At 39.8% G+C, this 139,319-nt stretch overlaps 12 protein-coding genes and 1 long non-coding RNA gene across 22 annotated transcripts in view; 6 read left to right on the top strand and 7 right to left on the bottom strand.

The window, feature by feature from the left end:
• abcc8 (ATP-binding cassette, sub-family C (CFTR/MRP), member 8) overlaps positions 1-52,843 on the bottom strand; it is a 56,833-nt gene extending 3,990 nt beyond the window's left edge. Inside the window, exons 1-35 of one of the 5 annotated variants that reach the window (XM_086162627.1) lie at positions 52,115-52,843; positions 47,126-47,267; positions 44,336-44,457; positions 42,635-42,801; positions 40,018-40,260; positions 36,147-36,335; positions 34,369-34,533; positions 34,107-34,262; positions 30,731-30,865; positions 29,212-29,374; positions 28,472-28,512; positions 27,574-27,719; positions 25,011-25,125; positions 24,635-24,808; positions 24,093-24,165; positions 23,876-23,981; positions 19,665-19,697; positions 17,550-17,588; positions 17,150-17,248; positions 14,337-14,421; positions 13,928-14,008; positions 13,021-13,158; positions 12,691-12,816; positions 12,252-12,347; positions 11,050-11,116; positions 8,794-9,041; positions 6,242-6,408; positions 5,532-5,759; positions 4,195-4,287; positions 3,750-3,852; positions 2,682-2,795; positions 1,355-1,475; positions 939-1,069; positions 770-848; positions 503-611 (exon numbers count right to left, since the gene is read on the bottom strand). In XM_086162627.1, the coding sequence (XP_086018753.1) occupies positions 503-611; positions 770-848; positions 939-1,069; positions 1,355-1,475; positions 2,682-2,795; positions 3,750-3,852; positions 4,195-4,287; positions 5,532-5,759; positions 6,242-6,408; positions 8,794-9,041; positions 11,050-11,116; positions 12,252-12,347; positions 12,691-12,816; positions 13,021-13,158; positions 13,928-14,008; positions 14,337-14,421; positions 17,150-17,248; positions 17,550-17,588; positions 19,665-19,697; positions 23,876-23,981; positions 24,093-24,165; positions 24,635-24,808; positions 25,011-25,125; positions 27,574-27,719; positions 28,472-28,512; positions 29,212-29,374; positions 30,731-30,865; positions 34,107-34,262; positions 34,369-34,533; positions 36,147-36,335; positions 40,018-40,260; positions 42,635-42,801; positions 44,336-44,457; positions 47,126-47,267; positions 52,115-52,262 (4,442 nt within the window). In that variant the 5' untranslated portion in view covers positions 52,263-52,843. Of the gene's footprint in view, positions 1-502; positions 612-769; positions 849-938; positions 1,070-1,354; positions 1,476-2,681; positions 2,796-3,749; positions 3,853-4,194; positions 4,288-5,531; positions 5,760-6,241; positions 6,409-8,793; positions 9,042-11,049; positions 11,117-12,250; positions 12,348-12,690; positions 12,817-13,020; positions 13,159-13,927; positions 14,009-14,336; positions 14,422-17,149; positions 17,249-17,549; positions 17,589-19,664; positions 19,698-23,875; positions 23,982-24,092; positions 24,166-24,634; positions 24,809-25,010; positions 25,126-27,573; positions 27,720-28,471; positions 28,513-29,211; positions 29,375-30,730; positions 30,866-34,106; positions 34,263-34,368; positions 34,534-36,146; positions 36,336-40,017; positions 40,261-42,634; positions 42,802-44,335; positions 44,458-47,125; positions 47,268-52,114 lie in introns of all 5 variants that reach the window. The other 4 variants (XM_086162630.1, XM_086162632.1, XM_086162631.1 and 1 more) reach the window with 4 other exon arrangements.
• LOC147224857 (uncharacterized) lies at positions 16,494-27,104 on the top strand. 2 transcript variants are annotated; one of them, XR_015107338.1, is made up of 7 exons: positions 16,494-16,571; positions 16,675-16,751; positions 19,658-19,738; positions 24,670-24,819; positions 26,672-26,774; positions 26,844-26,908; positions 26,991-27,104. It is a non-coding gene; the product is annotated as an uncharacterized LOC147224857 (long non-coding RNA). The 2 variants fall into 2 exon arrangements; XR_015107337.1 differs by lacking the exons at positions 16,494-16,571; positions 26,672-26,774; positions 26,844-26,908; positions 26,991-27,104 and having other exon boundaries at positions 16,729-16,751; positions 24,686-24,740.
• A 4,255-nt stretch (positions 52,844-57,098) lies between the features above and the next one.
• On the bottom strand, positions 57,099-90,448 carry ush1c (Usher syndrome 1C). Of its 4 annotated transcripts, XM_086163069.1 has the most exons (28): positions 90,322-90,448; positions 84,285-84,404; positions 84,034-84,139; positions 77,699-77,766; positions 75,093-75,236; positions 74,808-74,946; positions 73,030-73,138; positions 72,909-72,933; positions 72,780-72,837; positions 71,625-71,813; positions 71,481-71,540; positions 71,014-71,070; positions 70,254-70,396; positions 69,299-69,364; positions 68,389-68,540; positions 67,149-67,198; positions 66,774-66,941; positions 66,427-66,543; positions 65,141-65,812; positions 63,976-64,026; positions 63,409-63,537; positions 61,119-61,160; positions 59,528-59,581; positions 59,274-59,373; positions 58,721-58,830; positions 58,483-58,538; positions 58,244-58,357; positions 57,099-57,454 (listed from the first exon to the last, which is right to left on the bottom strand). In XM_086163069.1, the coding sequence occupies exons 4-27, from the start codon at positions 77,707-77,709 to the stop codon at positions 58,264-58,266; spliced, it is 2,796 nt and encodes a 931-aa protein (XP_086019195.1). In that variant the 5' UTR covers positions 77,710-77,766; positions 84,034-84,139; positions 84,285-84,404; positions 90,322-90,448; the 3' UTR covers positions 57,099-57,454; positions 58,244-58,263. The 4 variants fall into 4 exon arrangements, with proteins under 4 accessions (XP_086019195.1, XP_086019193.1, XP_086019194.1 ...); XM_086163067.1 differs by lacking the exons at positions 84,034-84,139; positions 84,285-84,404; positions 90,322-90,448 and adding an exon at positions 80,537-80,660; XM_086163068.1 differs by lacking the exons at positions 58,244-58,357; positions 84,034-84,139; positions 84,285-84,404; positions 90,322-90,448 and adding an exon at positions 80,537-80,660.
• ccdc77 (coiled-coil domain containing 77) lies at positions 82,528-89,459 on the top strand. The gene is made up of 12 exons (XM_086163072.1): positions 82,528-82,645; positions 83,399-83,446; positions 84,041-84,227; positions 84,324-84,466; positions 84,645-84,741; positions 85,479-85,569; positions 85,832-85,920; positions 86,020-86,168; positions 87,059-87,320; positions 87,468-87,593; positions 87,689-87,841; positions 88,577-89,459. The coding sequence occupies exons 2-12, from the start codon at positions 83,412-83,414 to the stop codon at positions 88,721-88,723; spliced, it is 1,479 nt and encodes a 492-aa protein (XP_086019198.1). The 5' UTR covers positions 82,528-82,645; positions 83,399-83,411; the 3' UTR covers positions 88,724-89,459.
• hdhd5 (haloacid dehalogenase like hydrolase domain containing 5) lies at positions 90,240-94,648 on the top strand. Its single transcript, XM_086163073.1, has 8 exons — positions 90,240-90,536; positions 91,119-91,328; positions 91,400-91,512; positions 92,026-92,119; positions 92,624-92,657; positions 92,756-92,930; positions 93,054-93,242; positions 93,342-94,648. Exons 1-8 carry the CDS (start codon positions 90,426-90,428, stop codon positions 93,748-93,750), a joined length of 1,335 nt encoding a protein of 444 aa, XP_086019199.1. The 5' UTR covers positions 90,240-90,425; the 3' UTR covers positions 93,751-94,648.
• Positions 94,239-98,204, bottom strand: LOC147224852 (ras-related protein Rab-19-like). The gene is made up of 5 exons (XM_086163076.1): positions 98,060-98,204; positions 97,524-97,590; positions 96,579-96,767; positions 96,000-96,183; positions 94,239-95,082 (listed from the first exon to the last, which is right to left on the bottom strand). The coding sequence occupies exons 1-5, from the start codon at positions 98,065-98,067 to the stop codon at positions 94,808-94,810; spliced, it is 723 nt and encodes a 240-aa protein (XP_086019202.1). The 5' UTR covers positions 98,068-98,204; the 3' UTR covers positions 94,239-94,807.
• Positions 98,205-98,662: 458 nt separating this feature from the next.
• ccdc34 (coiled-coil domain containing 34) lies at positions 98,663-102,203 on the bottom strand. 2 transcript variants are annotated; one of them, XM_086163074.1, is made up of 7 exons: positions 102,082-102,203; positions 101,505-101,775; positions 101,285-101,429; positions 100,562-100,669; positions 99,813-99,971; positions 99,600-99,729; positions 98,663-98,865 (listed from the first exon to the last, which is right to left on the bottom strand). In XM_086163074.1, exons 1-7 carry the CDS (start codon positions 102,113-102,115, stop codon positions 98,663-98,665), a joined length of 1,050 nt encoding a protein of 349 aa, XP_086019200.1. In that variant the 5' UTR covers positions 102,116-102,203. The 2 variants fall into 2 exon arrangements, with proteins under 2 accessions (XP_086019200.1, XP_086019201.1); XM_086163075.1 differs by having other exon boundaries at positions 101,505-101,772; positions 102,082-102,184.
• A 1,308-nt stretch (positions 102,204-103,511) lies between these two features.
• On the top strand, positions 103,512-108,158 carry slc15a5 (solute carrier family 15 member 5). Its single transcript, XM_086163671.1, has 9 exons — positions 103,512-104,049; positions 104,746-104,968; positions 105,195-105,364; positions 105,536-105,756; positions 105,838-106,024; positions 106,740-106,928; positions 107,254-107,385; positions 107,547-107,655; positions 107,808-108,158. Exons 1-9 carry the CDS (start codon positions 103,512-103,514, stop codon positions 107,947-107,949), a joined length of 1,911 nt encoding a protein of 636 aa, XP_086019797.1. The 3' UTR covers positions 107,950-108,158.
• Positions 108,159-108,253: 95 nt separating this feature from the next.
• On the bottom strand, positions 108,254-111,352 carry LOC147224849 (E3 ubiquitin/ISG15 ligase TRIM25-like). The gene is made up of 6 exons (XM_086163071.1): positions 110,689-111,352; positions 110,514-110,609; positions 109,738-109,983; positions 109,467-109,620; positions 109,321-109,377; positions 108,254-109,230 (listed from the first exon to the last, which is right to left on the bottom strand). The coding sequence occupies exons 1-6, from the start codon at positions 111,247-111,249 to the stop codon at positions 108,701-108,703; spliced, it is 1,644 nt and encodes a 547-aa protein (XP_086019197.1). The 5' UTR covers positions 111,250-111,352; the 3' UTR covers positions 108,254-108,700.
• Positions 111,353-112,368: 1,016 nt separating this feature from the next.
• tmem17 (transmembrane protein 17) lies at positions 112,369-115,290 on the top strand. Its single transcript, XM_086163077.1, has 5 exons — positions 112,369-112,609; positions 112,764-112,867; positions 113,142-113,255; positions 113,365-113,508; positions 114,165-115,290. Exons 1-5 carry the CDS (start codon positions 112,498-112,500, stop codon positions 114,255-114,257), a joined length of 567 nt encoding a protein of 188 aa, XP_086019203.1. The 5' UTR covers positions 112,369-112,497; the 3' UTR covers positions 114,258-115,290.
• agbl2 (AGBL carboxypeptidase 2) lies at positions 114,723-125,241 on the bottom strand. Its single transcript, XM_086163065.1, has 22 exons — positions 125,131-125,241; positions 124,403-124,530; positions 123,820-123,993; positions 123,615-123,722; positions 122,879-123,029; positions 122,225-122,480; positions 121,631-122,020; positions 120,769-120,911; positions 119,983-120,142; positions 119,685-119,811; positions 119,171-119,271; positions 118,983-119,089; positions 118,378-118,456; positions 118,175-118,291; positions 117,998-118,078; positions 117,806-117,904; positions 117,096-117,168; positions 115,834-115,965; positions 115,708-115,732; positions 115,423-115,625; positions 115,128-115,254; positions 114,723-114,978 (listed from the first exon to the last, which is right to left on the bottom strand). The coding sequence occupies exons 2-22, from the start codon at positions 124,509-124,511 to the stop codon at positions 114,723-114,725; spliced, it is 3,018 nt and encodes a 1,005-aa protein (XP_086019191.1). The 5' UTR covers positions 124,512-124,530; positions 125,131-125,241.
• Positions 125,242-126,517: 1,276 nt separating this feature from the next.
• On the bottom strand, positions 126,518-135,023 carry fnbp4 (formin binding protein 4). Its single transcript, XM_086162583.1, has 17 exons — positions 134,832-135,023; positions 134,272-134,349; positions 134,018-134,148; positions 133,065-133,239; positions 132,533-132,680; positions 132,296-132,398; positions 131,858-132,205; positions 131,555-131,744; positions 131,360-131,478; positions 130,893-130,997; positions 130,492-130,625; positions 129,305-129,462; positions 128,696-128,997; positions 128,489-128,606; positions 127,925-128,118; positions 127,637-127,788; positions 126,518-127,040 (listed from the first exon to the last, which is right to left on the bottom strand). The coding sequence occupies exons 1-17, from the start codon at positions 134,953-134,955 to the stop codon at positions 126,950-126,952; spliced, it is 2,670 nt and encodes an 889-aa protein (XP_086018709.1). The 5' UTR covers positions 134,956-135,023; the 3' UTR covers positions 126,518-126,949.
• Positions 135,024-135,053: 30 nt separating this feature from the next.
• LOC147224845 (seipin-like) lies at positions 135,054-138,535 on the top strand. Its single transcript, XM_086162584.1, has one exon. The coding sequence runs from the start codon at positions 135,331-135,333 to the stop codon at positions 136,612-136,614; it is 1,284 nt and encodes a 427-aa protein (XP_086018710.1). The 5' UTR covers positions 135,054-135,330; the 3' UTR covers positions 136,615-138,535.
• Positions 138,536-139,319: the final 784 nt, after the last annotated feature.

Below are 139,319 nucleotides of genomic sequence, written 5' to 3'. Positions count from 1 at the left end.
TGAGAAAGTTTTCGACACAAAGTACAACGAACTGCTGCTACCGTCCCTGATAGTCTTATCAGTGAGACTGTTGCACCTGATTAATAATATCCTAATATTCTGCTCATGCACCGTCTCTCTACTGTTACTGTAAAATTAAGGGTTGGGCTAAATAAGTGTCTTATAATTACAGAAACTCTCTGATGACTATTTCTTAAAATACACCGTGTGGGCACGTCTCAGAGTTCCCCCATATTTCTGCTCCTCTAGTCCTCTAAGACATGGAAGAAGCTTCCTACATTCACTGCTGCTGCCGGAGTCTAAAAATACAACTGCGCCGCTCTTTCCTCCACCCTCAGAGCAACTCGCGCTCTTAAAGAGTCAAGATCACGTGTCAAATTATGAGCCTTGGGGCCAAATCTGTTCTTAGCTTACAGGAGAGACTGCAGGTTGTGACTTAATGCTGCATCCGTAACCTACACACTCCTCAATGCTTTGCTCCCTTTGTACAGAAAACCTTTACCGAATAGTGCCGCTGAAGAGGATGGGGTCTTGGAGGATGATGGACAGGCGGGACCTCAGGGTCTGCAGAGGCAACTTGGCAATGTCGATGTTATCTATCACAATCCTCCCTTGGAAACAAAAGCAAACGCTATACATACATATATATATATATATATATATATATATATATATATATATATATATATATATAAAATACTCGTGGATTTTACATGTGTTGAACAGGATTTCAGTACAGCAGTAAGCAACACTGTATGTTACATTTTACCCTCAAACATGTCCACCATGCGGAAGAAAGCCAAGGAGAAGGACGATTTGCCGCTTCCTGTCCTCCCGCAGATCCCAACCTGGAAAACAAACCGGCGTCCTCGTGAGTTTGGCCTTCGTTCGAAGATCCGCCGTCCGCGTCTTCCATCGAAGCCGAGGCGTTTCTGTACCTTCTGTCCAGGGTTAAAGTGCGTGTTGACATTTTTGAGCACGGGCTTGAGCGTGGGGTCATAACGGACACTGAGATTCTGGATCTTGATCTCCCCCTGCCGAGGCCAGCCGTCAGGCACCTGCGCGGCGGCTGGAAGGAGACGGTGAACCGACAAGTTCATTCAAACGTTTATTTTACTCCTCCTGAGCTTTAGCGGCTCTCCATCGGCTCATGCAAGCTGAAGTTCAAGCTGTCACTATTTCAAACTGGGTTGACAAACATTTCTCATGGATATCGTGAGCTGTATCGTATTCTATTTGTGTTTACAGAGCTAAATGTGCAGTACATTTTGAAATAACTTGCACATGACAGAAAGCAGAAAGGATGTTTGCGCGTTCGGCGTCATCGAGAAAGTGTAAGCGTGTCGTCACTCACAGAGCAGCCCCTCGTAGTTCTCCGGTTCGGTTTTGAGAAGGCCGTTAATCCTCTTGACCGAGCCGAGCTGCACTTCCATGTCTGCCAGGTTGCGAACCATCCAGTTCATGTAGTTGGATACCTGAGGGGTGAATCGGAGAGACTCCCTCAAATCTCTTCTCTGACCAGAAGGCGGGGGAAATAAATCCAAAAAGAATTTACTGTTTCAATGGCACACAGACCAGTTTTGAAAAAACAAACTTGAAGAAGAAAAGCACCTATGCTTAATAGGATTTCCCATTTTCTTTTCTTTCACTTTAATTTAACATCAGGTTTCTGAGAGTTGTAAAAGGGTAGTAAATCTTCTCTTGTTATAAACGACAATCAAAAATAGAATAATGAATGAATAACTACTTAAGTGGTCTTAACCCATCCAATAACCTGATTTACACAACCCATCTATTTCAGCTTAATCTATTTTTCACCATACTTATTTCAACTGCATCTTATGGGCACCTGAGCCGCCATAACCAATTAAAGTTTAATGATTAAACCTAACTTACATACTGAGTCTAATGTTACTTAAACTTGGATTTTACTTGACTATACTATGCCAACCTTAAATGCACAATACATAGCCATGCATAACCAACAAATTAATTTGAGATAACTCAACTTAAAACGGCATTAGATATCTTTATTTTACAGTACTGACTGTAACTTAATCTCACTAAACTGACTGCAAGTGATCTTAGACAGACACACTTGAATCCACCACCTGGCCTGCAGTTAATGAGGAAGGGAAAGCTCGATGCCGCTGAGGCTTTTATACATTTATATTTTCATTAACAAAAGACGTGTGTTGCTGACGGTATGGAGAGTATATCTATTTAACTTGATAAGCAAAAAAATAATAATTTTAAATGTTTTCATTGAGCAGCCAGGTGTGTCTGCATGTAGTCTATAAGACTATTTCCCCTGCAAACACACCGACCCACACATACATTCCACTATCTGATTGGCTAGAGGAATTGCAAATTAAGTCCAAAGGAGTGTTTTGTTTACAGTTGTTGTTGAAATGTCCTCGAGTGTGAAATGAATCAGGCACTGAGCCATTTAAGTCACCATGGCAAATCACTTCACTTTCTAAGACTCACTTCTTGCTCTTTTCTTCTTGAAATAAAAAAAAAACAACTGACGCAACAGATACAGTGTCAGTTCCCTCATGACAAACTCGGCAATAATATAAGATTTATGAGATTTATGAGACATTAACAGCATCGTCGTTGGCCATCAGAATGTTGGGAATGGTAAACGGGCACCACAACACAAACACTCAGAGTCTCACCATGAGGGCGTAGGTCAGTCCCAGCCCCACCAGACCTGTGGACAGCTTGTTGTAGAGAGCGTTTGCGATGGAAGCCACGGCCGCTATCAAAACCACACAGGCGCCGACGTACTCCTGCAGAGACGAAGATTGACTGATTCGGGACATGTAGACTATTGTGCAAAACAGGGATTCGTCACTGAAGAACGCTATTGTCAAAAATTACACATAAGTAAAAGGCCATGTTGGTTCTATGTGCAACTTTAAAACTTTTAAAGTATTAATGTCCACATATGCGCAACTGGTAAAATAGGCCTGTTTACCATAAACTGTACAGTGGGGCAGGAAAATCAAGAAATAGTGTTTATTTATTTTAGATTTCAGATCATTTCTAATAGGATGACAACAACATAATATGTGTAACCCTTAATCGATTCAGGACACATCAGATCGTTATTCATAACTATGAGTTACATGCTGACGATTTTGATCTGTAAATGTATTAACATTCTTGGAATGTTTGTTCTTTGAAAACTCAATTTCCGCTTTCACTTAATTTGTCTTGATCTTCCTTTTTTTTTTTTTCAACCGACAAAAATCATGTCCTTGAAAGGATGACCACGGGGAGGCATTTTCAGGTGGCCTAGAGGAGGATCCGACAAACAGTCACATAATGATTCACTGAGAGGAAGCAGCGGCCAAAAGGAGTTTCCTCCGCACATTAGCTTTAGAGATAGGGTGAGGAGCACAGACATCCGGGGGAATGCTTGGGGCGGAGGGGGATCTCTGGCTCCGTATTGCATTCAGATAAGAAGACAGTTGCGTTTATCTCCTTGTTTCACTTTTGGGATCATGGTAAACATGATAATTTCCCTTTAAACATCTGAATTTCACCTCTCAAATCCGAAACATAGGGACCAGAATGAGCTGTCAATAATTGAACCCGAATGGAAAGAAAGTGTGTCGCTGTATCAGAAGGGTGAAATAAAGTTAATCGAAACATGAAAAATCTGGGAACCAACTGCCGAAGGAAATCATAAGCGACATCGATTGGAATCTGAAAGTACTCGGCCGTATAGGGATCTCTACCATGCGGACTTCAAGCCAACGGTTGGCGGCAGTGAGGAAGAGAGAGGCGATGTTGTTGGCATCAGTGAACTGCAGGAGCCTCTGTCTAAACCTGGGCTCGTACCTGCAACACACACAAAAAAATCTTAGTGAAATTTCATATTCTTTCATTATTCTTGTAGTTTTGATTTTGCGACGGCCATCTGAAGCAGTTGTCCTCATGTCGCTCAATCATGACATTAAAAGGAGATTAAGATGCAACTTCAATTGATAGTGGGACTTTTATAACGTCACAACTGAAACAATAATTCGCTATGCACTTAAAAATGCAATTCACACGCTCACTACAGCCGAGCTGATAATGGTCGTTTTATTAGATCCTCCTTATGCATCAAAACCGTGTCCTTCAAAGTAAACATCTCAAGTGAAGTGAGAGCCATAGGTTGTAAAAGGTGCTTTTAATCACCTGAGAGCCCTTATGGTGGTGAGGCCTTCCACCGTCTCCGAAAAGTGGGAAAGTAAGGGGAGCTGGGTGCTGTCCTCCAGCTGCTGCAGGTCCCTGACAACCAGACAGAGGAAAACATGAGGGAAACTCTGACCTAAGCATTTAGGGGAGGGAGGTTGTGAAAATATCTGCGTTGGGAAAAAGGGTGCAAGAAAATAGTTGTATTTATTTTGGCAGATTTTTCACCCCATGATGAGATTTCTGGATATTAGTTTTTCAAAACCAAAATTAAAAAAAAAATCTCCCTTTCCAGTCTGCAATCACGTTCCCCCCATCAGTGCATGATAGAAACCTCATATTTTCTCCAAATACCTTGATATCTCTAATTTTGCAGGTTCCCGGTAGGCATGGCTTGGCGCACACCATGATTTCTTTTATGAATATTTAAGCCACAATAAATCCCATATTTTCTGCACCGGTAAAAAGCAGCGTTACCTCGCCACTGTTGCCAAGCGCTTGCTCATGGCGGGGTGTTGGCTTTCTGTAAATCGTTTTAAAGAGTGCAGTCCAGACCCGCTCGACATGAGAAGTGTCATGAGACAACTCTTTTGTGATAAGGTGCCGTATAAATAAAATATGACCTGGCTACATTATAAAATATTTCTGCTAAAACTGGGAACACATAAAAACTCAGGGGCCGCTTCTGAAGGGCCAATGCTTTCTAAAGAGAGTTTAAACATGTGTCTTGGTCCTGCTTTCACTTTGGTTTTTGGAAAAATGTGTTTTAATTTACCGTTAACCTCTGTAACTCTTTATTCAAATAAAGACAGAAACTAAAGGAAGACTACAAGCCTGAAATTTTGGCTGACAAATTAATAAAAAAAATATGCAACATCTACTTTCTTCCACAGTAGTGGCAGATTTTGAAATTTCCCCGAATTAAGTTTAATGTTCCTATAGATCAGACCTGGGCATTTGACCGCCTGCAGGCCACATCAGGCCCATTCTGTTTTTTTATCCGGCCCACCAAACTCTTTTCTTTGAATATTTTTAATAATTGATTTTCAATCAATTTGAGTTTCAAAACAATGCTTGCTTTTTTTTCGTTTTGTTTAATTTTGTATGGATGATTGTATGGATAATAAAAAACCCTAAAATTTCAATATTTAAATTGCAATATTAATTTTGCTCAATTAACATAACTAGTTGGCCCGCACATAAAAATTAATGAAGACATGTCGCCGACCAGCCAAAATAATTGCCCACCCCTGCTCTATATAGTGTACAATTTTGATATTCAATTCCAGATTTGATTAGGTTTACTATAAGTAAGTTTTCTGTCCCCTAACCGGACCCACCTGGATGCCACACGAAAGTATTTCTGAGTGAAGTAACAGGTGACAGCAAGCGGCAGGAGGGCGATGAGGAAGACGGGGGTCACATAGGAGATGACGCCCAGGGCGGACACACACAGCAGGGTGGAGCGGGTGAGGCACTCCAGCGTGGTGGGGATGTGTTGGTCGATTGTGTTTGTGTCTGTGGAAAACCTGTTGAGGATGCTGCCCAGAGGGGTCGTCTCAAAGAGCCTGGGAGCGAAAAGGAAAAATGGAAAAAATAATAAAATCCTGTTTCCATTTGTTAGTAAAATCAAAGGGACACATTTGTGATGCATGAATGGTGTATTCAAATTGTTTGTTCATTTTTCTTTTTGAGATTTCCTAAATGTTGTGCTTATTTTCAGTGTTGCTGTGCAAATTCAGCTTAATTTCAGTTTAATTTTTTCAGGTGAAGTAAATGCGTTTATTCAACCAAACACGTGAGTTCATACAGACTTCATGCGGGGTTTTATGTGTGTAAGCGACGTCTCCCTGGTTTTGTTTAAAAGAGGCAGATGGCGCTTTGAGTAATGAGGTGTAAAACATGCCTTTTACTGTGATTCTTTGTCGAAATGATGTGTTTTTTTGCGCACAGAAAAACAGACAATGCTTCTCCCCACATTTCACACTTCATGAGGCTGAGTTGCAAAACACACAGACACACACACACTCACACCAGCTGAGCGTTCTACCTCATAGGGGCCAGTATGATCTTGTTGAGCAGGTTGTGATGGAGCTTCTTAGCTACTTTGAGGCCGGTCCACTCCACGGCCACAGAGGTGGCGAGGCAGAGGATGATACCCAGGCAGCACAGAATGCTGAACACAGATAGATATCGCGAGTGGCTGAAGCCACAGTCCTGCAGGAAGAGACATGGGACTTAATTGTGTGTGTGTGTGTGTGTGTGTGTGTGTGTGTTGCAAAGAGGAAAAAACATGATTCCCCCATCAGCCAGGTTGCTAAGTTGTAATTATATGCATGATTAAACTGAGACAGGTTAAAAATTAACTTTTGCAACAATCCATGGCTGAAGCTTTTGGGGTTGAGCTGGCGGCATTCAAGAGAAAAAGAATTAATACCCCACATCTGAGTGCCCCAGTCTGCCATCCTTTACAAAATCAATTTACATTTAAATTCATTACAAAATTCAATGAAATGTTTTAAGCAGGATACTACCTGTCCCTCTTCTTTCCCCATTCTGAAGCAATTCGAATTATCGCAAATAACAACCTGTGCTATGGGTGCTATGGGTATGCTAGGTTTTGTATTTGAGTTTGCAATATTTATAAGAGAAATACAACAGTCATTAGCAGATTGTGATACAACAGATTTTGGAATTTAATGGTGAATCATCTGGAGATTATTTGGCACCCGAAGAAAGGGTAATGAGATTGTAATATGAAGGGGCTGCAGCTCTAGACCTTCCTGCTGTCAGTCTCCTTGTCCTCTCAAAGTCAAAGTCCAGCCTCTCCATAGAGGACATGGATTTCAGCTACTTTTATTACCATCCAAAGCTCAGGTTGCAACACAAATCTAAATGATAGAGGTCTGCAGAACATTTTCTCTCAGGTCAGTCTTTAACATGTCCAGTGAAGACTGAGCCTGAAGGAAAAGAACACAAATTCGTCCGGAAACCGGCCGATGTCATGAAGTACGATGAATGTTTTTATCTTACTGATAGTTATTGACAATTGAGGTAAGTGGGAGCCTTTCCTCTGTTTAGGAAAACATTTTCTGAAAGATGAATTGCTGTACACACGCATAATGTAAAGGAAAACCAACAGGGTTAATGCATGACTGACATGTTTAAAATTAACTTAAAACTGATGATTATCAGTTGATATCGAGATAATCGATGACGCAAAAGCTGATTATTGCTTTTCAAACCAACTGTATATCACCAGTATTAGAAGGTCACCTTTCTTTTCTTGTTATTAATGACAGCAAGCCAAACATGTGGGGGAAACTGCACCCTGTGTGTTTGTGCATGTGGGACATGGGACTATTTGCATGTAGCGCACAAGTCTGTGCATGAGAAAGAGAGGCAGAGATAGAGAGAGGCAGCAGCAGCTATGCGACACTGTGGCGTGACAGAAATGTATCAGCGCTCGTGTTTGATAATGGAACTTGACTTCTGAGTGTCCTGTGTGGGCTGATCCACAGCAGGGTGTCCATTAGATAAACCTGGCACTGACAAAAAAAGATGACCAATGGCATGTAAGTGTTCTTAATAGAACATTTAGCGTGCGTCTCTATGTGAATTAGTGTGTGTGTGCGTGTGTGTGTGCATGACAGAATAAGAGAAGTGTGGATGTGATTGATTAAGTCTGTGCTTGACAGGAAAAAAGGAGCCTATTAAAGTGTCAGTTCCAGACCTCGGCTGGCTCCATCTTTAACCCCTGCATGACCATGAAATGTGAGACATGGACACACACACACACACACACACATACACACACATACCTGGACCTGGAAAATGATTGTTAGCAGCTGATGAGGCCCAAACGTGTGAACATCGCAGCTTAACCGTCTCACAACAGTTTTATTTTTGTACCAGTGTTTGGCTGTCAAGCTATTGTGCTGGCATTATGTGTGTGTGTGTGTACACTCCCATGTGTGTGTACAATAGCGTGTTTGTGTGTGTACACTAGCAGCATTACTGAAGAGGAATGTACTAAAATAGAAAGTAGACAAGTAAATGTTCTCTTTCACACATTGAAGTCTGACAAGTTTTAATTTGTTTTATGATGTAAAACCCAGACACTTCTATAATTAAACCACTTTTCCACTGAATTGCTCAGTAGCATTCAGACAGTATTGACTACATGTCATTTTCCTCCAAGAAACAGACCATATATCAATAAATTACTGTGGATTGAATAAGTTAAACTTTTGTTCACACCTTCTGGGAAATTTGAGACTATGGTCAAATCAACTCAACGGATTTATCAAGGAAATTGGTGAGAAAAGAATGTCATTTCATTTCGCTCTTCCAACAGACACATATATGACAAATGGTCATGTTTTCCATAAAGAAAATATAAATCTGTGACATGTATACATATAATATGTGTATATATATGACATATGATTTATTCAGCTTGATTTGGAAAAACGGAATCCATCACTTGTTTGTGGTAAAACATGTGTATGCAGTGTCAAACAAAAGAAACTCAAATAAAATACACAGAGCCCTTTGTTCAGACAAATCACCCCCATCTATTTGCAACACTGATTTTCTCACCTTGACAACCGTGCAGTTGTGAGCTTTGGCCTCCATCTTTGCCTTGATGACATTAGACGTCCAGTATGCCAGCCAGTAGTCAATAGCAACCATGAGGGAATGTTTAAAAAGCTGCGACAGGAGGAGCAGAGCGAGGAGCAGGAGGCCAGCGGAGGACAGGTAGGTGCCGCAGGAGCGCCAGGGGATAGTGGCTCTTTGGCGCATTACCTGCGATAGGTTGTCGTCCTCATTACTCTCCAGGGATTCCTCTGGAGTCAACAGATAGGAGTTTACATGTATCATCTCAATGCTTGATTAGGATGTTATTTGTTTGTTTAGAAAACAATAAATACATTGGGTTCACAAAATAACCTTTCTATCTTCTCTTAAATTAACTTTATCTCTGAGTCTATTGGTGCGTTCCTCTCCTGACTCAGCCCTTTAACATTTTAACGCTCCTCCTAAATTCTCTTCCTCAGTGCATCTTTGTCTTTCTTTCACACTTTTCTCACATAGATTTCTCCTCTTTCTGTCCAAGACACTCCTACACGAGAATAGAGCAAATAAGGACAGAAGCAGAAAAAAACACAAGTTGCAAGAGATTCCAGAATCTATATTTAGCCCCAATGAGGTTATTTTTTCATCACTGTTTGGATAAAAAAAACAGTTTTTTTACAGAAGAACCGAAAAGCCTTGTGGTCTAAAAATGTTGAAGCTAATCTGTTTTCTGTCTGATGGTCAGCAGGAGGCTGCCATTCCATCTCATCATGTACTGTAAAGTTATAGAAATAGATATCAAATATAGAAATAAGAAATAGATAATTGAAATGATCAATATCAAGACATAATCTTCAGTTATTAACGATGCCATACATCGTTTATGCTGGCAATGATTTGTTTAATCCATTTGTACAGATATGTTCTGGACTGCCTCTAATTGTAGATTTTTTTTGGAAATGATGTTCATGTAACTACATCAGTTCCCAGGCCTCTGCCAGGTAGCTGGACCTTCATTTGCCTGTTGTGGTGAAACTACATTTTGAACTGACTCAAGCAAGTTGGAGGTTTTTATAAAACTTAAGGGAAGGCTTGGAGAACATATAATATCCTGGGATAGTGTCATGGCATTTTTTCAAGCTTAAAACTTTCTCACAAAATGTAACATAGGCTATTATGGAACACTATCCATGCAAACTATCCAAAGGTACTGAGCCTCAAAAATGATGCAGAAACATAAAGCTTAATTCTTGTTAGATATTGGTCTCTATTAGTGGTTTTGATTGTTTTTACAGCTGATAAACAGTCATTCAAAAGAACTTTGTCTGAATGCAACACTGAGAAAACAAACAATGACCTTAATCAATGTGTCACCAGCATCAACTCAAGCTAGAACTGAGAAATAAAGTCAAAAGCAGCATTTGATCCACTGAGATCGTAAAAATGTCAGACCACATGTAGGGAAGAGGAAAAAGGCAAGTGATTTAATAGTATTTAGCACTAGTAATGGTAATTTAATAGTATTCGTGGGTGCAAAATGAATTAAAGGCCTGTCTCGAAAATGGCAAATCGCAAATATTCAACAAGTGATTAAAGCGGGTACAAACAGAAACTTGTGATTAAATCTTAAGTGAAGTTTCACTTTATTTTCATATGGAATGATCTCAATTTAATGAAAAAGAGCAGAAATACTGCAACTGCCACCAGTCAGGTCCTGAAACGATTCCAAAGGATTTGAAAGCGTATCCAAACGTGCAGGCTCTGAGGTTTCAGTTGCATATTTGATCAAATACACACATGGGTGGCAGAGGCCCCTTTTTTGTCCTGCAAGCAGAGGGTCATTAGGATCAATTCAGTGTTTTGCTGAAGTAGCAGGGACACACTGACTAGGAGTGAGGAGCTAATATGAACAACCTCCCACCTCCTCCCCACTGCTGATGTAAATATATCACAACGCATCATGCAACAAGCTTTAGTCAAGGAAGCTGCAAGTGGGTGTACAGAAGACTCAGAGAAGCGGCATGAGAGTCGAAGAAATACATGGAGCAGCTGGCGGGGCCTAAAAAGTCTATCGTCATGCAGGCTTGTTTTGAGGAGCAACACAGATAACTGAAGAGAAAGCGAGGGAAAAAAACACAAACGAAAGATGAAATTCTCACGGGTTGGGAAAACAGATACAGCGCCGATGTGCGTTCAGTGACATATTCACAGACATTTTTTTTTGCGTTCCGGCTCTTTTTTTTTTTTTTTTGCTTTCAAGACCATGCTTTCAGGCCACACCTGTTTGATCGAACAAGAGGGCAATACTTGCTGGAGCCATCGCGCAAGTCCACCCAGGGGTGTCACCAGCACAGGGGAAACAACACAAAACACAGACAAAGAGTAAAGCCACCGCACCTTAACACCTCCCACCACTATCGCGTTAAGAAGCAGAGACAAACACAGATGACGGGTTTAGATTCATGATTAAGGCACGACGGGAAACTTGGTGAGACAGGTTTGACTTGTCAGGGTTAACTCGTCCGGTTTCTGAGAACCCCCAAAACATAGCGTAAACCAGAAGACTAGAATGGGAGATACCTAATAATGTCTGAATGTTATAAGAACATAGGGACAAAACTAAAACCCGGGTATTTTGGTGACATTCAGATCACTGCAAATCATGCAGCAGGTGCAATATAGGTTCAGAATAATTTGAGGGTTTTCGGGACTTCTTTTAAACACCACAAGGTCAGTGTCCGCTTTTGGTCGTAGGTATGCAGATGCCTGCAAGCAAATCCGCAGATCTGTATACACAAACAGTTGTTGAAACGATACGCACCTTATTTATTAATAGTTGTCTGACAGCAAAAAATGTTTGTGGGCAAAAAGAAGAGAATTGTAATGGAGGTAAGTCAAAATACATTTCGCGCTTCAAATGTATTGTGTTAATTGATTCAACTTCTCTGTGAATCCAAAATGTGTATATGTTTGGTTTGCTGTCAGTCTCACAGATATAACGTGCAAGGGGAGGTCCTTTAAATTGCAATACGTTTGGTTCTCAAATTACTCTTTGACGTGCACAAAAAGGGATCCTAAAAAGAACATGGCGTCAACCAGCCTGGGTTGGTTCTCACACCACCCCGAAATATATAAAGCAATGGCTTCTCATCAGGACAACGACAGGAAAAGGGAAATCCCACGCCACCAAAATCATTTTCACTTATAGACATGATATTTCAAGTTGATGCAGACAGTGAACTGACTGTCAGCTTAACACAGATGAGCAGCAAGTGAGTTCTGAAGGATCCACAAAAAATCATGTATAACTATAAAATTAAGATTAATAGCAAGAACAACAATAAATCGATATTTAACTTTTTTTTTTCAAACTTTTTTTTTACTGCCTGAATAATGTAATTTATGTACATATACCACTGTATACGTTCTCTTCAACTGTTCTCACTGTTTTTGAGTATCATGGCAGTCGGTGACCTCTCACCTTCCTCATCCTCCTCCGTCCTGACAGCCTCTCTGGAGTACATGGCTCTCCGCAGGTTTTTTCGCTCCAGATCAGTCATGCTTGCAGCCACCGTCTCCTGAGGGCGACATGATGACAGTGGTTTGAATCTCACGAGAATACAACGCACCACAATCTGTACAGACATTGTGAAATTCCAGGCTGTATCCCCCCCTCTCATGAATGTTTTGTTGGCATGATCATCTGCAAAAGTTTGGAAGAAAAGGTTTCTTTTTATATTTCTTTTTTTCTCCTTTTTGCTGATACTTGTCTTCATACACGGTCAATTTCTCTACCAGTTTTTTCGCTGGTATTTCTAACTCCAGACAGCCGTTTGACCCAAATTTGACCCCAAAATATTTTCACAATTGCAAATTGTGAAAACAATGGGCATCGGTTTGAGTTCTCCAATAGTTAAATACCTTCTCAAACTCCTCGTCTTGTCGGTGCATGAGTGTTTTCCACTGCTCGAAAAGTTCAGGCTCAGAGTTCTGTATGTCCTTCAGGGTTCCTTCTGTCTGGCTTGTACCATCTTTCATGGCAATAATCTAATAACACACCAAACAGAGACACAACCACATTGAATTAATGTTCCTGAACATTATCAGAGAGTGAAAATCAATCTCCATAATTGGATTGTACGATCTTTAACATTATAACAGCTGTACAATAGACATTCCTTTTATTTTGGCCACGAAAGAGTAAGAAGTGTGTCATTCCAAAGTTTGTTCACACACTCACACAGGTCTTACCCAGTCTGCGTGCGGTAGGTACTGAAGCTTATGTGTAACCAAAACCACCGTCCTCTTCTCCTCTCTGAGGAGCTTGAGGATGCCATCTTGCATGAGATGGTCACTCAGGTGGATATCTAAGGCGGAAAATGGGTCGTCCTAGAGAAATATATACAGAGGAAGATAAACAACAGGAACACCACACTACTAAAAGATACCCTGCCTTGAAGTCAAACATGTTGGGCTAAAGTTCATCATGGCTGTTCTGGAGAGACTCAAGCTACATTGCTATAATAAAACAGTAAGCATTAGCTCTATTCTGTGAGACGGCATTATGTTTTCAAACCTTATTCATGCATGTTTACCTTTTATTACATTACATCATATTACATTAAAGTTATTTGGCAGACGCTTTTATCCAAAGCTACTTACAAAAAGTGCAATTCAGTCACAGAAGATCCGAAGTACCAGTATTCGGAAGTCAGAAGTGAGCACTCAACCAATCAGCCATCTCAGAACCATATACATACATACATACATTTCATCGTCAATCTTTTTTTTTTTTTTTCCGGGGGGGGGGGGTTGGGGGCTAAGTGTACAATCACATTGTACATAAAAGAGGGGAGGTTTTTGGTCAATTATCTATTCAATTAAATTAACTCACTAAGACAGTTGGATGTTACTTACTCCAATGTAGATAGTCCAAAAAGCCAGTTATCACACTTCCAAGACTACTGTTTTAATTTCTCAACTGAAACCTTACAATGTGGTTATTTCTGTATTCTTTAAATGCAAACATGCAGGTAATTGTCCAGACATTGAGCAGAGTGCTTTGGTTAAATAGGAAGGAGACACCGGTGCCATCTATGAATCCGATAGTGGGAGATATCCACTGAATTCATTTTCAGATTGAAGATATCTGACTCACCAGAAAGACTACATTTGTCTGCTGATACAAGGCTCTGGCCACACTGATCCGCTGTTTCTGTCCCCCAGAAAGGATAATTCCCTGCAACAGAGGGAGGAGTCTGATCATTTTTACAGGCCTCCGGTACAATAAGCGATAGTAGAACTATGGATCTGTTTCACTCATTAGGAGCTACGAAAACAAGTGAGATCATGCTTTGTTCATGAAGCTGGTGCAGAAACAAATGTGATATAACATTTACTATGCTAAACAAGGTCAGGCAAACTCTCTCACACACATATAACCGTTTAACCCTTGCTATGATCCTGCAAATTGATAAGTCGCAGTGGAAGCAATCTAGAAGGTAGGTAAAATCTAGAAGGTAAAAGGGCCACAAAGGGATTCGCTGGCATGGAGCTGCAATACTGACCCGCTCGCCGATCTCAGTCTGGTCCCCCTGTGGAAGGATGTCGATGTCAGGCTGGAGAGAGCAGGCTTCAATGACAGCTTTATATCTGGCGAGCAGTGAGAAAAATACAGATGAAGGAAAAATAACCAGCAAACTCAAACCCTGAAACTATAACTAATGACCTACATTACCTGAAACTGATTCTGAAATACTGGAAAAAAAATCAGCTGCCTCTGTCTTTTGGTTTCTGTCTGTAAGGGCTCGATCAGAGCTCAAACAGAAGGCAACGCATGCAAGTGAGTCTTATACTCCATTCCTTTTCATTTCAACATTTGTTTTGTTCTATTGTCCAAAAATTCCCAAGCATCACATACACTTTTCTGCAAATAAACAAAACAAGACCAGTTTTCAGGTATCCCGTTATATTTGGAAATTGGATGTTTGGCTGACTCCAGATGGAGACGCGTTGAAGCGTTTTTCGTGTTTCATTTAATCACACATTGTGCTGCGAATATTTGCGACTAATTCAAGCATGGGGTGGCCCGCAGCTGTTAGCTTGGTCAGTGAGCATGTTTATACTGTTGAAATGCTTTTATTTGTTGCCGTCCTTCTGTTGCGTCTATTTTACAGATTGCTATTCAAATATATAAGCTAAGTGGTTTCATTTCAGCAACTAAAGAGGCTATTGACCAAGAATTAACAGGAGTAAAGCAATTGACTTATATTCTCTTTTTAGTGTCCAAAAAAAAGGGCACCACTCCTCAGGGATTCTACTTTGGAAACATTACATCTGACATGAGGTCAGCGAGGGAAACGAGAGAGAGAGCACAGATGAGAGAGCATGCTGGGTGGGTAAACATTTCTATTTTGTCAAATGCCACCAGAGCGAAAATGTACCGCAAACCATAAAATGTCATTTCTGAAAAAAAATATCCATTAGATACAGGTCCACCATTTCCCCAAGCTTAAAGAAAGCATCTAACCTTCCAGAGGGACCACTTGTTTCTGATGATCGTGAGTTTGAACAATTATATTCGAGTGCTTTGACTGTTGTACCAGCAGAAACAAACACCATCTGCAAGGTCGAGACAAACCTTGACTCCAGGTGCGACGGCACCAGGAGTTTAGAAAAAACCAATAACGTGGTTCCTAAATGACTTGCCGACTCCATCAGTCATCAAACCGATCAATTTACTGCAACAGCCTTAAGGGACACAAAACCAATTGTCTCTATCGTTTCTTATAAAAGGACACGCACGTAGATTAATTGCTTTGCTATAACCGACAACATTGTCAAATTAAAGGAGAAGGACATACACAGACTTTATTTCGCTCAGCCTTCCAGGCACACTGTTTTTTTTTATCTATTCAAGAATGTGTGATACTCTTGCCTGATGTCGTGTCTGTTTTAATGAAGTATCTATTTCAAAACCAGCTGGTCTAGTTTTTGCACAATCACTAATGACAAAGAAGCAACTACAAATGATGAGAATTGAGGCACTGCACCCTCAGTCACCCAGGCTGGCATCAACAGACGGCAAGTCTTTCATACATCTCGCTTTTATTCATCTTTGAATGAACAGATGTTTTATATGTTATGAGTGTCAAGGACGAATAATGTGAAACCAAGATTACAAAAGTCAAACGACCAGCGCAGCCACTTGAGACGATGTTTTATCGGTGTGGTATCCTCACAGGAGTTTGCTCTGAATCACTATTAATCAATCATTAAGGACACTGCGGAACGACAATTTACGCACATTTCTGTCTTAAATTTATCTAAATATTGCTCATTTTTGTTTCCATTACCAACTAACTTCAAGGCTCTTTCACCAGAAAATACAAACCCTCTCAGCTATTAACGTTCATCTAACTCCTTTTCCACTGTTGACTTGAATAAAGAGTTTATATAGAGTGTTGCTATTGCTTTTGAAATCACATTGGTTGCAGTATCTCTAAATCAGACCCTACCTGACCCAACAGTCGGCACAGCTATTGGTTCAGGCCATGGTCATCTCCCGCCTGGACTACTGCAATTCCCTCCTAGCTGGACTACCTGCTTGTGCAATAAAACCACTGCAGATGGTACAGAATGCTGCAGCACGGTTGGTATTCACTCAACCCAATAGGGCTCATGTTACACCTCTGTTCATCCAGTTGCACTGGCTACCAGTAGCTGCCAGGATCGAGCACAAGGCCCTGACCCTGGCCTTCAAAACCACCTCAGGAACAGGTCCAGCATATCTGAACGAAATGGTAAGACCTTATGTTCCCGGCAGAGAGCTGCGTTCCTCTAGTACAAACCTACTGGCAGTACCTTCTGCTCGCTCTGAGTGATCTCAGGCAAAACTGTTCTCAGTTCTACGACCTCAGTGGTGGAACAAACTTCTGGAAGCAACAAGACAAGCATCATCTCTCTCAACCTTCAAGAAACAGGTAAAGACTTTTCTCTGCTTTCTCTGCTTGAGCTGCCCCAGATCAGGTTAGGCACCAAGTTAGGCTATGCAGTGTGTGTGTGTGTGTGTGTGTGTGTGTGTACGTATGTGTGCGTCTTTGTCTTAAAAAAAAAAATTAAAAAAAAACTAACTCCAGCTTACTGTTCCGTATATTTCCCGTGCATCTCGTATTTGCAAGTGTTATTTGCAGTGCTTATGTCCCCTATTGTAAGTCACTTTGGATAAAAGCGTCTGCCAAATGTAATGTAATGTAATAATGTAAAGTATCTTCCTACTCAACATTGCTTTTTGCAAAGAGGCAACATATGGTATGATCTAGTTGTGACAGATGGCACGGTGAACATTAAGATTTTCTAGCTCTTCTGTATATGAACTCACCTGGATTTGATCATGGGCATCTCAAAAGTGATGTTCTCCACCAATGTGGCGTTCAGCAGCCAGGGTTTCTGGGAAGCATATGCCACAGCACATCTCTTCCTGCCATAGATGGAAAACACAAAAACAAGTGTGTAAATGGGGTTAAAGATCTGTAAAGTTCACCTGGCTATGGCTTCCCAAGAAGGACTGAATCAATGGTACATGAATTAAGTAAAGCCTAGCAGGCTATCAAGAAATGTCAGAGATCCTCGAGCGAAGCATATTCGCCAAATAAATATATGGTCGAGAGATGCAGCCCGCTTTCCTTTCACAACATCTTTAATGGATTTCTCGATGATCGTGAGAACTGATGATTACTTCTGCTGACGATGGGATCCAGATGGGTGACTCACGCGCTCACCTGATTTCTCCATCGCCCGCTGTGTCTCTGTCTGTGGGACTGCAAAGAAAATAAACATTAACCTATTTATTGATGAATTATCATAAACAATACGGCTTCAAGGACAACCCATTTCTTAGATTTGTATCAAACATTACAGTATGTGCACATAAAACTGTATACACTCCTCTCACTATGCCACTCATGTCTCTCTGCAGCAAAACACAAACAGGCCAGCCACTTCCTTACATGAGGACATCTATCATTAGCCCTGATCTTATCAGTTCTAAAAAGGATACCACCCCACAAATATTTCTTCCTGATTCCATATCTTCTTACTGATAAGGGAATCGGCTTTAACCATTCAGACTCCGACGTTGTGAATTCCCAAATGGTTTTATCTCTCCGGCAAAGACTAATACATCAATGTAAGTTACTGTTTGTTTGTATCCGGATCATCTGGCATATGACTCTCACCCAAAGCCAGCCTATAATTATAAATGCAAACAGGGTGGTTGACTTGGGGAAAAAAAATTTCCGTGATCCTGCATGCACTGCACCTCCCAACTCCATGTTTATATGTTTATATTATGTGCTGGAGGGGTGGGGTTGAAAGAAAGTGCAATGAAAATAAATTTGCACTTCTGACCAGACTCCAGTGAGTGGCAACCCCCCGAGAGGGTCAGGTGACATCATGCACTTCGTGAAAGTCACTTACGAACGCAGTGCAGAGAAAAGGTGGTATTGTGTTGTAACAGTCAGCTTCCTCTCACTAACACATAACTATTATAACAGTAAATATTGTTTCTACATATGCTATGGATCAGAAATACTAAAACATCAAGTGTTGATTTAAATCTCTTTGCGGTGATAAGTACTTCTTTTAAATGGATAAGGGTTCCAGTGATTTGCGGGCCTTGACAGCTATATTAAATATAAATTATGTTTGATTTTTTAAGTTCCATATGTTTTTTTGAATGTAAATCAGGTTGTTTGCATAAATAATCACCTATATTGATCATGACCAATTAAAAATGGTAACACTGAGCCCTTTCAAATGCATGCACCGGACTTGGGAGCAACTAAAAAAGTTAAATCAGCTGTACTTTGTAGTTAAGTGGGCGTTTTGTTCACATTTAAAACTGTTACTCAATGTACTCTTGTTTCTACGGAAACACTCACTACCCAAAACATCATGCTATCAATAGATACAAACAGCAAAGACTTCTATGTGCTGTCAGTGACTGGTTAGACAGCAATGCAGGCATCGGCCCAGGGCAGGACAGCAGCTGTCAAATGCTGGTCTTGTGCCTTCCTGCCAAAAGCAGGGTGACATGGATGCATTAGTGTGTGTGTGTGTTTGTGTATATATGTGTTATAAAATTAGATTAGGGACAAAAGTTGTAGTCACAAAAAGGTATAATAGCTGCACACGGAGAGGCAATGTGCAATCTTAACCTCATTGAAGGGCATTGCACTGGGCAGTATTTGTGGTCTACAAATGCAATGCAATCCAAGCTCTAAATATTTTTAGACTCCTCTGGCCATACGGCCAGACCATGAAAAAGGGAGGAACGTTGTTCCTTGTGTGAAGTGACAAACACTAAAATGTGTTAATGTAGATTGAAAAAAAGAAGAAAAAAAAATCTAAACTTCTCACATTGGCCCAAACACAACAAGTTGTACAATCACATTGTTTGCTCCTTGATAATAGAAACTAGATAATATAAAACAGTTTTGACCATTTGATTTACGATTCTCTTTTTCGACAGATATTAAATGCTCCGATTCGTTATATCATGATGTTTTTAAGACCTCTGGCACTTTGACAACTTTGAGTGGATTTAGCTCATTTAACACTTTGAAATCCCGCAAAAGTCACGCTGCCACCCTGCAGCAGAGAAGATACAGAGTTCATTAAAATCTATGCAAGACATCATCTCAAACACCTCATGACACTGCACACATTAAAACGTGTCCACTCGATGTGTAAGGAGTGATCCTGCACACTCGGAGGCAGCACTACTAAAACGTACACTCTCTGGAACATGCGCATGGTGCCAGCGACTCATTTACACTGGTTGAGGTGGAAATGACTTTTTTATGTTTGTGCTTTTATTTACATGCAGGTCTCACCTTTCATCTCCCTCAGACTCCAGGACTGGCAGGCTTTAAAATAAGAGAGGAAAAGATATTTTCATTGTCAACAGGTAATTCAAATTGCTCCAAAGCACCTGTAATTGTTAAATAGTCAAAGCTGTTAAAATGACAAGATAGATTCGATGATAGAACAAGAACTCTAAGAAGACGAACTGACAAGATCAAACAAGTGTCCTCAATGGTTATGCCAGTTGTTTGCATTTTTACAAACTTGTTTAATGCCTCTCACGCACAAAATCACACACTCCATTCATATAAGAAATCCTGAAAGAATGCTTTATTCTGTGACTTTGCACAAGCTCAGTTGAGAAACAAGAGTTTTTTTAGGTTTAACATGTCACACCTTTTGTTAGGTGATGCTAATCATGACATTTAGGGAGGTCTGGTTTATTTACAACCATTTGCAGCTTTAAAATGGCAACCACTGAAGCAGAGATCTCAGCTGTTGGTAGATAAAATGTGACAGGCATTCAAGAAGCTCATGTCGCCCACACACTTACATGAGCATACTGTGCTAAATGAGAAACAATGAGAGATTTGATTGTTTATCAAAGCAGTTGAAGTGAAATCAATAATTTTGTTTTATTACACTGGGTCCAACATTCTCATCTCCAGCTCCATATTTATATTCCAGGATTCTGCCAGAGGAGTTTTGCACACTTTGCCTGAGACTTAGATCACCCCCTGGCTGAAACATGCAGCTTTAAGTCCTATCTGGAGAGGGGCACCTCAAACCCCATTCGTAGCACTTTGAATGGGAACTTCAGCTGTTGGGAGCATTAAATTTGTTAATTTAATCCGTTGACCAACTTTGATACGAAACTCCATCGAGACTGGAAACTACATGTTATGGGAAGGCTGAGCTTTCTAAGCTTAACGAGACTGCAGCATTATTCGATTCGAACATTTATGATGAAAAATTATTGGAATTGCCAGAGCCACAAACACACAAGCTTGTTGTTTCTCACTCTGAGTTCCAAGAACAGGAAAAGACGGATGCAAGGCTCTTTGTGCATATACATATTGTGTGGACTGCAAATTAAAATAAAAACAAAAAAAAGTAGGAAATCACGAAAAATGGTAAAGAACTAATGTAGTTGTAATGCAAAAATAGTCAGAAAATTGTGTATGAAATCTAAATTCTAAAATGAATATTTATCATTCCATATCTTTTCAGCATTTTATCAAGTGAATGATTAATGTTTTTTTCTCTACAAGGGAAGAACATTCAACATTCACTCAGTATTTTTAGACCGATGTTTGAGAGTTAGTCCGGTTTATTTGATGATTAGATACATTACTTTACGCAACGGCAATGTGAGAAAGTAAAACACATCAGGGTCAAAAGTTCTCCCAGCTGAATGGCACTATTATTTGGAAATGGATTGAACGTAGGGAGGAAATTGAGACACTACATGCTACCTTTTTCTTACCTCACAGAGTGAAAAGTATCACATCGCACCACATCATCCCCTAATGACACTTGAAAGATGAAGCTTCAATTGAAAGCCAAGTGGTTTTACTCTGCTGCTAACGCATCTATAAGTTAATGATGAAGGATCTGATAAATCAATTTTCCTATTTGAATTAGCCTTGGAGGAGATCTCCTCGACAGTTACAGACACCTTCAAGGACTCGAGGTCATTCCAAGAGGCTTACATGGGATTCACGGGTTTCTAACTCCAGCCTGGCGGAGCAATTTCCCACAGTTTCTCACAAAGTTTAAAAAACATAAACACCCGTCATTAACTTGAAACCCCAAAGGTGATGGTGACCATGCCTGATAATGACCCACTGTCTAAGCTTTTGACTGAATATCTTATTTCTACCCATCGGTTGTGTTACGTCGTGAGCTTTCTCACCCTTCCGCTAGCAGTTTGGATGTTATTGTTTATTACTTCAGTGGAAGTTACTTCAATTTATCAAGATGGGACGATCAAAATAGAAACCGTCATCAGCCTTAACACCTTAGAAGTCCCAGAGGTCCCTGCTTCATACCACTTTTGGAACGAAAAGAGCTGGAGAAGTACAAGGCAGCACGTGATGGGGGGAGTCACTAAACACATCAGCGACCCGTGAGCTGTTTTAGCCCGCTCTCAGACATTCTGCTGAATGAAAATAGTATCTAAATACATTCAATTCTTGATAAATGAAGATGACATTGGAATGGATTCAGAAACTATTCGTCTGAACAACTCGTGCTTTCAAGGTCAGGAGTTCATTTTAGTCAGCGCTCTCATATACATCAGCCATAAATAGCTTTAGGGCTTCTGAGCCCTCCAGTTTGCATTTTAGAGTGTGAAGTGCAATGAAGCAGTTGGAGTTGGGGTTGATAGTTCTTTGGCTTGATTGTTTTTTCAGGAAAAAAGTAGATTTCAAAATTTGATTTCAACATTCTTTCCCATTTGGCTTCCACCCCTGATCGTATGAATCTGAAGCCAAGACGTTTACTTTCTGTCATTCATATTAGAGTACATTTATTCAATGTGAAACAAGAAATTGCATGAGACAGGTCCTAAATTCCAGTAGTTCTGGGAACAAAACATCAGCATTATCACCTCACCGATGACTTACCAATAACCATTTAACAATTCTTTTCTTTAGCCATGCCATTTACAGTCAATTATATATTTGCTTCAGTGGACTCCTTTTCCTTAGACTTGTCATAAAGGATATTTACACAGATCCCAGCGCCATCTGTTTGATTTGATTAAATCCATAACAAAGCAGACCATTCCAGAAACAGATACATTTTTCTCGTCCCAACTAAGACACAGCACAACAGTGGTCAATAGAATGGAAACACCTCAACAAAATTGTCGTATTACTGTGTTGTATTACTTTAAGCAAGCAAAGCCTAAATGGTAAATCCTCAGCCTCTCGCTGAGAAACATTGCCTTGGCGCTCGGTCGCGCATAAGAGGGCAGAGCACCGTGTGCTTTCGGGCTCTGGAAATCAAGTAGGGTAAACTGAACGATTGTTGACAAATGGATCCTGCCAACATTACTATCTTGGGTTCGTGACAAGTTCTTCAGAGGTTGCGGATGCATTCTGGTGACTCCAGAGATTTGGAAGTGTGTTGAGAATCAGTTTCAGCAGTTCTGTTCAAATTTGCTCTCCTTCTTGATTTGCTTTAACTGAAAACCATAAATGGCTGACCCTCGATCTTCACCGGGAATTTGTCTCTCAGAGGTAACAAAGCCAAAAAAGAACAAGCGGAAGCTAACATGCGGTCCAAACAGTTAAAAGTAAACAAACCTGAAATTATTCTATGCAACAATCCCTGCAGGCGGTCCCTTTTAAAGAATACAGAGAGGACTCTAATCATATCATTTCCGGGACGATGAAAATCACAGCCATGAGGCGAGTTTTCATCAAGTTAAATATATAACAAGCCAATTCCGTTTGATTTTGATGATGCGTTATCAAAAATTACAGCTCAGATCACAGACAAACAAAGAGATATATGCACGTCTCCTTCCACCATCTGACTGTGACAATCAGTCCTCATCAGTAGAGAGGACTTGTAAGAGAGGACTTGCCGGCCTGATTTGAGTGCTCATTATTTAATCAGAGCGTGACAACACATAAATAAAAAGAATACATCTATCGCTGTTAGGTCAATCACTAGAACAGCTGTGATTCAGAGTGTCAAAGAGGATATAGTAGGGAAAGTTAACATGTGATTGATCAGGGCAGTCTGAGTCTCTATGGAGATCAATTCACTCCCAATTAACCTTTCAGCTCTGGACTCAATGTAAATCTAGGAAGAACTCTATAACATACATCACATCCGTTCTCCTGAGGGTGCACGTGTCACCTCCGTGAATAACAGGCCTCTGGGATGACACTTTATTGACATTGTTTAGTTCATGATCCTTAAAGGAGAGTAGATTGCTTTCAAATGTGCCCATCAGAGTACTTACATGTCTCTTAAACAGGTATAAAAATGATGGATTTACTTTGTTTCTGCCACTTTAAAAACAAATGAGCAAGCTTTTAATAACTACAATACTGTCCATTTAAAGGCTGAAAGAAATACAGCTTTTGAATGCAGTTCAATGTGATCAGAAGAAAGAGAACATTGAAACAAAATAAATGATTTGATAGCCTGTCCGCAAATTATCCGTTTTATAATCATTTTGCTCAGATTTTTGCAAGATTACACAATAAAACTGAGAACTGACCTGTTCCAGGTGACTATTCCTGACACTCTTTGCATTTCTCCCAATGCTGCCAGCAACAAGGAGGATTTTCCACATCCCACTTGGCCTACAATCATAGTCAGCTTACCTGATGGAGAGACGGACAATTATTCTGCCAGTGTGCCGGTCGAGACAAAATAGAAACTTGAAAAAAAAGCAAGTAAAGAATTCTACATCACACATGAGTGAAAATGCTCACCAAAGGGAATTTTGATATCGACATTTGAGAGAGTTGGTGGTCCATCACTCCAGGTGAAATAACCACTACTTATCTAAAGAAAGACAGACGGTCAAATGGCAAATGCATTATTAGTCGATTTATGCCTATTAAGACACATGTTGGGCAATGAGTGGCTTCTAAAGAAACAAAATGGCATTTTGCCATCGGCAGTTGAGTCAAAGGGTTATATTTGGACCCTGCATGATAATCTAGACAAAATTAATTGAGGGGAAAAAGTCTAATTCCTTGAGGGTGACACTAATGTTCCTTCACTTTCTGACCTACATGGAGTACATCTTATCTTGATGTGTCATGATTTATTTCGTCTGTCACATAAAATACACGAACCAAACGGAAATCACTTACTTTAATGAAAAAACTTAAATTTAGAAGAAAAATAAAGGGTTATCTGCCCACAGGCCTGCCAGTGACTCAGTTACAGTCACTAACCCAAAAAAAAAAAACAATTTCCTAAAAAAAAAAAAAAAAAAAGGTGAAAAAAATTGCACTTGTTGATTCACCTTGATACAAATGTCTTGGTCAACAATCTGGGAAGGCCCGTCGGCCCCTAGGTTTCCCTGTGAGCTGTAATTGTTCCAGTCATCCCTCGGGGGGCGCTTCCGGTTCACCACCTTCAAGGGCTGGAAGAGCCGGGATAAAGAGGACGAGGATGAAGGGAGAGGTTTACAGGACGACTACGGGGGAGGTAAGTCAACAAGCAGGGATGAAGGAAACAACATTCAGGGATTCAGGGCAGCATGAGTTACAGAGAGACAGATTTAGTCCACTTTGTTGCCGAATCAACCCAACACAGACAAGCGTGTGTGTGTGAGTGTGCACGTGTGTGTGTTGTTGTTGCACATGTACGTGTGCGTGCATGTGTACGAGTGCACTTACCACAGCCTGATACCTATTTTGATTGTGATTGCTAGAGCCAGAGCTGACTGTTACTCTGGGCTCCTGCTCATCTCCAATCTCATCACTCGAGAAAAACTCACTGAGCTTCTGAACACTGAGGAGATAACAATAGGGAAAAGTGGAAAATGGGATTAAATATGGAATATAAATATTTGAACAACACCACAGTAGTCTGGCCATTTCAGTGGGCCATTAAAAGCAAGTCTTTGCATGTGCATTGATGCAGACGACGGCGTCATTAATGCAGTAAAACCGAGAAAGAACTTTTACTTCGCTGCCACAGTCAAATCGAGTACTCGTCTTCTATTTCACATTCCAGCGTTGAAGAAAATGCTTTTCATTGTTTACAAATGTAAACTGAATCAAATTTCTGGGAAACTTTATTGACACGTGTTTATATGTGCATTACAGTCACTGCGGTATTTACTTTTGTCATTTACCTTTTATGTTCTGGAAACTGGAAGTTTACAAATGTTGTGTAACTTACTAAAGAGGTAGCAAAACAGAAAAAAACAAAACACTTTTCATTGTTTACAAATGTAACCGAAATCAAATTACCTAGAAACTTGTATTTATATGAGCAATACGGTCAGCGAAACAAAAAAAAACAAAACACGCGATCTTACAAAAGTTGTTCATAGTTAACAAGAAAAAAAAAGTTTCATTTTGAAAGCCAGCTGTTTTTGCACAGTTAGCTAGATGCTAATTCAAAACATCCCTTACATTTCTACATTCATGGGGTATTTGAATATTAAATCGATTCCAATATTTTCAATGCGTTGCATGCGTTGAATTGAAAAGTTGAACAAATACTAATTTCCAGTATATAAAAGATACAGACATCATAAAGAGTCATGGTTTCTAAGGGGTTCCACACAATGAAAATATAATCTTTCATGCCTCTCCAGTGCCAAAGGTGCAGACTTCTTTCTCAGTGTGGCCTTTTTCTCTGCAACTGCAAAAGTGTGTCAGTTCAGAAAATCTAATTATAGGTATCTTACAGGATGACAGCCTGTTTCCAGATTGGGGGAATGTTCTTAGAGCTTTCAGTTGGAAGAGATGGTATCGAAAGCCCTGAAATTGTACAGGCGGCGATCTATAAGCAACCAGGGACTTCATCGATTTAGCTCGCAAATTCCCCCCAAATTAGTAGGATAGAACCGACGCCCGGTGATTACCTGTCTAATAACAATCTTCTCACTTTTATTTTGACCAAATGCACTTGAGAGGCAGAAAAACTGACCAAGAATTTCATTTAAAATGTACAAGCACCAAGAGCTCTGATTGAAAAATGCAATAATTAAATTAAGAAAAATAAGTTCTGCAATATATAATGCAAAACATCCTGACAATTGGGTGAGGTGATTCCCCCACCCTTATGGAACCTCATCAATTTAAGCAGGTCCTCTATTTCTTTAAATAATACATGTGATGAAATAGAATAATATTATTAAACCTCGACATGATAAAAGGGCAGTGCATTTGACCTGGATGGCTAGAAGAAAAAAATATTAACGCAACAGGACAACAGCACCACAGCTGGTTAATCACAGCGGAATTCCCGGCTGATTAGCTGTATGTTATTTCAGTCGATGGAATAAACTGTACACTCTGTGTACTCTGTCTGTTCACTGTCACAGATCAGCGTTCCAGAGGATGAATCACTTTTTTTGCATGAACAACCGCTGCACCAGTAATGCAGTTGATCCAAACACAACACAAAAGATCAAGCGCTTCATCTAGGTATTTCCTTTCATATATCTGCATGAATCCCCTATATTGCTGATTTCTGACCTTTTCTAAACAAACAAGTCTCTGAACAAAGAAGTCACTACAAGCATTTGCAAAGGCTGCTGAACCTGGTGTATTTTGGTATGGTGAGTTTCTTTAGCCTTAAAAACCCAAATTATATTATTGCATTTTTCTTCATCCATCATCTGCCGCTTATCCTGCCCTTAGGACGCCTATCCAAGCTGTCTTGTCAGACGATCACAGGGACACATATAGTCTGGGCAATTTTTTCCAGTCAACCTTTTTGGACTGTTGGAGCACATCGGAGAACCCAAAAAACCCACAGACACATGCAAACATGTATGTAACCAGGTTCATTCTTGTGTGAGGCCGTTTCGCTAACCACTGCGCCATCGTGCTGCCCGGGAGTTGTTTTTTTTATTTTGAGATTTTGCAGAATTCCTTTATATTTGCCTGCATGGAAAATGGCTTTTTTTCTGTTTGCTTCATTCATCACCAATTATCTATGACCGCCGTGCATGTGGGAGAGGAAAACTCAAATGGCAAACTCTTTCACTTCCATCCCATAACTTAATTACTTCAATCTATTATATCACTTGGATGCTGAATTTACAGGCTGCGATGGCTCTGTATTTAACATCCCGCTTGTAGCAGGATGTTCTCGCTGACATAACCCAACATAACAATTCACCTTAAAAGGTAATTGAAGAGAATCAATCCTAACATGTAAATCTGGATATCTGGACAGTCTAATACTCTTATTTGTTTTTTATTTTTTTTAGCGCCTCACCTGACAAGAGCCTTGACAGTGGACCGGACAACGCTGGAGAGCAGGAAGAGCGGGGTGACCAGGATGTGAAAAAGGGAGAGAGAGGCGAAGGCGACAGCTGGGGTCAGGTCTGCGTCCTTCGAGATGTGGACATGAACCACAAATGTCTGCAGGATGTAAGGAGGGACAGATCACTTGAGGTCACTGTTACTTTACTGAATTTGACGGCCCACGGGGCACATCCGTCCCATTTTGCTTTTTTATCCGGCCCGCCAAACTATTTTCTTTGAATGTTTTAATAAGTATTTTCAATCAATACTGAATTTAACCACTCCTTATTTTTTTCTGTTGTTTAATTTTGGATGGACGATCACATACAAAATAATGTTGGGACATTTATATGATTTTAAAGTTGAAATAAAATGCCCCCAAAAAAAAATTAATTTTCATTTTGTTCAATTTACATGATACCCAGTTGGCCCGTGTATAAAAATGAAATAAGAAATGTGACCCACCAGCCAAAATAATTGCCCACCTCTACTGTAAAGCCTTTCCAGGACACAATCACACTGAAGACAAACAGAAAGTCAGTGTGTCAACATGCTTGAGCTGTAACTTCTACAGTTTGAAAATTAATTGAAAGATTATTTGTTGGTCTGAATTTGTCCTATCAAGTAGTACTCCTTGGTATTTTTCTTGGTACCTGATTTTTTACCACTCAAAGTTACAACCATCCAGAAGCTCGACCAATGCAGGTGGGATATAGTGTGGTCCTGTCAGTGAGTCTTGTCAAATGTCAGTGAATGTCTCACACTCAGACTTCAGGACGCCGTCTCTGCACATTTGGGAGGTCTAACACGATGCAGTCGGATTATGTTTAGAGGTAAACAGACTGGGGAGGACACACTCCTTCACTTACCGTTAACACAGCCGCTATGGGAATGGCTGCATTCATGAAGACTGAAAGGCAGAAAAGAAGACCACAGGAGAGGGTGTGAAACCCCAAAATGCCTTTGCACAGTATAAAAACAGGATGCTAACAGCAACTATTTCTGGCCCTTGTGTGCATTTTTGAGAGATCATCTGCACAGGAAGAAGCCATCTATCTAATCTGTTATTGTGTATAGCCACCACACAGTTAAAGGGTAATTTACATTAGGTAGAAATACACAGTTTATGTCATATCAATATGGTTAATTTGTCAATTTTCAGACTATCCTACTGTACTCAATTTCTGCTTAGGCTCCCATGTCTAGAATCCACCCATTTTTAATATAATGGGTCCTATGATGACAATTTGGTCCCGGTTGCTTTTTCATGGCATTTTCACATTCCATTCATGTCATAAAAAGGTCCACTGGAAAGACTGCAGTTGAACCCGATGTTAATATTTCAGTAATTGATTTTAGACCGGAGACATTCTGTTAATAAATCCAGCAACCTCTAATCTAGGAAGATAAGGGTAATGTTCTTCAGAGAGCAGAAATGTGTTCCTTAAAGAAATCAGACGCATGGACATTAATATCTAAGTTCTCCTTACGTCAAGGATTTTTATTCCTAAGACTCTCCAAATAAAATGCAACATAGCAGTTTTCCACCATTTCTTTTTACCATTTTGAAATATAAAATGTGTAAAGTGTAAAGTTTCAAGTGCCCTACTGGATATGGATGTGTAAAGAGCAAATGCCTGGAGGCTGGTGAGCTCTTTGCCTCGGGTCTCTTCCACGCTGTCACAAAAGATGTGCTCCCAGGCGTAAAGTTTCAGGAGTTTAATGCCTCGCAACAGCTCATTGGTCTTTTTAAGACGCTCACTGGAGTATTCCTGTAAGAAGGAAGGGAGATGCAAACAACCATGACATCCAGGACAGCTAAATTATAAAAGGTACATCCTTGGCCAACACAATAACCTCTATTATATCGGTGCATTACATGTTATGAAGTGCCACTATACTGTACTGAATAGAAAACTAGAATATTACGTCATGCCACTCTTCTTGTTCAATGGTGGTTTTCTAGTAGTCGTCGCTAACCAAGAGCCTCGAGGCAAGATGACCATAATTACATGAGACCCTTGGAAGTGTGAATCCTTGTAAGAAATACAGTATACTCTGTGTGTGTGTGTGTGTGTGTGTGTGTGTGTGTGTGTGTGTGAACAAATACAAGGATGATCAAGTTATGTATGAGCCAATAGGCCATGTTGTTTATGTTGCAAACACTGAATAAGATGTTTACATTTAATTTTACCAATTGATTTGGGGCTTGACTGTTTCAGATTGATCTAAATGTCTATGTGTTTACAATAAGATAAGATAAGATAAGATAAGATAAGATAAGATAAGATAAGATAAGATAAGATAAGATAAGATAAGATAAGATGGACCTTATTGATCCCCATAAGGGATATCCCTTTGTCACAGCAATGTAACTGTTATAATGTCAAAAAAGGAAATACATATAAATATGAAAATAAATATAAATAGAAAGGCAGAAGACAAGATAGCAAGACAAAAAAAAAAAAAATCACAAATAAAGCAGACAACAAACAATGACAACATCAGGGATAACAATGGGCAACATCAAGGAACACAGCAAGTGAAAAATACACAACTACAGGTAAACAACGATATAAATAGAGTGACAAAAGTAAATAGCAATGAATAAAATAAATAAACAAAAATAGGCCGAAAGTGTGCGGGGTGGGACAAACAAGAGTAAGAGAGACAGCAGAGTTAGGACATGATGTGAATGAGTGAGGTAGTGAAGGGTGGTGAGATTTAGGAATTGTGGAAGAGTTGTGTGCCGTCCAGACTGTACAAAAGCAGTCTGGACGGCAATCAGTCACCTCGATTCTAAATGATGACACACTGTAGCTAGATGTAAGTTTCTTATGCTGCTGATTGATGCCTTGAATAATTGGATCATATGCAACAAACATACAAGTTAACATCGTCCTTGAGGCTAGATTAAAACAAATGAGTGCTATGACTACCATTCATGGTATCAATAGTATCTGTGTTTACTCTGTTTTGACTGGTTCAAATGGTTGAACTGAAAAGGGTCAGCTGCAAACAGTGAAACAGCCTGACATTGCCATTCTTAAATTTAGTGTGAGGGGTAAAGCACAATGACATTTGACTGTTCAGGATATCTGTAAAAGGAAAACAGATGAAAGACTGACCAGCGTGCTCTTTTGTGTTTGGGATAACTTTGTGGCCACAAAATATTGAACAGGAGCTAATACAGCAATGACGGTTGCTCCAATCAAGGCACTTATTCCCAAGAGGTAGTAGAGCAGGATCACTCCCACAATAATCTGGAAGTGAAAGATAGATAGAGAGAGAATCACTAAACCGGACATCAAACCTGTTTAAAACAAGAAATATGACGTTTCCGAAGAGGCTTAGCTCCTCGGCGGCATCATTTAAAGAAAAATCTGCAGCCATGGTAATGAGGCTTTGGGCTTCATTCTTACATCAGCTGGCAAACGTAAGCACAATGACACAATTGCGTCCATATTATGGGGGTTAAGAACAAGTGTGCACTGAAACATAAGTAATGGAAGCAGTGACATTGATCTTATTCAGCAAAACAAATGACAGTAACAGCAGGAGTAGGATGTGCACACATTTAAAAATGAAAGTAAATGCAAAGTGACATACTTATGGATTGAGAATTCATATATTGACCTTTAGTGAGATTTTGAATAAAGAGCAGTGGATGCATTTATGAGAAACCATCATCTTCCATGTCAACCCCACTGGGCTCCATTGAAATTCAATCAATATGAGTCAGACTTCCACCTGTCCTTGGTTTGCTTCCAGCCATCTGCTGTCTGTGGCATCCCACTGAACCCTGCATTCTGAAATCCCCAGTGCGCACAGAACCAGAGATAGATGTGACATTTCACTCTCACTATCCCCCTTCCCCTTCATCCATCATGAGAAAAAGATGCCATTTGGGGACAAGATGAGTGATGGCTGAAAGAAAGGTGGGAGGTGATCGTCTTTCCTTTTTAACAACTCTATAACATTGACACGTTTTCCAGCAACCAATGATTGTGATTCATTGGTAACCTAGAGACGTGGCCAGCACTGCTGATACATTGTTTTACAGCAAACACCCCCTAACACATTTTTTCAAAGACATCAACCGCGTGGTGTTACAGTGTCTCAAAACGAATGATAGACACTAAAATCACCCCCTACAAGAAATCAAACCTGCTTTTTTTTATCATTATTTAAAGCCTTAATAGGCTTGTTAATCAATAGATCAATGGTCAGGAAATCAGCTAATTCAGGCCATTTTTGTTAGGCAGGTCATCCCTAAGGTGAAAAAAATCTAAAACCCAATACATCTTAACAGCATTCAATATTTAATCAGTCTGGCCTTTAACAGAAATATAAATGTAAACACAATTCACAACTATTGTTTGCACTGAAGAATGAAAACCATATAAGTCAGGTATATAAAAGTAACATAAAAGCCTATCAAGTATGCAGAGAACAATTACCTGCGAGGGATTAATAGCGATTGAAAAAAACGTAATGTATACTGTATATATAATGTTTATATCAGATCAGTAACAAAAGCGTATGAGGGGCTGAAATTGTATTGAAACAGTGCAAGCATGAACGGTCATGAAGCAGAACTTCGCCTTCACATCAAATGAATGATTTAATGGCATGTGGTTTGGTTGACGCTTCGCCGGTCAAGTGTTACATCGGCATGTTTTCCCAGTGGCAGGAACATGATGACATACCTGATGATCCTCAGAATCCCAAAAATACTTAGCAGTCATGATTAAAAGCAACATAGTGAGGCAGAACCTCTTGGCTGCATTGATCGGAAGGCATGTTCCATTGGTTGACCTACAGTTTGGACCGATCTCAAGACAAATACTTGATCCTGTCTAAGGGATGTTTTGAACTATCTAAAATTCTCTGGTTGTTCAAGACGACAGTTCATTATCTGTTGATAGATCTTAGAAGGTTATGTGGGTGGAGCTGATTTATTGATATATTCTCCTGCTGTCATGGGAAATGAGCATGAGCAACAACAATCCGTCTTAAATTGTCCTCACATAATGTCAGGTTCAACCGTCAGGTCAGGAGATACACCAACCCATGCAAAAAAAATAAATTAGTATGTATCCTTTAATATAGTTCACACTATAATATGTATTACGCTGACAAAGTTTACAACATCTGTACTTCACAAAAGCTCATGCCATTTTCTAGATAGGTCTCATTGTCAGTTTAAGAATTGAATTGGAATCAAAAGGATTTTTTTTGGTTTTCAAGCAACATTTAATATACGCAATGTTTTTATGCTGCTGCTAGTACTTTCTTACATGCATATTTATGCGGCTCCAAAGAATTATATAGAAGCGATGCATCCACATCTTTTAGATTGTCAAATATTATTTCCTCAGTTCTCAGAGTTTTACTGCATTTGTCAGAGCTGGCCTTCTACTGCTTCCCGCAAATCCAATGCGGTTATTACACACATATAATTACGAATGACTTCTGCAAGCTTGTTGCAAAAAAGACCTCAGCTCATCCATAAAAAAAAACCTGCTAGACTGTTTTTGCAGCGTGTGCAGTAAATACACTTTGGCCAAAGCTCTTGTTTAGGTAATTGGTTACTTAATCTTGTTTAACATTGACTGATTATTTCTGAATTCCTTTTGGAACCACAATGCTGGCCTTTGAAATACAAGCCCCATCGAGCTCTGTCAGTGATGGATTCTTTGCCTGCCTCTGTGTAACTTCCCCCAAGCTCCTCTGTAAGCTCTGCAACCCCCACATCCAGCATTGCTGCTGCCCACAATGCACCATTTCCAGCCTCAGAATCACTTTCAAGGGAAAATATGTTCCCCTCAACATTCCCAAGTCTTCTTCTATATGTCTGAATTTGTGTCCAAAAGTATATTCAGCATTTTGTGTCACTGTAGCCTCTTTCAAATAAGTAACCTTTGCCAGAAATGTTTCAGCAATTCCCCTGGAGGTTAAGATTAATTGAAAGTGCTTTTACATTGAAACAAGGGCAATTTCTTGCCTCTCAGTAAATTGCAAGGAAAAATGATTGGAAGCGGTATCTACATTCAAAGTCTTAGAGTTTTTATTTTACAGTGATTAATTGATAAGCTTAAGCAAATCCCTGGAGTCCGCTAAAGCTTTCAGAGAGGGACAGGCAACAAACAAAAATTGAAAAATATCTAATTGCAATCTCAAGGGTTTGTTGCAAGTTTATTTAATGCTGGTATTTATATCGAGTAAGTCTTGATGCCTTTTTGGCACCTGGTTTCAGGCTTGGAGCTGAATAAAAGATCCAACACGTGGCATATACGGGCTCTAAATTATAAAAAACATCTTTTTGCGCAATCATTTGCACATCAGGCAAATGGGTCAGAGGTACCATAATTACTTCTGTAAAACAAGAGTAAGAAAATGCACACTTGGCAAAAAGAACCAATATAATGAAAGGGATTTTCAAAAACGGAAGGTGACCAATCTATGTTGGTTACTTCCACGACATTATGACAAAATACTCACCTGTACCGGCATGGCCCACAGGTTAGGACAGAGGAAGAAGAACCACATGAGCTGGTTGGTATCAATGGCAACCAGGTTGCAAATCTGAGCCACAGTGAGCTCGCCCATCGACATGTTGGACGTGCACAAGCGCATGATTTTGTTGTATATCTTTGTCTGGAAGAAAAGTCAGAACGGGGTTGAAAGGGGAAAACTTTTACAACCTTTACCTGAGAAAACAAACTTGCTTCATGGGGAATAAAATCCAAAGACCTTGCCATACCTGTATGGCCCCTCGCAGGTTGATGCCTGTTTCGATGGCCACATAATAGGAGGCTTGCAGAAAGGTCCTCTGCAGGAGCAGAGCAAAGAAGAGCAGCACAGCCAGAACGTAAGCATTCTCTAGAAACTCCTTGGAGGAAATGAAATAGATCCCCAATAACCTCATCTGGAAGCACAGAAAGAGCCAGAAACGAAGGATTAGGAAATCGACAGTCGTGTTCTCGAAGCCGCATCAATAGCGTCAGTCAAACAGATTGAAGTCAGTAAGGCTGAACTGGACTTGCAGAGCAAGACCTTCTATTTTACTCTACTATTTATTTTCCCGCAGGTACCACGATGGTGATTGAAGCCTTACCCAGTGAAGGGAGCATCTAATTGGTATCTGGAATGAGATTTGAGCTGAGGAAATTAAACACATGCTGCTTCGCTAAAGGGAATGGATACAGGGAATCCCCAAAGGAGGAGCTCATTCTGCACCTGTTTTAAAATCGTGATCCCCGTATTGAAAAAGAATGAGTGAATACAAGCGAGCTTCAATTTCACATCACTCTTTGCCCGTGTCGTGGTCTCGACTTCAATGAATTCGACTCAAATTTCCCCAGTGGGGATCAAAAACTACGATTTTATCTCATCTTATCTTAACCCTTAACCCCCAATCATATAACCAAAACCATAAATGCAAGCATAATCATAGATGAGAAATTCTTTTCCAGTCCCTCGTCCTACCCTGAAAACACAGTGAACCTACAGTATGTAGAAGCACAATGTATTTTTTCATTCTCTCAACTTCTTCTTGCCCAAATTTCCTCAAATGGTCAACTTCAGTCAGGATACACAGTTAAAAAATATATAGATTTTCTTAGTGCTCTTTGTAAAAAGGACTTTTTCATCATTTTCCAACAAACCTCCCAAGACACAGAAATATAATTAAACATTTATTTTTACACAACAATGCCTGAGAGGTCGTCTGAAACGGCAGTCTCCTCTTTATGAAGTCTGAGAAAGTGAGACAGCTCCTGCTGCTCTGAGTTTCATTAATACTTTACAAGTCTTAAATTAGCAGCCGTGAGAGCAGGTGTGCCAGGGAGATACAGTTTCACAAATGTCTCAAGCTGTAACTGTGACCTTTGAGAATCAGGAGGAGGCCAGGTGACATCGCTGTCATGTCTGGAGAGGCGTATGTCTTTTTCGAAATGTTCTCTGAGGTTTATAACCAGCTCAGGTAGCATCTTATTGTAATTCTGTTAAGCAATCTAGCAAATCTCTTGACCCTCCAGACTCCCGTAGACTCACGCCTTCTCTTATCTACCTACGACAGATAAGAAAAGCCGATGCTGACATTTGGGCTTTCACGCTGTCAATTCCAAATACAATTTGTCAATTACAAGGGTTTGTTATTCATCACAGTTTGACTTCCAAAGTCCTGTATGGCTCGAAATAACAAATGTCATAAATAATTCACCAGTTTAAAAAAGTGGCAGAAAGTGCTATGATTGTTTGCCCCCGTGAGAAGATAATTTATTATATTAAGTAAGCCCAAGCAGGGATTAATGTATAAATCAATAAATAACCCATTGAATGATAAAGGTTTAAATGTAAGAAAATTGCTTTTTGTTTCCCATCTTGCTATCATTGAGCAAAAACTCAAAATAAATCAGTATAAATAAAACAAGTAACTTGCTCAGAGTTACATTTAGTTTCACCCTATTTATATTATATATAAAAGATATTATTTAATTGTTTCTGAGTGGCAAGAATAGCCCTACCAAGGCTCCTTACCGGGGGCTGGATGGTGCGATTGGCCTTTGTGATGTGGTGGACAATACCAGAGATGCAGAGAGGACCTGCAAAGCCCAGGAGGTCGGCTAGAAAGCGGAATGTGATGCTGAGAATTAGAGGTCTGCCGAAAGCTTTCCTCAAAGCCTGCCAGATCCACTTGGGGCCCTGTGGCGGTGCAGCCTGAGGCCTCTAGGAAGATTGGAGAAAAAGAACAAACAGCTAAAATGAGTAAGGTAATGAAAAAACATATTAGAAAGCGAAATGTTTGTACCCGCAAACACTAGGGGTTAGTCCCAAAGCAAGTTAAATACAATTAAAAACAAATTATGCTGCATTTTTCATGAGCATAATGACATTGCTATCGAGGCAACTGTATAAACCAGGGTTCAATTTGATGGATCTTTCCCGAGGGAATAGTGAACCTTGACTTCCCTCGAAGACATTTCACCAGTCATCCGAGAGGCTTTTTCAGTTTGAACTGAAGAAATTTAAGTCCCGTTGCCACAGAAAAGGCTTTGACAAGAATAAACCATGTCTGAGATGACTGAGAATCTCCATAGATAAATTTTGACTTCAATAGGGCTGCAACGATTCCTTTGTTCCCCTCCAAAAAATATCATCGCAAATGCATTAAATCTGTCCCACTCTATTGGTTGCTGCTGTGTGTTGCATAGAAGAATATAGCCCAGCTATATCCTGCTGAGACAGTTTGATAGATACAATAGATCAAGTTATTTGAAGCAATTAAAACCGTCTCCGGTCACACACCATCGTTCTGGGCAGATGGCGGTCAGTGTCAAGATGTTGATGCGAAGACAAGGGCATTATAGAAATGTGTGGGAAAAAGGTGTGAAAATTTGCACCAAATCCAGCTGTTATGTTTCCCTAGAGCCGGTAAAACTATTGACTGCTGCATCAATTTTGATCTTGAAATAAATGTGAAATATACTGGAAACAGTTACAGGTATTATTGGTATGTGTGTATGCTTTTCTTTTACCTTTTTTTCTTTTTTTTAAAGTCTTTTGAACTGTTTTACTTGCTCCTTGTTGCAAAAGCAACCCCAGAATCAACAAAAACTCTAGTGTTTATAAACCACTGCAAGATAAACCTGAAAAATGAGGTCATGTTTGCTGCCTCTTTACTTCTCACGTCAACTTGGAGCTCAGTGACTGATGTTTCGTGTCTAGTTGAGCGATGATCCTGAAGCACCGCATAGGTGATACAAAGTGAACTTATCTTGAGAATGACTTGAAATTGTTAAACTGTTATTGATTTCTAAGACAGATTCAGAGAATCTTAATTTGAAATTGAAAGTAAATTGAAAATCGATTTATGCTTCAAAAAGAGGAGAATATAACAGCTTGGTTTGCTGGGTCATTCAGTGATGATGAGGATTAGGGAAACATCTGGGCTGTCACAATACAGTTAACTCCCAAACGTGTTTGTAAGAACTGTGAGAACAGACGTGACTGAAATCACGTCCATCTTTCCATGAGATAAATATCCACACACTCCTTCATCCAGCCCTATACCTTGGTTTCAAAGAAGAAGGAAGGTCAGGACGGGTCATTTTCACACACACAGAGCGAGGTCGCTTCCCATGATGTGCAGAGCTTTCACCCCCGCAGGGGTCGGGATGTCACTTCGTTCACAGTAGAATGGGAATGACCTGGCGCCTTTAGGCACTCCTCTAAGTGCCCCCACCCCCCCTCCAACTCCCCACTGGGATCTCTCCATCTCTCTTATCCCTCTCTGATACCGGAAGGAAGCGGGGTAACGCTCACACCGGACGCATCCGCAGCAGTGACGAATATCCCTGACCTTACAAACACTGGAAAACACTGACCCTGTAGAAGAAGCCCTCCACCTCTGACACCTCACATGTGCTCTGAAAGCGAAACAGAAAGACCCCAGTCCAGAGTTTGGACCGGAGTATTTTAACTAAGTTCCCTCTTTCCATCTCGAGCCACATTGCAAAATGTTCTCAGCATCAGCAAGAGGAAGAAGATATATTGGAGTAATTGTTATGTAAGAAAACATTATTTCAGGCTATCCACCGATAGTCTATGACACATTTGCCAAACTCAAGGTCCGCGGGCCAAATGTGGCCCACCATGTCATTTTATGTGGCCCACGAGAACGTTCTTGAAAGGTTCGATTGTCTCCAAATGAATAAGTCAACCGTGTGCATTAATCATAAAACAGCTTCGCACAATTCAGGCCAATCATGTTACCCGCAAAGTGACGGCATTCCGCCATTAGATCGCAGTGAATCCACATCCATGACATTTTCAAAAATATAAATGATCCTTAAATGTTCAGGAAGAGAAAATTTGATGCAGATGGAAGTTCTGTTTCAAGAAAGATGGCAAGCCCAATACATGTTTGTGCTTCAAGGAGAAAAAGCAGTCCTATCTACATCCAAACACGGAGCTAAGTATGCTAAAGTTAGCCTTCCTGAAAAACAACAAACTGTCCAAGAATTAAAAGCCAAACTACGACGGCAGCAGAATGTGTTCACCAAAGCCGCATCCAAACACACCGCAGCAGTGAAACTGAGCAATTAGTAAACATCTTTGTTTTCACATTTATGCAAATGCAGATGTAAGATTTTGGATTTGAATGAGTCATAACTACACATGAAGGAGTAGTTACATTCATTTTACGTTCAACGTAGTTCCACTTCGACTGTTACAGTTCCATGTTGCCCTCTGAGGTCAACTATGATGCTGATGTGGCCCTCGCTGAAAATGAGTTCGACACCCCTGGTCTATAACTTTGGCAGTCAAGGTTCATCATCGGTGGCCCAAATGGATGAGAGCAATGACACACCGAATGGCATGTCATGTTGAATAGATGGTTCCATTTCTAAACCCGTGGCTGCCCAGGGTTGTCTCAGCTCGAGCGTATCGTCACATGTTTGCCAGAGGGGTTTCTTACGATTAAAAGCAAGACTTAGGTGGTAGATAATGACTGCAAAGAACGCAGGACATTACAGCATTTGTCACGTCTTCTAATTATTCCAGTTTTCCAATGGCAGACTCTGTCCTGTCTTTTAATTTTTTAAATGAAGAGTTGGAATAAGGTGCAGAACAAAGGGCGAGAGAGTACACTTATTGACGTAGACAGCAACATTTGGTTTACAGTGATTGGGTTTTCATGACTGTGACGTCTGAGTTGAGTTAAACAGTCCCACATCAGCCGGTTCTGAGTCATCCCAGAACACAGCTGTGTGGAAAAAAAAAAGAAATTCCCACATCACTTAATCACTTGATCTTGAAGACTTTCACTAACCAGACTTTTTCGTCACTAATTAATTTAAATATTAATGATATAGTTGGAGTTGGAGTAGATTATGTCTACTGTGATTTTGATCAAGATTCAAGTTAGAAGCATTCTTTTCAATCTCTTCAATCTTTTCAAGCAATTCTTTTCAAAGACTTGACTTGAGAATACTCTTGTGTGTTTATGATATCTCAGAGTCCTCCTGAGACACTTAAATTTTGTTTTGGTGTTTGTTACTGAATTCAGAAAATCTCAATCATTTGCCAAAAAAAAAAAAAAAAAAAAGAAGGATATAGAAAAGGTCACCGTCAAGAACTCTTTTTAAACCTTTTCAGAATGAATGGTCAGTGCTTCATGAAGGCAGTTTCATGAGGAAGTATTTTCTTTTAACAACAATCTAATCCCTAATTTAAAGCATTTCATAGGAAATTATTCTGTGTGATTCTGGGGATGAATTGTTCTGATAAAGATTTATCTTGAGATGAACAGTCCCTGACGTCAAATACTTTCTTTTTAGTTTGCAAGTAAAGTGAAAACAAGAAAAGTACTGAGAGGAGGTTAATGAAGTGAAGCAGAGCTTCTGACCTTTTGGTCCTCAAAGGCCTTCCGCAGCTTCATGTAGTTGGTGAGGGCTCGCATCGCTATGGGTAATTTTCCAATGACCTTGAGGTCAATGGGTCGTCGGTGTGCCGAGGTAATGAAGGTGTTCATCCACCAGTAGGTGGCTTTGGACAACAGGTTGACAAAAGGCTGCAGAAATCGAACGCCTAGATCCTGAAGATCCTCCGGGGGTTTCACTTCAGTCGGATTGGTGAAACACATGTAGCGCTGTGGAAGAAGGAAGGACAAAAACGAGATGTGATGTTTTGTTTTTTTTTTTACCTCTGTCTCTGCGAGGACCTGAAAATTAAGGCTTGTCAAAAAAAGAATGCTGGACGGGCAACGGTCAACATTTTTACAAGGTGCATCGAGAAGGGAAAAAAGGTAAAAGGGGTCACTTGTGACTTTTCCAGCCTGTTTTAGGGCGGCTCTCTCAAAGGAAATTTATTGGCAGTGTGTTTTACTGTTTAGTTGTGATTTTAACCCAACTGATGTTTTAATAATTTATCATTTTGAATCCCTGAGGGGAAATTCATTCTCTGCAATTAACCCATCATGGATGAACCATGAGCAGTAGGCTGTCGTCCACCAGCGCCAGGAGAGAAGTTTGGGTTCAGTGTCTCGCTCAACAACACTTTGACACACTAGGAGGAGGCGGGAATCCAACCAGGACCGTTCGGTTCTACCTCCTGCCACCCCATCAGCATGCTATCAAAACAAGCTGACTTTCTAGAAGAAAACTGATATCACTGCCAATAGAATCTATATATCTATATATCTATTCATTATCTATACCGCTTGTCCTCCACTCAAGGTTGCCAGGGTCCTGGTTCCCAGCTGTCACTAGCCTAGAGGTGACTGGTAGTCAGTCCATTGCCGAGACGCGTATAGAGACACACAATTATCCATCAATGCATCATTATCTACAGTTTATCCTACACTTAGAGACGCGGGGGATGCTGGAGTCCCAGCTATCCCAGCTGCCATTGGGTGAGAGACAGGATAAACCCTGGACCGGTTGTTCATCAATCGCAGGGCCACGTATAGAAAAACAACCATTCACTGTCTTATTAATACATCTGCCATTTAAGAGTCTCCAGTCCATGTTTTTGGACGGTGGGAGGAAAGCGGAGAATCCGGCGGAAACCTGCTCAGGCACAGGGAGAACATTCATACGCCACAAAATTGGGCGCTTGACCACTTCACCACTCATATATCTCTATATCCTCAAAAAAAAACAACAAAAAAAAACATCTCTTTTTTTAATGCCAAAGAAATTAATGATACACCACAATGCAACATATTGTGATCCCTAATATTTAGAATAAACAATATATTGTATTTGTTGTGTATTAATAATGGTTTTACATGCGATCAGTGAAGCTACTGCTAAATTTCAGCAAATCATTTCATATGGATGCTCCACTTTCATTTGATTAAACTACAAAAGAGCTGGGACTTATCTAGCAGAACAAAAGTGATTAGACTGAAATAAACAGAGGCGGGCCGCTTGATTTTTTCTGGGATGTGACATTTGTTGATGAGAAAGGAACGTGATTAGCTTTATAGAATCAAAGTAAAAGCCTGTAGGTTAAATTTCCTTGAGCAACAATCCAAACATAGACTATTAATGGAAACATCTTGTAAGCCCTGTTAAGGTAAATGTTATGATGATAATCATCATCATGTTGCCATGTAGATTTCAAAATGAATTACAAATGTCACTGAAGAGATTATTCTAGACTAACATTGCGCCAAAGTATGCCTAGAATATTTTTACAAGTTTTATTTAAACTAAAGAGAACGTAGAATACCAGTGGATTGGCTATATAAATGCACATTAGTCTCTCTCTCAGAACCTCAAATATCAGGAGAAAATGTCAGGTGATCACTTCCTTTATCCCCACCGAGATCAGAATTTCATTGTTTATCCATCTGATAGCTGTTGAGTTGCAAATGTAAAAAAGCGCACAGCTGCGATCCCTTACGAATTTGCTTCAGCCAACCAGGTGCAACAGAGCATGGGCAAAAAAATCATTTAGCCGTTTTCCCCAAGGGGAATCGCATTCAATAAGAGACGTGTGCTCATTGTAGATGGTAACACGGACAAATGCTCTCAAATGTAAAGAGAAGATAAGGCAGCCAGGAACGCGAGAAGAGGCGAATGTTAATTAATCTGGGTCACAGGATTAGTTTTAAACATACAACCCCTCACACATCAAATCCTCGATAATGCTTAGGACAGATATTGAGTATCCTTAATTGAAATGTAAAAATTGAACAAGAAAAAGGAAATGCAATATTGATATCTTGTGGAGCCCTTTCTGAAAATAAAATCTGACACTAGCTGCCATAAAGCCATCCATTGCGGCACAATAAGAAACTTGCATTCAAATCGAATTCATTTTACAGGACACAAGTAAAAGGTTACATTTTATAAATCTGGGAGAAAATAAGGGAACATATACGTGGATTACAATGTTCATTTTTGAGTGGATTTTTTTTGTTTCTTTTTGTTTGAAAGGCAACCTATATTAGCAGCATTAAAATGAGCAGTAATGCTAATAGCACAGATTGCAGAAGAATAAGAAAACACACTCACCCGGCCAAGAATGACATTGATCTCCACAGCCAGCAGGAGTCCATACAGCAGCACCAGCAGGCCCGTCAGGCAGTAGCGTAGTTGCCTTGGGCCGATTCCATGCTCTGTATATTTGGCAAACTTGATGGTCTTCATGGTGAAAGCCAGAACCCAGTAGATCAACAGGGCTGAGGAGATTCAGGGAATAGAAAAAGGGCAAAATCCACGTCACAGGCCAAAAAGGTGAATAAATCCATGCCACTTTTCAGGAGAACGATTTTAATGGCCTTCGTGGTTGAGTCTAGATTTGAGTGAGATTATACTGTTATATACAGATTTTTTAGAAGATTTGATCCAATTGGAGTACCCGTACACTTTAAACACACATAAGGCCTACAGTGTAATATGTTTGTTATGTATGAATGTTTTTTATGTTCAGTTCCAATTTTCCACCACCATTTAAATACAACAAATGTGATAAAATGTAAATAGCAACGAAACAAAAATATCAATGATTGTAATAATAATAGTAATAATAATGATATAAAAATACTGTGTACAACTATTGAAATGAATTTATATTTCATGTGAGTTCATGTTTATTTCACTTATTCAACTTTTTACAGTAAGTTCTCGTCTTTTCCAACATCATTGATTTTTCATTTCAGGCTGCAGTTTGATCATTTTTTGAATGTTCCTAAAAGCTTGTTTATTTTTTAAAGGTGATTTATTTCAGATTACATCAAATTGCTTGTATATTAACACAAAAAGCTCACCAAATAAGCAGACATATTCTAAATAGCTAGATTTTTAGATGATGATCTGCATCAGTAAAAAGCGCATACAAATATGGGTCTCAGGGTTAGAGGATTAAATTATCATTCTGTTGTAAATCCCAGCACTGCTTTGCCACTTTCCCCTCGAGACTGAGAGCGATAAAGGAGACACGAAGACTCTATGGTGGTTCACCGACGTGATTTGAGAATGAAGCACAGTGGGACATGTCCACAAAGATGAGTCAGTGACGCAGGAGGAGGAAACATCGCTATGTGAACAGAGGAAGAAAAGCCTATTTTTTTAAAGGTTGAGAAGAAATGTGAATGTGATGCAGAAAACCTGTTCAAAATACAGTTCAGATGAAGCATCTTAAGGTAAGAGGTGATAAATAAAATGACATTGATTTTCCACATGAGCTGGTTTATTTCTTTTCCATGATAAATCCTTATGTAAAATTATTTTCAAGCACTTAATTGCACAGTAATTCATGAAAGAAAATAACTTGGTGGGATATATTTTGAAACATGTTTGTCTAACAATCAATTGCAGTCGTACCAACCTTTTAGCTAATATTCATTCACTTAATGAATAGGGGTGTTTAGAGCATTATAATTACACCAGACACAAGAACCATTAATCACAGATGGAAATGAACTATTCATCTGTAAATGGTCACATTGGCTCTATTTCCCTCTTTCATAATCCTATCCACTCATACAAAGCTCACACTGTTGTCTGATTTTCAAACGAATGTAAATAGCGACAAGGTTCAATTTAATATGACGTCCCTTTTTCAGTGACCAATTAGAAAATGCTTTTACAAATATTAACTGGATATAGACATTCTAAAAGACAATCTTTGAAATAACAATATATATGTCCATGGTATAAAGGCTGACAACCGAGCGGCAATATAATATAACATATATTTCAAGAATACTATACCTAATAGCAGTTTGGGGAAGTTGGATGTCTCTATGTTATGGTAGTAGACAATGGAGGTGATGCCTGCCATAAAAGCCAGAGCCGCAGGCATGTAAAGATGAAGATGGAGAGACTGGCTGAACCTGCAAAGAGTGAGGAGAGAAAAGAGAGGATAGAGAGTAAGCACAAAAAGAGATATTCCTTGTGTGTGCAGATATCAAGAGCAAGTGCTGTGCAATGCGCTGATTAAAATTCCACTTTTCTTTACAATTTCCATTGTAGAACTACAGTATATATCACTTGTTATCAAAAGGATGACGCGCCTCTCATTTCTCACAAGTTCAAAACGCAGTCATAAGACACATTGATAAAACAGCAATGTATTTTTTTATTTAGTTTATAATGTTGTGATATACATCAAGCTTGAGATGTGACATTACCCATTTGATATTGTTACTTCGAGACTTTTAAGGATCTGATTTATGGCTGATCTAAGCTTTTTTGTGTCTATTGCTTAAAATGCAAACAGGCTGTCTGGTAAGAAAATCTAGTAGACTTTCCGCAACACCTCTTTGTAGTTGTCCTTGTTCTGCATGCTGTCTAGGCCTTGGAGACAACACAGTTTAAAAAGAAACAAACAGCAATGGTAATATAACGATTATAATAAACATGCAAACATAATTATTTTCAAGGCAAATTAACCACAGATTCACAGTTAATTTATATAAATTAGCTTTCTAATGAAGTCAGTTAGGGAGTGTAATCTGACAGGATCATAAATCAACATGTTTTCTCACAAAAAAATGACAAGATTGTGTCCAAAATAGTAAATAGTATATTGGATATGCTCAGTTCTATCCTCCTGCGCATTATAGTCTGAAAAGTTATTTTTTTGAGTCAGAATGAATGTTCAATGCATCGATACAGTAAAGTAAAAACTGAAAACTAACATCCCATACCTCAAATATCAATCTTATTTCACTGGACCAGTTACCTGGTTTGATTAATCTTTTTCAGTTTTTGAGATATGATCCATATGTCTGAAAACACTAGTCACATAACAACAACCAAAATGACTATTAGATTTAGTCTAGTGAAGGATTTATTGACGCACTTTCAGTGGTTTGTTATTCTATTTTACAAAAAAGACATATCTATTTGTAAAAGCAAAAAAAAAAGGAACCCTGGTGCGCAGAATTTTAATCCTTTTTAGGATTGTGTGATTATTGGGAATTATTTGAGCATAGTGTAGTGTGTGAGACTCTAAACTCTGGTATCTGGTAGGCCTGAAAATATTTTGCAGGTGCATCATTAATCATTTTCAAAATATGCATGTGAACGGAAATGCACACAGGACAAAACCTGCTCCTCAGCAGAGCCCTGACGCCGATGTGAAAAAGCCAGTAAAGTGGGATGCAGAGCTCTTTTATTTACTTTAGCCACAATCACTAATGCATGTTTACTTGGCTCCTGTCAACAAAGATAACCTCTGTGTTTACTGCACTATTACACATGTAATATATGTCTGACAGTGACATGACACCAGACTAGGTTGGGTGGGAGTGGGGTAAGGGAGGAAGGTTTTACGAGAGAAGTGTGGGCCAAAATTCACATTATCATTTTTCACCATATTGGCAGATGGAGCTCCAGTTCTTTATTTATGAATGTATCTATTTGTAAGCTCTTCTTACTGACAAGTCTGCTCTGATATTTACACACCTACAAAAGGAGGAAAATTTCCAAAAGAAATTCCAAATTTCAGAGTGGAGGGTTTGATTGGAAAAAAAAATCAGATTATTATCAGAGTTCCATCTTTATGTTAAGATTCAAATGACATGTTCATAGTTAGTTATGCTAACAACCCGAATAAATGTGTCATCATCTGGTATGAACACTGTTACAGTTTTTGTTTCGATATGACTGAAAAATACCAGTTGTGATTAATATTTGACATTGTAGAAAACTAATTCTTTGATTTTGGTTCATGTCTAAATATAAATACAGGTGATGGTGATACAGTTTGATCATCTGCACACAAGTGAACAACAATGTTATGATGCTTGATCATCATATTCTACTTCGGCTTATGTCATTTGAAAAATGTGGATGTAAAAATGTAAATCAGTCAATCTGCTCCCTTGAAAAACATATTCGGTTTGAATTCATGATTTCATTTTGCAATATCCAAACTCAGACACAACACAGACAAGGTAATTTTGATATAATTTAGCTGAAGACCGACCAAAGTCTGCCAAGATGATGATTTTATTTAAGCATTAGACAATTTAAAAGCCTGAACCCTTGTAAACGTGCTCTGAAATAATATGGAATCTTGTATTTTCCATATTTTGTTAATTAGATTAACAGTTAATTAGATCAGGTTAATATTTTTTTCAATCCAGTTTGATCATGCAATATATCAATTACAGTAAGAAAATAAACAGAAGTTACAAAAAAAAAAAAAAAACACTCAGTTCAGTGGTTACCATAGTGATAAATTGTCCGACGAGAGTTTATCTAGCTGCAGCGAAGCTGTGCTCAGTGATGATCTGGTTTTGTTAGTACAAGTCCAGAATTAAAACTCTGCACAGATATGACTCCTATAGGATCACAGTTATTGGCAGAACTGTTATTGCCATGCTGTTTGAATTTCAATAAAGATGCCAAAGGGTGAACACCGTGTCATCGTTTCAGGTCTTTGCAAATACGTGTCCGAGGCCATTGTTGCCAGAAATAATATCTCATGGTATCGGCTTCAAGATCAAACAGGATGAAGGGCATTACTCCGGGTGTTTGTGGAGCAATACATACCCATCAGAGACAATGCCCTCTGCAACTTCGCAGACAAGGATGAAGAGCAGGACGAAGGTGAGGAGCCAGCGCAGGTTGTGACCGGGGTAGTGGAGCCAGGTGCTGTGGTGAATGTGGACCTTTGAGCTCTGGCTGCCCCAACCTCACACAGGAAAACAGGAGATGGAGGTTTTAATATCAAGGGTTCTTCACTCATACACAGAAGAATACATCTGTTCAAGACTTAAATTAACTTTTTGTTGTTTTTCTTTCTCAGGTTGATGACGGTAGATTATTTAAGTTTTAAACAATGAGCCAAGGAGGGGTTTTGACCTGGCTGTTTCTATTCCAGGTGAGACCTTAGATATTATGAGCTACATGAATGATAAATGGTGCACAGGATGTTGAGCCTTCAAGGGGTTCCAGGCTGTGGCCAGGAGAGAAGAGACTGTGAGTACTTTTAGATGAGCAATCTTATCTTATTACCTTTTCCTTACATTGCCAACTGCTTGGCAAGCACTGCAGACCAGACACCTCCTGACCCCCAACTCACTTATTTCAGAGCTTCTTTTGGCTCCAAACCTCTTTGGCATTTATCACCTCTTCACTTACTTTGCCAGAGCCTGACAGCTAAATGACACTAAATAACATATATGAGTTGTTTGGATTGCTTGTTTCAAGGTGCGAAGGAAATGACCGGAAAACACATTTTCACCACTAACACATGAAGACAGACAGACACACGCATATGCACTTAAAGGGAGCGTCATCCATGTAGATTTTATGTTGCTTGTTTTATCCTTTTTATGTATGTATTCAAGCCAATCATTTACATCTACACAAAAAATATGGGTCTTACAAATGAACTATCTTTTTTTTTTTTTTTAGCAAATCACAATCACACTATCACATTTCAGATATATTAGTCTATACTTGCTTGCCTTCAAATCTAATAAAGCCTCTGCAGTTTGGAGTTCTGGTAGTTCTGGACTCTGGAATGACCCTCCTGAGGACACTAGTGCCGCAGTCATTTTTAACTTCCATGGATCTACACATCTTTTTTCTTCTTTTTTTTATTATATTGGGGTTGTTTCACCCTTCTTTTGTCTTTTGATTAATAGGTGTACAATAATTGTACCTTTAAATTCAGTTTAAACAACAGTATAGCTGATACTGAAACCTTCCATTGTCGCATATCCAATCCGGAGCAATAGCAGATAAGGATACTCTCAGAGAAAGACGCTCATCAACAGTCCGACAACCTGATATATAATCAAAAAATATGTTCTTAGTACTCAAAGAACAATGAAGATGTAGTTTCATTTGCCGAATTAATCCAGCAGAATGTATCCTGCATCCACGAGAGGTGACACCACCCAAGGTCACACTATGATCTTGCTAACAAGGATATAACTTTTGAAACAATCGGAATTCTGTTTCTTTTTCAGGTTCGCTTGTTTGGAAGCGAAGAGAATGTATGGAAGAACAATAAAGAAGCATCACAACAGTAGTGACAACACTTAAGGAGGCTGACTCACAGCATTAACTAGCAAAAGTACATCACTTTAATGGATGGTGAACAATGTTCAGCTGTTCTATAACACCAAGCCTGCTGGCTTTAAATGACGAGTTTTCATTTAAAGAGAAACAAAAAGAGAACTGGATTCATCGAACCATGAGGAGTCCTGTTAACGTGTTGTCGTTTTATGTATTCACCACTTGCATGGGATTGCCCTCATTTTGCAAGCATAGCTCTTTGGTCTGCCGGCTCATGAGTTTAGCTGCAGGGCCAGAAAGGGTGCAGCATTAAGCGTCGAATCAGGACTGTAGCTGAAGAAGTTCTGTCAGATCACACGCCTGCGGGTCACCACTAACAAGGTCATGGAAGAAAGTGCAGTAAATCAAAACCACAGAGGGGAGCTGGAATAAAGCACAGCTCTCAGCTCCATTACCTATGTACTGAGAGTACCATTTTTTGAAAGCGTTTTGGATGGTCATCTTAATCATTAGCAATTTTGTGCATTCCAATATATTTTACCCAGTTTGATAGGTCAAGTGAGAGCAATCAGCGCTGGCAAGGGGGATAAGAGAGCCTGCCAATGGGTGGAAAAGCAGGAAAACAAAAAAATAAGACAAATGATTGCAAAAAACTCCAGATAAGAGCATTAAAAACAAAACAGCACAGACAGAGGCAGGCAATACCGCCCCATAAATAAGTAAACAAACAACGTGCACATCCTGCAGGATATGCAGTGGAGAGGACAGGATTGTAGGACGATGAAAATACTGGGTGGCATTTGCAAGTGTGTCACTACTTAAGCCCGGTGAAGAGAATCTGTTTTCAAAGCCTTATGCGTCTCGTTCCACCTGCTGGCAGCGGCAGAAGAAGCCTTTTAGTTGGCTCTGTAGTTTAAATTAAACGAGCACATTATCAAAATTGAAAAATGAAATGATATTCGTGGAGGGAAAAACATGGTCCCGGGGTTTCCTTTCATTCCAGAGAAACAAGGGGATAATAGGGATAAAAAAGGGTAAGACTACAACGGGGGTCTCAAATTCAATTACAAAAATCACAAATGCACTATAACTTGGAAGTGATCATGCATGAAAACATATATACCAATAACTTTTAAGACTTGCACTACTGAAAGAGTAAGTGTGTGTACTAGATATTGTCTCTTGTGATCTTCAAATGTCATCAGTCATTCACATTTTGTTGACCCATCTCACATTCGGGATAAAGTCTCTATATTCTAAATAAGTATTGTTTTTGTAGAAAATGATTGGGGTTATGCGTTGAAGTTGGCCTGTGTTACGTTTCTCAGTGAATATGGTGAACAAAGTCAGCATCGTGATGGTGACACACTTCTGTACTGTACAGTATATTTAGAAAGCCCTATGTTCTCAGGCAATACAGATTTAATAGGTTATTTAATAGGTGGGTAGGTATTACATGATCAAAGATGATTGGTGGATAATTAACGTATTATATATATTTATAGATATTGATTATTTAATCAATCACAATATTAACAAGCAGCACCCAAAGATCAGTTGGGAGGGGCATCTTGCTCAAGGGCAGATCAGCTGTTAATGTTGAGGGAATGGAAAATGCAGCTCTTTCACTTCCCACTGGTAAAAGGTTTGCTTTCCTGACCTTTATTTACACATAGCACAGGATAAAACATTTATTCATGTTTGTATTATTTATAACTCTTATCCCACTGAAAGGGTCAAAAGGAGTCAAAACTCGATTTTATCAGGTGAGAGGATTGGGACCAGTCAACTATCAATCACGGGTCCACATACAAATATATCCAACCATTCATGCACACTTATAAGATATTTAGTGCTAAATTAACCTCTTGACAGATTTTGAACTGTGAAAGGAAGATGTATAATCCAGAGAGAACCCACGCAACAGACTGAAGAGCAGAAGGTCCCTGGCACCGTCGAGCGAGAGCACTAACCCCTTTCACCACTATGCTGCCTGGAGTTCAACAGCGAGTTTTAAATAAAACTAAAAACAAGAAATAACACCTTAACACATGACAATGCCAGTGTGTCTCATAAGGTTATTTTTTTTAACACTTTTCTTATTTCAGATGGCCATGCATTTTCTTCCAGTGTTGGGTATGTCTGTGGCCGAAAGCAGGTTAACCAGGTTTACTTTTTGTGATGGGAAACACAAGCAGGCCTGAGTAAGCCAACCTCAGAGGCCCGCAAGGAGTTTGTGACATGAGCCTTCAGTGATTCAGAGGCAATATAGTAAAAGTATTTCTTTGTCACTCTGAATCAGCCATTGAAGTGATGTGAGAACTCGAAGGACATCCTGAGTTAAATGTTACAACACTGTTAGCTGCTGTCCCCGGATCAACTGTGCAATAGTACACACTGCAGCGACAATGTCACTCGTGTCTTCACATCTCGGGATTTCAAGGTGCAATGTCAACTTTTCCAGTCCAACACTCTAAGGAAAGAGTGATTATGTCATTGGTTGTAGAAAAGACGTGAAGAAAAGCCTTGATTTTATCTGTTGTGAATTGTTGGACAGATTAATTAGTTTCAATGGATTGTGACTGTTTTTGCCTTATGAAATCCAAAATAGTTAAAAAAAAATGTTGACAGATCATTTTAATTATCCAAAGTGTCAAGATAACATGAAAAAATATTTGTGATTATTCAGGAATCTGGGGTATCCCTCATCAGTCAGCATTTTGGTCGATAAGAAAACAAATAATCAATGGTGAAAGAGTCTGTGATTAGATGTGTTAGTAAATCATTAACTCTCCTCCAACTGTATTATCTTTTGTCTGGTAGAAAATTGAAACTCGGACCTGAAACTGAGGATAACTCAGAAAGAATGGACTGATTTCACAGCTGTCCTCAAACACACAGTTCAACAGGAACACACAGCTTGTGTGAAGAAAATGTGTAGTGACAAAGCTTTTCCCTGCTTGAAAATACACGTGTTATCACACACACGAAACTGCAAACGCTATTGGATGGCAGGTGATAAAGCCAGAGCGTGTGTGATTACATTGGACTGCAAGGAAAGGCAAGCCGCCAGGAAGAGAATGTCACATGACGCCGCCTGGACCTTCCATCAAAAGGGACTCACTTGGTTGGAAAGCTGCTTGCAAGGTCTTAATGTTTGCTTTATATTTCTACCGTTTATTATTAAACATCCAGCAGCTGCAGATTGAGAAAAATCAGGCATTCAAACACGTTCATTGTCAACATAAAAGTTAACACTGTATGAAAGGTATGCAAAAGGTGAAAGCAAACAAGGTGACAAAATAAGATGAGACGGAAAGATGTCACAAGACCATCAGTCTTACTCCTGATCAGTATGGACCGCTGACATATTATCTAATCCTGTGTGCGTGTGTGCGTGTGTGTGCGTGTGTGTGTGTGTGTGTGTGTGTGTGTGTGTGTGTGGGGCTGATGCATAGGGGTTGGATGAAAGAAGGTTAAAGATCAACCCCCACCACTGCAAACAACACTCACCAATGAATAGGATGGGGAAGGTGATGAAAAGGAGGAAGACGTGTGGCACCACATTGAGAGCATCCAGGAAGCAGCCGTTGTTCAAAACCCCCGCGTCCACGTTGTATGCCACGGAGTTGTTCTCGTTCCCACAGAACGCCAAGGACATGGTGGAACCAGGACTCTTCGGGGAAGCGGCCAGAGCAAGGACAGGAAGAGTAGCAGTAGCAGGAGTTGTCGGTGGAGGGAGAGGGGGGGGAGGAGGGGAGGACCAGAGACGGAGGAAAGATGAGACAATTTTTTTAATGCATGTCTCTCAGAGCATGGTGCCTTTTTAAAAATAAAATAAAATAACGTCCGCCTCAGAGGATCCTGTTAACTCCAAACGAAACCTCCTTTCTGCTCCCTTTGAAATCCAGCCTAAAATGTTGATCTCGTGGCAAAAAAGGGACACAGACGGAGTGAGTAGAAGCGCGGGGCCAGAGGAACAATCCGGTGCAGCGGCGGAATCAGCTCCTGCTCCTCTCCGCCAGTCTCATGCTGCTGCAAAACATCTGCATCCCGTCCGCCTGCCGGCTGTAGACATTCCCCCTAAAACTGAGGCTTCAGTGGCGCGCGTCTCTCCAGGAATGTACGAAGATGCATCGCTCGGATTCGCACGCAGCAACACGCGCAGTCAGGAGAGGCAGCAGCTGCATTCTGCAGTGCACCTGCTATTCCTGTCTCCACAGAACCGGAGCTTCTTCGACCTTGGAAGACGAGAGCAGGGGGGCAGAATGAACGGGCGAACTGGAAGGGCTGAGCCACAAAAGGTAGGAGTGTGAGAGAGAGAGAGAGAGAGAGAGGGGAAGGGAGGGAGGGAGAAAGCACTGAGTGATGACGGGAGGAGAAGAGGAGCTACTGAATGAGCAGTGTAAACGTCATATGTGAGACGCATGAGCCGGCGCGCTAACCTAAATCCCAACAACACATTTTCAAGTGTTACATAACTCCTTCCCTCATTCATTTACTCCCCTGCGCTTCACCGATTTCTTCATTTCCACAGCACGGAGCCGGGCACTGAAGACACGGGTTTCACATACAAAACATGGACATAAACCAGTAAGAAATTCCTGTGACAGATGAATAGTGTGCCCAGTCTAGTGGGGGAAATTTTTCTAGCTGCAGCCAATGGCAGATGACTGACTTAGCAGGATCAGCAAGACACACACGGGACCAGATTCCGGTAATCCATGTAGCAACAGGGACTGGCTCGTGTCTCAGTGATTCAAATGATTTCTGTTTTAATATAATCCATGACCTTGTGACCTTCATATTATAACAGAGATAAGCGTCAGTGTAATGAGCAGTTTATGTGAGTGTTTGTGCATAAACGGGCGTCCGATGTTTCACATTAATGGATTGGTTTTGGTAAAAATAACAGAGGGACGATGTAGCAAAGGAGAACAAAAGCACAGCATATTTCAACAATGTGGTTATCTGGATGGAAGAGAAAGTTGTACTAGAGACGATAGAGAACGTCCACAAGTTGGAGTCTGACAGTTTATATTCTTTGATCATTTCCGGTATGAGTGGGAGTCCTGAGCCTCTGGTATCTTTATTTCTGGGGTCAGGACCTGAATAATGCCTGGTAAATGTATTTACTTCTCAACACATATAGGAAAGTTTTGGGAGTTATAACTCAGTTATGACACTGGCTGGAACAGGTTGTTGGTCAGATGTAGCCAAGGTGTGAAGAGATAGCTGTACTTTGTAAGGAGGGTTTATGGCTCAGTTTGGGAGGTGTTAAATGTGGGATAAAAATCATAATGAAGTTCAAAATGGCAATAAATGCTAAAGGGTGAGATCATTTTGCATCGGATCATCACCTCTTCTTCAGCTATTGGACATTCCTGCAGGAATACATACATACACAAATCTGATGACGACGGAAGGTTGATGACAATTTTTGTAAAAGAAACAAAATTGACAGATTAGAGAGGATGAGGAATCGACAGCTGCTTTAGCTCCAGATCTTGACGAACACACTTGCGTAGCTGAGCAGACACACGTCCCTGCAAGCCGAAACCTTTGAGTGAAATGACATCATGGAGAATTTAATAAACATTATGTGCGGGTCTATGTGAGAGATCACAATAAATCACCACTGGTTTATCCCAGGGGGAAGTGCATGAAAAAAATTGATGGTTGGAAGAATACAATTTGTTTACTGAAAAGGGTTGAAAATAAAAAGTGAACTCCTGAATCATTAAGGTTAATATAGCTGGTAAAATGAAATCATAGAGGAATAACTATACAAATGTTTAGGCAGGGCAAATATCAGGAAATAAGATATCCAGTCAAAATGTAATCTCACATCCACATTTATAGATAAGGAAAATTGTAATACAACCACTTGAGTTGTACAGATCTTTGTTAAACATGTATAGGCAATGACCAATAACAATAGCATAACATGATATCTTTTTTATAATTGTTGAAATGATAAATCATTCACACTTTTAACCTTGCCTTAATATAAGATGGAATTAGGCAACATCTGGTGAAAAAAAGACAAGACATGTCATTCATTCAAGCCATTGAGGGCAAAAAGATGCATTTAAATACAAAAAGACAGGTCTCTGAATATCAAGATCATTGTTTTCCTCTATTTTCAGCCATTATAGAAGTGCTCTGCTGCACATCAGGAGATGGAAGCCACTTCAAAATGGGACAGTGTGTGTGTGTGTGTGTGTGTGTGTGTGTGTGTGTGTGTGTGTGTGTGTTTGTGTGTGTGTGTTGGCAAGGCACCAGCTGATTAGTTTGTCGTTGGGAATAGAGACAGGTCAAGAGGTGAAAACAGGCTGTGCAGCGAAAGTGAAGAAAAATTAAATAGATAGATAGATAGATAGATAGATAGATAGATAGATAGATAGATAGATAGATAGATAGATAGATAGATAGATAGATAGATAGATAGATAGATAGATAGATAGATAGATAGATAGATAGATAGATAGATAGATAGATAGATAGATAGATAGATAGACAAGCAAGTAAAAAAAATAACAAAGGAATTATGGTGGAAAAAAATAGATAAAAGGCCATCAGTATCTAACTACGATTTAGAAAAGTGAAACTACGAGGACATAGAATGACATATGGTGATTGGTTCACTACAGCAAAGAAATCAAAAAAACAAACCAAAAAAACAGTATTTTCAGCTTCTCCACTTACCGGATTATACCGAGGGAGCATCGTGATCCTTCCTCTTTGCCCCGGACTCCGGGCTTCTCAGTCACATCCGTGGTGGTGTCGGGTTAAAGAGGGGAAGGGAGTCCCGGATCGTCGCCTCTGACGCGCCGTCCGAAGTTTGGATCCGACCAGCGGCTGCTGCCAGACGCTCCGAGGCGGGGAGCTGTCCGCGTAAAGGGTGCTGAACCCGGGGACCGACGAGGAGGAGGAGGCGGGGAAGGAAGTGGAGGAGAAGGATGAAGTGCAGCACCTATTGTTTGTGCTTTGTTTTTCCAAGAAGCGTGTGTGTGTGTGTGTGTGTGTGTGTGTGTGTGTGTGTGTGTGAGGGTGGGGGTCACCCACACACACCACAGGCGGGCAGCGGACTGTGGTCACGTATGCCTTCATGGACCACCGCGCGTAGCCGTTATGTAACACGCGTTGCACGTCAAAACACTCACTCTTGTTATTTTCTTTCGCGTTTTTGGGGGGGCGATCAGCCGTTCAAACCCCTACTTTGTCACTGCGTGAAGAAAGCAGATACTTGATGACGTTAACATCGGCAGAAGAATAAGTTTGACGTGCTCACTGGCGCTCCCTGTGGGTATTTAACGACAAAATCGCGTGGAATTTCACGCGGTCTCACTCCTTTCTGATAATTCTGCAAATTCCCCAAATAAAAAACTTGGATGTCAACTGTTTCTGTTCCACAGTGTGGTTCATGTTACTTGTAATTACAAGACACAAGTACTTCTGTTACAAGAGTATTTCCAGAAATCAGATTAAATAAGAAATGGAATGGTGTGTGAACAGATCCGTCTAGATCAGGGGTGGGCAATTATTTTGGCTGGCGGGACACTTTCCTTATTAAATTTTTATGCGCGGGCCAACAAATTATCATGAAATTCGAAGAAAATGAAAGTTACAATTGAAATATTTACATTTTTTTGCCATTTTATTTCAACTTTAAAATCATTAATGATCGTATAAATGTACCCACATTATTTTGTATGTAATCATCCATACAAAATTAACAAAAGGAAACAAAATAAGGCGTTTCTAAATTCAATATTGATTGGAAAATACTGAATAAGACATTAAAAGAAAATAGTTTGACGGGCCAGATAAAAAAGCAAAACGGGCTGGATGTGGCTCGCGGGCCATAAAATGCCCAGGTCTGGTCTAGATATTGAAAATGCCACAGTAAATAATTATTTCAGTCTGTATTGTCTGAATTGAAAAAAAAAAGCATTAAGTCGACGTCATATTTAGAGTAACTAAATAACTCTCTAGTGCTTAATCCATAGTTAGGATCAGATAGGATCTGCATCATCAAATAATTCTAAATATTTGAATTATAATTATTAAAACATTTCAAAATGTAAAAGCGTGCACACTCCAGGTTTTACATGCCCTGTATGCACGAATGCATGTTATATGGAGAGATTCTATTTCCGCGTCACAGCTGCGCCTGGCGAATGCTCAACCAGGATTGCCAAGGTCACCTCCCAAGGACTTTTTCCTAAATTGTTTGCATGCCTGAACTTGGACTTTCAAACCTTTTTGTATCAAAGTGTATTGTCGAGAGGGAAGATGGAGCACACCAACACTTTCCACATGAAACTACAAAGCAGGCATGCAAAGGTGTGATGTTTTGGGGGTTTTTTTGGCACCTGTATTCATACTAAAATTTGCATATTTTCTTCATTTATTAGTTCTGTTCCTATTGTACTTACCACTTTTCCACATCACTGTCCCAGAAATATAATGTTGAGAGTTTAAGAGAGAGAGTCACATTTTTTTTTCTTTATTAGGCTTCAAAGTCCAGATTAGACAGGAAATATGGATTTCACTTAACCTTTATAGAAGTTGATAAGTGGTGATAATCAAAACAATCAACATGAGCATCTTCTCAAAGTGACACTAAGCTGGAACGCTGACTCTACCGCAACATAATCAGTCTCCGTGAGCTTATGATTCAGTATCAAATTAAAACAACCGTCTGTGGCTGTTTGGAGTCGTGAACAGCAAATTAGTGTTCTCCTGTTATCAGTGAAAAAAAAAAAACTAAAAAGAAATCTTCTGTGGGAATCCTTGTCAATTTGCTTCTGTGAATCTCTGCAGGTTTTCCAGACTTAGAAGAAGGTTCTGCAATAGAAGAGAAGTTGTATTAAAAGACAAATCTAAATGTTTAGCCGTTAGCCGCTCTTTCATGATTTTTATTTTCTTTATTTAGTTGCTGCTTTAGTCACTGCACATTAAACACAACAGATCAACACACATGCAGACTGAAAACTTTCTTTCTTGTCAGTTTGAGCCTGGAATTTTTTTAAAAAGGGCAACCAAAAACAAATCTATTTGATTTTACAAACAAAACACCTGGAGCACACTTTAAAATGCCACTTATCAACTTGGTACTAATGCATATTAATACCTGAGTGTCCCTGCTACTGTAATAACGAATGTCACAACATGTCACAGTCCCCTGAAACAACATCAATCAGAACAACTGCTGACCATGACCTGCAGACACTGCTCATATATCAGAGGCCACATATGGAATTTTTGTTTATATATGGCCCTCTACTATTGGTGTGTGGCAGATATATGATGTGATATGATGGGTAGTTGTAAATGTTTTTACCTGAATAACCAGCTATTTTGTTTTAGGGCAAATGGTGCAGCAACAGACTATCACCCTGAGCCGTTCCACACTCAACGCAAAAAAAAAAAAAAAGGACGACTTTCTGCCCTGCAACCTTTAGCTGCGCGTCAACCATAAATCTGAGAGGTAATGGGAAATAACATACCCCGTTATGTTGCTTCTGATTGACAGAGAGACAGTCACATGTGGTTCAAAGCAAGGCCAAGCCAAAACAAATGTCACAACAAACATCCCATCGGACGTGCACCGCAGAGCAAAAGTTTTAAAATTACCCGTCTGAATGTGAGGAAGGCTAGTGCTCGAGCAGGTAGCCATGTCTGTACAGTGTGGCACTGCCTTCAAACACCTTTCTGTTCACAGTGGGACTGACTGATGCTGACTTGGGGCTGCACACGTGCAAACACAGTAAAACAAGCTATACTGAAACCTCCTGAACCACAGTCATCATTGCTTCCAACTGAAAAACACACAATTAATGTTTCTCAAAATAAATAACAAAAGGAAAGCTTACACTTCATCTTCATAGTCTTTGGGTGGGGACACGGCGACGACAACATCGATCCAGTCCTAAAGGTGAAAAATCACATTTTTATTTTTTATTTGGACTGAATCAATAAAAACATGTCATCATAAATGACTGACAATAATCTTTTATTCAAGAAGAGATGAATATGAGGTTAAACTATATCACTGTTGGAGCTACTACAAGCACAAGCTTTTATTTGAAAAACATCAATTTATGGTCCTACCCCTCCACTATTCCAGGCTCGGGCCAGAGAGTTCCGACCCTCTTCCAATGAGGCGTCTATCAGGATCTTCCCATTCACAGCCATTAGTTCATCTCCGGGTACAATTCCACCTATATACACACACACACACACACACACACACACACACACACACACACACACACACACACACACACACACACACACACACACACACACACACACACACACACACACACACACACACACACACACACACACACACACACACACACACACACACACGTGTGTGCAGACACACATCTTTACATTAACAGCTGTATGTTTTTTTGTCCTTATGTGACTGAAAATGACTAATGATTTTCTCTGTATTGTTGTTGGTTCTCTGTATGGTTTCTCTGTGAAATTTTCCCCTAATAATTAGGATTAATTATTATTGGACACAATTAAATCCCAGAAACAGTAATTGACAGGAATAGAATTCTGACAACAAATGTGAAATCATAGGTTGACTTAAATTTACTTTTATGGACAAAAAAGTACATACAAATACCAAAATAAAGTGTGAGCTGACCGTGCTTGTCTGCAGCACCGCCATCATACACAGAAGATATCACTAACTTTCCAAGGGGGGAGTCAGCGCCCCCTTCCAAAGCCAAATCAAGCTGCCCCTCCTGAACACACACACACACACACACACACACACACACACACACACACACACACACACACACACACACACACACACACACACAGCATCAATCATGTCATCTCCAACAGTGGAGACGTGATGTTGCAGCAATTAATCAGCTGACTTATCTGATGTACCTTTTTAATCCTCAGCAATCGCACGTCGCGTCCACCTATCTGGTCCGACGAGAACTTTCATCAAAGACAGGAGGGGGGAATTATGAGACATACTTTGAATGAAAACATAGAAAGATGCAGCCATAATACTGATATTTAGACTTTATAGACTTTCTGATAGTAGTATAATGGCACGGTCCCATTCTGATATGAAAAAAAAGTTGAACTTAACAGGATATAGAAAAAATGGACACAAACATTAATAAGAGTACTGTATTTGTCACTTTCACTTTATGGCCTTTGCTTAAAGGCCACTATAAGAGGTTTATTGGCATTCACCTACAGTTTTCCTGAACCCACCTGGTGTTTTATACAGTAGCCATACAAAAAAGAAAATTCTACCACTTGCATGAAGGAAGGGTTTAATTTTTTTACAGCTTACCATAATGTTGAATAGAAAAATACTATATTGTGTTTTATTTGCTCTTGAAACACATTATACTTTTACTGATGGAAATTTGCTTCCCCGTCTTTTTACTCCTCTATTGAAATGTACTTTTTAGTAAGATGATTAAAAAGTCTAGCTTATCTTATTGTTAAAAAGAAACTGATAAACATACTAAAAACAGAAACAAGAATAATGTTAAAGTGTAAGAGTATTAAATTATCAACTCAATCTTATTTCCTTTCCAGCAATTAAAAATAGCCTGACACCAATTTTGACATTTAGTCTTCTGAATATAAAATGCAGCTACTTAACCTAACTGATAGCTTGTGTAATGTCATTATTATCATCATATTGGTTCGGCTGTTGTGGTTGCAAACCAGCCAGTCTGCTCGGATGATCTCTGAGTCCAAATAGTGGTAGATTCCTTGAACAGATGGAGTGTAAACCAATACACGGGAGGTCATCGGAGCTATAAGAAAGTCAGGCTCCTTTATTTTATGTACTGCAGACAAATTTTAAATATATAGAGAGAGCGTATTTAGAGCCCCTTTACACTGGTTGTCATGGTTGTTGGCTCACGTGACGCCCACACTCTTTGTTCTGGAATAACAGCATGCTTTCATTCGCAATCACCTCTGCAAAATCATCTGAGGCCCAATGTGTAATTATAGAGTTTAGGGAAGCCTATGATTATTTGCAGCTGCTGATTCCTTTTCCCCTTTCATTCACAAGCATGTTATGTTAGATGCGACATCAACTGATGTCAAATAGAGACACGATTGATTTCACTCAAAAAGTTCCAGGAATTTAAAAAATTCTCTGCTTGAAACGATCCACAGTTGACTTTTCCTACACAAATTACAGATGAAAAACACCCTATAAAATCAGAATATAGGCACATGTACTTTTGCACTATATATATATATATATATATATATATATATATATATATATATGTATATAAAAACACCTTTTGAGCGGAGAGGGAGCTGTGATGAAATATGTTGCGAGCTAATTAAAAATAAAACAGGTCTGTTTTAATTCTTATGTAGCTCATCTTTTAATGCATCAACAGTGTCATAATCCTAATTTACTAATTGCATTGCCCAGTCACCACAATATTTGCCATAGTCGCACATGGTACGCTGTAATACGATACAATACCATTGAATGGGGATCGAAATCGTCCAGGTATTTCTGAAAGCCCTGAAAGAGATACAACATGAGGTTTACTTAAGCTGAACAATGTCAATAGAATTTACAAAGAGAGCATGGAATAATACGTTCATCTCTGTTTTAGATTTCCTTTGACAATAGTGTTTGATGGTTTGACCACTGCGCCGGATAAATAGAAACCATGGAGACAGTATCCCATTTATTCTAAATATGCAGTAGCTTTAGAGTAATCACACCTCAAGACAAGAGTAATTTAGAAGAGCGAGCCCACGCCGGCACACAGAGTTCTCCACATCAGCCTGACCATAAATGACTGCTATAAAATTTCATTTGAGGTAGAAGGTAATTGAACAAGGCTTTTAAAGAGAGGGCTTCACAATCAGTCGGCTACAGCCATTTTTCTCCTACAGAATACAGATTTCAAATAAACTGTTCATTTCTGCTCTTGTGGCAATGTTGGACATACACATTACACTCTTTGTATTGTGCTGTTATTGTTGTGACTGCAAAGCCAGACAAAAAGCTGGTTTTAATCTCTATGCTAATCCAAACCTGCAAAAAAACAGAGGAAACTAAGGGAGAACCAGTGCACCACAACTATCAGAGGAGCCTCTTCATATATCAACGCATATCACATCATCTGCTCACTATGTGTCACCAGTTCAATAAACTTCAAATGAAAAAAAAATGTTTCTATGCTTTTATTGTCATTTTATTTACTGTCTGGTTTTTGCAATTCGCTCTTTAGCTAATGTTATTTCCTAATAAAGCAAACTTGATGAGAGAAAACAGATGAGAAACAAAATGATCAATCACTGAGAACACCAGTTCGCTACATTTCGAAAGTAATGACAAACAAAGATTATGACCAAAAAATTATTTTTTGTCTGGGTGATTGCACATCACAACTTCTAATATTTAAGTTATCCATGACACAGTATCATTATTAGAGGATATATGATCTATATTTTTGAGATATCACAGAGCCCTGGAAGGAAGAAGCAACCTCTAAACAAAGCTAATCATTAAAACACAGCATGACTTGGTGCAATGACACAACAAACAAGGATAGAAGTAAAAACAAGTAAAGGACGGCCCAATTAATGAATCTTGAGTCCCTGAGAAGCATGAAATCTATCAGAAACACTCAAGAGCAATAGCCAAGAGATAGGTGAGATTGATTACTTGACGCTTGTTTGATTTAAAGGACGTGTTGAAAGGCACCATCCGTTTCAACATTTCCGGAGGCTGAAAATGAAAAACACATCACAGAGAGCTTTCAGTGAACTTGTGAGGAAAACAAAAACAAAAACTAGGAGTGCAGGCTTCTGTTTAAAAACAAAACAGTACATTAAGCTATTACAAGCAGTCTTGTGCTGCCCCCTGGGGTTCGAGGCTTTCACTCAGTTTTACCACACCTCACGTCACCGAAATTACCCCGGAGTAACTTCAGAATTAGAAAATAAGCGTATGAAGCAGACGTGGCGATGAATGCTAAAATAGAGGCCTCACATAGTTACTTTGATATGTAGGCACAGAGGCAGAAATGGCAGCATGATGACTTTTGTTTTTTTCACCCTTGGACCTCATGGGCACATGGCATTTAAGCATGTGCCATGTTGTAAAAATGATATGATTTGGGATCCAAGGTGCCCTTCTCATATTCTCATCTTCAGTACTGTAAATCCTCACCTCCATTAATAGAGAATGTCTTGAAAACATGGTTTAGATCAGACCTGGGCATTTTATGCCCCACAGGCCACATCCGGCCCATTTTGCTTCTTTATCCGGCCCGCCAAACTATTTTCTTTTAATATTTCAATAAGTATTTTCAATCAATATTGAATTTAGAAACTCCTTTTTTTTCTTTTATCTAATTTTGAATGGATGATACAAACAAAATAATGTTGATACATTCATATGATCATTACTGATTTTAAAGTTGAAATAAAATGCCAAAAAGGCCCGCGCATAAAAAAGAAATAAGAAATGTGACCTGCCAGCCAAAATAATAGGCCACTCATGGTTTAGAGCAATTTACTGCCTGATTTCAAAGGATATTTATGAGGGCAAAAAAATGTTTGACCTGCTTTAACTAAAAATACGAAATTGTTTTTCAGTGAAACAGCCGAAAAATATGGAAGACTCATCAGGGCTAGAAGTGGAAATGAATTCCTCAGACAGTTAATGGCCCTCTGTGTCAAATTTCAGGGTCCTCAATGACCCCATTCAGCTAGGTCCAAGTTCAGGATGAAAATAATTGAAGTGTGTTGCATACCAGGCCGTCGGTTCGGATTGCGGATCTGTGTGGATCCGGGCGGTGCGTCTGCTTCTGGGGCAGCATGACGGGCTTTGACATGACAGGGGCCATCTGGCGCCGCTGGTTCGGGGGACTCGGAGCTAGTTGCTATCAGGTGAAGGCCAGGATTCCATTGCATTTAAACAGGATCTTCATATTACAAACCCAATTTCCAGACTGTACACAAGGGAGTTTCTACTAGAATCACAAGAATTCCTGGAGCAGACTTTGGGTCTAGGGAATGTTTAGATGAGATCAACTCATAGATAATTATATTAAATAAAAATAGCTGGAAGCAAAAATTAGTCAAAATTATCCAAAGTGACTAGATGTTTGCTGTGTATCATATTTTTTCAATAATATATTTATCATATACCTATAAATCGATGACAACGTTTATGTTGCCAGGCATTTCAATGTTGGAGTAAAGCCAATTTTTAACACAGATCTGAAACATGTAGCTGCCCTGAATGACTGATATCTCAATTGATTTGGGTTTTTGCCATCAATGAGGGGTAACGAAAGCTTTTATACAGTCAAACTTACCAAATTACTTGAAGTGGAAATACGACTGGCATGGGAGGTATTTCTCATTACCTGCATCACAGTAAAATACAATCTCTCAGCCCTCCAGAAACAGAGAGTCTACTGTTATATCACAGCATTGGAGCACAGAGAATCACAGCTTCTCTGGCAGCACGGCATTGCTGTAGTTTCAAAATCATTCCACGCATCATTTATACAGCTAAGAATGTTATCAGCAACACAAGCACACACACACAAACTTCACAACGAAATTCCTCTAAATCACATGTGTCAAACTCAAGACCCGTGGGCCAAATGCTGCCCGCCACATGGTTTTATGTGGCCTGCCACAATGTCTGAAAAGGTCTGATTGTCTTAAAATAAAAAAATCAAACGCGTGCTTTGACCATAAACTACATTTCCCACAATTCATGCCGATCATATTACCCACGAAGTGACCGTGTCCTGCCATTAGATTGCAGTGGATCCACATCAATGCCATTTTCAACAAGTGGAATTGAGAAATACAATGATCCCTAAATGTCCAGGAAGAGAAAAGTTGATGGTTTCGAACAAAGATAATGTCATAACTAGTGATGGATGATATTTTTCTTTATAATAGGATATATGTTGTGACAGAACAACTAGTAAACATGTTTTTTTACATCTATGCTATGCATCTGTAGCATTTTGGATTTCAATGAGTTATTTAACATTAAGGAGTAGTTACCTTTATTTTACATTACATTTAATTCCATTTATCTGTTTCCATTCCCATTATGCTGAAGGCCCTCGGGGAAAATGAGTTTGACACCCCTGCTCTAAATTACCTTTTGTCAATAATGTGACCTGTTGCTTTCACACTGACAATAAACAGACCTCAAACTTACTGAAATGACTACAGAGCCACATATTCCAACACCCCGCTCTTAAAAAGGAACAGTAAGTAAACCAGTAGCCATTCAACAGCACACAGCAAATTTGCTCTCGTTTGATGCATAAAGCTGTCACATCAATAAAAGATGAAGCCCTATGCATTAGAAACCTGCTGCCTTTCAATTCATTTGCAGTCAGTTCACTATCTTTCCAGTGAAATGTTTCCCCATCAATGGAAAGAGCCAATTCTGACAAGTAGAAGTAACAGCTTTAAACATGAGCGGTGACAATCACAGCCAGCCTCTCTAACCTTGGGACTGGAGGAGCAGGACATCTCACTGGTGTTAGACGAATACAGCCCCCCTCGGGGGAGATAGCCGCCTGCCTCCCATTCACTCCTGCGCTCAGGGGGACCGGCGGGCTGTTGGAGGTGATGATGTGGCTGCTGGCGGTACCCGTGAAGGGTGACCACTCTTTCTCCAGAGCTCTGTGGTGGTGGAGGTGGCGGGGGAGGAGGCGGGGGAGGGGGCGGAGGAGGGGGCGGAGGGGGCTGAGGTCTCGGGGCGGGCTGGGGGGATGAGGGAGGTCGCAGTGATTGATTAGAATTTGGAATGGGTGGATGGGAGTGCTGATAGACGCGAGGATGAGACCTGACACCTTTGTGTGTCAAAGTAGATGAAGACGAGGGGGGTTTCCGAGCTGCAGGTGGAGACGCCGGCTGCCGTTGGAGAGGTACACGGGGAGACGGAGGGGAATAGTTCGGGATGGTGGGATTTAGCTTTGGAGAAGCTGGCGGGGGAGGCAAGGGTGGAGGAGGCTGGCTCGTGCCGGGCTGGGTTGGGGCTAGTCTCTTCAGAGGGCCCCTCAGACTCTGGTCCACCTCGTCCAGGTTAATATCATCTAGATCTGTAGTGGCCAGGTGGAGCCCACTGGGAAAGCGTTTCACCTTGGGCTCAGAGGCAGGAGAGCGTGGTGGCGACAACTTTGGGGTCAAAACGAAACACTTAGTCTGTATTGCCATGTAGCAATTCATGTGCTAAGACAGTTTCATCTAAAATGAAAATAACAAGACACCCATGCGGCGTGCTATTTCATACCAAAACTTGACCAACAAAACACTGTTTTTCCTCCATCAGGAAGATCATTTTTAGCAGTCATACAAAAAGAATGGTTTTAACTTTCTCTCACATGTCTTTGCTAATGCCCTGACTTCCATCAGCACAAACCTTCAGAATGTAAGGAACTGTACATTCTTGAAGACGCTGATATAGAGGTCTTAAAACTCTTGTATTCTTAAACACAAGGCTGATAAAATTATTTGTCTGGCTGATATTCTGTAAAGGTTTTTCCTTTTGCATTTTACAAAAATTGGTGATACATTCTGAATGTTGTTTCTTTCGAACGGTTGTCCCCACCTACAGATTACCAGCTAACTGATGCTCATGGTCCAAAAAGACTGTCCTATATTTTCAATGTTCTCATCAGTACCATTACCTCCATTCATTCTGCTATGGCATAGAAAAAGAGAAATTGCTTATCCAGGTGTCATAAGCAAGCAAGAGAAACAGCCAAGCCGTGACAACGGTCACACTCTACCTCTGGTGACTCATTCTCTACGCAAGAGATTTGCTCCAAACGGGTCTGACAAAGACGTTCAACCCAGTGTTGAACTTTCTCAGACTCCTCAAGGTCTTCTCTCTCCGTCTCTGACACCTGGCACAAAGGCACAGTGGGAATAAAAGTCTCAAACAAACAAACTCATGTGCTAAGTTGTCAAACAGCTAGGCGGCTTTTAGTTTATGCAAACACTAGATCCCCTGTGAATTCCACTTCAAGAAAATCTAAGGACAGGTCTTGTATTGCAAGATAGGGAAATAAAATAGCTTACTGGTCACATACAGGACAGTCATGCCAGAAACTGCGGAGGAAGCTCCTGATCCTACCTCCTGAACCAGCCTATTGATCTTCAGTTGCTTCTCTCGTTCATGCATCTCTTCTTTCTCCTTGGCAAGTTTGAGCTCAAACTCCATCTCCTTTTTGTTTTTCCTCTGCTCCTGCAGTGTGTCTGTGTTGGAGACTTTTTTCTTTTTCTTTTTCTTCTTTTCTCCTTTCTAGGGGCGTCATTAATTAGTCAATCTAGAAAGTAGACGGTCACTCCAAACCTCACAGCACAACATGCAGGCGTGGCTTATAACACCAAAGGCACACTTTCTTATGATTATGAAAGGGAGAAAAACAAATAATCTGTAATCTGAAAAAGAGCCAACCACTCTTATATCGACTTCATCACCACAGCACACACAGGAAGCTGACAGTACCTTGCGGAGTGAAGGTAGTTTCCCCTCATATCGATAAAACCAGCCAAATGCTAAGACACAGATGAAACATGTGACTCTCACACAAAACAAATCATGAATTCATCTTCTCACTATCCACCCACAGCTTGTTATTTTATAATTCTGTTATTATGTTTCATCCAGTTTATCCACAAGCTTCTTTGCAATATGCAAAGGAGTAAACGTTGTCACTGCACACTGCAATATTCATACCAGATTTTAAAGATTCACTATGTTTGTTAGGGAACAAATCCCTCATGCTAGCAGGTCATCATAACAGGGAAAAGACTGGATTGACATCAGCGAGACCGAATCTGCACAACTACAAGGACACGCACGGACCCAAGTTCTCCACACAACTTAAAGCCACATCGGAAAGATGACTTCTAAGAGTAAACGGCTTGGATCAAACCAACAGTTTGTCAGTTTATCAGACCTGCAATAGAGGTAAAGCACACATTGCTCCAGTATTTGCGGGCTCCATTTTCTATTTGTTGCATTTAATCTTTTTTTAGTTGTACAATTTTTTGTTTTGTTTTGTTTTTCCACAGACTTCATTGATTTTAACTTAATATCAGCTCATTTACCATCTGCAAGCTTCCTCTAAGGGTGCAACTAGATAATCAGTCAGAGAGATACTGATTTATTCAACTAATCTCCCTCTACTACGGTGAGTAAACAGGGGAAAGCATATTATACATTCTCATATAAACCGCACTTCAACACTCAAATGCATTCAGAATTGCTCAGTCTAAGCAATGATTCTGTTTAAATGCAAAGATGTGAAACAACAGCCATGTGAAGGCACTCAAAGGAAAACAGAAAATCAAAATAGAAAAAAACAGATTAAAGCGTTTCATTTAGTCAGAATAAAACATGAACACTCTTCAAAGTGGAGTTGCCAACTCAAAACCTCTGTAATTGTCTATGAAAAACTACAAGCTACCGATCCATGGTTATATTTTAGTGGTCAAAGGAAATCTAGAAGGAGTTTGTTTATTCGCTTCAATATCCTCCTACTTCAGTTCAGACTCACTTCACCATGTTGCTCCTCCTCTATGCCTTCCTGTTCGAAGGAGATGTTTTCATCATCTTAGAAGGGGGAAGGGGGAGGGCAGAACCAGTAGCAACAGAAAGAGAGCATGCAAAGTTACTTGGAGTTCTGAGGGAAAACGGCAATGCCTTGAGAAAATCCATGCACTTCTGTATCAGGCGTCCTTACGAGAACTTTTGGCCTTTGGGCTGGGGGTGCGTTGATTCTCCGGTGGGGCGGGAGACGGGCTCTTTGGAGTACGGGGGGGACTCTTAGGTCTGTCTTCAGTCCCCCAGTCCTCCTCCCACTCTTGTTGGTGCTTTTTCTCCGCTGCCTCAATCCTGAGGCACACAACATACCAAGGAAATCATAAAGCGGGGGTCTCAGGCCCGCGGGCCAATTGCAGCCCACAGAACAATGTTTTATGGCCACCTGCCTTGCGGCCCGCGTGTTTTTTCTCACATGCATCTGGGGCTTTTATACAGTGGGTTTAAAAAAAAAAAAAAACGGGCAAGGAAAAAATGAAAAAGTAACTCTGCGATGTATTTTTTGCTTCAAAATTTGAAAACAGAATTATTTTTGATAAAAAAAAACCTCTGTGACATTATCAAAACGATAAAAACCACAAAAATGATGGCAAAACAAAAACAAAAAGTGCAAAATTAAAAAGATTGATTTAATAACCAGAATAGCCACCATTAGCCTTGTAAACATTATACGTCCTCTTATAAATGCTAACAATCAATTTTCTAATAAATTCTACTGACAAGATTTTCTCTTTTAACTCAGCAATATTTTTTGGATGTAATTTCATCAATTACTTTTTAATATAATTTTTTAATATCAATTTGTCATGTATTTTCAGAGGAACACTTTATTACATATAAATATTTTTATACTTTACCTGTTTACCTCCCTTAAACTAATACAAAGGAAAAATTTGGACTTAGTGTTGCTTCTAGGTAATGATTTTACTGGTCCAGCCCCCTTGACATCATGAGGCCCTCGGACCAAAATGAGTTTGACGCTCCTGTCATAAAGCATATCTCATGTGTTGACAAAATGCTGAATAACAGTTTTATGAGCAATAAAAATCTACTTCTCCATCTCCTTCCTGTAGCGCTCTTCTTCCTCAGCAGTTTTCTGAGAGATTTCCATCTTTCTCCTGTTAGGGATGATATAAATTATCTTATTATTACGCACCTGTCCACATAACAAGATACAGACCATCAATATATAAAGTAGATAGTTTATGGCAGCTACCCAGAGTACCCCTGCTAGATGTGATATGCAGCCCTATTATTCAGAATCCAATGTTCTGCTATGAAGAGGCTACAAAAAATGACAGTGTCATCTATATCTACAAATGAAAAACAGAAAAATAGCCCAACGTGAATTATAAGGTTTCCATATAATGGAGGCTAAAATGTACGCTCCTTTCCATCCTTGGTTAGAATCATCCCTGAAGGCCATGTTGACATCCTTTATACCCGTTGCAAAAGCATATGCTACCCTGTTAAATTAATGTACTGTGAGAAATAGTAGACATCAGTTTTCCTATTCTGATTGCCGTTAAAGATGAGCTTCCCACATGAAATGCCCCAAGAACATTTGAGTTGCTTGAACTTATCATATGTGGATATATTTCACCTACCCAGGCTAGGTAGACAGGAGAGATAATTGTAGGATGTTGTCGTTTTGGATTGAATTTGACTAATAAGTTACCATTTCCTTCTTTAAGACATCAAAATTAACAATACCTTTTTACTGATTTATCAATGTTGTGACAGATAATATGATTACAAAAACAGAGTGGACAGCAATGCTGTAGATCAAGATGTCTGAAATGTTGTTACCGGGATTACTTTGCTCTCACAAACAAAACATGTTTATTTTAAATCCTTTCTTTTCTATTTTCTGGTACAGCTGTCTGACTTTCTAGTTGAGGCAGGCCTTCATTTGACATTTGCATTGCTTTTCAGCGATACGGTTGAATAGTTTATCACCATTCCATTATTCTTACACTGTACAAACATTTTCTACAGTTAACTCACTGTCTTTCTTTCTCCTGCTGCTCCTTAATGATTTTGTTGGTTTCAAGGGCAACCTTCTTTTTATGCATCAGCTCCTGCCTTTCCAACTCTCTGATGGACTCCAATGCCAGACGCTCTTCATCTGACATGAACAGCTCCCTGCCCTGAAAGAGACGTGAAAATGAGATGTATGTTGTATGAATGTTCATCCCTAAAAATATCTTGCTCATCAGAAATTACGTCTCATTTTATCACCATAAACAAAGCAACAGCAGAGGTGAAAGAAACCACTGATGGAAAAGCAACCAATGAAGCTGGAAAATACTGAGACTTTCAAACAATTGCATTTGTCAATCCATCCCCGGGGAAAAACAACAAGAAACATTTTTAGGTTTTATGGGTGTCATCAAGGAAAACAATCTGGCCTATGAATTGACTGATGTTATGTGCCGGCGCTGCTGACACACAGGCAGGGACCTAAACCGGCTCATTTTCTGCAGACGAAACAAAGAGGTGTAGTGGTCTGTTGCGTGCGGAGATGTAAATCAGGAGCGATGAGAAATCCTTTTACTTTCGTTATTCATTATTCACACTTTAAAAGGTATGATGAAGCATATTTCATCTTGCCAGCTTCCTTTTCAGGAAATCAGCTTGAGATCATTTCAATAAAACTCTTTTGAACACAGACAAGTTAAAGCAGCACCACAACACACCGGGTCCAACCTTGTAAAGGTTGGGAATTTAGATACATCAGATATTAGATATATAAAAGAATACTTACAGCTCCTGTCAGAACAGTAATAGTTAGACTCCTGCCGCTCTTCAGCACTCTGACAGCCTGTGATTATAACAGCAGGGGAGCCATTCACATTAGTTTATTTCAATATGATATTCTAATCATTTTATTCAAACACACCAAATGGCATGTACAGATGCATTCCTAAAGTGTAAAGATGATAAACAACTGAATTAAAATACACAGAGAAGAATAGCCTTAAAAAAATCTAGTACCCTGTGGTCAGCTATATTTTTTAGCTTTCGCCTTTGGTTAACCGTTTAAGCATATTTTAAATATTTACTGGGATTTAAAAATGGCCAATAAATCCAATTACAGCCAATCTTTCATAAAGGGTGCTTTAAAAGGTCTGGAAAAACAGGAAAAAATCTCCACTAAATCCATCCAGCGATTCCATTTTCTCTTCTTATTTTCATAGCTTCAAGCCTGGTTGGTAATAGTGAATATTTCACCTCTTTGTGGTCCAAACTGGTGAAATCCACCCCATTCACCTCTACAATCTGATCTCCAACCTAAGATGAGGGAGAAGGAATTAAAACAGTTCAGGGAGGGCACATTGTAGCTGTCAGAGATTTTCTGGTTACATTTTAGAGTACCTGTAGTCCCACTTCAGCAGATAGGGAGCCTGGTTTGACATTGCTGATGTAGACAGCAGGTTTGTGTTTTGGCCCACTGGAGATACTGATGCCAATTCCATTGCTACCGACAAGACTGAGGAAAACCTTCCTCTCTTTGATCTCCTTCCCTCCGATGGATGCCAGGCCTGCAACGCTGCTACTTTTTCCCTGGTTCATAGATAACAAGAAGCACCATCTACTGATGTAACGTGTCATTTAAAAGTAATAGTTAAGCTCATGCTGACAACTTAGAAAGTCATCATCTAAATGACCACTGTATAACAGAGCTTGTCTTTTTTCGCCAACGTGTGAGAAATAATAAGGGTTTGAGTTGTCCTTGACGCAGACACTCAAAAACCATCATAGTTTTTGTTACTCTAGTTATTTCACCAGACGACATTCTCTTGCCCTCAGTATTTTCAATGCATGTCAAGCAACCGGCCCACTCAGGGGTACGTGGCTTCTGTCTGAGAGAGAGCAGCTGACAAGAGGTTCGCTCTCACCAAAAAGACTCTGTGTTTTCTTTTCTTCTCAGTCTTTCCGTTGGCTAGCAAACCCATTTTAGATGTGCATTTTCATTAAACTGTCAGGGGTATGCAGCTGGAGACTGGCAATTACACAATAGATTATGAGACATGTATTTTCCATTAAAAAAAAGGATGTGAATTTCAGGGAAAACTGAAACTGCTTAGATTGCTGACAGGCATCCTGAGATATAATATTGTGTACCCTCAGACACCACTGACCTACTTTGCTGAGTACATGAAAATGGTGACTTAAACTGTCACAGGCACTTAATTGTGAGTATACTATTCCAATAGCCGGATGTATGTGAGCGACATGTGTATATTGAGGGAATTGAAAAGAATCAACATTAAAATGAGGGCTGACCAGACAACATACTGACTGATTTTTGAGTCAGTCACTCATCCTTTGACGGGACGCTCTCAGAAGGATGAGGTAAGGTATTCAATTATTACCAAGCACACAAGATGGCAAAGTGTATTCCCTCAGATACGGAAGGCTTCCACAGGATTACCTCTGGGAGAGGGGTTTGGCCGCACCTGGGCACTCTTTTCCATGCAAACATTCATACTGTGATTAGCAGATCAAACCTTCGAATGTAACTCTCACCCCAGATTCAGACACAAACTGGTCAACAAACTGCCACTTCAGGGGCTCTTCTGTTGAGCTGCAGAAAGGAAGGAGTAGTAGATGCGATGATGACGACTACAGAAAAACATTGAGCTTTATAGCAGTTACCTTTTCACTGGGATCATGCCCACATCTGTGGAGGGAAAGAAAAAGGAAAAACCTTTAAATGCCGACAACTAAACAAATCTATGTTATCACATCATCAGGGATTGTGGCGAGTTTGACCCACGTCGAACTTTCAGCAATACGATTTTCTTCGTCTTGATGAGGCTGATCACCTCTTCGTGGATGCAAGAGGAGATGGAGTATCCATTAATACGAACAATTTCATCACCAACCTGCAAGTTTTTGAAAAGAGGGCGGGAATCAACATATCGGACTACACAACCCAGGTCACTGTGACTCCAGCAATTCACATCAGATTGATAAAACTGCCACAATGGCATTTATTGATCTATGTGACCTATTTACATCTTTGTTGATGATCAAAGCTGCAAACAGTGGACTGAACCTCAATCTCCTAGATGAGTTTAGCTATAAAATATGTTCCAGATACATTTTGTACCTTTTTTATTTCAAAGTGATGAAGGATCAGGAGTTGAGTTTTAATGATTGATCAATATGGGAAACATTATTTAAGAGCAGGGAAACTGATGTCAACATGCAAAAAGTGATGTTATGGGGAAGTGGGTTTTCTCTGTATCTGATAAAATGCATTGTTGGTATTGCTCAGTTCCACACAAAACTTCTATAAAGTAATGCTTAGAAATGCTGTAATGTTGTTGTTGGTATTGCTAATGTATACTATATACATAAAAAACTTACACATCAATGGGTAGCCTAAAAAGAACTTGAGAATAAAAAACATTATTGCAGATATGATTTGCAGTTACATGAGAAATTTACCAAGGGCTGGACAACGATTTAAAGAAAAACAACATTGTTCATTAAAAAAAAAAAAATAATGAAAATGACCAGTCATGAATAAATTGTGAATGCTGTTGTCTAAAATACAATGAGACTTGCCCACTTTAATCTAATCATCCATTCCTTGTGATGTATTTAGATTGCCAACTGAATTCAGATAGCTGTAGGAACTTTCCGCTCTGAAGCCATTATTAAGTTATTCTCTGACAAATTAGTAGACGTAAGGAAGCAATTGATCTTTTGGTTCATTGGAATTAGACTGTAACCAAAAGCTTTTCTAAAAACAGAAACAAATAAATAACTAAAATTAACTGTTGCGGAGACTGATGTTCTACATACAGAAAATACTTTTTCATCAGTATCATTTATATTTTTCATTTATATTTTTCCTCAATATATTTTTACCTTATTCTATTTCAAAGAATGACTGTAATTAACGAACATATTTATCCTCTTGATATTGTGATTCTAAACTCATTATATAAGATTTTTTCATTCAATGTGGTCCTATTTCTTATGCAATTACAAAATACTCAAAGCTATACACATACATACATACACATACACATATATATATATATATACACACACACACATGTATATGTATAGACATACACATATATACATATAGGCATACACATATTAACGTATATATTTATATACACACATATATGTATATACATACATACATAGATTTATATACATACATGCATATATATACACATACATACACACACATATATATATACATACATGCATACACATATATATGTATGTATATGTATGTATAAAAATACATATATACATAAATGCATACAAACACATATATATGAACATAAATATATATATATACACACACACATATATATATTGTAAATATACTCATATATATGTATATATACACATATGTAAATATATACAGTATGTATATATATATAAGTGTGTGTGTGTGTGTGTGTGTGGGAAAGGATAATTAATAACTTGGGAGTAGTTGAATCGTATGTGACTGAGGACACATCAGCAGAGTCTGTACTATATCAATTGCTTCTCCACCTTTAGAAAAAAAGGAAAATCACTGACCTGCAGGTCAACATTGTAAGCTTGACCATCTTTGACAATCTGTGAGATATAGAGACCACAGCCAAACTCAAGCCCTCCACGCACACTCAGACCAAGTCCATCACGATGTGTCCGATCCAAACGCACTTCTTTGAGCTTCCTGCAAAACTCAGAAAGAGCGCATAAGACATAATGTCAATGTGAAGGAGATGAGCAATGACGCAGCTCAGCTCTGGCATTTGAGAAGATGACATTAATGGCAAGCACCATGCCTCCAGAAACAGGACATGTAAGAGCAGCACTTACCGGGACCTTTTGGGAGTGAGGGCATCATACGCCACCTGGTGTTTGAGAGGGATCAGGGGACGGATCGCATCAAATAGGGGCAAACGCTTTGGTTCATTGATCACAAGCTTCAGGTCCCCAACAAGCACTGGCAAATCCATCGACCTACGAGAGGGATTACCTTACTTTTATTTTTAAAGTTTCTACTGACACATTGATACATTTTACACATAATGCATGGCAATAAAAAGGAAACAAACAGAAATTACAAAGACCTCAAACAATAAGTGATGAAAAAAAATGAACATCAATGAAGCATTTTTGAGTTCCTCAAGCCCATTGTTCATTTCTCTTTTGTTTTTTCACTGACAGGTTGCATTTCATGTAATCCCTTTGGTACTGGGGAGGTGATTCAGACAAATATTCCTCTCCCAGTACACCTGTGTAGGCCTTCCAAATGAAAAAGTAAAATCTTAAAAGCTTATTCTAAAACAACAAGATATTAAGTGTAAGCTTTATAAAAAAATGTTATTTTATACCCATGTCTTTGTTTGGGTTGAAAGTCTGCCAGTAATTGTGGGAATGTCCCTGAGTGACCTTGTTTGTATGTTTATGGAATATGAAATGAGTATTGAGAAAAGTCAGGTTGGAAGCAAAGGGACAAAGAGGAAAAAAGACTGAGCATTGGGATGCAAATTTTCCAAGCCATAAAGAGTTTTTCAGAATTTAGTCTGATTATGTTTTTGACATCTTTTTCCTATGTGATTTAGGCAACTGTGGCAAGACATATAGAGGAAATCTTTAGTAGCTGCTTATATTATATTTGGTTTGCAGTTTAATTGGGGCAATTTCTCCATCACTGCTATACTTAGACACTGGAGAGTCGGCTGTTTGAGGCATTCTCAACTATCATTGTCTGAGAGATGGACTACATTCTGGAGCGGTCACCTGTCAGTCACAGGGCCACAAATAGAGACATCTTACGTTTACACCAACGGTCAATTAAAAGTCTTGAATTAACCTGAGGCCTGACGGACTTTGGACGAAGACTGAAGAATCCAAAGGAGTGGGCATTTATTTTGGCAGGCAGGCCACATTTCTTATTTCATTTTTATGCACAGGCCAACTTGGTATCATGAAAATTGCACGAAATGAAAATTGTAATTTAAATATTTCATTTTTGAAGCATTTTATTTCAACTTTAAAATCATGAATGATCATATACTCGTACTGACATTATTTTGTATGTTATCATCGATACAAAATTAAACAAAAGGGGAAAAAAAGGAGTTTCCAAATTCAATATTGATTGAAAAGACTTATCAAAACATTCAAAGAAAGTAGTTTCACGGACTGGATAAAAAACAAAACAGGACAGATGTGGCCTGCAGGCCGTCAAATGACCAGGTCTGAGCCAAAGACAACTATCACAAACTCTGGAAGAAAATTCTAATTCCTTCGAGAACGGATTGATATCACATTTTTTTGCAGTAGAAAGTAGTATAATTTTGCAGTATAATTAACTATATTTATTTGTATGTTGTATTTCATCAATTCAGAGTTGTTTTTATGTATTTTCGCCATTGACTTCTTAACATATAGCGCAACAATCAAATAGGAGGAGCAACTGAAGCGGCAGTAAATGCAGCAAATTAAAAGCTACCATGCAAAATCAGTCGTCCTGGTCTCTTCACTCAATTATTAATCAGGACCATTGCAGTCCTGTGGGAGGATGAACATAATAAAAGCTTTTGTAAAGGACTGGCCAGGCTTGTCAGGGCAGTGGAAACTGATAAGCGGCTTAACCCCTGCAACCACAGGGCTATGGTTGTGTACAAAGATGACTGAAATCTAGACCTGTAGCCCCCGACTCTGGCAGCACCCCCCATCAAGTTATTTTAAACAGGAACCGCAGTGCAATGTATTCCAAACATCTAAAAGCTAAGATTTATACAAAGTGGCATTTTATAGACAGTGATTTTTATGTAAATGTAATAAATAATGATGAAGAGTAAAGTTTAGGTTGGGCTCAACTATTTGACAGATTCAGCTTTTAGTTGAAATCTTGTCTTTAAATGCATCAAAGGACAATTTTAAAATAAGCTTTTATTTTTTTCCACTTCAGTGTGTAAATTCCTTCCTTTTAAATCTTTATATATTATGCCTATTTATTCTGTGTTCTTATTTCAGTACTCTGCAAAGTATTACCTTCTTTATACTCTCTTCTATCAGTCAAATTAGATGCTCTTACTTCCAGCTTTACTCCAACATGAAATTCCCTCTCTCTCTCTTGATTTAATTAATGCCTCTGGTGTTTTCTCTCCGAAACCTGATGAAATGCATGGGCACAGTTCTGGCTTACGGAGGTTGAGGTCTTTAAAATGTGTAAAAGAAGGAAAAAAAGTTAAGAAAAGCAGTAAATGGAGGTTGGAAAAACATTTGTGTGTCCTTTCCTCCACTGACAACTGATATAGGAGAAGATGGAATAAAAGCATCTCTTCAGTCACAACTGTCATTTTGGTTCACTTTTTGAGTACATAAACTTCACATACTATTGGCATTAATAAATAGCAAGTGTAATTGCAAATGTATGTAATGCAGGTCAAGCAACAGTAGACTGTACTCACTGGTGATACATGCGGAGGACATCATACAAGTAGTCCTTCTCTGCCTCATTCTCAATCAGCAATTCCACCTAGAAGACAGGACAAACATTTGTTGACCTCTGTTTTTACAAATGTCACTTCACGTCCACAACCAAACAAACACACACTCCCTAAAAACACTGTCAACACCACAGAGGGTGAGCCGTCTCACATTTTGTGTGTGTCTGTGTGTTTGTGTGTATGTGCCCGCACGCTTGCATGAGGCAAACAGACCTGATGGCGACTCAGCTGCAGCAGAATGGTTTTGAGGAAACGTTTCGGCCACTCACTGATGTAACACATGTCCTCCCTTGCTGACTCAATCTGTCCCTCACTATCTCAGAAAGCTCAGTCCAACCTATGAGGATGATGCACCTTGTGCAGGTGAAACGGCTCGCCCTTGCTAAAGCATCAACGCAGCGGAGAAGAATAATGACAGCAGAGCTCTGGAGGCTGAAGCAGGAAGGTTGGGGTGTCACCTTACATCTTAGATATAGAGGTGAACATGAACACACCCATCATTTCCACACACGCACGAAAGCTTCATCTGAGGCTGTGCATGCTAAGAACAAGCCATTTAGGCGTCTAACCTACAGAGCTGTGAGGCGAGGGGGATGACACCCTAACTGTCTACAGATTTAGAAAGTATTTGCTGCATATACAAAAATGGGCCTATCCGAATACGCAGATCTATACTACAATCAAAACTGTTTATTGAAAAAAATAACACCGCTTGATATGTTTCATACAAAAACATGCAAGACAAGTCCTAACCATCTCTATTAAAAGGCTGTAATATAAGATTTGCCAACAACTTTGTGAGGGACACAAGGTGATTCCTGCTTCAGTATTAAACCCATTATTGTTTTTGATGCTTCTCTATGAAATTAGTCCCCTGACCACTGGGCCAAAATTGGTTTCAAGACAATTTTATTGTTTTTTTATAGACCCGAAGACAATTCCCACATTTTGTCCATAGCCTTCCCCTTGGAAATTGCTCATGCAATCGACCAACATTTTTGTTCGAGGGAAACTGATATTTTGTACCTGTGCTTATGGGTGTTCCATTTTAATCTTTAATAATAACCACTGAGGTAATGTAGGTCATTTATAATCGTATTCAATATTTTGTACAGCCTTCTGTCTCCTCCAGGAGGTTTTGAAAACATTCAAAGACTTGATAGAAGCTTAGATAAACTCAATGTAGTAATGCCATGTTTCAGATTATGCACCCAGGGCTGGGTCAATGCAGAAATGACTCGGAGATGTTTTATGACAACCATAAACGTCTCACCAGCTTATAGCAGCAAAAACCACATAGACTTTAGCACCATAAACCACTAAGGCAGGAGTGTCAAACTCATTTCCACCGAGGATCATATCGGCGTAACGGTGGCCCTCAAAGGGCCACATGGAATGGTAACAGTATGAAGGAAACTCAATGTAATGGAAAATAAATGTAACTACGCCTTAATGTTAAATTACTCTGAATTTATGACTCCAAAATGTTACATTTGCATTCCCATCTTTTCTTGAAACAGCCCTCCATCAGCATCAACTGTTCTCTTCCTGGATATTAAGGCATCATTTTCTCAATTCTACTTGTTGGAAATGTGATTGATGTGGATACGCTGCGATCTAATGGCAGGATGCCGTCACTTTGCGGGTAACATGATCTGTGTGAATGGTGGGAAATGTAGTTTATGGCCAATGCACACGTTTACTTGTTTATTTTAAGCCAATCAGACCTGTTAAGATGTTCTCGCAGGGCACATACAATGATGTGGCGGGCCACATTTGACTTTGACACATTAAGGCAATATACCTCAACTCACCATTCTTGAAAAGTATCAAATGTGGTTTGTAGCTTCACATTGTTGTCAAACAAATGATGTGATTGTCAACATCTGACTGACAGTTGACACAAATAAACCCTGTAGGAACACAAACCTTGAATTTGCCAGTATTCCTCCAACATTAATGAGGGCACCAAAGGCAACGAACTGAAACTGAATGTCCATGAAAACATCCCAGCGAGAGACAATGCCAAATTGTGCCGTGTTGTTCCCTCAGCCTCTAATTAAACCATAAATTTCCCCTTTTCTTCCACTTGACCGCCCATCTCTGGTCCAACCTGCATTATCTCATGCTTACGTTGCCCTTTATGACTGGTCTTCTGTGTGTGTGTGTGTGTAGGCACAGATGGTGAGCCCTACAGACTCTAGGGCTGATATCATGTTCCCTTCCTGCTTCCGCCATCGTCATAGTTACCTTCGCATAACTTATTGCAATAATTTAATAAACAGCTGCAGTTTGGTGTGTGTGTGTGTGTATGTGTGTGTGCGTGTGTGTGTGTGTGTGTGTGTGTGTTGTACAACTAAGCACACACTCACATTTACTTCATTGACACTCACAAGACGAGGCACACATGTAAAGTCATAGTGTTCAACTACAAAAAGACAGCTTTGATAAAATGTTACAGCACTTTTCAAGTGAAATGAGAAATATAATATATAATAATACGCAACAACATACGTTACTCGTATGTTAAGTAAGGTGTCCTCAAAAAGGACTCATCGAAACCAATTAAAGGACTCACTTAAATGGCTTGATGTTTCAGTACATATTTCTCAAATATAAACTTGCTAAATTAACATTACATTCATTTAAAAGCAAAGATTCCGTTATCTTATATTGCTCCGAGCACAAAGTGCTTCTTTTCACCGCCTGCCTTCACAACCCCCGGGGAGAAACACCTGTCCTGACAATACTGAAGTTCAGATGATTGAAAAAAAGGGTTAAATTAAATTCCTATATTACCTTTTGTCTAAATTCACGAGCAACTTTCCGCTCCATCGCTGGGTTTCGACAGGGGAGCCAAAAGAAAACCGAGAAGCAGGCGTGATCCCCAAGACGGTGAAGTTTTGACAGGATCGAAGCGAGGTCAATATGTCAAGCAACAGCAGATAAGACACACTTCCGGTTATGATGTTTATAGTAAAATAGCAACTCAAAACTAGAACTTTATAAATTACTCTGATTCATACGTAATTAAAGTTTAGATGTAGATTCAAAGAAGCTTTAATTTTTCAGTATCTTTTGATCACATTTTCATGCATCAATTTTGTGGAAAAAAAAAAAGAACGAATGAACAAAAGCTTTTATTCTGAAAGAGCAAGATCTGACACGTGTTTTCCGGCATCTCGGAAACTTGACAAGTGTGAGCTTTCGGGCCAGTCGAAGGTGTTCAACAACTTTATCAATATCACATCGCTTTACGCCGAACGACAGAGAACGTTAATGAGGGGAAATACATCCCGGAAATTTCCTTCAACACACATGTTGGTTTTGTTGTTTTTTTTTTTCAAATGCACTATTAAAGTGCTTAAGACATTTCTACTTATTATGATATGGGATTAGTTGTGTTTTTTGACCATCTCTTAGGTCATTGCAGGTAAAGACAGTAACACAACGTAACTCAGGCAACAGTGGATTAGACATACGTGGAGGAAATTGAGCGTTATTTTCATCATTACTGAGCAACTGCATTGTTGTGGTTACTGCGACAAAACATTTCCAGTATTAGTGAAAGGCTACACAGTGATTCTAAAAAAATAGCATGTACAGCAAGGGGCAGAAACAATTCTGTTAATTTGTCCAGTTTTACTATTGCTGAGAAGAAAAGCTTTAAAAAACTTGAATTTGTCTTCAGCTTTTGTTAGAGTATTGTCTGCTAAATATTAGATCAGTAGTGGCTTGAAAATGTGGGATGTTACATATCTGATGAATCGATCCAATTCTTGATTTTCTAATGATCTGTCAACAATGAAAACAGCCTTTATACAGTCAAACTGCTCAAACTTAATATTCTCCAAAATAACTTCAAACAATGAACAATAAGTATATAAAGAAAATATACTTGTCAGGAGGAAATACAGACTCTTCATCTAAACAGTACCTCAGTGGTATAATACCAATACTTCAATGTTATAAACAAATAAAGATGATTGAGAATCATTGAATTTGCAGTTGCACATGGAATTGAAGTGTTGAAAAAAAAAAGGCAAGTACATCATATTCAAAACAACAAGAATAAGCTTCGGAAAAATGTATTTTGATTATCGCCTGCATATCAAGCCATATTCTCATCGCAATTCTTCCCAAGGAATTAATTTCTTTATGTTTCATTCATGGAAAGAGTTTTTCAGAGAAGATCATTTAAGTTGTAATATGAAGAACAGTCAGTAGAAGAAAAGAACATGCTTTTCTTTGAAATAAATGATCAAAAATCCTGATTTTGGACAAGTAGAAAATATCAAGACACAGTTTTGGAAACATAACTGCTGAGTAGTTTTTAGATTCAGGTAACGTATACAATGGGAATTTGGGTTAGGGTTAGGCTCTTGTGTTTAGATAAATAAAATGTGTACCTAGGATGTGCAGGATTTCTTCTACTCTTCTACAGAATTTCTTCTAATTTCTTCTTCCTACCTGAGGCTATCAGACTTTTTAATTCCTCTTCCTTCAGCCGAAGGGAATATTCAAATCTTTGTACTTTTTAAGACCTTAAAACACTTTATAGCCTTAACTTTGACACTTTATATTTTATTTGAATTTCTTATTCTCCCTCCTTCCTACTATTATCTATTATTGTTATGTTTTACTTGAAACTCTGGCACAACAATTTCCTTCGGGATAAATAAAGTTGCTCTTATTCTTATTCAAGACGCGTTTCTCAAACGCGGTAGTTGCACAGCTTTACCACTAGATGGCAGAGCAAAATCAATATAACCTTTTTTTTTGGACGAAGAAGACCGTGTAAACTTCCGGCTTTCAAAATTTCTTAGTTCTGTGTGTTGGCAACGGAAGACTCAACAAGAAACTTTCTTTAAAATAAAATTTTCTTCACCCGGTTATTTTGTCGGACGGGTGAGTAACTGCTGGAAAAACTGTTTGAGTGAACTGACTTAAACACCTCACAATGAGAGACAACACGTACACGTACTGCTATTTTACTGTATATTTTTATCTGCATATCTGTTGCAGCAACAGAGAGGCTAACTTTCTTATTATGCACCGTTGAAATGTTAAAAACCATAAAATAGTTAATATACTGATATTTTTTTAAAAGTTCAATCCATAGCAACACTCACAAATGAATACCAATTTGAAAGTTAAATTAACCCACGTGAATAAAAGTCCCTGAACGTCTCTTAGTCTTACTCTCTTTAGTAAAAGAAATAATGTGGTACGTATTTATTCAAGCATAAAGCAGTAACGACTTACATAAGAGAAATTTTAAAGTGGTTTAATGATGAAAATGCAAAACTTCAATGCCTCAAACATTTACTTGTGAAGGAAAAGTAATTCTCTGCCAAGGCAATTGTTTTTCCCATTTATGGATCAATAATGAAGTCATTGCATGGTTAAGTCAGTGAATAAGGACTGCCCTCAGACAAATAGATGACTATGGTACCAGAGCTTTGCTGTCAACAAATCTGTCCACACCTTTGGTTGTGTTTGTTTGAATTCTATCGGGAGTCTGATTTGGGAAGCACAGGTATTTGTTAAGACGCTTAACTGTGGAAAGTAAATCATTTCTAAAACCACAACTCTTTAAGAAATACCAATAAATGGTGTCAACCCTTCTAAGAAGTATCTTAATATGTTGTTTGTTTTTAGGGTTGGAACCAGGATGAAAAGTCCAACAAAAGATGCAGAGCTATCCAGGTAAACCCTTTCACTAGACACACTATGTCTGTAAGAGCTTATTCATTTGTTTACGGATTTTTTGATGTTTAAAATAGTTTAAAAAAAATGGTATTCATACTTCACTTTTTCCTGTTTTCATTTGGACATCAACCACTGTCTGGTAAAAATCCATTTCTTTTCCAGACATCATTTACTTATGTCACATTGATTGTTTTATAAATTCCGGGAAAGACTGTGAGATAATGGTCAAATACATTTAGAAGAAATACCTTTATTATCAAATTCAGTTATACATACAGCACAACGTCTGAAATTGTGAAATTTGACCATTTGACTCTTGCTCAACAACACTTCGACTAGCTCGGAGAAGCATGGGAATCGAACCAGGAATGTTCAGTTCCAAGAACAACCGCTTTAACCCCATAGTCACACTGCTCCTTAATCCTTTTTATCCTCAGAGTTCCTTCTCTGTCACCAAACTATTTAGATTATATTCAACTTTATTGTCATTGCACATGTATGCTTACAAGGCAACAACATTTTTATGTATTTAATTTGTGCAAAAATAAAACACCAAATATTTGCTACAATTCGTCTTTTTTCACCTTGCAGGACGACTGTGCAGACCCCAGGTCGGGAACCAGACTCTCCGCTGCCCCCCATCCAGGAGCGTCTGGCTCATCTACGTCCCTCCAAGGAACTTTTGGAATTCTACAAGCAGAAGGTCGCTCAGTATGATGACGAACGAGAGGAGTTACTGCAGATGTTGGACAAGTACAAGAGCATCACAGAGGACCAGGTAAAATGCAGGCCCGGATATTTTCTGTAGTATTGCTTTAAAAGTTTATTTTCTTACGTGAATTAATAGCGCTCAACTCTCGCCCACTTGTCTCAGCACAAGCTGCAGTTGGACGTACGACAGCGGGAGGGCGAGATTGCAGAGCTGCAGAACGCCTTGAGCGACTTGCAGGTTTACCTTTATCAAGAGAGAGAACAATCTCTGAGGCTTTATGCGGAAAATGACAGACTCAAGATCAGGTAGGAGTCATCGCCAATGGCAGGGAAAATAACAGATTTAGTTTAGCTCAACTTGTTCTTTAGTCTCTCTGTGCCCATAATAGTCGCCATTAGTGGTCAAAATTTTCTTGAAATATCTGCTGATATGAGGATGCTAAAATATAAAAAAAATGTTCTTTTAACATTCATGGCAACCCAGAGAACTAGACGACAGGAAGAAAATTCAACATCTTCTTGCACTGGTGGGTCCTGACAATGGAGAGATCACTTATTTCCACAGAGAACCTCCTCACAAGGTACGTACAAACATGGAACCAGGGGGCTATTTTTCCTGGTTTTTAAATCTGTGTTTTTTTCTTGCTATGGCACATTAAAAGTCAGGTGGACCGTTTGACCTTCTGCTGTAGAACAACACAACCATTAAACCATCGTCAAAGAATGTTGTTTACCTGTTTGCCTCCTATAAGAGCAAATATACTGTCGCTCTAACTGCTGTCTCTGTAAATATAAGTAATGAGGTCAAGAAATAAGCCTGCATTGTGGAATACAGTTCAGGAAATAGTCCCAGGTTATTCATCATTATTATTATTTATAGCAAGACACTGAACCCCTAACTGCTCCCCTGGCACTGATGGACAGCAGCCTACAGCTCATGGTTGATCCATAATGGGTTTATTACATAGAACAACTTTCCCCACAAGGGATTAATAAAGTATAAATTATCATTATTATTATTATTATTACATCATGTAAACACAAAATTACAACTTGACAGTACAGCACAAAGTGTCGTCTCACCACAGGTGAATATTTATTTACATCATTAAGCGTATTTCTGTTCATTTCAATCGTACATATGTGGATGAATTTAAAATACGCAAAATAGACTGTGACACTGCTTAATAATTTGTTATGTTATTATTTGAGGTGACTATTATTTGATAAGTTGAGCAAACTCCTCTTTTTCATTCAGGTTATGGTACCAAGTAACAAGAAAATACTAAGGATATTTTAATGCCACAATCTCTCTCAGGTCACCATCAGACAGAAGAATGCTGAAACTAGTCAGGAGGATCAGCTCAGTCTCAGGCTGACAAAGTTAAAGCCTGCTGTAGCCAGGAAAGGTTTGAAAACTTCTTTTGACAGATATGGTCTTCACATGTATCAGTTTTATGTGATTACTGACTAATAAACTTGAGAGAAGGTGAAAACAATTAGAGGTGGAGTATATTGATGGAGTTATTCCTCCATTTTTCTTCTGTATTATTATTTATTTCTTATTCTCTATTAAATAAAAAGGTTGCTAGAATGTGATTGTAATGTACAGTGATTAAAAGTACCTAAAAACAATTATTTGCTGTGATTATTGTACACCTTTATATGCAGAGAGCGGTACAAGGGTTCAACATTCAGATGGACTCAATGGGGAGAGCTTGGAAAAGTACAAGAATGACAACCAGACTTTGCTTCTGCAGGTGAGAGAATTCACTCTGACTGCATGTTTGTGCTTTCATCTCAATATACTTTTCTTTTGATAACGCAAAACTGTTATTGTTTTTTCGTATTATGACCAGGTGGAGGCCTTGCAGGCTCAGATGGAGGAACAAACCCGGCTTGCCAAAGAGCAGGTGGAGGCTCTTATGGAGGACAGACAGATTCAAAGCGAAGAGGCCGAGGGCCACAGGCAGGAAGATCAGCGACACATCACAGCTCTGACAGAGAAGTGAGGCATCACATCGAATGTGCTTCTAGTTATAAAATGTTTAAATATAACCTTTGCCGATTGTGTTTCAAGGATCATAAATTTAAAAAAAAAACTCTTTATGTGGAGGTTTGACTTTGGTAAGACTGCAGCAGGGCTAAAGGGCCAAGCTACAAATCTATAGCTATCTAATATCCTCTTACTGGGATACTGGGTCTAGGACTTTAAAATTTAAAATCACTGCCAAGTTATTAAACATACATATATACATATATATATATATATATATATATATATATATTACTAGTTCACAAAAAATACCTAAAAAGTTCTGGGCATGTAATAGAATAAATTAAAAGGCAGCAAAAAAGCAAATTACCACCATTATCAGCAGCAAAATATAGGATTATTAGCAACAAATCAAAAAAAAAAGCTGGGAAAGAAGTTTCCATTTACAGAAATCTAAAAAGGGGAACAAAGGTTTTCTTTTGTATTCACTTCCAATTTAGGGTGGTTAAGGCATCAGACATCAGCTCCACCTGAAGATTTTAATTAGCATTTAAATAAAAATGAAACCTTGGGTTGCACTCAGTTAAATTATTCAGTCATTATAGAGCAGATATGACAGTATAAATCTGCTGGTGAAGAGCTATTGAAGGATTATAAGAATAATTTATCCTTTATTACGGAAATTTATTCTCTGGAATTAACCTATCATGGATGAACCATGAGCAGCAGATATGCTGTCGTCCAGCAACTGGGGAGCAGTTAGGGGTTCAATGTCTTTCTCAACAACACTTGGACACACTAAGAGCAGCTGGGAATCGAACCAGGAATATTCGGTGCTAAAGACGATTATGCGGTATGATATACAGATTATGACTGACCTCCTCTTCCGTTTGACACTGCAGGCTCCAACAAACCCAGAACTTGTTGCACGAAAGCACCAGGGATTATTTGAAGCTGAAATTCGACACCAGGGCTCATGAGAAGAGCTGGATGTTGGAGAAGGACCAGCTGCTCAGGGAGCTGGACTCGTGCCACACCCTTAAGAGGAAGGCTGGGTCTGCCGTGTCTTCTGGGCCAGGCCGAGCCAGGCCCAGCACAGTCATGTCCGGGCCTCCCCCGCAGCCACAGCAGGCACCCCAGCGGCCACAGAAACAGGAGCTGAAGGTAATCTGTGTACGCTAATCATAAAACCTGAGAAATACCTCATTTTGTATATGGAGTAGATGCTAGGAGAGCTCTCCCTTCCCAAATGAAACCCAAATGAGCTCATTCATGTGAGTTTCGCTCCTAATGACCTCCAACTCCCATCAGGTACTGCAGGACGATCTGAAACAAGCCAACCGTCTGTCTAAGATGTACCAGGAGCAGTGCATCACCTTGGAGGCAGAGCTGGCCCAGATCAAGGAGAAGGGCGACATGAGCAGGGAAATTTTCAAGGTGAAGATACTTGTTCCTGTAATCCTTGAGCTGCCGGGATCACCTCAAAGTTTCTTTTTGCTAATATTTAATTGACCATTTGTCTCCATGTGAAGGAGCGCTCAGACAAAATGGCCAAACGGCTTCAGCAGATGACGCAGCGTTATGAAGCATTAGAGAAGAGGCGGGTCATGGAGGCAGAGGGCTTCAAGACGGATCTCAAGAACCTTCGACTTAAACTCAGAGACGTAGAAAAACAGCTTCTCAAGGTAGAGAACTAAGACCTCTAACAGTTTTCCAGCTGTCCAGGAGAAGGCACAAAACTTGTAAACTGTTTTTCTGTTCCATTTTCTGAAAATTTCTAAATTTCTCATGGAAAAAATGTGGAAAAATTGAATTTCCTGGAAAAAAAAAGACTTGTGCTGTCCTGCAATGTTTTAGATTTTCTCGAATTTTCAAATTAAGCTCTTCGAACTGTCTCCCAGATATTTTTAAACTTTATTTTCTTAAATTCTATAACTCTTGAAAAAATGAACAACCAGGATACATAGTCATTGTCAGAGCTGTTACATTGTCACCAAATTTGTCTGGCTGATGAGGGCGTCACAAATGTTGACCAAAACAGTCCCTAAATTCAATAAAGTGATAAGGAAGGATTTTATCTGACTACATCATCACCTCATCCGAGTCACCGGTGGCAACAGCTATCACATCACTGAACAGTAATTCCTCCAAATCACTGGCAGTCCCATATCATTGTCAGTGAATCAGTCTGCACACAGTAATATACTCACTTTAAAACTACTCAGTAAAGTTAGCTCAATACTAAACGATAAACAAGTAAAGGGCTAGATTGGAAAAAAAGAAAATGAAATGACAGTTTGGGACAGTTGTTTTAAGAAATAGGACATTAAGATGAAGATGAAGATCAGTTTTGAATTGAAACTGATTGAATAACATATGACTTGACTTGGATACCTGTTCTTTTTGTTTTTTTGCTCCAGGTAACCCTGAGTATTGGACCAAACCAGGACCTCGCTATTCTGGACGAGGTTCGCCAGTCCAATTCAAGGACAAAGAAGGTGCAGGGGGAACTGATGGCACTGAAGGCCAAGATCTACGGACTTGAAAATGAGCTGCGATTCAGCTGAAGAATGGATAGGAAGGGTGTTAATTTAATTAGTGCTGCACTATTACTTTTGTAATTTTATTTTGCACCAATAAAACTCTTTGTCAAAATGATATCAAAAAAACAGTAAATGGTTTTAGATCCTGGAAGCAAACTCTCTGAACACCATGCAATTTCTGCACTTTCAATCATTCAATTTCAGTTTGTAAGTCGTTTATAGTCAGCTGCCTTTTTTGAGTATGAGAGGATGCAGAGGAGTGGCTTAGATGGCCACAGATGATTCGCTGTGGCGAAAAGAAATTTCAGGCTACATGAGAGGAAAGTAATTAAAAAACTTCTTCAAATAAAATAATTTAAAGCATATACTGATAATCTAGGACACAATCGAGGCATTTAAAGTACAAGACGGTATGAATACTATTCGTACATTAGAATCAAGACTGGCATTGAAAATTCCAAAAGGACAACAGAACTCTGTGGGAAGTTCTTTGAAAGAACTTGAATTTGACTTCTAACATGGCATACCAGCAAGAAGGTTGAAATGTGGACGATCTCAGAAAGAGTTAGTCAAAATCATTTTCAGATATATGAAGACTTATTCCATGTTTTTGTTTTTTTCAAAAAGTTTAAATGTTAATAACATTTTTTTTCCAAACTACATGGTGACATAAATAAAGACATCAATATTTATCTGAATCTTCAAGTAAGCATTGTGGTATTGTAGCATTGTTGTATTCTAAATGCCTCCTGCTGCATTTCAGGTCACAGTCATAGCACACAGAGATAGAATGACGATATACTATGCATTTGGTCCACATCACAAATTACAAAATTTACCAAATAATGTACTGGGAGAGAAAAAAAATCAAATTTGTTGTCTGATGGAACCTTTACCTCTGAATCTGCCTACTCTCAAACGGTTTCTCAATCGAATAATTGAGAAGAGTTTATGTTAATGAGCATATGAGATGTGTAATCAGCTTTATACAAAAATATAAAAAATAGATATTATCATGGCACGTAAATTAAGGAATTCATAAATTGATAAACAAATACAGGAGGAGCTGGGCGTTGATGGAAATCTTGATAGGGCGCAAACCGTGACGTAGCAGGTATTGGAGTGGGTGGCGTGATTATTCCCCTCAGTTTCATTTTCAGAGAAAGGGAAGTAAAAATGGTGAGTCGTTTTTGGCAATATCCACTGAGTAATCTTTAAATTTATTATTTTTTTCATTAATTTAATTTTGCCCAGAGCAGCTCGTGATATAAACGATATAAACCCCAAGTTCTAACCGTCCGTGCACCTGAGGGCTGCGGCCAACGTGAAACCGGAAGTCCGTAGCGCACAAGCTCGCTCAAGGAGTCCCGCAAAATTCATTTTTTTAAAGCGTCGGGGGAACAAACAGTGCGAGTTGAGAGAAGAAACTGTATGCATACTCTGTCCCCGACAAACATGCTCGGTACTTTCAGTACACAGTACCAGGGAAGTGCATCCGAGCTTACCCCTTGTGTTGTAGCTTCGCGCATGCGTGTTCTCTGACCTCAATTATTATGAACGACGGCTGCCGCACACATGGACTGAATGCTGGAGAACCAGATGAGCAGCCATAAACTTCTCACCAGGAATGTCGCGTCTCCTCGGAGTATAGCAAGCGGGATCTCGCCAGCGTTGTTTACTGCCCTCTCTTAGTTCGCCCGACTTCTGTTTCAGAAACACGAGAGAAATGCAGAGAGTTCGATCTCTGAGATCCGGCTGGCGACTGCTCAAGTCGGGCTGCGAAGGAGCGGGGAGCCAAGTAAACACCTCGTCAGCGACCCGGAGAAACTACAGCAGTGTAAGTAAACGCGGGTTTTTTATTTGTTTTAAGCCTCTTGCTTGTGTTTTGCTATGTTTTTTTATTATTAAAAAAAGCTCACATTACATTTTGCAACTATCTTGAACCCGAGTCGCGTCACAATTACGTCATATCATAAATCCACCTCCGTAGTCCATGCTTCAGTCTATTCATATTTAGTGCACATCTTTTTCTTTTCAGTACAAAACCTCATGTGGGTGATTAGTTTGAACTGCTCAGAATTTCATTACAAAACGAAACCGGTAACAGCAACAAAATGACCCGTATGTCTTCAAAGAATTAACCTCAAGAACATAATTCCTGCAAATCAGTGCACAGTGATGTTCAGTCAGTGATAGCAGTCTAATTTAGTCACTTGTCTGTTTCTTGGATTTCAATCCATTAAGATCCCAAGTGCAGGGTCAGAGGTATAGACAAGGATCAAAAAATACCTTGCTTATAGTTTCATACTCTGGGAGATAAGCCATGATCTTCTCCATGTTACTAAGGAGACAGCTATGTACAATTCCCAACTTGTAGCATCTCAACTCACAGCAATGATGTGTTCTGGCATTGGCCCAGGTGCCTCCCCAGGGCTCCTTCGGGCTCCTTTTTGACATCGACGGAGTTCTGGTGCGGGGCAGGACGCCCATCCCCGCAGCCAAGCAGTGCTTCAGGAACCTGGTGGATCACCGGGGCAAATTCAGAGTGCCTGTGGTATTTGTAACCAATGCCGGGAACAGCATGAGACAGACCAAAGCAGAGCACCTATCCCATCTGCTGGAGGTGGAGGTACGGAGGCCGGCTCAAGAGTCAGCAGGGCCTCCTAGCTGGCTTTATCTCACTCTTTACCTTTATTGCAGGTGTCCCCTGACCAGGTAATGCTCTCCCATAGTCCTTTGCGAATGTTTACCCAGTTCCATAAAATGTCCGTGCTGGTCTCAGGACAGGGTCCCATCGAGGAGGTGGCTCATAAGTATCCTTGTCTAAACAGCAGGGTTTTCTTTCTCTGCGTGTTGACTCTGCGTTTGCATAAGTGGTTTATTTACAGTATTTGTTTTCACTGCATTATCAGCATAGCCAGTCAGCGTACTGTTCTCTGCCGGACTTCGAGAGGCAAATCAAAGTTTTGCTATTCTCATGTGGAGTTTGATGTAATTTCTTTTCCACAGTGTATGGGTTAGCGTTAGCGATTTAACTAAAATGTAGATTTATAAGAAATTATAACAAATTTGAAAAATTTGGTGTATTTAGTGGGATGATCTGACTAGTTTTGTCAAATAGCTTTCTTGGAGGTTGCAAGATTAGACAGAAATTCATGTATTCAAAAAAGATAAAACCTGTTGAACTAACAACTCCTTGAAAATAAATAGTTGAAGGCAGCGAATGGTGAGGTTGTAGAATACACTACAGTGTTTTCCCAGTGAGTTCAGTGACCCACCCAACCCCCAAACCTCACTCACATGTCTCTTAACCTGCTGGACTTCAGTCTGGGCTTTCAAAACGTTGTTACAATAGACAAGTTCCGAGAGGCCTATCCCCTCCTGGACATTGTGGACCACAACAGGAGGCCGAAAGACACAGTAAGTTTGAGAAGGGCTGGGTGATATCACTTATCAGATATCGTCTAGTCACAATATTGTCATCAAGTTTTTAGAACACCAAACAATTATCACACATCAGTTAACCTTCAGATATGATTCACTATTTCAAGGGAGAAAAATTCCCAAGATTGATTTGGAAATTAATAAAACATCCCTCATTAACTTGTAAAAAAAAGAAATGGTCTCTTGACGCAGCCTATATGTGTCAATTCTTGTCAAAATCTTCTTCCCGTAACAACTGGGCTTGATTTTCTTCCCTTGAAGATGTTTCACCTCTCATCCAAGAGGCTTCTTTAGTTCAATATGCATGTGTCACACACAAGTATGTGTTATGATGTGATTTTCTGCACATAAGCAGATTGTAATATTTGTTTGTCAAAAAAACATGTTAGAATATATATTAAGGGTACTGCATTTTTTTATTTTACTGCAAATGCCAGATAACATGCTGATCATTCTCATGATCCTGACTGTGTCTTATAGATTCCTCCCTCCAAAGGTCTACAGCCGATAGAAGGTATATTTCCCAGTGGTCTACACTGCAGCCCAAAGTGCAATTCTTTTAGCAGTTCATTTGGTGTAATTTATTGTTTACTAACCTTACTATACCTCCAGCCGTCATCTTGTTTGGCGAGCCAATCAGATGGGAAACCAACCTCCAACTCATTGTGGACATCCTTCTGACCAACGGAAACCAAGACAACATCTGGAGCGCAATGCAGTACCCCCACATTCCAGTGCTGGCCTGCAACATGGACCTGCTATGGATGGCTGAGGCCAAGAACCCCAGGTGGAGTGAATGTGTGTCAGATGTGAATGCGAGTTTCTTCTACCTGATATTGATGCACATAGCATGTCGCCGCTGTGCCGTGTTGCTGCAGTCTTCTCACAGTAGTTGCCCTCTGCCCCTCAGGTTTGGTCATGGTATGTTCCTCGTTTGCCTGGAAAGTCTGTACAAGAAGGTTACAGGCTACGACCTCAAATACGAGGCTCTGATCGGTAAACCCAGCGTCATAACTTACAACTACGCTGAGCTGCTGGTCAGAAAGCAGGCAGAGAGACTCGGCTGGTCCACGCCTGTCAAGAGGCTCTACGCCATCGGGTAAATATCTCGACTTCAGGGTGAAAATAAAGACACAGAATCATTTTTTTTTAACCTGAAATAGAAAATAAAGTGAAGTGCATCATCTCTTATTCCCAGTGACAACCCCATGGCTGACATATACGGGGCCAACCTCTACAACCGCTACCTCCAGGCTTCTCGTCACACTAAATCCCAGATGCAAGCTCAAAGTGTCGGGGGGGTTGCAAAAACTGTCGAAGAACCCAAAATGACCTCGGCAGAGCTTGGGGGAGCGTTAGGTGCATATGGTGCGGAGGGGGATCTCCCCGAGGGATGTAGCTCCATCCTGGTGTGCACGGGCGTCTACAGCAGAGACCAGCAAGAGCTGCTCTCAGACACCACACACACTGTGACTGAGCAGCGAATATTCCATGGCCATAGGGATTTTCGTTTCGACCCCAGCCTCACACAGCCTTCTTTTGAGGTGCAGGATGTTAAAGACGCCGTGGAGCTGGTGTTTCAGCAGGAGGGTTGGCAGCTCCAGTAGGATGGCTTTGACCCAGCAAAGTTTTTACAGCTGCTTAGTACAGTAGCATCGCAGTGTAATGACGACAGGGAAGATGTAGCTGTTAATGTTACTGCAGCTAGTTTTTAGAAAAATTAAGACAGATATTTTACAAACACTAATGAGCAGTTACAGTGCTAATGGTGATTGTTACAAAGAGGTCAGGCAGTCAAGGTGGATGGGTCACCGTATCTTCTTGTGTTGTCAGTCGATTCCTGCTTTCTCTGTTACTTCATATAATGCAAGTTTTGGAATTACAGATTGGGATTTCAGTTGCATGTTCTTACTTCATTTAGATGAACTGAAATTTGATTACTCCTTGAACAGTGTGTCTTCTTGGGACCGATTTTTTCTTGACAAACAACAGTCTACCTTACTAGGCCATTATGCCTCTTGAAATATTCTGTCCTCTTGTTTTTTAAATTGCCAACCCATTTCATTTTGTGATTTTACATTGAGTAGAAAACAAATAAGAATTAGAAATACTTTATTGATCCCAGAGGAAAGCTGGGCCAGTGAGATCATATGGCCAGGCATTTCACTTTAGTTCTGTTTCTAAATTAATCTCAGTGGAAAGTGAATGATGTTTTTGAAGAAATTCCTCCTGTTTAAAAAAAAAATCAATTCTCTGAAGCCTTGGCATACAGAAAAGGATTAATTTCATTTTCCTCTTAAAATTAAATGATTACAAATACTGAATTACAGTTATGTGTATAGCAACAGTATCACAAGGGCTCAACTTTGCCAAGTTAAGTCATTTGTAACTGAGGTGAATAACACTGTAAAACTGGTAGGTGATGTAACAAAATGTAAGCTGAATTTATGGTCATGTAAAAGCCACCACACCGAATGAATGAAACATTAAAAGGATATAAAAAGAGAGGGGTGTCAAGAGCTTTTGCGTAAGGTCTATGCTGTCCAATAAAGCATCGATTTTACAATCTAAAAGGCAAAAATAGTCCCACAAAGATCAGGCTTTGTTTTTCCCCCCAAAACACCCAACTTGTCACAAAGTCTCTGCTTTGCTGCATCAGTTTTCTCAGCAGTCACAGTGTCTATTTGAAGCTGCAGATCCATGGACTGGGTGTGAGCCGTCACTCAGCATGAACTGAGCCAACTCCTGGGGGGCTTCGTCTATCACAGTTATGCCGTTCCTTGCCAACAGCTCCCGGGCCATGAGGATAAAGGCCGCCTCCACGTTTTGGGCCTCCTTGGCAGACGTTTCTAATGCTGCCAGTACACCGTTGTTCTCCGCCAGAGTGCACGCGTCCTCAAACAACACCTGTCTCTGAGCGTGGAGGTCAGACTTATTACCTGCAGGTGAACACAGCAGGGTGGTCAGTCTTTCCTGCTGACCTTAATTTTGAAAGGACTCACAAAGTCTCCACAGCTGGTCTAATGACTGTTTCAAGACAGGAGTTCCAGAGTTGGTGGCTGAATTGAGCTTGCTTAAGACTTAAATTGCCCCAAAAGATTTAAAACAAAATTACCGAACATTGATATAAATCACAGGTTTGAACTAGATATATTATCAGAGTGATATATTTGTGGAGTTTGACATGAAAGAATTTGCTTTCAAGTGGCACTATAATCATCCATTTTATCATCAGAATCCAACTAAAACTTACTGCAATATTAAAGGCAAGAGAAACAAAACCAAATTAGTCCCTGTGTTCTGTTGTATAAATTTCAGCACATTTGAGATTTTAAAAAAAGAATGACTGCAAAATTTCGGAGAAAATCATCAAGCTGTACCAGCAAATAAATCAAATTTGCTTCAAAAAATCCCCCGGGCATAATTACGTATGTGCTGCAAAATGTTTAAACTTGGACATCACCAGTATTTTCACACCAGTCCTGGTCCAGCATTCACTAGATATATGTACAATGTGGAATGGTGAAGCCTTCAGCCCAGAAAATGTCAATTTGGACAGAAGGAGGTGTCATTACGCACTAAATATTCTTCTTTTCTCTCCAAAACAAGCAATGAAATCTTTGAAAATTTCATTTACAGCAGTTACTAATCCCCACCGCTCTTTAAAAAAAAAACCTCCTTGGTGAAAAAAACATTTGGAGGCCCTACAACAGCCTCACTGGCCTCCACCTATGAGGGGAACTGAGTGGATGAAGCCCTGATAGTGGGATCATCCATCACTTGCCCGGAGATACCACTGTATATACTGGGGAAGTTTAGAAAACACTGATGTTTACTTTGCTGTCATGTATCTCACCGATGAGTATCAGCGCCACGCTGGCCGCTCCGTACTGCTCCACCTCCCTGATCCAGTGCGGGATAGAGTCAAAAGTGGCAAGGCGCGTGATGTCATAGGCCACCATTGCTCCATGGGCACAGCGGTAGTAGCTCTGTGTTATTGTGCGGAAACGCTCCTGACCTGCGGTGTCCCACACTTGCAACTGCAACACAAGACGCAAAAACACACTCGGAATTTTATGGCTGCTGTTGGTTGTATCAGCTGACAAAGGTTCACAGCACATTTGGACCAATGCTTTACAAAGCAAATCAGCAAAACAAGACACCTGCGCAGTGAACAAACACACACACACCCGGAAAGTTGACACACATCATTTGAGTAAGCCACTCCTTTGTCAAAAGAAAAAATATGAAGGAAAAGCAAAGGGATTATGATCTTTTAGACAAGAATAAATAATTGGGCTTTATTCATGCCTTCACATTTTTGTTTGAAATAGGTGTTTTAATGTTCCTTACTCTATGGAAAAGAAGAAACTGTCACGAACTGAACTGAGATCATCAGAAACATCTGAGCAAAGGAAAGAGAGCGAGTGCTTACCTTCACCTTCTTTCCATCAATGTGTAGGGTCCGAACAGTGAAGTCCACCCCGATGGTATTTTGTTGTTTCTCGATGAATATTCCCGACTTGAAGCTCTGGACGACACAAGTCTTCCCCACGTCCGAGTCCCCGACCAGGATGATTTTGAAAAGGTAGTCAAAGGAGTCCTCAAAGTCAGGCTCTGCGAGCTCCATGAGGGAAAAATCAAAAATACTTAAGGCTGGAAAATTAGAACCCAGACCCCTGTGGCTTCAGAACCTGTTACTTTAAGGCTCTATCACCTCTTAGAGTGACAATTTGCAGAAACCTTGCATGTCAAGGAAGGCACTGATCCGGCTTTTACGGGCTTTGGTATTAAAGTTCAAGCCGCCCCAGGTAAACATGGAAAATTTACAGGTTAAGTTTGAAAAATACAGATAACTGATAATTTCGTTTGAAAGCTTGTTAACCACATGCTAATATTCTGAAGTCCAGGTTTAACCTCCGAATGGTTGTTTCTTTTGAAATGTTGAGCTCCATTTTAAAAAGCAACGATGAAAAAAAAATCTAGATATTGTGCTCCTCCCCTCTCTTAAATCCCTTTTCCCAGCACATTTGAGGGTAGATCCGAAAAGTTGTTTCTTCCTTCCTGAACTTGAGCTACATCTACAACACGACCAGCTGGGTTTTTTTTTAAACAGTCTCTTCTCTTGCCCTTTATACTAACCCTCTCGAGAGAGAGAGAGAGAGAGAGAGAGAGAGAGAGAGAGAGAGAGAGAGAGAGAGAGAGAGAGAGAGAGAGAGAGAGAGAGAGAGAGAGAGAGAGAGAGAGAGAGAGAGAGAGAGAGAGAGAGAGAGAGAGAGAGAGAGAGAGAGAGAGAGAGAGAGAGAGAGAGAGAGAGAGAGAGACAGACATACACACACACGCACACAGCACATTCAGTCTGAGACAGTTTAAAACACACCTGTGGAAGGCGTGGTTTCCAGCCGCCAGCCCACCTGCACCACTGCATCTTGTGATGTGGATTATCTCTTCAGCATTTTGCAATGGGAAACAACAGGGATTAGCAGGAGTAAATGCAGCTTCCCCTCTTGCTTGGTGTATGGATTCTCTGTTGTAGGAGGCATGTGGACAGCCAGGGGAACGGTCTAAAAGAGCGACTGTGCGATAGAAGTCATGCACTTACTCAGATCTCAAGTAGACAACTTGGGGTTGGGGGTGTTTGAGCTGAAAATTTGCAAAGAGTGATAGCTTCTTTAGGGTAACGGCTCAGCCCCCCCCCCATGATCCAATAAAAACACATCTTATTCTTGACCACTGTCCTTTGGACTTTTACACTTCAAAACAATGGTCCACATAGTACAATCTGATCAGCCCCCTCACTGACTCCCATCAACTCACACATTCCACAGTCCCGTGCTACAAAGAGCATGAGCAAATCAGAGACTATAATACTAGCATATTCCAAGTTGATTGAGGTATAAAAGAAACTGGTCTTACCTCGGCATTAATGCATCAGTGGGCTGAAATCACAGTGAACAAACGGCTGTGAATCTGAGTCTCTCTTCCTCCCTCTCTCCCTTTCTCCCTCTCTCCACCCCCTTGCTTGTTTCTGGTGTCATCTCAGCCCACAGAGTAACAAGGCACAACTGGACAGAGAACAATGTGTGTGGCTATCTTTGTCAAGTAACACCACGCACTGTCTTTCTGCCTCGTGGTGCCCTCTGCAGAGTTATATGTGTGTGCTGACAGCTTCATGATGGCATGTTAAAGACAAGGAAGGGCAAGAATTAATCTTGAACCATTATCGGTAATACACGTATAGTTGACTTAAAAAAGGCCAAAAGACAACTTAAAAAAAAAGAGTTCTGCAGAAACAAACTCTTCAGATCTATTTATGAACACATTTGAAAAAAGTTATGTTGACATTCAGAGGCATTGTTTCTGAGTGAGCGAATCAATACAAATTGAAAATTAATCCTTGTAATTGACCAAGTAGTCTTATGAGAAAATAAAAGTAGCTTCCGTGATTCAAGAAAAGCCCAGCAACCACACTTGTTGTGGTGAGATGAGTCAGCTGCAGTGTCACATCACACTGTAGTGTCATCTCCTTTGCAGTGACTGTAGCGCATTCGAACTGTGTCTGTGCTGTGACATAAAGCCAGGGCTCGGTTGACCCTTTCTCTGTTTCTGAGGTTTCCTGCGGGTTGTCTGAATGGCTGCTGGCTCTGGGGTAGGGATGTGTATGGGCTTCCATGGAATGGGGTTGTAGAAGCTGGGCGAAGGGTAGGACTTTTCATAGGGACCTGGCAGGAATTAAACCAGGTGTCAGATATAGAGCAGCTTGCAAAAGCATGACAGAGCAGTTATTTTGTCAAGAATATGTAACTGACAATATTACCCGAAAGGCAGATATTCACTTTCACGGATAAGATACAATTATCATTTCTGTGGGGGCTGAATGATATTACTTATTGTCGTATTTAAAATCTATCACATATAATTTAATATTCTGATAAAGATCGGTGTCTTGCATAAATCCTGAGGAATTAACACAAATAACATTTTAAATCTTTAAAACAAAAATAATTTAAATAATGAAAGTAACAATCAGATGTAAATTACATGAATGTAGCAAGGATATACCAAATAAACTTGGTAGCTCCATAACAGCTCCAGAAAAAATGAAAACTACATGATAATATAGAAATAATAGACTTTGCAAGAAATTACCTAAAACAGTAGTTTAAACTGCAAGTGAATCAATTCAAAATAAATTCAATGAAATAATTTCAAAATATAATTCAATTATCTTTAAGTAAGTAAAAAACAAGCAGCTTTAAGAAGAAAAAAGACAAAAATAAATGATATCTTATAGCGCAAAGCAACTGTTTTCTAAATGATCAGTAAATTTTTAATTGTATCATCAAATATATCACAGATGCCAAGTTAGATTTCTTTTTTTTTTAATGTTTGTATTTATCATTTAATTTCTTTTTTATCCTGTTATCACTTAGCCCAAATTCCAAGGCAACATTACTTGTTGGGAAGCGAGGAGATGTGGGACTCGCTCGGCTTCTTTCATTGGATTTTGCCACCCATTCTTTAAACTTCTCTGCTGCCCTGTTGCGGCGCTCCCTCTCCTGGTCCTCTTTCAGACGTGCTTCCTCCTGTCAAAAAAGAAAAAGCCAAAGTGTTACATTCATAATAAAGGTTGTCCGAAAACTAGTCTACAATAAAACGACAGCATTACTTTCTCTTTTTTCTCCTTTTCCCTTTTCTGTTGTTCCTTCTTCTGCAGCCAGTCTCTGTACTTCTGCTGCGCTTTCTGCTGAGTCTCCCTCTGTTTCTGCAGTTTCACCTGTAACTCTTCTTCCTCCTGGCTCAGTTTCACAAACTGCCGCTGTCTCTCCTTGAATGAAGGGATGAAAAAAGATTTTAATGCATTAGCAGAATCTTTAGCAGGAACATAAGAGCACTTATGGCCAAAGGCCATACATAATGTACGTTTAACAACTTGTGCTCTGCAGCTGTGTTGAGAAAACATCCAGATATGAGTTCAGTCTGTGCTGTTTTCCAGTGGTGATAAACAATGAACTTCCCTGGGACATGATACAATTAGTACTCCTCCCTGCATCTATTTGAAATATATGTGGAGTTGTGGAGGACAAAATTATGGACTTTTTCTGAATAGCTAGTGCCTCATTCCATGAGCTCCATGGCAGGAAGCGGAGTTGTGTAGCACTACTGTAAGAAAGAAGGAAAAACTAATGTTTCAAAGACTGTAAATAAGATGAAGTTCCAAAATCTACCCACTGATCCATATCCCAAGTCTCCTACCATCACAGAGGATTCTTACTTTGCAGATAACCACAACCAAAATGAGATTCCTGTGTATTACAGATTTGTGCTGCAAATCTTTCTTGGGGTAGATCAAGATGGGGATCCTGTAAGGGGATCTTAAAATGTGATATAAAGACAATTAAATCAGCAGAAAGTTACCTGTTCTCTCTTCATCTTCAGCCATTCTTGAATCTTTTCCTCAATTACAAGCCTTTTCTGTCTCTGTTCCATTTCTTCTTTTTCTTTTTGTTCCTTCAGAAAGCTCTCCTAATTGCGAAAGATAGAAAGTAGTCTAAGTCAGAGAGTCAGTGAAAAGTGGAGATACTTTTTAATCCAAACTTTTTTTTTTGTAGATTCTTCTTTTTAAGTATTTTTCTTTTATAATTTTTCAGTTCTGTGAGACTGCAAAACAAGTGGAAGAGTTCCATAGTATTTATTGTCTTTGTATATTTATTAATCTTTTACTACCTGTTAAAAAGGCTAAGAATATCAAAATTTAGTTAATAGAAATAGCAAGTAAATATATTTGAAATGCACATGTATCTGTTCTGGAGGATTTCTGTATTTCGATTACAAAGAAGCACGAGGCAAAAGTGTGTTCAGATCATTTCTAACTAATGTTTGCTAGTTCAAGTCAAACTGTCAATGACGCCTTACAGTTTTTTTGTTTTCAAGTTTGATCGTCGCCATCCCTCGCTACACACAAGTACAGTAGGATCTGTGTATGTGCTTGTGTAAAATCTGAAAACCAAACAGTTAAGTATCGCCAGTAAACACTATAACCAGATATCTTGGAGACCAGAGGGAATGATCAGGAAGGGGGAGCTGAGTTTTATAGTTATCATTGTTTTCTAAAATACAGAGACAATAACAGCTGCTCGCCTCTTCTGTTTTCTTCTCCAGTTTGAGACGTTCTTCTTTGCTTTTGTTGACAAGCCAGGTTTCCCAAGCACTCAGAGAAGCCGAACCAGCAGGTCCCCCTGCAGTATCCAGCATGTGCTCTGAAGGGGTTTTCGGTAGCTCACATCTACAAAACAAAACCACGCATCCTTACATTTTTTACATAAAGATCGCAGCTCAACTGTGTAAAACATACGCATACCTGACTGGCGAGACACTGAGATTACAGCTGTCGATCCGCTCCTCTGGGCTGGACCCCAGATCTTCGTCACTTTCATAGCTGTCGTGGTAAACAGGAGACAGCAAGGAGAAAGTGTCCTCGTCGTCGGATAAAACCCCGTCGTCAATGTCGCCGGACAAGTCGTGTTGATCCCCGCGGCTGGATTTACGGGGTGTCGAGCTGAAGCCCTCCGAAGCGAGAGCGGGACAGCGCGGCATCTTCTCTCTAGACATTACGAGTCGAGCGCTCTCTGCTACGGATGAGACGCGGTCGGCACAAACACTTGTTGTGTGTACAGTCACAAACCAAATGTCAATATATCGTAAATAATGATAAAGTAATGACATGTATTTCTATTTCCATTTTTATTTTTATTTTGAAGAATAATGTCACGCTATACGCACTTCCCAAGTTTAGCTAACGTTAGCATTGACAGGCAACACACTTCATCAACTTCGAACGGTGAAGATAATTAGCACAGTCGCGCAGCTGTTTCGACAAGCTAGTACCAGTTTAATGCTTATGATATTGTTGTAAATGATAAAGTACTCCGGTTTACCTTGTTCAAACTCCGAAAAGAAAGGCGTGCTCATCCTCTTTTCGACGTTTTCACTCGTCTTCAACCGCGAACAGACATAGTTTTCCCAAGATACACCACTCCCCCAAGCTGAACCGCACGCTGTTCGGTAACCATGGTGAGAGGTCAAGCCTGTCTATTACTGCTGCTGCTACTGCAACACCTAAAACTAATAATAGTAATAATTTAAATAATGGGAAAAAATTGACACACACATTTCGAGGAATATTTCTCCAATGGAAGCTACATCTTTATCCCGATATCATAATAAAATAAATGCATATATTTATAACTTCACATTAAACTTTGACGTACAAAAGAGAACAGTGTAAGATGAAAATCAAGAAATGCCTCAGAGACATTTAAATTTGATCCTGCACTATTAACTAAACTATATGAGAACTACTATTTCATTTCATTCACGGACTACACCACTTGTCCTGTGCACAGGGCTGCTGTGTTGTGCGCCAATCTCTGCAGATATTAGGCAAATTACATAGAGACCATCCACTCATTCATTCATAAGGATTTATGTCAGTGGGTTCTCTCCACGCTCTCTCTCTTCCTCTTGCAGACCAAAAACAAGTAGTAGGTGAACTGCAGACTCTAAACTATCAACGCTGTTGAAGAAAATATAGGTACTATGGAGAAGAGTAGTGTCTCTGTAGATGCTTTAGCAACAGGTTTCCGTCAAGCGTTTGCAAGTATATCTTTCTATTTATAAACTGTCCAGGCATCGGGCATTGTTCTGAGAGGCAGTGAGGCAGATGTTATGTTCCAGCTCTGACCCAGTTGGTGGTAACCTGCCCATGCATCCTCCCTGTCTCTCTCCTTCTTAACACCTTCAGCCTAAATACAGCAGCTGTGCCAAAATGAGCCTGTATGCTGAGGGGCTGTTTTCACAAATGCGTGTGGTATTTCATCAGTCCTGGTATTAACCTGCTAATTAAATTAATTTCTCATTCTGTTGGGTTATTTAAACAGTAATAAAAGCTTACAGCTTTGGCAAAACTATGTGTGACCTGAAGTCATATTTTTACGCCTATATCTATGTTCTTGTTCAGTTGTTGACTGTGATCCTTTTGTGTGTTTTAAAAAGGTTTTCGCCCAAGAGAGCTTATGTATCTCGCTAAATTGTATCATAGTTTCATGTTCAGGTTATCAGAGTGTTTAAATCGTATGCATTTATGTCATGCACCATTTCTCTCCTTAAATTCAGATAGTTAAATTACATATCAAGGGGATTCCCCTGATATGAGGATAAAAGATGAACAGTAGTTCAATTTTAAACTCATAGAGAAAATATTTCTGGGTTGCTCTCTAAATAGCACCTGTCAGTCACTCCTGTTCAAGCAAACAGTCTTCTGATGTGTCAGATGACCGTAAGGCACCCCCCCATTTCGAGTAAGATCATGACACAGAAGGGTGGTCAGCTCCCATGCAGCACGTGCAGCATTCACGTAGCTGCGTTTGACTCTGTGTGTCCCGGTCTAGCCACAGTAACAGTCACAGCGCAAGAGTCAGGCCTCGGCCTCGGCCGCTCGATCTTTGAAGGGCAGGAGGTGACGCTTTTCAAGTCTGTTGACACCAAGATGGTGGCTGAAGATCCTCAGCGACTGCCTGAGGGCAGGCGTCAGCTGGACATACCGGTACTCCCTCGGACCATACACCAGGGTCAGGGGCCAGGACCCAAGTCCCGCAAGAAGCTCCAAGTGATTATTTGTGTTCTGCTGGTGGAGCTCTGTGAGAGATTCACTTTCTTTGGCATCGTGTGCAACATGATTCTGTTCTGCACTGTAAAGCTGGGCTACAGTCACTACCTGGCTGCAACAGTCAACCTGTGCTTCATCGGCGCCAGCACCCTCACCCCGGTTCTAGTCGGCTGGTTTGCAGAAACCTGCTTAGGAAGAACCAAGGTGCTCTACTTGTGTGCTTTCCTCCATTTCCTCGGTAAGATTTTTCTATTTCACTGATAGCAGGGAACAACTTTTCAAATGACTTCTTCACATTTGTGAAAGGAAACATCAACAAATGATTCAACATGATACAGTAGTAGTGTTGTTTAAAATTTTACTATAATCTTAATTGCTTTAAAATTTTGCCAGGTGTATATTTTAGTGAATTAACACACAATTTAAAACACACACACTATTATGAAATGCAGTGTCCATATTGTGTATGGCAGCAGGGATAGGCACAAGCACCCACCACGACCCGAAGTAAAATAAGCAGTAGATAATGGATGGATAAATGGACTTTTGATTGTAGTGTACATTTTCCTTACAACAGCCTTGCAATTTTCCGAAACAAACATTTTCAGTTCAGTCAACAAACTATCATGATATTGCTGCACTTCTAAATATCAAGTATTTAATCTCTAATCTTTAATCTGTATTGTGCTGCTTTTAGTTTTCATGTTACTTCATCCCTATATTAAATTGTACCATTTAAACAGTTTGAAAAACAAAACAATTGTTTGTAATATTCATACTTTGAAGCTGAGCTTCTATATTCACCTGATATCAACACTTCCCTGCTGATCTGCTCATTTCATATTTCACATATCCACCAGTTGTGGTGGTCATAATTGCGTCAGTAGCCGAGCCGCGACCAGATGCCATGACCTCCACCCTTTCCTCTTTCCAGGCACCGCAATGCTGCCTGTGGTGGCATTTCCCTTTGAGGATTTCTATATTGACACTCATCACATGACTCATCAGTTGGAACCTCGGGAGCAGCAGATCCTGTTCTACACGGGCCTCCTGGCTGCCGCGCTGGGCATTGGGGGCATTCGCGCCATTCTCTGCCCCATGGGAGCATACAGTCTGCAAGGGTACAATCAGCACCAGCTCCTGTCCTTCTTCAACTGGTGGGTGATGTCACTGTCATAACGCAACTCAGTTTACCTATAATCTAGCACAGTCAACAGATATTTATAGAGCTCGACAAATAGTGAATGTCTGAAGTGGATGCCAATACTGATATTTTGGAGCAAAAAAAATCCAATATTATTATAATATTTTTAGCAAGGCTTTATAGGAAGAACGTGTACACTAATGTTGACACAGTGTGATGTTTGTCTTTATAATGTCTAGGTTCTACTGGTTGGTTAACCTGAATTCCACAGTTGTGTTCTTGGGTATTGCCTATATCCAGCAGTCTGTGGCCAAAAATCTGGGTTTCCTCATCCCCTTCACATCTGTCCTGCTGGCACTCATTGCCATTCACATGATGCGCAACAAACTCACCTACAAACCAAAGAAAGGTAACAAGCAGTACACAGCAGAAGTGTTTACACTCCTGTGTGATATCAATCAAGCCTCAAGTCATTAAAAATGGTATCGTCACGGTGTCAAAAAGAGTGCCGGGTAAATGGAAAACAGAGGCCTCAGTGATGACGGTCAATAAAGACAGCTCTGTCTTGTTTTGGTCGCAGGTGGATCCTTGTTGACAACACTGGGAGTTTTCTTCAACGCTTTCAAGATGTGCTGCCTTCACTACCGTCATCTGAGTGGAGAAGTGGGGTCTTGGCTGGATCGGGCCAAAGAGAACAATGGTGGGCGTTACAGTGAAACGCATGTGGAGAATGTCAAAGTCTTGGCCAAGCTCTTCCCTCTCTATGGACTGCAGCTACTGTACAGAGCCTGTGTCACACAGGCAAGTCCCCAGGGATGCACAGAAACTCACTGCAAAACACCATAGTGTATGGATTCTAAGTCCCTGTTGTGTCTCCTGCAGATTCCTTCAGGTTATTACATACAGACCATGAACTCGAACCTTCACCTGAACGATTTCCTGTTACCAATCGGTGCTATGAACGTGATCAGCATCCTACCTCTGCTGCTGTTGGCCCCACTGATGGAGCTGACGACAGCTTGGCTCCTCTCTGTGGAGAAAACGCCAATGGCACCCTCAAAAGTCATCAGTGAGTCTTTCTATGTGCACTTCCTGAAATGCGCAAACACAGATTAATCAGTGAGATGACTGTAAGACACTTTGGTGCCTCCTATTTACCTTTATCTATTTACCTTTTTAATGGAGTTTCTTGGCACAGTCAAAAGCAAATGAACGGATTGTGCAGGAGATTTCCTATTTCATAAACGATTCCCTGTCCCAAATATTACAGGTTTCAAAATAATTTTTCCAAACCACAGTATAGGGTAATTTTGTTGTTTGCATTTTTGTAATGTTGCAATTTCCAACTGTAGTTCTCAATTATTTTAGCAAAATTTGATAGGTAATTTCTTGTTTATTTTATAGTCCCTTTTCCCCCTTATTTCCCTGTTATTTTCAAATTGCTTTGTGCTAATTTATCCAGTTGAACTGTCTGTAATAATGGAGGTTTGCAGAACATTTGATTAACCTTGGAGTAATCAAGATTTAGGGTATATCCTTGAATATGGCCAGAGGCTGTTAGAGCAGTCATGGTGCATCAGACCTGTTTGTTAAAGTGCAGCACACTCTTTTGGTTTTTGCTGTCACTAAACACATCGTTTATTCTTCTCCACCTTAGCGTCTCTCCAACGTTCCTGTCTTCTTCGTCTTTCTTGTTACCCCCTAACATTATTTCCTCACAAACCCCCTCCCTGTCTGCAGCCCTTTCTCTCACCACCCCATCCCTGTCAATCCTCGCCTTCCAGCTTTGGGACATGCGTGCGCAGCTCTGTCGGTCCTGGTGGCAGGTCTGTCCGAGCTGCAGAGGAAGTCGTACCCACTGGTTGAGCAGGCTCTCTCTGGGAAGGTTTTGCAGGTGTCATCCATGCCATGTTTCCACCTCGCTCCACAGTACATCCTGCTGGGCCTGGCCGAGGCGCTTGTCACCCCTGCATGTAAGTGAGAATCAGGGCCAAAGAAAGAATGAAAGAAACATTTAATTGTCGTCGGAAAAAATTCTCTGTTTGAATATTAGATATCAAGAAATGGACAAAGTCTTCAGGGAAAATTATGTTTATTAAATCATTATTTTCCTGCAACACGGACTGACATTTTTGCTGGACCAGGTCGAGTCACAACAATGGATGAATATTGAATTTATAAAATCCCTCAATAGATGTGTAAAAAAAATAATAAATCAATTCTCACTTCAGGCCTCTGCGAAAGAAGTCTGTGATTCTGTGAGGCTGCTTATTAGTTTCATCACTTCCTGTGTGCCAGGTTCCCTCATATCCTACCAACTGACTCCGAGCCACATCAGAGGAATCTCCCTGCACTTCCTCACCCTGTCATATGGAGGTGGCTGCTTCCTAGGAGCCTTCAGCGTCCAGCTGGTGTACTTCATTTCTGGGGGTAAAAAAAAACAAAACTTTGTGGGTTTCTCATGTGAAAGAAGTTGTTGACCTCAACATGTAAATCTACTGATGTGAAAGGGACACTTTTAAACACAATAAATCTCATTTTATGTTAGTGTCAGTTGAATCACGTCAATTTAATTCACTGCTTAATTGCAGGTGATTTCTACCCAAACACACTGTATGATGGGAACCTGGAGAGATTCTTCTTCCTCCTGGCCTCCCTGATGGCGATCAATACTTTTGTATTTTGGAGAATATCATACAGGTACAGTACTAGCTCAGACTACTTAGGCGTGATAAATGACAATCATGTGTGATCTAACTCTAGCATTATGATATTTTCAACAGCAGCCACATCAGCTGCAGTGATCTTCTGGTGATGCAGTGGTCTAATTCTCTCTCCCTATCCTTGTGCAGATACACAGACTTGACTGCGCAGGGAAAAGCCCTGACTGTCAGTCCTCTGACCGAGAAACTGTTGCAGTACAAGGCCTGTCTGCAGTTCTATGACACCATGGACCGCTCCTATATAAATGCCTCCACTGAATCTATTTTATGATCCCCTCCGGTGTAATTATTTCCTCCCGGTGGCGCTGGCGCTACATGCTTTTACGTCAAAGTAGTATTTTATGAAAAATATGGGATATACTTAAGCTGAGCTTTTTTGTTTCATGTATTTATTTCATCTGATCGGACGTCAGAATATTTGATTTACACCACCAGAACTTTTGAGAAAAGGCTCAAGAATGTGTTTTTATGTGGTCAATTTATGAGAGCGAAAGTTGTAAATAGAAAAAATCTCAAACCTGTTTAGATGTGAGTGTAAATGTAAATGATTCAATAAATATTATATACTGAGCGTAAAGTTGGCATGTTTATTTTTTCTAATTCCAAAGTAACAAGAAAATTCAGAAATGTGCTTTCTCATTAACAGCTAGACACACAACAGGTTTAAAAGAAGTAAAATGATAGCAAATGAATGGATGTTAAACACAAACACAAAAATTCAAAAAATTCAATTGAATTCTCAACCATGGTTATATCAGCAAAATGTTGCTATTTGACCCCTATTAGCTAATTGACAAAATAAACTCAGGAAAACAAAAACAAAGGAAAAGCAGACTTTGGATGTGTGTACTTTGGTGGATTGCTTTTTTTGTAATCTCACCAGAAGAAAATGATGTCATGATGCTCACGCCTCTGTGCCAGCTTGGTTTATAAGCCAGATAAGAAATGAAATTGAATGTGTTGCACAAACATGCTTGTTAAAAAGGTAACCAAAATACTGAAGCTGCATGCCCAAGAGAATATTAGTGACTGCATATTTTCAGTGTTGATCCTAAATCAAGACAAAACCCAGGGTATAGTGGCTCAGTGAATGCAGTCTGGATTCGGTGCAGCAGAGTCGGACGGTCAGAATTACAAATGCTGTAGAAAGCCAGAGTTCCTGCTTTGTGATGAAGATGCACGCCTACTTTTTGCATGCGTGCTGGTGGAATGCAGGCTTTACAGATATTATTGTGCCAAAATGTGCAGCCAGTTGGAAAGCAGACTAACTTCCAGGAGAGATCGTTGTGGCCGAAGCAACATTCCCTTCCTGAGCCCTTTCTTCTGATGTTTCTGTAGGAAACTGCCACCTCAATGATGCCGCAATCCCACTGCACCTCCCAGTAGTGTTCGCCTTTCAGGCTGTTCTTGCACAAAGCCTGGTAGAAGTAGGTGAATCTCTCAGGGTGATCGGGTTGAGCATGCTCAAAGCCAGTCCACGATATTGTTCTGTTTTTGTCAGATAAGCAGAGACATCCTATAACCGTGTTGGGATCCACCTCCACTCTGGTTTCTTGACGGAAAGATGAAAACATCACTTAGAAGGGGCCTGACATTATTAGATGTTAGTTACTAAAAAAAAAATCAAATGTCTCATTTTTACCGCAGGCCAAAAGGAGGTTGGAGGTTGTGGCGGTCACATCAACAGGGATATTGGACACTGTGGAGTAAAGAACAAAACCAAAACAGCTCGGAATTTTCAACATATTTTCTAATCAAGCCTTTTAAAATAAACCATCACATCCTTACCTGTCATCTCCACAAAGTGGCTCCTTAATTTATCATTTTCTTGGGTGCAGAGGTCTTTTAATTTCTTTTTCTGATTTGTGATGAACCAATCTAGCTGGTCAAGTTGTATATTTGCGGCCGTGGACACAGAGGGGTTATCCAGGGCTTGGAAATTCTACGAAGATTAAAATGTTAGATTTTTTTTTCCCAATGTTTTATTTTTTTTTAAATGCCAGACTTAACAATAATGATGATAATTAGAAACTCAATGAACAACAGTTGTGTTTATCACCTGAACAAATTGGATGGGGTTTTCTGTCTGGGAGACTTGGTGAAGCGTATTGTGTCTCTTCCTCAACAGAAATGCTTGACGCTGCAGCTGTCTGAGTTGACAGCTGATCCAGTCCAAGCCCACTTTTTCTTCATCGGCGACCTTTGCTCTTACCTCTGAGTAGCTCCCCCTAACAGAATCGGTATACAAACGGATATGCTCTTCACACGCTCGCTCAAAGTCATCATACACCTCCCATGCAGCATCCTTGAAGAAAACACACATTCCCCTGTGAGCTTGCCTGCTTAGAACAACTCAGCTAAGTGATTCTTTTCTGTAAAATATTGTGTGGGAGCACTGATTTTCACGGTGAAAATAATTTACCAGCTTATAAAGTACATGTAAAAAACCTAGGTAAAGCTCAAAGATAAAAAAATCCAATCGTTCTTGCTCAGCCAATCAACTCCCTGCCTTACATTTCTTCATCCTCTTAAGACAGATTTAACTCAATTAATTCCACCATCCACACGATGATAGGTTGTAATATTTTACAGGGATATTTAAACTATACTTCCTTTTAACTTTTTTCAGGGTCACAGTCACAGTTCTGTATATTCTAACACTTTTTTTTTTGTTATTTTCTCAACAGAGGTAGAATTTATCTGTGGGAAAGACCAAAAATAGCCACGTTTTCATTATCCTTTCAAGTTCATCTTTATCTGTAGGAACAGCAGTTAAGGCATTCATTCTTTAATTAAACTTTAAAAAGAAATCGATTGCCAAGGTTTGACACTCACTCTTACGCTATCTGCAGCTTTTTTCACCAAATTCACATTTGCCTCCAGAACCAACAGCTTGTCTGATATTTCCTGTTTTGTCACCGCCAGCTGTCTCTGATCGGATAAAGAATATAGAAGTTATAACAAGAAAAAAGTCAGGAGAAAATAACATATTAAGAATTCAGTGAGTTACCTGCATGTCACACTTTTCGGCTTCAATAGAAACAGTGTCGTGACCTTGGTGCTCGTTCACTGCACACAGGGGGCAAATGAACTGCCCATCAGTGCGACAGTGAATCTCTTTTAGTTTGTGATGGGGAACACAGATGTTGTCCTTATTCCTCGCCCGGGCCTGAATCAGCTTGTGCTTCTTTAAAGGTGGAACCTCGAAGTGGGATTTGAGATGACTTTCGCAGAAAGATGCCAAACACACAACACAGAACATGGATGCAATTCCTTTGCAAGCGTCACACTGCACATCACTGGATCCTGCAGAGTTTTTACCACTTGTGTCTACAACCATCCAATCCCTCTGCTCCATGATCAGCTCAGCCAGGAGTGTGTTTTTCTTGAGAGCAGGCCTTGTCTTGAACGTCTCTCTACACTGAGGGCAGCTAAAACCATTTCTCTCACCGGTTCCATCCCAGAAAGTATTAATACAAGTCATACAAAAAGTGTGTCCACAGGCAGTCGTAACTGGATCCTCTAAAATCTGTAGACATATCATGCAATCGAAGAGTTCTTCACTAGCCATTTTCTTTTACTCCGTGTCTCTATGTCTCTTTTTGAGGAAGAGGTGTGGCTTCGTTTTTTGGTTTCGTTTTAAAAAATAAAAAAAAATTCCACAATAGCATTGGTAATGGTGATAATAATAACAACAACAAGAATGAATATGTAACTTGCTAAATTGCAACCATATTTATATCTAACCTGATGGTGTTCAGTAGTCAATACATGTACATGTTATTGTAGCGTTTTTGTCAGGGACATTTATTAAGGGAAAACACCCGAGTAACGATAAAACGTGTTTTTCCATCTCTTTTATCGTAAATCATTCCCAGCAACCCCAAAATCAAACAGAAAACAAGCATTAACATAAACCCAGATATTTTTGACTCACTACATTATTTTCATTTTTTAATGTAAAAGTCAGTCCACAGCGTGCAAAGCCTGCAGCAAACTAAGTACCTTTTCTTTATTACTTTTGAACAAAAGTCGATAAAAACTGCATAGATTTTTGTCATCCCATCCGTCTCAAAAAGTAATGAATAATAACTAATATAATTGTCCTTCTCTTAAAATTTATTGCGCGCGTAGTGACTCCTAAGGACAGTTTGTTGTGGTGCGTACAGGAACAATTCCGTTATTCAAGTCCAAAAGCTCGACATTATAAAAAGGAGCGAAAGATAATAAATATACTACGTATATCCTACTAAATATTCAACGTTTGTGAGTCTTCTGAGACATTTCCTGTCAAAGACAGGAAAACGATGTACAATACAAATTCTTCAAAAAGAAAATCATTACGTTTGACCTTCCCTTGTGCAGATTTGGCTTCAGTTTGCTCCAAAGCGAGTTTTAATCACCGAATTTTTCCAGCAATTTTAGTGTTAAGACGACTCTGTATTTTATTTCATCGCATTTAGGAAAATGTTCATTTTTTTTTTTCTTGTTACTTCCGCTTCCTGAAGTACAACCCGCGTTGTACTGTGCAAACACTCAGTTTGCACTTTTTGTGCAAAAGTCAATTATTGACATTATAATTTTGAAAAACAAAAAAAAAGAAAAAAAAAGGAAAAAAAAAACAGTATCTGACAATCAAAAAAGGAAAGGGAAAGAGTTGCCATGGCAACAAGTGAGTTGACCGTCAAGGGGTAGAACTTCCGGAAAGTTTTGTTGTTTTTTTGCTTCCGGAAAGTGGAAACTGTGTTTATGTTTATACTTTGTTCTTTAAAGTTTTAACACGATTCTTGTTGGAAGAAGATAGAAGGTGTTTGAATCCATGGACATGCCGGAGAGGATCAGAAGGCGTTTAGAGGACTTTTCTCGGAATGCCTTATTCGACCACAGTCCATCTCCGCTTCAGTCAACGGAACGCGACACGTCCTTACCGGGTAAGCTAACAGCTAGCTCGCGTTAGCATTGGTGCTACGTGAAGGGGGCGAGGGTCTGGCTGGTTTTCACCGTTTTCACCGGAATTGCCTGGAATCCGGATGTCGTTTCATAGCGATGTTGCTATTTTCTTTAATGATTTCTTCTTTTTGTTAGATGGCCAGATTTTGTCCAGCGTCCAGCTGCAGATGTCCCTCTTCTTTAACATGTGGTTCTTCCCCCTGTGGTGGATCAGTGAAACTGTGATGCTGCACGTCAAGGTGAGGAAAAGGCCAGGAGGCGGCAATCCAACGGGATTACGCAGTGAAAGTTATTGTCACGTCACCTTGTTTTTCTGACTGAGTGTAAACAGCAACATCTACTTTCCCTTAAGGTTACATTCGACCAATAGTACTGTAAAATGCATGCAGAACTTGCTATGGTGAAGTAAATATTCCCACCTGGATGATGCATGATGTACAATTTCATGGTTGACACTTTGGATTATAAAGTTTGACATTTCTGAATTGTTGTTGTTACTGTCGTTTCTACTAGTACCCTTCCCTGCCAGACTACTATAGGTTCATCCTTGTGACTGTTCTCATTCTGATGACTGTGATTGAAGCTATTCGACTCTATCTTGGTTATGCAGGGAACCTGCAAGCAAAGGTAGCACACCACGCACACACACACACACAAATAAGTAACACACTGATGCAAACTAGATCAACACATCACATTCAGAATGAGTTTTTTTTTCTACTGACATGTGTTTCAGGTAGCAGAGCTTGCTGGGTTTTGGCTCCTGAGTGTCTTGCTGCAGCTCCCGCTCATTCTGTTTCAGCTCTTCAACGAAGGCATTCTCATTCTGCCCCTGGAAAGAGGCATTCACATTATTCTAGCAATTTTCATCGTCACACAGGTGTGATTGTATTTCTTTCCCAGACTGGCGTTTGATTTAATGATGTATGTGCTTAAGTACAGGGTTAGGACAGGAAAATGTGTTGCTTTCCACCTTATATGTTATCGTAATTATCAAGAACTGCCAGAGTAAGTTTTGCCGTGTGCATCAGTGGCAGCCAAAAAAAAAGAAAGAAAAATGGGTCTGGGCAATATGGTTAAAAAAAAATCTATGAATTTCAGATGCTCCTCTCTGGTAATTAGATATATATAACTATCAGCTAGTATTTAAACTCACCCAAGTAAATAACAACTGAATTTCTAATTAATTGATTAAATGGGGAATCATTTCAATTAGATAAATGTTAAAGGACATCTGTACATAATCAACATTTTTTCCCCTAATTTTTGGATCTTTTCTTTTTGTAAACTATTAAAAGTTCCCTGCTGATTATTTCCCATGACTAATGTGCAATTTCAAGGTTATTTTTGTCAAAAAGTTAGGATTTTTTTAAATTTGCAACGGTCCGATAAAGGGGAAGTAAAAACTCTACCAATATATCAAAATGTCAAAAAGAACAGATATTTTGGTTTAAACTGATCCCACTGTAAATATAAATATATCATATTTGTGTGAAGTTTTCTCAATTGATAGTTGTTTTGTTTGTTTGTTTTAAGGTACTGACTGGTTTTGCGGCCCTCCGGAACCTGGTCAGACACACAGAAAACCAGTTTCACCTCCAGCAGTTTGAAGGACATCTCAAGCCCTAATATCCCCGCTTCATCCCAATACATCAAGATCCATCAGCTTTTGGAGCTGGGACATTTTCAATGACGCATTGGAAAAATACTTTTTGTGTAGCCAATTACATTGAACATACTTTTGTACATTTGGAATATATATTTATTCAGATTATTTTATGGTTTTAAAATAAATACTGTGGAACTTGTGTATTGTTTTTAGTCAGATGTTTGTTATCAGTTTCACCAGTATTGACAAATGAAGACAATAGCATTATTGAAAATACATTTTAATACAGAGCATCAACTGATGAATCATGCACACAAGTTAGTGTTTTATTTGAGGCATTTTAAGTATTTTTGATGTGTTCAATTTTTTCATGTATCCAGTTGGACCCCTTATTATGATCTTGGTGAGAACAGGTTGTGTAAAGTCAGTCCATGTAAGCACAGAAAAGGTTCACATCACTGGGCCGAGAATGGAAGCACTAAAATTCAATCAGAATTTTCTGTTAATTTTGTGCTGAAAAGGAAACCAGATTGTGATGGTAGCATGATCTCCGGTGTCTTTATAGCCAAACTTATTTGATTTCCTCTTCCTAAGCTTTGGTGCCTGATGTCCTCAGCCTGTAGCCCAACAGGGATGCTATTCTGTGGACGTGGAATTGCCAATTTCCTGAAACCCATAGACTTTGACACTGGGGGTAAAACACCTTTTTGCCGTTTGTCTCCTAAAATCTCCTTGCATAGTCTGAGGAAATTGAAAAAGCACATTAATTTTTGAGCTGTCATTTATCAAAAACATCAAAAAATGGTCTAATCATGGCACAATTATCAGGCATTATTTCCTCGTTATTATCACTAACACTGAAGGAAAAACGATGAATAGACATTAGTTACCTCTTCCTTAGCAGATCTGTGTCACTCAGAATAGGCACAAAGAAGTTTTGTGGTTTAGTGTCTTTCAGACAGAGATCATTTTGGTCCTCTCCGATGGGGTTACCCGGTCTCATGGGTAGCAAACTCACTGAAATCAATAATCAATAAAAAGATTGAAATACTATCCCACTTACTAATTATATCAACACACAAAAATCTGAAAAAGCCTCCATATATTCCATAAGACATTCCATAAGATAAGATAAACTTTATTGATCTCCATAGGGGAAATTCTTGTGAGAATATGAAATGGTACCTTCAGACGAACCTCCTTCACATTCCTCATCCTTTAGTTTGGCTTTGGTCATGTCTCCCTGTGAGGTACATAAACCCTCAGACGCAAAATAGTCATCTAAGTATTGTAAAGAGCTACTGTTGCTGTATTTATTTGACTTGTCAGTGGTGAGGCTTGGCTGCAGCTTTGCTGTAACATCAAACATCATCAAAGGAGACCTGCCACTGACAGGAAATCACACATGTGAACTGAACTCCATGGCTTTTATTTGTAAAGAAAGAATTTCAGGTTGTTGGTTTATTTTACCTTTCAGCAAGTGAAGGGGATATCCCTGAAAAGAGAGACAGAATGAAAACAGCAGACTCAAAAATACTTGTTCATGTTCCACATTTATCATTCGCTTCTATTCTGAACAAAACATGAAGATCAAACCTCTGAAGACTTTGCAGGAGACGAAAGACTGTGCAGGTTGGCGGTGCAGCTGTCGGGTGGAATGTAAGAAACTCAGGGGAAGCGGATGGAGAGAACGAAGGTGCAGCAGCCGGGAAGAGTACTTCCTCTGCTCTGTATAAAAAAAGAGACAAACGTTTTGTTCATTTTATATAAGTAAAATTATAACTCAAAGTCATGGCATACTTTACTTAATAGATGTTTAGTAACTCTTATCACTGGGCTTTTAATGTATACATATTGGAGGTCTTCGTATATGACATTTTATTGTGCGTTGCAAAAGGTCATATATGTATCTTCAATTCTCTAATTGTTTCTGAAATTAGATAATCGGTACGTAATGCTGTTGTTAACTACTACAGGTTTTTTTTTAAATTACCCATATTATTGTCAATAAAGCAGTTTTTAAAGGAAATATAATATACACAACACATTCTCAGATCAACTACTCTGAGCCTTATTCGACAAGGCATGTTACAGACATCTCTTATTATTTCCTAGCATCTATAGCATCCTTTTTGATGTCATTTTGTAGTATTGTTGAACATTTTGTTGATAGATGTGTATGTTGTTACAGCGTACTTATGAAGATTTCCACAGGGCCTCACGTATTACTCCTACTATTAAATGCAGATTCATTGTTCGACCGTCATGATACACTAAATGTCAATGCTGTTGGGAGACTCATGATTCTATCCTCTTTCAGAGAAGGGGAATTCAAGACGGCTTGGATTTGATATAAATGGACTATGCCATCAAGCTCCTGTGAAGTATCAATCCTTGTTAACGTGTGTGATCAGACGGAGGGGTTATAAGTGGTAGGGCCTTGTTTTAACTCATCATGCATTAATCACAAAACTATTCAGTTTACCATGTTGTAATTTGCCTGCACACGGAACTGTATTTGTTAGCATATTGTACATACGCCCCCCATTTATCAGTCTCACCCTGAAGTTCTCTCGCGTCTGCCTCTTGATCTGAGATATCCCCAGAAAACACAGTATCTTTTTCTCTCTCCCTCTCTCTTTTTTTCTTCTTCTTCCTCTTTTTCTTCTTCTCTCTCTTCTTCCTCATCTTCTTCTTCCTTACACTTATAACACCTACCCTACATCTGTCACCTACATGAATGCGCACACACACACACACACACACAAAGCCAAAAACGTAAAATTTCCCCGCTCTGTCGTCGTTATGTTTTGGTCTGGAGGATTCTCATAAGGATGAGCGTCCCCAGCATACAGTACCGGGGTGAGAGGACGCTGTGTTGACGTGTGGACGATGCAGTTTTACAGCCCTCAAGTCTTCCAAAAAATTATCCTAAAACACAGAGTGTCCCCTGTTAAACCACCGTGATACAGATCAAAGTGAAGAGCAGCAGAACATTTATGCTGTCAAGACATATAAGGACAATTTTTATCTGTTGGCCAATGATATTTATTGGAAAGATCTTTCCCTCTCACAGCCAAAATCAATAATGAATTCTGGTCTTCTTGACATTTCATAAAAAAATACAAAAAAACAAAAACAGATTTGATAACAAACATGTCAATTTCTGATATTTTTCGAAATTATTATCATAATTATTGTTGTTATTATCAATATTATATATTAATTATCTTAGGGCGATTTCTTGCAGAGTTACCAACGGTATTTTCTCAGAAATTTTGAAAAAAAAAACAAAACAAAAAAAAAAACACCTCAATGGATACCTAACATTTACATATACAATCGGTTATTTCATGACGCTTCCATACTCCCCTCCGTTTTGCCAACCATACACTAGAACAGTTTTAAGTTAAAAGTGTGTTTGGGTTTGTTTTTAGACCCCTTTTGTTATCATCATTGAATGTCGACTCTTGTCTAATCAATGCCAGATAGTCTTAAAAAAACTTGTGTCTCAAGGTTGCTCGAGCTGTGGACTATTGTCTCCATCATGGTTCGTGGTCATCTTTACCTTGACAGGATCACAGTCCTGCCACAGGTTCACCTGAATGTTCTCCTCGGGGTTGGCTTTGGCAGGAGAGATCCCAGCTTTTTTCAACGAACTGTTCACCTTCGTAAGCACAGGAAAATTATCAGTGAGAACTGAGGGAAATCTTCTCACTTCCTCTCACTGTAAGAATAAATTCATCTTCCTAAGTCCCACCTGCCATTTCTTCCCACGTCTTCTCACAGCCCTCTCTTGGATGGTATCTTTAACACCATTCTCATTGGGAAAGTTGGACTCCTGTGATGGTCATGCTCCCGTCAGTAATGTTTGAAGCTATTAATTCAGTCATAAATCAGGTATTTGCAGAAGCTGATGTGACATTTGAGTTCTTACTCGCTCGATGCTGCTCTGCAGGACTTCTGCATTGTCATTCTTGACTGATTCTGGTCGCTGCTGGTTTCTCTCCTTACGACTCTTCAAGCGTTTCTTTTTCTTCTTCATTGACGTTTGCTGTGAAAGAACACAAGCATAGATCACTTTCTCACTCTAACACACACATACTCACACCCACATGAAGCATTACAATGTCAGTATACCTCCTGATTGGGCGTTTCTGACTGGTCCACCAAATGAGCTGGTGGTCCATCAGAATCAGAACTGTTTGAACCACTCGTGCTGTGAGGGCAAAAAAACAATAGAAATTCAGAGTAAATAAGACAAAAAACGGTAAACCATAGCCTGTTCATAAAATCACAGCCACTTACCTTTATATCATTGTCAACCCTAATGTGTATAAATACACTGCTCAAAAAAATAAAGGGAACACTTAAAAAACACATCCTAGATCTAAATGAATGAAATATTCTGATGAAATACTTTGCTCTTTACACAGTTGAATGTGCTGACAACAAAATCACACAAAAATGATCAATGGAAATTAAACGTATTAACCCATGGAGGTCTGGATTAGGAATCACACTCAGAATTTTAGTGTAAAAACACACTCCAGGCTAATCCAACTTTGATGTAACGTCCTTAAAACAAGTCAAAATGAATCTGTGTTGCTTCCTGAGTGGACACTATGATTTCACAGAAGTGTGATTGACTTGGAGTTACATTGTGTGGTTCAAGTGTTCCCTTTATTTTTTTGAGCAGTATATTTTCACTTTAAAAAAAAATCATCTGAAAGAAGTCTTATTACCTTGTTTCCAAATCCGAGATGGTAAAGTTACTGTCCAAGTCCTTGCCTGTCCTCTCACTGGCCTCCTTTCTCAACAGTGCCGAAAGCTCGGACAGACAGTAACTGATCTGTAAAAAATTGCTCAAAATTACAATCAGGGAATCAAATTTGAACTACAGAGTTTTTGGGGAGGAAAAACAGCACCTCACCTTAGATGGATCAGGGTCACAATAATCCAGCAAGGTGTCACAAAAACAAACACCCAAAGACTTGAGGTCTTGAATGGTAAAATGTGTTCCTTTCCTGTCACCTAATTCAAACAAAAAACAGAAATGCAGTTGACATACATGGGACACAAAAACGGACACACCAAGATTCCCACTCTTTTCTAAAGACAGTTCAACCAAAAGGTAAGAGTGCTATTCTTGTTTTTGGAAAAGAAAAGGTGGCCAGTCACTTGCTTTGTATTTGACAAGGAATACTTTAACAAATCTTCCATCAATTAATCTTGTGAAAAATAATTTGGTTTTAACAAGGAGGTACAATAAATATAGGAACTAGGAAGTCTTAAAATGCATAATTTTTTTCCCCAAAAATCCTGGGACAGTTAAAGTTAGCCAGCAAAGGCAAGCAAAATATACCCAGACATTACAATTATTTAGGGAAACTTGAATGTTTTCCAGAACCATTCACACATCAAATAACACATTAACCTAAACCCACCCAGAGTTGAGCCGCCAAAGGTGGCCTCCATGGTGTAGCTGTTTCTAACACCAAGTCTCCACATGGTGATTCGACCAGTGCCCTCTTTGTTCTTCTGCATCCTGAATTTGCAGCTCTTAAAGGAGAACTGAGAAAAACTGTGCTTTTGGTCTCTTATATAAAAATGTTTTCAGTGCAAGGAATACATCATAACTGCTGTACAAGAAATTAACCATGCCTCATGCAGGTAGTATTTCATTACAGATCTTATTACATACCAAGTGTGCACTGTAGCAAAAACAGTAAACGCTATCTTTACCTTATTGGTGGCGTTCTTACTCATCATAAGGGGGAAGACTCTCTCGTGCAGCTTTAATGATGCATCAACACGGTTGTTACAACCATACATGAAGACATTGTTCTTGCGGTTGTGGCCATGAAAATCACAGTAAACAACAACATCAGTCTCAGCCATCAACCTGGAGAAAACAAAACAAAAACAGTTTTAAGATGGTAATATAATAATATTTCCATTGGAAAATTTTAAACGAATAAAAATCTGGATCATGGTACGAACAACATTATAATGTTTCAAATGGTAGATAACTGAATTTCAAGTATTTACACAGCAAATACTTGAACCTTGGCTGAAAAATAATCTGAAAGAACAACTTAAATATTTATATCACATTTTATCTATCAACAGAGGCAAAACATTCATCACAAATTTATGAATTGTGTGTTATTAATTCATTGTATCCAACGTAGTTTAAGATATAACCATCTCATTATTAGAATGTAAAGTTTTTAAGCCTTGAGACTTAAAATTTTTTCCGCTTCAGGAACAAGACATAAAAAGGTATTTTCACAAAGTATACAGGAAGATCTCAAATTGATAAATAGTGATTGAGCCAATAGTTATATTTTAACCATAGTAATTTACCCGACAAAAAAAAACATCAGAGAAAGTTGAGAGAAGAGAAAGGGTTACTGAGGATGAAAGTGAAAGTGAAATTGCCAAAAAATATATCTGACAGCAGTATGAAATGGTTCTCTCAGTTTGTGGACTATGATGTCTGTCGTCAATTTCAGTATTTGGTCTCACCTCTCCACCATTTTCCGGGTGTGCCAGACACAGGGAAAAGAATTTCTGAGTACAGTCTTGTAATTTCTGTTAAGGTCCCTGCCTGCCAGAGAGCAGCGATAGTTTCCCACCACCACACCATCTGGGTTCAGCATTGGCACCACCTGCAGCATCATCCAGGAAAACAGTATATTGAATTGGAAATTCTCAAAGGGATTATACAAACAGAGCCAACAGTGTCACAATGCATGAATCCCCCCAAACCACGAACAAATTTGGTGACAGTTGACAGCAAGTTATATATTTGTTAGTGTTGTAATTTGAAAAAATATTTGTCTTTTGAATTTGGATGTTTTCAGGGGCAACAAGGGAAGAATTTAGAGAAAATTGTCAGGGAAAAAAAACATTTATCAGTTGTCATTATCTTTAAAAGTGGGGGGAAAGTAAAATGGTTTGACTTACACAATCTTTCCCCTTGAAAAAAAAGAGAACCTTTTTTGCTGAAATGAGTCTCAACTTTATCAAATATGCTGCACCGTATTTGATGTAATGGTAAAGATATTAGGGGCAATACACAGGACTGTCTCCAAAAATTAGAACATTATGATAAAGTTCTTAATCTTCTGTAATGCAATTAAAAAAACAAAAATTACTTTTTCATGATATTCTAATATTTTGAGATAGGATTGTGGAGTTATATTAAGATGTAAGCCATATTCAGCAATATTCAAATAATAAAAGGCTTGCAATTTTTCAGTGGATTTGTAATGAATCCAGAATGTATGACATTTTTGTTTTTGTAATTGCATTACAGAAGATGAAGAACTTTATCACAATATTCTATTTTTCTGAGACGGTCCTGTTAAGTTATGAGCTTCCTCACCTTAAAAACAAATGTGTCCCGGAGTAGCTGCGCATCATCAGAGTCCCCAAGCAGGAAGTCAAGGAATCCTTCCATCATCCAAGAACTGTTGGTTTCTCCAGGGTGCACTCGAGCAGTAACCACAACAGCTTTCTTGGCCCTGCCCTGAATCTTGCCACCTCCTGGGGACGTTACTGTCACCACGTACACTGCATTCCCAGCAAGGCTATGGCACAGTACCCTCACTTTACAGTATGAAATTGCTGATGGGTTGGAGGAAACACAGCTCAGATAGCGCTGTAGGTGTGTGTATGTGTAGGGGTAGCAGTGGGCCAGGTAGCAGGTGTCCGACTCATGGGGAAACTGGAAAGTCCAGGTGAGTGAGTAAAGAGCATTGGTGTCGTCGTTTTCCTGGGCATTTAAACAGAAAGATATCTATTAAAGATAGACAGGTCATTCCAATTATCGGTCCAAATGTACACCAAATTGGTACGCAACTATCCAGCAGTTGGAAAGAATTCTTCCATTACCTTCTATTCTAAAATATTGATGAGTACGTATTTTTAATAATCAACTTAAGAAAATCTTGCGGGTAACGTAATTAGGGCCACTTACCTGAGCATTGTTACGATAGTATTTGATGTTAGAGCCGATGCGTTGCCATCCCACACCTTCTCCCTTCGCAGCTCTCTCAGAATAGAGGAGCGGTCTCATGCCCTGTGAATACAGGCTGCTGTTCTTCATCAGGTTGACAATGGTAAAGCGGTAGGTCACATCAGCCGCCATGTTTCTGATCCTGAAGTAAAACCACTGCGTGTGTTTCTGGGTGTACATATCTGTTCGCAGGGTGAGTTCATACTCATAAACACCCCTGAACAGACAGAGGGAGACAAGCCTGATGCAGCAGAAGAAACCAACATGCACAAAATACAACATGAAAGAGATCTGCAAAACGATTGATGGTGGATTTTGAACTGATTGCAATCCAGCTACAAACATACAAAGTACACTGATGATGCATGAGATGTTGAGGATTCATTCTGACAAGCTATTCAGGATTTCTCTTGGTTGACACTATTCTACTCCTCAAGGTTTTCCTAGCACTTTAAAAAAATGGTTTTGCATTCATTCAAAGAATGCACACGTGACTGAAATAAAATCATAAAAAGCGAGACATTCTCCATGTGAAACTTCATAATTGAATGACAATTTGGGGATAACCTCCAATGGCCTCAGACCACTACTTGAAATTGCCTGCCTTAGACTCACACTCTCACAGCCTTCTGGAGGTTGCCACTCTCAAATCGTGACTCAAAATCAAGGGTGAGGTCTGTTTGATTGTCATCATATGATGTAGTGCTTTTAATGGGCCCTCTGGATCCTCCAACACGAGAGCTGGTGAAATATGGACACTTGGTGGCTTAAAAGAGAGAAAACAAGAGGAAAGTAGTGAAAGTTTGAAAGGAGATTCGCCAAAAGCCCAGATCTCCAAAAGGATACATTATTTACACAAAAGACTTTCACTGAATCAACAACAATCAAGTTATTGTGCAGATAAACACACAATCCTTTATATGCCCTGTTTGAATAAAAAAAAAAAAGAACATTTCTCTTATCAGCACCTGCACATTGCGTTTTCTCTGTGTCCCCTCTAATGTCATAGAGCATATATTTACATATTCAACCCTTAAAATTGGACCCTGAGGAATTAGGCACCTAACTACAACTTTTGAAACATCAGTTACTCCTATTTTGTGCCTATATTGTATAATGTATATTTCTGGGAAAAAAAATATTGTTTTTGCCAAGTCTTTGCTTTCTTAGTTAATTTTTTTCTGAGAAGTTATCTTAAAAGCCATTCAAACATATCATCTGAAATGAACATCATTAACCTAAAGCAGGCAGACATTGATACTGAAAAAAGCCTTCAGTATAGGTTGACTTATTCACTTCTGTAATAGCCAAATCCAACTACAGAGCGTTCACTTTATATTCATAATGTTACCTTGATCGATACAGTATACAACTTTTCCCCTTTCCTCTCCAGTCGGCATAGGTGTCCTCTCATGTCCTGTGGGACTGTAAAAAGGTTCTGGCTCAAGGGGCTCCCATTCTGTTCCAGGGAAGTTAATAAACAGCAGAGGAGCATGATGATTTCTCAAGTGTTTGTTTGGCAATCATGTTATATTCTACATAAATATCTGCATTACCTATGTGATGGATAGCCTTGCTGATGACCTCACACTCAATGGGCCAACGGGGACGGGAGACACTGGAGAAATTGACCAGGTCCAGCGGGGCCCTTAGGCTCAGAACTGGTCGCCGGCCATTAAAGTCTACCAGCAGCTGCCTGGTCCGCAACGTCTGACTTAGGTCCATGGACACTAAGTGGACAAATGAGTGTATATCACGCTCCAGCACTTCCAGCCAAACCCTTTGCATATAGTGAAGATATTTTATTGGGTCACACTTCTTAATTCTGTCACAAAATAATCATTTTCATAATTTTGATTATGCTGCACCTGATTAATCCATGAAAAGGCCCTTGTTTTATTTATAATAAGCATGGGATAACAGCCCTTATATACATCCAGTCTTTTTATCATAACTTGTAATGTGTACTTCCATATCAAAATCTGTATGACAGATGACAACATGATGACATCAAATCAGATAGATGATCCATATTTCAAACCTAGAGGTGCAGTAATTCACAAAATATCCTGCTCCTATTCAGTAAAAACAATTCTATATGCAGGCTATCATAATGTGGTCTTCATATTCACATCTTACATTGCCTCTTCCGTGACAAATCCTCATCTTCCTCCACATTAGAGACGGAGGTGTCAGATTTGTCCTGCTTGAAATTATTCCACCAATTCCTGATTGCCTTTACAGCCATGACTGATGATTTCCTCTACCTGAAAGGAAAAATAGGTAAAGTTCTAGATGTGGATTTTCTTCTCAGCTACAGCAACCCTTATATAGACATAAATATAATTATCCTATCACAATAGCTTTGTGAATATTAACTTTTTTTCAGGAGGTTAGGATCAATAAGGTGAATATATTTTAGTTTGGATTGTTCTAGAAGTACTATCCTCTATTCTTCTGCTTGCTGCTTTAGAACTTTTACTAAGGCCAGGATTAACTGACTTACAAACTACAATGAAAGTGTTATATATTATTTCTATTTTTTTAACAATGCCTTGCCATTCCATAACGTTACCGCAACTCATAAAAATAGTAACAACTATAATAATTATAAACACCTGTAGCAAAATACACGCCAATTAGCTCGGAGGGGGGAACTGATGAAATATTTACTTGTCCGTTCAAACGTTTTTCTATTTTATCTCCTTTAAATACCGTTTACTGCCAACGGAAAGACGAACGCCAGTTCAAAATACTGCCTCTGTAAATCATGGTAGTTTTACTTTTTCCGTGACTCGAACTATCTTCGGCTTCACTGAACGAATTCCACGTTGCTGCTGAGTCTTCGGTTTACCGGTCAAACTTACCCCATTACATTTTGAGGATAGTGAACTTGCTGAACGAAATATTTACAAAACGGGCAAATTATTTCCCACAGTAAAACGGCAAAAGGCTGGGGCAGAGATGGGTTACGGTGGGTTTGGGGGGGGGGGGGGGTAAGCCGTTGCTATGCGACCGATGGTTTCAACAACCGTCTCAGTTCAGTGTCGACGTCACACTGGACTTTTATGACGTCACATTGGAGCGGGAGCTCATTCAATGCATGTAACCCAAAAATTCAGTGACAAGAACAAAAAACATTTGGGGGGGAAGGAAAACTTTTTTTTAAATTTCATTCTGTAATGTTTTTCCACCTGAACTATCTTTTCCAACTGATTTACGTGCATTCATTTTTCTACAACTGTGGACTTGTAAACTTATTGGGAAGTACTCAAAAAGCCATCACAGCTTTTAATTTTACAAGCTCTGTGGTTTAACCTATGTTACATCATCGGTTTACCCCTTGCACATTGAGGTAGGGGGTGCCTTTCTCATGCAGCCCCCTCCCTCCAGATTAGCATCTATAAATACAGACCAGACAGAACTAAGACAGGGAAAAGGCTGCTCTGGAGAGGGGAATGACTCTGGGGATTGGGGTGAGGTGGGCTGACAGGCAAACCTGGCAAGAACTTTTGTCAAGTACACAGATAAAATGATATGAATAAAGACTTAACAATAAAGGACAAGAAATCTGGAAACAATAATGGGTAGAGGAGGTAACACTTTTGTTCTAGCACCTCCTACAGTACATGGATATCTAGGCTTTGTCCAGTTGGACCATGTGCATCAAAGCAAATGTCAAAATACATTGGGCTCTCACACACTGTCTTAAACAAACCAGCTAAGTGAAGCGAAGGTCACAGTAGTAGTGTCCTTCCTTGATGGATTCACAGCGGAAACACTGAGCAAGAAAAATGTGCTTCATAAAATACAAAAAAACTGCAGAAAGGCACCAAAAATACTAACCTGAGAACTTACAGCACAAGAATACTGTATTAAACCAAAACAAGAATACGAGAATAGTAGATGTTTAAACTTGAATAATGCAAACAACGGCAATGTAAATGTGCCCACAGGGGCCAAAATCATTTTTTAGATCAGTTCTGACTGGGTTTTTCTGTGAGGGTTTGATTGTGTGGGTTCTGTTCAGGCTGTTAAATCATTTCAACTGTTGAAGAGTGCAATACCTTTGGAATACTTATCATATGAAATGCATATTCATTTGTAACATGAAACATATACCAGTATCTGTAATTATACTATTATTCTATGTCTCAAGTTCCTGATGAAACTCAGAAGTGGTCCTGATCGAGATATATACTGATGATATTGCTGATGGACTGAAATTAAGTTTAGAACATCTGGACAAATGGCTCTGGAAAAAACAGTTTATTAACTTTTTACAAATGTACACAAAAGACACCCTGTCCACCCCCTTCCACAGCTTGGCGTATACCATGATACCATTATACATTTATGTACAAAGTTGTAAAAAAAATAATTAAAAATAAGAAAAAGAATGAAAGCCAGTTCAAAAAAATCCACCCACTGTGCTAATCATCAGACAGAATCTATCAAGAAACTGAATACATTTGGCACAGTTACACCAGTGGCTGGCTATAAAAAGGGGGGAAAGACATTCACACCCTGTGTTGAATGGCCTGGTCAAGAAGATCCTCTGAATAGCTCCATCATGAACACAGAATATAAAGCCCAAAACCAATTTCGATTGGATTTAGGCTGGGAAGAAGGAACAAAGACATGGTAATGATTGAAAAAAGTTTTATGAGCTGCCCAATCTGGATGTTATGTGCTATTCATCAACTTCCTTTTCTTTATTCGCTCCCTCCAGTCATCAGGAAGTGCCTCGAAGTTGGCATTCTTTGACGCTTTCCCCCTGAAGGATAAAAAACAGTTACCAAAACTTACAATAGGATCACTGAGAATAAGATAACAGAAGAAACATGGATCAAACTACACTTAACACTGTGGTTATTAGGGCTGGGCAATTTACCCATACATACATTGATAATCATCTACCTTTGTTTATATCATGTATTTTTGATGAGCTATTTCTCTGTCCATATTTAGATAAAGAATACCCTCAATATCTTTAAAGCAAATCTAAGAAATTTCTATTTTGGAATTAACTTCTCTAATAATAACAAGAATAAACAGATGGGACTATTAAGAGTCTAATTTCCATATGCTAATTGCTCTTTTTTTAAGTTTTACTGAAACCTATTCGAAAACGCTGTTTATTATTGGTCCACTTTAAAATCAGAAAGACAATACCTAAACCTTAGATGAATTCTTGCTAACAATCGACTTGACATTAGTTCAGTTGCATAGAAATCATTAGAAAATCAGGAGGATAAATCCTCGACTCCTAAATCTTAATTAAAGTCATTAGTGATCGGGGTCAAATTCCAAATTTCCCCCACACATTTAGTTAAGTGTTGGTGACAATGTATGTATGTTGCAGTGACCTACGTCATGAGTTGCTGCTGCTTCCAGTCCTCAATACTCTTCTTGTTGATTTGATCTCTGTCTTCATCGCTGGAGCTGCTTTTCTCCTCCTCTTCCAGCTCCTTCTGGATGCTCTGCCACTTCTTCACCAGCGAAGGCATTTTGGTTTTACCTTTCTTCAGTTTTAGACAAAGACAACAGTGGTGTGTTACGGAGGTACACTGCTATGAGATAATTTTCATGCAAAACTTTTTTGTGCACCAGAGTCGATTAAAACTGAAAAGGAAGGCGTTTATGAGCTCTGACACTAACTTTATCTTTTTTCGGCTTCTTGCTCTTTTCTATTGGTGGAACTTTGGGTGCAGGAGGCTCAAGTGGTGGCTGAGGTGGTGGCAATGGTGGCTGTGGGGGTAGCACTGGGGCAGGTGGGAGCGGTGGCTCAGAGGGGACCAAAGGGGCAGCGATGGCTGGCACTGCCCAATAAGCTGTTGCTGCCATTAAAGGAGCTACAAAGGAAAACCAGAGTGTTAGTAGGTGAAACTACAGGTGTTTTGAAAATTACATAACCCTCAAAAATATGTGCTTAACCTATGAACAAGTTGCATTGAAACAAATTGCAGACATTTTTTTTAGATATCTCACAATTTCTTATTCAATATTTCTTAAAGTCAATCGATTTTAAAAAAAAGAAAAAGAATGTTGGTGCTACAAAAATGGTCAACCACATCATTCATTACCTGTTGTACCAAAAGGCTGGCGTTTGACCAACTGAATATTTTTGTTTGACTGGTAAAATATCCTAACAGCAAAATATTGGGCTTGTATGCGGTTTCAGAGGATGACTTGTACTCGTGAAGTTCATGCTTGTACTTGTACCTGCATTAGCAATAGGCTGGGTGTAGAGAATAGGACTACTGCCAATGGTTACAGCTTTACCAATCTGACTGGCTTTGCGTTTCTGACCCTTCCCCAGAGGACCTGAAGATTCCAAAGCCTGTACAATTAACAAAAAAATAAACATGAATATTTTCTGGCTATGTATCAAAAATTAGCAAAAACAGCTACAAATACTAAGAGCAATACCTTGATACTAGTTGAGCTTGGAGGTAAAGACCAGCCGCTGCCATCTTCCTCTGTTCCAGGAGCTGGAGGCTCCCCATCATTATCATCATCCATCTCCATCTCCACCTCCATGATCTCTCCATCACTGTCAGGAGGTGGAGGTGGTGGAGGAGGAGATCCTGGCGGTAGTGGCGGAGGTGGGGGGTAGTTGGTGGGTGGAGGTGGACTGTCAGGCAGAGGAGGTTGAGATGGTGACCAAAAAGACGACGTAGCACTGGGCTGAGGTGGTGCTGGTGGTGGAGCAGGGGGACAAGCCGATGACCCTGGAGAGGTACAAACCATGCTGTTAGTCCAGTATAGCAATAATAAACATGCACACAATCCTGCTTGTTCTTCCTCTCGATAACTCTTTAGGCTCTCGCTAACAGTGGCTCCTGCAACATTTTAACACTGTGCCCTGTTTGATTCCATAGGATCAATTCATGCACAGGTATTTCTCTAGAGCACACAGCTACACAACAATTCACAAATAGTCTGCTCTTCTATACTAATGTATTCAGAAATACTCCTCTGAAGATCTCATACAAACCATTGAACAATGTCACAATGAAGACCGATGTAGAACCCCACCTGTGCTTGACGATGACATTTTGGCATCCCCTGGACTGGAACCCTCTGTGTGGGAGGCTTGGTTTCCCTTCGCACTCTCCTCCCGCTGCTCCTCCGTAGGGAACTCCCACTGGGAAGCACTCGTCTGGTCGTTGACATAAAAATACCGCCTGTGCTCTCTAAAAAGTGGGACAACAGAGATAGAAGGCAAGAGTCTCAACGAATGGCTTCGCTGTTGACTGACTGGCATGATACCCTGGGACAGTGGGCATGGGAGTGGACATAGTTGTCACACTGAGGGGCAAGTGTGTTTGGTAGGGAAAGCGTATTTCACGATCAAGAAGAAGGGCCCAATTTCAGAGTGTTTATGGATGTGGATAGGTAACCCACCTTTTGCTCAAAAACAATTAAACCAAAACAAATCATCTCTTGGTCCTGAATGTAGCACTGAGCAGCTCACACCATGGTTGTCACATATGTTCTGTTTTAGACAACCATTCCCTCCCAGACACAGGACGACGCCAGGGAGGAAGCATCATTATAATCATCATCATCATCATCATCATCACCTCCAACAACAACCACCACGGGTCAGAAAATTACAAGCACACAGTCATTGTAACTTAGATTGAAGTTGTCTCAGTAAGAAAATAACAAACAGTAAGACATGAAATAGAGTTGGTCTGACCTGCTGGATTCCCGTCATTGCTCCATCTTCACCTTTTATTTGATGCGTGACACTCGGCGCTTCCAGGACATCAATGTCTGCATTGCATTCGGGGGTTGTAGTCCTGCAAAGTGCAAAGCTCTCCCACGCGACCAACCTCTCTAATAGCACCCCCCTCCCCCCATTTTTTCCACTGACTGGACTCAAAATCAGTCTAGAGATATCCTCATAAAGAGCTTTAGAGTCTTATCAGGACACGGATTCCTCTCTGTGGCAGGTATATTAAGCAGGGAGCCGGCTGGCCCTGAGCGGAGGTTCCCTTATCAGTACATGAAAGGCAGAATGCTAGCTGCACCACAGAAACCTGAAGAGTCTGTTTCTGGTTTGTATTTTGGTCCACCCGGTCTGGACTGGTTAAGCTTCTCCTCAAGTCATGTTAAAAAGTCTGCAACCTCAGGAGTGAGGGGCGTGTAGCCACATGATGGGCTTTTTTGGGGGGGGACGAGGGAGTTTAGAGATGTGAAAGGTAAGGAGCGCGTACCTGTCCCAGTGGCAGGACCAGCCTTTAGGGGTGGCGTTAAGTTCGTAATATTTTATGTGTCCAGCAGCTTCTTGCAGCATGCGGCGGAGATAGACCCCATTCAGAGCGCCCTCCCTCCAGTCAGCAATCCGTGTCTAAAGACGGAAAAAAAGAAAGGGAGAGGAGAAGTGATTAGACAGAAAGACTAAAGAGTCACAAAATAGATTAGCATCTCACAAAGAATTACAGTAGGTTTGAAGGATGACACCTTGTGATGTATTATAATAGAAATTTTAAATATTAATCTATAACCACATGTCTATGAGCAAAATTACATGAATGAAAATTGGGCAATAAATATTTTAAAAAGTGCTGCACTGAGGTAGCCATAATTGTAAGCTGGTTGAAAATGATCCTCTTACCTCCGTTTGTAGCAGGAGCAGTTGAAAGTTTGAAATTGCCTTTTTGTTTATGCCAAGGAACTCCATTTTGCTGGTTAAGGTGTTTGCCAGTTCTCCAATCTGAAACTACAATTATTCAATAATTACATCTTGAAAGGCTTATGATTGTAACCACAGCAAGAACCTTACCAACACTGGACTCTCGTGTATAAAGTAAAAGCTGTGACATGCAATGTTAAAAAAGAAACTACTCAAATTTTGGGGGCAGAGTAACAATAAAAAACAATAACACAACATCATGTTGTCCGTATTCAAAATCAACTGCATTGGAATAGACGTCACAACATACATTAAACTATATTAGGTCTAAAGAAAATTGTCAATACATCTCGACTGGGTGGTTGCTGCAAAATGGCACATTACATTGAAATATGGATCACTATCGGATTTTCATGTTAGCAAATTCAAACAGACCAGATATTCGTTACCTTTAACTCAGGCGTTTCTATTTCCTCTTTGGCTTGAGGTTTTATACATGGTTTCTCCTCAGAATTGTCAGTTTCCTTCTCCTCTCCTTCTTCATTAACTTCTGGGACTTTAGAAACAGCTAAAATGAAAGAAGAGCATTAGGTATGCTGGAACTTGGCATATTCTTTACATACAGCAGCATGCTTAGAACTTACGCATCTGAGTGTTCTCCTGAGGGTCAGAGCTGCGACTGGTGGATTCAGGACTAGGGGCACTAGGAAAGACAGTTTTCCAGCGTTTTTTCTTCAGCAGGCTATGAGAACCAGAGGCTTCTTGACTTGTCTCAGAACAAGGACTGGAGCCTCCTGCACTTCCATCACCGTCCTCCAACGCCCGTAGCTCAGCCTATTAATTAGAGGTATGGATGTAGAGAGGTCCCATTGATATATGACAATATTGTAAACAAAAAGGCATATATAACCTTTTTATAAATGAAAGTTGAAGATATATTGAGCAACCTTTTTCCTCTCAAGTGCCAGTTCCAGCTCCATTGTGTCCTCCTCTGTTTCTTCCTCATTGTCTGAGTTGTCTCCTGACTGCTTCTTTGTTCCAGCCTCCTTCTCAGCTACCTGAGAAGAGTCTGCCTCCTGCAAAGGGGTTGAAGGAGAGCCGGTGGGGCGAATACCCTGATCTCCCTCGGAATCCACACTGGTCTCAGTCTCATCCAGACCTTTAATCAATTTTTTTCTCCATTTTTCTTCTGTGTCTTTCACTTCTGAGGGGATTAAAGGACCAAGCAGCGATGCGGCCACTCCATGCCGCTCTTCCTCTTCACTAGTGAGGCCTACAACACTCTGTATTACCTCCTATTAAAGAAAAAAATAATTACATTAAAACAATAACTACCTTTCTGCATTACAACATTTTTTCTTTGTTTATACTAGACTTAGACTTGCCTTGACTTTGGATTCTTTGACCGATGTTGGAGCTGCAGCAGGCGCATGTTGGTCATCAGTGTAATAACCTGCATGGGCTGTACCATTGCCATTGACATTTGAGCTGCAATAGCCATACACAAAACAGATGCTCCCATTACCTTAATATGCAAAACATTTAGTTTTATGGTATCTGAGCTTCAGTTCTCATAAAGCATAATTGATATATTCTATAAATCTTTTGTCAGTCATTCTTACCTGTTGGCATACTGAGACAGGCTTTGCACCTGATCAGCTAAGTAGTGAGGCAGCTCCCAGGATACCTCATTGGTTTGAGTGTTCCAGTAGTAATAGCAACCTGAGTTATCATCCCACACCTCCTGCCAGTCCCCCATTTCCACACCAACTGTAAAACAATGACATAAAATGTGATCCGCAAAGAAATGTGGATGTTCAGGTGACATAAAAGTGTTAGTAGTTCAGTATAATAAAGATTATTTTTGTAAGTACTACCACTTACACAACAGAATAAGATATGACTTGTGAAAGGGCAGTGACTTTCATTGACATTCACTGCCTGTCATAATCACAGGGGTAAGATGAGAACATCCCTGTTCATGATGTGTTCGTGATAAGAACTGCAGACCCCCCCCTGTCATACAAGTTGGCTTAGCCAATGTATTCTACAACTGTTGTGAGCCTACCTGTGATATAATGTATATTATAAACTAGAAATCCATAAATCCAAGAAATCATGTGTACATTTTTCATATTGAGCGCAGACAGTTACCTCCTGCTAATGAGTACTGAGTATTATACTCAAAGTTGGCATTTTGTTGAGCCTGTCCTTCACTAGCACCTGACTGCTGAGCATTAACCTCAGGTTTGGGGGGAGCACTCGCTGGGACAGGAGCATGACTTGCTCCATCATCTGTAGTAGGCTGAGTGGTGATTGCATCTATTTCCTGTAATGAAAAAAGTAAATGCAATTTAATATTCTCTCTGCCATGAGTTTTCCACCTTTGATAAACTAAATCCATGGTTAAAAAAAAAAACATTTTGTAAAGTTTGAAGCCACTAAGTGTGCTGTCATTCAAGACTATCCTGCCCTGTTTCCCGCCACAAATCATAGTCATTTGTTGTAAATGATTGAGATTTTAATCTTATGAAAATACAAGATTAAAGATCACCATTTTATTTTTTCCCTGTTGTGGTTTTCCACTGATATCAGAGTCAAAGGGGGATGCAAGTTGACGTGTCAATGACATGACAAAGCGGTTACTATGTTTGTGACTACTGTAAAGCTCAGAGGCACATACCTTATTTTTAGATATCACTGACACTTTTTTTTAAATACATCTTCACACAATTGAAATATGTGCCATTTGAGACAGCAATGCGATGGAGATCTATGCATCTAAATTTCATGCATCCCCTATGCATACAAAAGGGCAAAATATTACAACAACTGTGCCAAAACGAGCCAAGTAACTTTGAAATTTTAATCTTATCTTACGGACAGCAATGTCAGTCAAACTATCAAACAAGCAGTTTCTGCAATACAGTCACTAAAATGACTGACATACAACAAACATTGCAAGTCCTTAAAGATATACTTAGAGATTTCTATCTTTTACCCCGAAATCTGATTCTTCATTTTAATATTCTACGAACTCTGATTGGATAACCAAGTTCGCGGAAAACATTAAACAAATGCAAACTCAATGAACACATGATACTCACCGCCATGAAATTGGCTAATGTACTGTCGATGTCAGCTGACTGATTGCGCTGAGCACTTGCTGCCGATCTCTGCGAGTCTCCAGCTTCTTCTTCATCACTGTCTTCATAGGCTCCAAGCAAGGACAATCCCTCTACACATGGAGTTTGAGGATTTTGTATTTGACAAAATGGCTCTCACTTTAGTCCCAGTATAAAAAAAACGAAACGACCAAAAAAAAACAACAACCTGCGGTTAGCAAATAAGTCATTCGTACCTGTGGCCTTTACTGTAGGTGCCTTCATGGTGGTTCGTTTCTCTTTTACAATTTTCTGTCCTTCACCCTCTTGTTCATCTATAAAAAAAAGGGGAGCAAATGAGTCTCGTCGATCTTTTAATACCTTAACCGCAGCAAATTAAAACGCAATTCCAAATGTTCATTATGACAACTAACGATGACAGCCGAAAACCAGAGAAAAGCCAAAGAAATATCTCTCTTGTGACGCGAGCTAGAACAATGCAGGAGCCTCTAAGACTTTTGTCATGCTAGTCTGAACATTAGCACAACCGTCGCAGGCCCAACTGCGAATGCTAAAATGTATCTTGCTAGTTTTTAGCTTAGCGCGTTGAGCTTAACTAAAGTATGGATATATGTAATTCAGAACGTCTTAAGTGTCACTGTAGCTAAATGTTAACGGCGATGTAGCCATTTTGTGTGTAGAACTATTCAATTATTGAATAATAAATGGTTGTAATTATTAATCTTGGGAGACTAGCTACCTCTGTAGCATAACGGCTAACAAGCTTACGTTGCTAAAATAACGCCTTAAAACATACCATCTGTTCCCGAAAGTCCCTCTTCCCTCTCTCCGGTGTTCCCACCACGGAGCCCAGGGGGCGAAAGCTGTAAAATAGTTCTCCTTCCAACTGCTCCTCCAGTGAGACGACTTTTCTTTCTCATCACCGTCCGTCTGAAGGGGCCCGCTCCTTTCACTATTTTCCTCGTTTAGCTAGCACAACACAAGGCAGTGAAGGGTTAAACAATCAACTTCCGGGGCACGGGGTCGTGTTTTTGGTTAGTCGGCTTCGCAGATTACTGAAAGCTAACTATGTTACTAACAAGCTTAGGATATAAGACGGTGTTATACAACAACTTTAAAACGTGAATATCCCAGGACTTTCTTGTATTTTTGGGGAATCATTAGGTACATGGACTTAAGGCCCTTAAATGGGGTAAAGTTGTCGCCTGTGTTCGATGGGATGCTAGCTGTGGAAGGTTCGCATCTGGGAAGTGGAGGAAAGCGTATCTAAAGTTTAGACAGGGAGCCGCCCATAAATGTATGAACGTAAGAATCCCCCGCGGGAGCAGGAGTCAGGAGAGCCCGAAGAAGACAGAGCTGCACAAGCCAGGACCAGAAGAAGCTCGTTGTTGTCTGGTTCGGACGCGATGGGAACGATGGGACTGGTTCTGCACTGGCTGCATGACGTAGCGGCTGTAACTCTGCTCAAAGCCCGGAGGACTTTATTTCAGGCGGCTGTCCTTCTCTGTGTCCTGGTTCTGCTGCTTTGGGTGTCCATCTTCCTCTACGGTAGTTTCTACTACTCCTACATGCCCACTGTCAGCTTCTCCACACCCGTGCACTTCTACTATACCTCCGATTGTGATGCCCACCAGTCTTCTCTTTGTTCGTTTCCAACGGGCAACATCTCCTTCATGAAGAACGAGAAAGACCTGGTGATGGCATATGGCCAGCCGTACCGGATATCTTTGGAGTTAGAAATGCCGGAGTCTCCAGTGAATGAACAGTTGGGTATGTTCATGGTCAAGATGAGGTGCTACACTAAGGGTGGAAAGACAGTGTCATCGGTTGGACGATCGACAATGCTGCATTACCGCTCCAGTCTTCTGCAAACTCTCAGTACGCTTTTTTTCTCCCCTTTCCTTCTGTCAGGGATGACCGAGCAGAAGCAACTTTTAGAGGTTGAGCTCTTCTCTAGTTACAAGACAAATACTTATCAACCCACTGTTGGAGCAGTCATTGAGATCCAATCTAAACGTGTGCAGATTTACTCCTCTCAGCTTCGTATCCATGCTTATTTCACTGGTATCAGATATGTGCTGTACAATTTCCCTCTGACATCTGCTGTGGTTGGCGTAGCCACCAACTTTGCCTTCCTCAGTGTAATTGTGCTTTTCAGCTACCTGCAATTCATTTGGGGTGGAATATGGCCTCCAGATCAAGTCCGCATCAGGGTTATGATGGGTGACAACACTCGCATCCAGCAGAGGCGGGAGGAGGCTCGGAAGCGCATGGAGAAAGAAAATTCCCAGAAGGAACTTTCTGCTCCCAGAGTGATTGGACCAGTATCTGAGACATCTGATCTCAAGGCCAATGACACGGTGGCAGAGCTTTCGTCAAAGAAGCCCTCAGAGGGCTCCCAAGCCTCTGGGGCTGAGGTGGCAGATACCAAGAACGAAGGGTCTTGTGATGGTGAAGCACTGGAAAGAAACACAGACGTACTGGATGAACGCCTACAGCCCGACCAAGGCGAGACTGGCCTCCGTCACAGAGGTCTTCAGATGAAGGATCCTGTGATTCAAGGGGCGGCATGCAGTTAAGAGTACCTCCAGATAGCTAGCATTGTGTATACTAATGAAGCTGTTACCAATATGGATGCATGAAAAGCGAGTGCGCATGAAGATAAAGCTAACATACCAGCATATATGCTGTCTCACCATTCCTTGGAGTAAAATTGTAATGTCTACTGAGTTACTGTGTTATTAGTTGTGAAGCCTTCTCAATCTTATTATGGAGAGATCTGATGCTGCCAATAGCAGGTGGTGTTACATTCCTTTTCTTGTGTGTTTAACAGTATTACATGCGTTGAATTTACACAATACTGTTGGTGTTGGCCAACACACTGTTTACCTGCTCTTATTGTATTGCTTCTGTCTAAGATTGCTCATTGTCACATCACTGCAAGCTGAAAGAAGTGGAGGCACACATGCAGACTGCATAAATAAAAGGATTTCAGTTTAACATCCAAGAGGAAGATGCAGGCAAGGAGGCCTTGTGACACTCCTTTCACTTAAGCACCTTTGCTACAGAAACATTGGGTTTGGAAAATTGACAGAAACTGTGGTCTTTAATTTTAATAATCATGTCACCGAAAGTCCTGCTTAAGTCATGTTAGAGGTTTGTTACACTTATTCCTTTTTATTTTTCCAAAAGAAACATTCTCTTTAGTTACTTGCTGTGGTGAAAGTTCCACTGTTTTACAGAGTTGGGAGTTCAGTCATCGTACATAATGCTATGGTGCCATTTGGACCGTACAGTCTTTGTTTTCTTTCACAGACACCACTGTTTTAGATGTGTGTTTTAACCGATTACGTTTCCATCTCCATTAAATGTATACAAATCTGCACTTAAACCTGGATGAATATTAAGAGAATGTCAAGGAGACGGTAGTTGTGGATGCTGGTCAGTCATCTTATCATATATGACATAAGCACTTATTGATGGGTTTCTGATCGAAGCTATGAAAATATTTACCGGTAGTAAGTTATGCGGAAGTCATTTGTACCAAAGATATGTGTGTTTTACTCAGCCATCTCATGGTCTATCATATAAAGTATATGTATGTCTCTGGAGATAAATAAGTAGATATTTTTGATTGGATGCTGAATAAAAAATAACATACTGAGATGCTTTTTCTCTGTCTGCTGAGAACAGTGGTGTTAAAGCACTTGCAAATATGTGAATTCCCTAATCACAGCACTCCCAGTGCTGTGAATAGGGAAGTGTGCGGTCACAGTCATGTGGGAGTGGGGCAGGGTCTTTTTAGATTTTTTTTTTCTTCCTTTCCGAGTACACGAAACAATACATGTATGTCACATCAGATGTAGCTGTAAGGTGTAGTTATCTGTCATCAAAAAGGCTGTTTTTCTTTCATACAATTTCTAGCAATTATTCTTACATTTTTTAGTGTCCCAACATTTTTACATTGAATGCCAATGGTCTCCCAAGCTTTACCGTCATCAAAAGCCCTCTAGCTGTACTCGGTGGATCAAAATATACTGTAACAGTCCCCTGAGGAGGCTCTCTGGGATCTTGTGCAATAAATGACCATTGTCCCTATTTACCATCTGAGACAAACAGCTGACAAACAGCAAGCAAGTCGGAGCCAGAGTTTACTAAAAATGTAAGGCTTATGATCAAAATCAGACAAGAACTGCCCCAAAGACTTGGCAACTGATGTATGATTTTCAAATTTGTTAGTTTTTGAGAAAAGTGGCATCCCAATTATGAGGTGTTCACCACAAACCTACCAGGAACCAACTCCTTTCTAATTAATGATGAGTCAAACATTGAAGGAAAACACAACAAATAGGGTAAGCTTTGTAGGCCTTGCTGGCCTATTTGCTGCCACAAAATGTTCTAGCTCAAGGACAATTGCTACTATGAAAACAGTTAACTATTGTGTTGAATTACTTTGTGGATGTACTAACGGAGCTGTCGGAGGAGATTAAAACACAGAAGTCAACTACTTTGTTCTGTTGCTGTGAAAAAATGATTGTAAAAATGTTGGAAGTGTTTCAGAGTCATACAAAAATATTTCATTGTGTTTTGTAAAATGTCCAGTTTTCTACTTTTCACAACACACAAACGTTTTTTCATGAAATATATATCTTCCTCAGTTCCGCAATATGGAAGTCACTGCAGAAGGGAAATTGGTTTTAAAAGGTTGTTACAGGGGCAACAAAGGTGGCGTAGGAGGATATTTGCCTTAATTATTTATAGTATATTAACATTTGTCATATAATACTCTATAAAAAGACAATAGAGACAGATGTGTTCATATACTTACTGAAGTGCCTAAATGCACCCTGAAGCATACACATTGACTTGAGATACATACAGTATAGTGCAACAATATTGTTTCTGGAACAGTTTATTGGAACTGTGATTAATTGCAACTCCTCCGAAAACAAAATCCTCATATCAGAAGCTTACAGCAATGATACTAAGGACCAGTAGCAGTCTTTACCCGAAGCTACAGTCCCAATCTATCAGATGAATTATTGATTAGTCTGAATAAGGAATGCACTAATTGATTCAAACCATCCATCATTGTATCAAAATCTTACTGCATTTAGCCACAGTGCGCAGTGGTGTCTAAAACCTCTCAACAAAAAAGAAAGACTAACATTCTCAATTATTTTGCTACTTGGAATTTATTGTCATATATGACTTGTTATTGTAGCTGTGAACTGGGCTTATTTTTGAAATTGTCCATCTGATTCCTATGATTTTGAGATGTTCT

Source organism: Fistularia commersonii, chromosome 17 (assembly GCF_037954325.1).
Source record: "Fistularia commersonii isolate RoL2024-O1a breed Wild chromosome 17, RoL_Fcom_v1.0, whole genome shotgun sequence".
Classification (NCBI taxonomy): Eukaryota; Metazoa; Chordata; class Actinopteri; order Syngnathiformes; family Fistulariidae; genus Fistularia; species Fistularia commersonii.
The sequence above is the reverse complement of the archived record's forward strand: the minus strand, read 5'-3'. Positions and strand labels throughout refer to the sequence as shown.

Bases quoted from the DNA above. Each gene is read 5' to 3' on its own strand.
- ush1c (XM_086163067.1), bottom strand. From the start codon at position 80,572: ATGGAGCGGAAAGTTGCTCGTGAATTTAGACAAAAG. The intron at 67,199-68,388 runs GTAAGGACGCCT...TCTGTGTCTTAG, and splicing joins CCCAAAGGCCAAAAGTTCTC to CATTTGGCTGGTTTTATCGA. The intron at 66,544-66,773 runs GTAGGATCAGGA...CCTTTGTGCCAG, and splicing joins TCAATAGGCTGGTTCAGGAG to GTGTCAGAGACGGAGAGAGA.
- ccdc77 (XM_086163072.1), top strand. From the start codon at position 83,412: ATGAAAAGTCCAACAAAAGATGCAGAGCTATCCAG. The intron at 84,467-84,644 runs GTAGGAGTCATC...ATGGCAACCCAG, and splicing joins AATGACAGACTCAAGATCAG to AGAACTAGACGACAGGAAGA. The intron at 84,742-85,478 runs GTACGTACAAAC...AATCTCTCTCAG, and splicing joins ACAGAGAACCTCCTCACAAG to GTCACCATCAGACAGAAGAA.
- hdhd5 (XM_086163073.1), top strand. From the start codon at position 90,426: ATGCAGAGAGTTCGATCTCTGAGATCCGGCTGGCGACTGCTCAAGTCG. The intron at 92,120-92,623 runs GTAAGTTTGAGA...TGTGTCTTATAG, and splicing joins ACAGGAGGCCGAAAGACACA to ATTCCTCCCTCCAAAGGTCT. The intron at 93,243-93,341 runs GTAAATATCTCG...TCTTATTCCCAG, and splicing joins AAGAGGCTCTACGCCATCGG to TGACAACCCCATGGCTGACA.
- LOC147224852 (XM_086163076.1), bottom strand. The intron at 96,184-96,578 runs GTAAGCACTCGC...CTTGTGTTGCAG, and splicing joins TTGATGGAAAGAAGGTGAAG to TTGCAAGTGTGGGACACCGC. The intron at 95,083-95,999 runs GTGAGATACATG...GTTCACCTGCAG, and splicing joins CGTGGCGCTGATACTCATCG to GTAATAAGTCTGACCTCCAC.
- ccdc34 (XM_086163074.1), bottom strand. From the start codon at position 102,115: ATGAGCACGCCTTTCTTTTCGGAGTTTGAACAAG. The intron at 99,730-99,812 runs GTAATGCTGTCG...CTTTTTTGACAG, and splicing joins AAAAGGAGAAAAAAGAGAAA to GAGGAAGCACGTCTGAAAGA. The intron at 98,866-99,599 runs GTAATGTTGCCT...AATTCCTGCCAG, and splicing joins ATCTCCTCGCTTCCCAACAA to GTCCCTATGAAAAGTCCTAC.
- slc15a5 (XM_086163671.1), top strand. From the start codon at position 103,512: ATGACACAGAAGGGTGGTCAGCTCCCATGCAGCACGTGCAGCATTCAC. The intron at 104,969-105,194 runs GTGGGTGATGTC...TATAATGTCTAG, and splicing joins CTCCTGTCCTTCTTCAACTG to GTTCTACTGGTTGGTTAACC. The intron at 107,386-107,546 runs GTAAAAAAAAAC...GCTTAATTGCAG, and splicing joins GGTGTACTTCATTTCTGGGG to GTGATTTCTACCCAAACACA.
- LOC147224849 (XM_086163071.1), bottom strand. From the start codon at position 111,249: ATGGCTAGTGAAGAACTCTTCGATTGCATGATATGTCTACAGATTTTA. The intron at 110,610-110,688 runs GTAACTCACTGA...TTATCCGATCAG, and splicing joins CCGAAAAGTGTGACATGCAG to AGACAGCTGGCGGTGACAAA. The intron at 109,378-109,466 runs GTAAGGATGTGA...TTTACTCCACAG, and splicing joins CCACTTTGTGGAGATGACAG to TGTCCAATATCCCTGTTGAT.
- tmem17 (XM_086163077.1), top strand. From the start codon at position 112,498: ATGGACATGCCGGAGAGGATCAGAAGGCGTTTAGAGGACTTTTCTCGG. The intron at 112,610-112,763 runs GTAAGCTAACAG...TCTTTTTGTTAG, and splicing joins ACGCGACACGTCCTTACCGG to ATGGCCAGATTTTGTCCAGC. The intron at 113,256-113,364 runs GTAGCACACCAC...CATGTGTTTCAG, and splicing joins CAGGGAACCTGCAAGCAAAG to GTAGCAGAGCTTGCTGGGTT.
- agbl2 (XM_086163065.1), bottom strand. From the start codon at position 124,511: ATGGCTGTAAAGGCAATCAGGAATTGGTGGAATAATTTCAAGCAGGAC. The intron at 123,723-123,819 runs GTAATGCAGATA...TCCCTGGAACAG, and splicing joins CAAGGCTATCCATCACATAG to AATGGGAGCCCCTTGAGCCA. The intron at 117,169-117,805 runs GTAAAGATGACC...TCTGTGTTTTAG, and splicing joins AGGACTGTGATCCTGTCAAG to GATAATTTTTTGGAAGACTT.
- fnbp4 (XM_086162583.1), bottom strand. From the start codon at position 134,955: ATGAGAAAGAAAAGTCGTCTCACTGGAGGAGCAGTTGGAAGGAGAACT. The intron at 134,350-134,831 runs GTATGTTTTAAG...TTTTTTTTATAG, and splicing joins GGGACTTTCGGGAACAGATG to ATGAACAAGAGGGTGAAGGA. The intron at 128,998-129,304 runs GTGGGGTTCTAC...GTACCTCTCCAG, and splicing joins AATGTCATCGTCAAGCACAG to GGTCATCGGCTTGTCCCCCT.
- LOC147224845 (XM_086162584.1), top strand. From the start codon at position 135,331: ATGTATGAACGTAAGAATCCCCCGCGGGAGCAGGAGTCAGGAGAGCCC.